Source organism: Phacochoerus africanus, chromosome 15 (assembly GCF_016906955.1).
Source record: "Phacochoerus africanus isolate WHEZ1 chromosome 15, ROS_Pafr_v1, whole genome shotgun sequence".
NCBI classification, from domain to species: Eukaryota; Metazoa; Chordata; class Mammalia; order Artiodactyla; family Suidae; genus Phacochoerus; species Phacochoerus africanus.
The window spans coordinates 10,731,736-10,875,914 of record NC_062558.1 but is presented as its reverse complement, the minus strand read 5'-3'; the positions used below and the strand labels follow the sequence as shown (position 1 = coordinate 10,875,914).

The following is a 144,179-nucleotide window of genomic DNA, read 5'->3' as shown; positions in this document are numbered from 1 at the left end:
TATTGGAAACTTGAAAATAAAGTTATTTTTTTCCCACCTATGTCTACCCCCCTCCTCCATCACCCATTCAGTGAATCACGTTGGAGATGGGTGGGGACCAGGTATGGGTCTGGTGTATTCTCCACGGCTTGGTGAAAATAAAAAGCAACCTGGAGGAGCTCCCAGTCTTGGCTCAGTGAAATTTGACTAGTACCCATGAGGATGCAGGTTTGGGTTAAGGATCTGGTGTTGCCCTGAGCTGTAGTGTAGGTCGCAGATACCGCTGGGGTCTGGCGTGGCTGTGGTATAGGGCGGCAGCTATAGCTCTGATTCGACCCCTAGCTTGGGAACTTCCATATGCCATGGGTGGGGCCCTAAAAAAGACAAAAACAAAACAAAACCAAAAACCTGCAGAGTTCTCTTACAGTGCAGTGAGTTAAGGATCCCTCCTTGACACTGCAGCAGCTCAGGTTGCTGCTGTAGTGAGGATTCTATCCCTGGCCAGGGAATTTCTGCATGCCAAGACTTGGCCAAAAAAAAAAAAAAAATAGGCAATCCAGGCTCTACTTCTTCCACTTCTGACCTATTCAGTGATCACACCCATCAGTCTCCTGGGATGGGCGGATCCAGCTCTCACTGCTGTTACTGCCCTAGCCCCCGTCTCTGATCCTTTTCTTCTGGCCCCCGGTACATAATTTAAATCAGCTCTTCACGGGGGTCCAATAATCTTGAGATCCTTCAGAGGCAGGAGTCAAATGCTCTATTTGCTCTCAGGTTCAAGCCAGATTCTCCAGCCCCGCGTTGGCAACCACAAAACTGGTGCTTTGAAGCCCCACCCCACCCCACCCCACCCCTTTTTGCTATCTTGTGTTTCTTCTCTATGCATTGGAAGCCAGAGAGAGGGAGTCATGTTAATTAAATGGGACTTGTGCTCTCATAGCAAGAATGATCAGAGTTTCCTCCATCCAGGGCACCAGACAGAATCCATGTTATTAATGAGAGCAGCAGCAGAGAAATGTCTGTTCAACTCCATGAGCAGGAATTTCGGTTTCACATGAGAAAAACAAAACCAAAAACAAACAAACAGAAAACAAACCACTTATGTAATCTAATCAACTTTCAGTTATTGTATCTTGAAAGGAATAACGGGCAACAACAAAAAGGCAAATGTTATTCTAACTTCTGCTTACAATTGAGATAGGACTCAGATACTGTGCAGGGAATGTTTACCCAAAACAGGGGGAACAAGAGCAAAATCACTAATTTACTTCCACTGCCGGGGGGGGGGGGAGGGTGGCGGGGGAGGGGGATCAACAAAACATAACTTTTTCTTTCATAATTTTCTCTCTTGAGTTTTTCTCAGTTTTATGGGGGAAAAAAAAGTTCTCAGATGGGATGTTCGTGGGAGATCAGAAAATGAGTCACTTCTTTTCGGAAAACAGCTCCAGGCCATGCACGGTTCCATGTCAGAATTTTATATGGCTTTGCCAATGACTTCAAGCAACCATTAAGCATGGGTCAAAGATGGGTGTCTGACCCACTGTTGTACCCTCTAAGCTGCCGCGTCTCACAAATGTGCTCAACAGACCTGGGTCGGCACTGGCAGGATTTACTCTTTTTATTATTTACTTGAGGGCACCGTTCACTTCCTTGGGAGCAGGAACAATTTTTATTTCCTTTCCTATGGCGGCCATAAGACATACCACAAACCTGGTGGCTTAAAACAACCAAAATGTACCTTCTCACAATGTCTGGAGACTGGCAGTCGAAGGTCAAGGTAGATGTCCACAGAGCCATGCCCCCTCCGAAGGTTCTAGGGAAGAATCCTTTGTCTCTTCCAGCTTCTAGTAGTGGGTCCAGCCTTCCTTGGTTTATGTTCTGACAGTTCCAATTTCTGCCTCTGTCTTCACACAGCCTTGGCCCCTGTGTTCCCCCTTCTTTTCTATAAAGTCTCTTGTCATTGGATTTGAGACCCACCTTTACCCAAGATGATCTCATCTTGAGTTCCTTAATTACACCTCTGCAAAAACCCTTTTTCCAAATAAGGTCACATTTGTAGGTTCCGTGTGGATGTATCTTTTGATGGGCCATCACTCGAACCACTATCCCAGGTATGTAAGAAGAGGATGTGGGAATTTGAGTTAACGGGTCCTGTACTTCTGATGCATTTTTAATGATTTCAAGCCCCCTGAGAGACTACATTGCCTTTTGAAGCTTCTCAGCTGGCCCTATGTCAAATCTGGCTCTTGGCGAGGGAAGGGAGGGGCAGAAGCCGTATACTGATTTAAGAAAGAGACCTTTGAAAAAAGAAGTCTTATAATGGCATTCCGTACATTCCTCTACCAAACTCTCCTGGTGAGTGTTAAACTTAGGTTTCATGAAACTAAATCTACTAACACAACTAATATAACTCCCTTCATTACCCTTCCCAGTTAAAACAACCATTCTGTTTAAACCCAGCATCTACCTTCCCACTCCTGGTCCCAGGTATTGACTAAAAACCCTCATAATAAATGCGTGACAGCCAACAACAAATTAACACTAGACACTGATCAGCCATCCCACTTTGTTATCCTAATAAGTATGCTTTCCGGCTTCTAGAACAACTCTTTCATGCCTTCTCCTCTGCCACTAAGAGTTCATCCTCCAACACTCTTAGCTGATAATCTTGCTACTCAATGTATTGAGAAAATTCAAAGTCTTCCCACACCCTCAAAGTTATCGTCAGCTGGCATCTATATCCACAATCTCTGCCTTTCCTCCTGTTAACAATGTTTTCCTCTCAGACACTACTGCTTTTGAATAGCTTCCCACAACCCCTTCTTGCAATGAGCCCTTCTTTGTGTCATCAGCACTCCCTCCATGGACCAATCCTACTTTCACGGATCAATCCTGCTGGTATACAAGTATGTTTTAGTAGCTCCAACACATTCTGAATAAACTCTTCCTGGACCTGAAAGCTCCCCTCGGTATGATGTCTTTCTCCACTTCCCTTTTCAGCAATGTTGTTGTTGCTGTTTTTCAACTCATTTTCCCTGGATTTCATTTCCCATGACTCTATGGACTTTACCAGGTGTAAGTCTCAGAACACCTTCATGTTGTCGATTTTATTATCTCTGTATCCCTAGTTTCCTGAAGTTTATTTGGACAATTTGCCTGTTCTTTGCAGATTTCTGCATATTTATTTTATTTTCTTCATTGTATCAGTAACTTCCTTTTTTTTTTTTTTTTTTTGCTATCCAATTTATGTGGAAATAAAATCCTACAGCCAGTCTACCTACCTCAATTTTCTACCTGGGGGACCAATTTTTTTTTTTTTTAATTTTGGAGGACTGCTAAATTATACATATACTGTTTCAGCAATAGCATTTAAATGTCCCTCTGTAATATAAATTCTACATATCATATAAAATAGTCATTGAATTCTAAAATCTACCAGAATAATGAATAATTATCCTAAAAAATGGCAAGACCTTTGCTTCCTGCAGAGGTGATTGAAGCATGACTTTCAGTACAAATTAGATTGTTAAATTATTTCTTTAGCAGAAGAGTGTATAAATATATTTCTAATAGAGCTCATTTGTAGAACCCTTTATAGTTTTCAGGGGAATTTCATATCCATTATTTTATTTGATCCTCACAACAGCCCTGTAAGATACTGGCATTTATCTAATTTTCACAAACAGGAAGAATGAAGCTCCTAAAACTCATATGACTCACCTAACATCCTCCAGCTGCTACTAAACTCAAACCCATGGCCATTACTACCGTGGTTCAACCTGGAGTGCACATTAGAATCTCCTGGGAAGCTTTGAAAAACCTTGACACTCAGGGTGTACACCAGGTAAATCAGACTCTCAGGAGGTGAGATCAAGGCATTAGTATTTTTGTAAATTCTCCAAGTAATTTCAGTGAGCAACTAAGCTTGAGAACCAACAGATAACCCTGTCATTTCTGGAAAAGTGTTGTTTCTCCAATTCATGTCCCTCCACTCTCATGTTCAAAAGAGATTTTTTTTCATGGCCACACCTGCAGTAGATGGAAATTCCCAGGCTAGAGATTGAGTCTGAGCTGCAGCTGCAACCTATGCCACAGCCGTAGCAACACCGGATCCTTAACCTACTGAGCAAGGCCGGGGATCGAACCCACATCCTCACAGACACTATGTTGGGTTTTTAACCCTCTGAGCCACAATAGAAATTCCAAAATTCCAAATTTTTACTGCAGTTCAAAGACAGAGATGCCCCTCGGGACCAAGTTTCTTGCAACACAGATATCAGCCTTTTATAAGAAAAGAAAATAAAGAAGCAATATGAGTCACTTCATATATATAATTTTCTCCCAAGCCTCTAATGGATGTTTTTCCATCTGTATTGATTGGAAGATAAAGGATGTTAAAAAGGTGTACAGTGTGATTTGTGGGAAGTATCAAAACATTTGGACCTATCACAAAGATTTTCACACATATTCATATTCAAATACACATGTAAATATCTTATGGATATCATAATCTTCCTACTCTTTCTAAAGGAATTATAAATGTGGACCTGGTCATCTAGCTTACCTGTTTCTTTTTAATAGCTGGGGATAACATTAGAATGGTTTGAGAAAGAGTTTAATTATCTTAACACATCCTAGAAACATACTCAACATATGTAAGGCCTGGGAACTCTTGGTTGTACAATAATTTTTACGTTATCTCCACTTGGCTCTGAGGCTGAATTGGAAAATGGTAATTATTCTGTTGTGATGATGAAATGGCTCCACTCTTAAGCATGCTCGTGGGAGAGGCAATGTTGGTAAAATGTAAACCAGTAACCTACTGCAGTTTAACAGTTTTTAAGAGAGCATTTTCCTTGCAAAGTTCGGCTGCCAATAAAAAGTAAATAAAACATAAATATTCCCAGAGTACAGATATATTCCTAGACTGACAGCAATATTATTGAAGAAGAATATAAGAATTGAATTTGAAATGATGATCCTTAAATCCCAAAGATGATGAGCAGTTCTTTAGAATACAAGGTTGTATTGTTCCATTAAATTCTGAAACTACCATGTCAGGGTGCTATATGTAAAAATGGGAATCTAGGAGGAATTAAATAAGTATTTCTGGGAGAAATACCTATGTACCACATGAAAGACAAATACCACATGATCTCACTATGTGGAATTAAAAAAAAAAAAAACAGGCAAACAACACAAAAGGAAAACAGACTCATGAAGACAGAGAGCAAACAGGTGGTTGCCTAAAGGGAAAGGATTGGAGTGGGTGAAATAGGAAGGGGATTAAGAGGTACAAACGTCAAATTATATAATAAATAAGTCATAGGAAGGTAGTACACAGCATAAATAATGTGGTCAATATGTTGTAAGAACTTTGCATGGGGACAGATGGCTAGTAGACTTATCCTGATGATCATTTCCAAATTTATGCAAACGTCAAATCACTATGTAGTACACCTGAAAGTAACATAAATATGGTATGTCAACTATATTTCAATTTTAAAAAGGAAGAGAAAGGAAGGAAGGAAGTGGTCACAGAAGCCTAAAAATCTCTTATCTCATTATGTAGAAACACAGAAATTAAAAGGTTGTTTCTGGAGTTCCCATCGTGGCTCAGTGGTTAACAAATCCGATTAGGAACCATGAGGTTGCGGGTTCGATCCCTGCCCTTGCTCAGTGGGTTAACGATCCGGTGTTGCCGTGAGCTGTGGTATAGGTTGCAGACGCGGCTCGGATCCAGCGTTGCTGTGGCTCTGGTGTAGGCCGGTGGCTGCAGCTCCGATTAGACCCCTAGCCTGGGAACCTCCATATGCCGCCGTAGTGGCCCAAGAAATAGCAAAAAGACAGGAAAAAAAAAAAAAAAAAAGGTTGTTTCTTGGAGTTCCTGTCCTGGATCAGAGGTTAGGGAACTCGACTAGGAACCATGAGGTTTCGGGTTCGGTCCCTGCCCTTGCTCAGTGGGTTAAGGATCCGGCGTTGCCATGAGCTGTGGTGTAGGTTGCATATGCAGCTTGGATCCAGCATTGCTGTGGATCCCATTGGACTCCTAGTCTGGGAAACTGCATATACTGCGAGTGTGACCCTAAAAGTCAAAAAGACAAGAAAGAAAAAAAAGTTGTTTCTTTAACCCATGATCAAGAAGATGTTTTTTTTTCCCTACTTTCTTTTTTTAAGGTCTGCACCCTTGGCATATGGAGGTTCCCAGGCTGGGGGTCGAATCGGAGCTGTAGAGGCTGGCCACAGACACAGCCACAGCAACACCACTTCCAAGCCACCTCTGTGACCTACACCACAGCTCACAGAAACACTGGATCCTTAACCACTGATGGAGGCCAGGGATCGAACCTGCATCCTCATGGATGTTAGTCGGATTCGTTTCCGCTGAGCCGCTATGGGAACTCCCCTTTTTATCCTGCTTTTAATAAAGTAATCCATATTTACATTTTAACATACAGATGAACACATATTTCTTTCCCAAACCAAAACAACTTAATCATTTCTAGCTTATTTGTCAACAAATGACACTTTTTGCAACAAATTATGCTTTTTACAGTTAATATAAAGTAAATCAAATAGTACAGGTCATTGATAATGAGAAAAGACAGATTTTGTCTAAATTGGATTGTTATTAAAATTAAAACCGGAGTTCCTATTGTGGCGCAGTGGTTAAAGAATCCGACTAGGAACCATGAGGTTGAGGGTTCGATCCCTGCCCTTGCTCAGTGGGTTAACGATCCGGCGTTGCCGTGAGCTGTGGTGTAGGTTGCAGATGCGGCTCGGATCCCACGTTGCTGTGGCTCTAGCGTAGGCTGGTGGCTACAGCTCCGATTTGACCCCTAGCCTGGGCACCTCCATATGCTGCAGGAGCAGCCCTAGAAAAGGCAAAAAGACAAAAAATAAATAAAAACCACATTTTAAAAATTCAAATTTTATTTTAATTAGATTTTTGAATCTAGAAGAGGCAATGATCCATTGATTTCCATGCTGTTTGGTAGATGAAGAAAGACGAGAGCTGAGAACACTTCCATTCATCCGGTTTTCCCCCAAACTCACAGAAAATTAGTTTACTTTAGGCAATGCTATCAAATACTGAATTCACATAGTCCTCAATTACTCATTCAGCAAATATTTTGAGTACCTATCATGTTCTAGAACCTTAGATACAATATTGGCAAGTAGTCTCTGTTTTCATGAAGTTTAGAGTTTAAAAGGTTGTGGGGCAGGGGTGGGTGGACTAGGGGGAAAAAAACAATGAATTAAGTAATTACAAACTGTTGTGAGTACTACGGAAGTGTCACTTTCAGCCTATCCGAGAAGAAGATATTTGAGTTGAGACTTTCAGGGTAAGAAATGAGGACCAGACAGGGAAATCTTTCACATCAACAGCCCTAAAGGAAAATAACTTAGAAGATTCATGGAATTGAAAGAAAGGCCAGGGTAACTGAAGCTTAGGAAGCCATGCAGGAGGGAAGTAGCTAAAATGAGGTTAGGATGGTAAGAAAGGGCCTGTGGTGGACCATGGTGAGAAGTTTAGATTTTTTAAATAATAAAATGGAAAAAAAATAGAAAAGTGTTGTAGGAGTTCCCACTATGGTGCAGCTGGTTAAGGACCTGGTGTTGTCTCTGCTTGCAGCAGTGAGGGTTCAATCCCTAGCCCAGCATGGTGGGTTAAGGATCCACTGTTGCTGCAGCTGTGGCAAAGTGTACAGCTAGGGCATAGGTTACAACTGTGGTGTAGGTTGTAGGTATGGGTGGGATTTGATCCCTGATCCCTGGGAACTTCCATATGTCACAGGTGCAACCATGAAAAGAAAAAAAAGTGTTTTAGGCAACTGACTAACATGATTCCATTTAGATTTAAGAAATATAAATCCAGGAGTTCCCGTCGTGGCGCAGTGGTTAACGAATCCGACTAGGAACCATGAGGTTGCGGGTTCGGTCCCTGCCCTTGCTCAGTGGGTTAACGATCCGGCATTGCCGTGAGCTGTGGTGTAGGTTGCAGACGCGGCTCGGATCCCGCGTTGCTGTGGCTCTGGCGTAGGCTGGTGGCTACAGCTCTGATTTGACCCCTAGCCTGGGAACCTCCATATGCCGCGGGAGCGGCCCAAAGAAATAGCAAAAAGACAAAAAAAAAAAGAAAAAAAAGAAATATAAATCCAGAGAATTCTGCTTTCATTATAGACAATTGCCCTTCTGACAAACCAATCACCCCCAAATAATAGTGTACACTCTGATTTATAGAGGTCTGGGGAAACTTAAAGAGAAGGCGATTCAGGGTTCCATGTAACTTGGTCCTCATCACTTTTCTGATCTTATTTCTTTCCACTCTTCCCTTTGCTGCTTCTTATCCAGGCACTTACTGCTCTGCCCACCCAGAACCCTCTTCCCCCGCACATGCGTCACTGGCTCACATCTTCTGCACACCCGCACAAAGCCCTTTCCTGACCATGTATGAGAAAATAACAACCCTCTGTTTCCCCACCTTGCCAGGAGCCAGGACATCCTACTCCCTTGCCCTGCCTTAATCTTCTCCATAGCACCTGTCACCACCTGACACACCATATATTTGCTGTTTGTTTGTTCAGTGTCCCTTTATCCATGCACACCCACTAGAATGTAAGCTTCATCAGAGCAAGGACAACGCCAGCACCTGGAATGGTTCAAAAAAAAAAAAAGTGTGGAGTAATGGAATGGATGGATGAATGTGAAATATGCTGAAGGACTGGAGGGTTCTCATTTGACAGATAACCGAAGGTCCTTTTGGACATGGTGATGTCCTTGGATAAGGGGACACGTCTGGCCAAGGGTACCATGCATTTTGGGGGCACTGACCCAACCCGACAAGCTGGACCTTGTCTGGTGTGAATGTGAATCATAAAATCCTGGAGGGTCAAGTCTACAGAAGCCTTGTCATGTATCTGATGCAGCACCCTCAGATGAGGTAATTGAGATGTGTAATGTGAAATGATTACCTGAACCCACATAGCAACCAGCGGAGACAATGGGCTTACGGATTCCTGGTCCAAATCTCTCCACATATACCCATGTCTCCCAGCCTACCTTCTGTGGACTAAATTGCATCCTCCCCACATTGATACGTTGAAGCCCTAACCCCCAATGTGACTGTATTTGGAGATGGGACCCATAAGGAAGTCATAGACTTTTCTGATAGAATTAATGCTCTTATAAGAAGAGACAGCAGGAGTTCCCATTGTGCCTCACTGATAACAAACCCAACTAGTACCCATGAAGATGTGGGTTCAATCTCTGGCCTTACTCAGTGGGTCAAGGATCCGGTGTTGCCCTGAGCTGCAGTGTAAGTCACAGATGAGACTCAGATCCTGTGTTGCTGTGGCTGTGGTGTAAGCTGGCAGCTGCAGCTCCAATTCATCCCCTGGCCTGGGAACCTCCATATGCCGTGGGTGGAGCCCTAATTTAAAAAGAAGATGAGACAGCAAAGAGTTTGCTATCTTGCTCCCTTCCCCATACACACTGGAGAAAGGCCCTGTGCAGAGGCAGCGAGAAGATGGCCGTCTGCAAGCCGGGAAGGGAGCCCTCACCAAGAACTGAACCCCACCAGCCCCTTGAGCACAGACTTCCTAGCCTCCAGAGCTGTGAGAAAAATAGATTTCTCTTGTTTTAAGCCACCCAGTCTAGAGTATTTTGTTGTGGCTCTGAGCTAAGACACTGCCCCCTCTCCTCAGGGACTGCCTCTTAATCCAACACTGATCTATGTGACCAAGTGGTTGTGTCAATCACTAAGAGGGGAAAAAGGAATAAACTGGCAAGTGGGTTATAAATAGTATTTTTAGTCAACTCACATTCTCAGGCATAGCATGCACAGGTGATTCACTCAACTAATTCAGTATTCATCACAGCCCTCAGAACCACACGACGTGAACAGCTCAGAAGAGACTCAAGCCGTCTTCTCCTGTTGTCTTGTTCTTCGGGCACAAGCTGAATATGAAGATGGGGGCAGGAACAGTCAGGGAAAGACAAGCTGTTGTTTTCATTTTCAATCTATCAGCTTCCCTGGGTAGTTCACCCAGTGCGAAAGCAATGAAGCATGGATTTCACTTGTGACGATACAGACCGAGGCATCTTAACCCAATTACCTTATTAAATTACTGACAGAAAATCTCTCTTATCTGGTACTCTAATATTACCTTTTTATTCTTAAAATTGAACAAGAAAAAAAAAAAACGAGACTCAGTTCTTATTTTAGAAGAATCTTTGCCAGCAAAAATATTGGTATTAAAGCCTGTGTTGGGAGGTAAGAAAGGGAAACTGGATTAGAATTCAATTCAATTCACCCACTGTTTATAGAATATAAATAATACAAAAAGCACTGGGTAGGGTATGGAAAATGCAAGAAAATCTAAGGCTTGCTCTACAGTCTGGTTAGAGCTACAGTTGAGCCTCAACAGAAAGCATTTGGAATCAATGCTGAGACCAGGCAAGATGATGATGTTATGTATAAACATCAAATTGCTTCTCCCCATTCCTACCACAATGATTATAAAGATTATGAACGAATGCCCAGTGCTACAGTTCAAAGAAAGATTTTATGTGTATAAACACTGAATAAATCATTTACATATAGCAAGATAGGATTAGATGAAAAGAAAGAATCATCGGAGCTCTCTTCGTGGCTCAGTAGTTAACAAACCTGACTAGAAACCATGAGGATGGGGGTTTGGTCCCTTGCCTCGATCAATGGGTTAAGGATCTGGCCATGCCATGAACTGTGATGTAGGTGGCAGACACGGGCTTGGATCCCGAGTTGATGTGGCTGTGATGTAGGCTGGCAGCTGCAGCTCCTATTCGACCCCTAGCCTGGGAACTTCCACATGCTGCAGGTGCAGCCCTAAAAAGAAAAAAAAAAAAAAAGGCATCTACTTACCATGCTGTCTGCCCAGAAAGTAAGAGGAAGAGAATCCAGCAAAAGTGTACTAAAATGCTAGGACGCAAAGAAGCGAGGATTCGTACTGACAGGCTGTGGGATAACGTGGAGGAAGGTGGTGATATATTATCTCCAATTTTCAATATCCACTGTAATATTTTTTTTGGCCACGCCCTTGGCATGTAGAATTCCTGGGCATGGGATCAAGCATGAGACACAGCAGCAACCTGAGCCAGAGCAGTGACAATGCCAGATCCTTAATCTGCTGTGCCACAAGAGAACTTCCATAACCATTGTAATATTGAAGAGCTGGGTGAAATATTTCCATTCTACCAGCACACGTGAGATGTTCTCCTGAGCTGGAGCCGCATAGAAAGTACACATGAGGGACAAGCATCATGGGAACCCATACTCTAGGGATTCAGCATAGGGAAGGTCCCTGCCGAGATGCCTTCCACACCTGCGTCAGGCTTCCACATGCAGTACAGTGACCAACGGTGAAGAGAGGATGGAGGCATGTCAGCGTGGAACTCCTTCGAAGTAAACCAGAGAAAAGCTGAGTGCTTTTATCTCTCTTCCACTAGACTAAAAGATTGAGGGTGAAGTAGAATCATCCATTCTTAGACAAAGCACACAAACAAAATCATGAAATCCTAACTACAGGCCAATCTTGAGCAAACCTGGACTTCTTTCCTAAAGGGACAATAAACAGAAAGCCATTTAAAAACACCGTATTTCATAATAAGAGGAACAAATGTTATCTTCTGAAATCCACGATTGTTATCAGAAACAGTGGCATTATAAAGAAATTGTGTAATCTTTATTCCTAGCCTCAAAAGGGCACTGCAAGCATGAGATAAAGCAGGTGTTCATAAAAAAGGAAACTTTTGGAGAACAGCAAAGATAATGGTAATGACAATTACAATTTCTGAATTCAAAGATACAATGTAATAATCAGTGTCTGAGTAGATACTACAGAAGAGCTAATCAGTGAAGTAGAAGACAAATTTGAGAAATTCTCTAACACCGAAGTGAGAAAAATGAACATGACGCAATATATGAAACATAAAAAACAAGGTCACACGAAATATATTTAATAGTGGTACAGGAGTAAAGAAATAATAAAGCAATAATAATAATAAAAGAAAAAAATAGAAGAAAAGTTTTCCAAACTAAAGACCTGAGTGTGCAGATGAAAAGAGCCTGTATCTATAATGTCAAGGTCAAAGATGTTCTAGCAATTTTTAAAAATTTAAGTTCAGGAGTTCCCACTGTGATGCAGTGGGTTGAGAACCTGACTGCAGTGGCTCAGGTTCTGGGTTCAATCCCCAGCCCTGCACAGCAAGTTAAAAAATCTGGAGTTGCTGAATTTGCAGTGCTCAGATTCAATCCCTGGCTAGGTAACTTTCATATACTAATGGTTTGGCAAAAAAAAAAAAAAAATTAAGTTCAAATAAATGTCCAAAAGGCACCTAAGTGGGGAAAAAAATCACCCTCAAAGAAACAAAAATCAGGATGGCATCAAAATTTCTTTTTTTTTCATCTTTTTTAAATTACTCAATGAATTTATTACATTTATAGTTGTACAATGATCATCAAAATCCAGTTTTATAGGATTTCCATCCCACACCCCCAGTGCATCCCCCACCACCCAAGCTGTCTCCTTTGGAAACCAAAAGTTTTCAAAGTCTGTGAGTCAGTATCTGCTCTGCAAAAGCAGATTGTGTCCTTTTTTCAGATTCCACATGTAAGTTATAGCATTTGATGTTGGAGTCTCATTGACTGACTTCACTTAGCATGATAATTTCTAGGTCCATCCATGTTGCTAAAAATGCCAGTATTTCATTCCTTTTAATGGCTGAGTAATATTTCATTGTGTATATCTACTGCACCTTCTTGATCCACTCCTCTGCCAATGGACATTTAGGTTGTTTCCATGTCTTGGCTATTGCAAATAGTGCTACAATGAGTACATGTGTCTTTTCAAGTCATGGTTTTCTCTGGATAGGTGCCCAGGAGTGGGATTGCTGGATCAAATAGTAGCTCTATTTTTAGTTTTCTGAGGAACCTCCATACTGTTTTCCACAGTGGTTGCACCAATTTACATTCCCACCAACAGTGTACTAGGGTTCCTTTTTCTCCACACCCTCTCCAGCACTTATTGTGTGTAGACTTTTTGATGATGGCCATTCTGGCTGGTGTAATGTGGTACCTCATAGTGGTTTTGATTTGCACTTCTCTAAGAATGAGTGATGTTGAACATCTTTTCATGTGTTTTTTGGCCAACTGTATGTCTTCTTTGGAGAATTGTCTGTTTAGATCTTTTGCCCATTTTTTGATGGGTTTTTTTTTTTTTGGTATTGAGCTGCAGAAGGTGTTTATAAATTTTAGAGATTAATCCCTTGTTAGTCAATTCATTTGTAAAGATTTTCTCCCATTCTGTGGGTTGTCTTTTTGTTTTGTTTAGGGTTTCCTTTGGTCCCATTTGTTTATTTTTGTTTTTACTGTCATTTCTCTTCTAAGTGGTGGATCTGAGAAGATGTTGCTATCATTTATGTCGGAAAGTGTTTGGCCTGTTTTCCTCTAAGAGTTTTATAGTGTCTGGTCTTATACCTAGGTCTTTAATCCATTTTGTGTTTATTTTTGTGTATGGTGTTAGGGAGTATTCTAATTTCATTCTTTTCCATGTGGCTGTCCAGTTTTCCCAGCACCCCTTATTGAACAGGCTGTCTTTTCTCCATTGTATATTCTTGCCTCCTTTGTCATAGATTAGTTGGCTGTAGGTGTGTGAGTTTAATTCTGGGCTTTCTATCCTGTTCCCCTGATCTATATTCCTGTCTTTGTGCCAGTACCATACGGTTTTTGTTTTGTTTTGTTTTTTCTAGGGCCGCTTCCCATGGCATATTGAGGTTCCCAGGCTAGGGGTCTAATCCAACCTGTAGCCACTGGCCTATGCCAGAGCCACAGCAATATGGGATCAGAGCTGTGTCTGCAACCTACTCTACAGCTCACGACAATGCTGGATCCTTAACCCACTGAGCAAGACCAGGGATTGAACCCACAACCTCATGGTTCCTAGTCAGATTCATTAACCACTGCACCACAATGGGAATTCCTACCATACAGTTTTGATGATTATTGCTTTGTAGTATAGTCTGAAGTCTGGGACCCTGATCCCTCCAGCTCCATTTTTCTTTTTCAGGACATCTTTGGCTATCCTGGGTCTTTAATGCTTCCAAACAAACTCTAAAACATTTTGTTCCAGTTCCATGAAAAATATCCTTGGTAATTTGATAGGAATTGCATTAAATGTGTAGATTGCCTTGGGTAGTATTGTCATTTTGATACTATTGACTCTTCCAATCCAAGAGCATGGTATGTCTTTCCATCTATTTGTGTCATCTTTGATGTCTTTCATCAGTGTCTTATAGTTTTCAGAGTATAGGTCTTTTGTCTCTTTAGGTAGGTTTACTCCTAGGTATTTTATTCCTTTGGGTGTGATGGTAAACAGGATTTCTTCCCTAATTTCTCAGACACTGTTAGACAATGGAACCACATTACTCAATTTTGAGGTACAATGTGGTAACTTTAGAATTCTGCACCTCATTTAAGCGTGTGCATTAATAAGAACAACAGAAAGACATTTTCAGATCTGCAAGGGATCAAAAAGTATGTCATCCACATCCTAAAGCAGAATATTTATCAGAATTATATGGCAACAATTGGCTTCTGTTAAATTCATAAGTAATTACAAAAAGTGCACTAAGGCAACAATATCATACACATTAAGTTAAATTATAAAAATTAATACAAATGTAAGAGCATGTTGAAGGAGATGATTCATAATATAAACATAACAATATAAGTCTGAAGATCCCATGTTACATAAATAAAATTTGGGAAGTAGAAGAGAGAATAGTAGAGACAGTGGTGAGAATTATAAAATATGAAAATTCCTCATCTGGAATATTCATCTGGAAGACAATACTGTTTCAAGTTGTAGGAAAAATAAATTTAAATTTGACTTAGAAAACTTAAAAGTAACAAACAGAATAAAATATTACATATCTATATAATGTCTAAATCATTACAGAACAAACAGGAGGCAAAAATAACTCAAATTCCTATCAAAAAGTCAGAAAAATGAAAAACACATAAAAGGATGGCTATTGGTAAGCATAAATAAAATGGCAATTGTTAGCCCAACACATGAATAACAATAGCAAATGTAAATAGGTAAACTCTTATACAAAATCACATAGAATATAAAATTACATCATAAAATAAAACTCAATTATATGCTCTTTATAAGAGACAAATACAAACATGATAGAAAAAGGTCAAAACTTTTTAAATGACAAAGATCTATCAAGCAAATACAAAAGTGAATAGTTCAATATACAATGGTAACAAATCCAAATCAAACCTGTACAAAGGAAAAAGTCATTTTATGCTGGCAAAATGCATAACCTATTATTGAAATGTAGCTATCACAAACTTTGCTCTGTCTCATAACAGTGTACCAAAACACATAAAACAAAAATGGCTATAAATACAAATAGAAACTAACAGGAATGAAACATCAAACATACATCCTAATACTGTGACAAATTAATGTGCAAAATATAGAGTGTTCGAATAATATCCTTAACACGATTGATTATTAAATAGATATGATAACAATTTACCACGTGAACAGAAAAATACCTTCTTTTTCCAAGTATGCAAAAGTAGTCTTTTATAAGGTCATAACATCAAAATGAAAATAGAGGAACATAAATTATACAGACTACAATCTCTGACTCGAAGGCAATAAAATTAAACTTAATAAAAAAAAAAAAAAAACACACACACACAAAAACATTCTCAAGGTGGGCATTAAAAGGCAATGTTGTAAATAATTATAGGGTTAGTCAAATACACCATTAGAGACTATTGAGATTATAAGGACAATGAAAACATTGTATTTATCAACAATTTATATGATGCTGCTAAAGTTATATTTACATGTGTTCTTCCAAAATTTCAAACAGCAAATTATTCCGATGCATTATAAACTGTTCCAGAGCATAGCAAAGGATGGAAAACTGCTTTGTTTTATGAGGCTAACAGACTCTGATATCCAGTTCTGAATATGATAGCACTAGAAAGTAAATACAAGTGAATAAAATTCAGCAACTATTCAAAAGAATAATAGATCATAGTCAAGGGAGGCTCAACTAAAGAAAGCGAATCTAACAATATTAGGAAAGCTATTGAAAAAATTACATCAGTAAAACAAATGAGAAAAGCCACATAATGGTCCCATTGGGGCAAAAAAAAAAGATTAGATAATATTCAATAACTTTATATAATGAATAAAAAATTTTTAAATAAACAGAAATATTCATTGACACAATAAAACATTTATCTCGCATTAACAGCCAATGTCATACTTACATAAGTTTATAGAGATATTTAGAACTTTCAAGATAAAGAAAAATAACTTAGTACAATTTATAATACCGTAAAATTGCATTTCTGTATTTTGTACATTACATATATACACTATGGTTTTTGCTTCCACATGCAGCATATGGAAGTTCTCAGGCTAGGTGTCTAATTGCAGCAATAGCTGCCACTCTACGCCACAGCAACTCAGGATCCTTAACCCACTGAGCAAGACCAGGGATCAGACCTGCATCCTCATGGTTACTAGTCAGGTTTGTTACCACTGAGCCACAATGGAAACTCCTGCATACGTATTATTGTATTATGGTACTGAGCTAAAAGTCCTAAACCTTGCAAAATTAATTTATGGGCACTTTAAGGAATTCCCAAGGCCTGATTTTTCTATATTCATTTTTGCCCAGTGTCCCCAGCTTTAGCACCTAATGCCCTCCTTCCCAATCATAGGTGATTCCTCTTCAATTTTTTTCATGGCCACACCAGAGGCATATGGAAATTCTTGGACCAGGGATCAAACACAAACCTCAGCAGTGATCCAAAGCACTGCAGAGACAACACTGGAGCCTTAACCCACTGTGCCACAGCAGGACCTCCCCTGCTTGCATTTTTTTCTTTTTCTCAGTAATTTATGTCCATCTTTCACTGATTTCCCATGAACCACTGCATAGTGGCTCAGCTCATAGTAGTAGCAGTAACCCTCTTTATTCATATCAGAACAGTAGAAATCTTTAGCCAAAACATTTCATCAAAATAGAGCATTATAGGGAGTTCCCGTCGTGGCGCAGCGGTTAACGAATCCGACTAGGAACCATGAGGTTGCGGGTTCAGTCCCTGCCCTTGCTCAGTGGGTTAACAATCCGGCATTGCCGTGAGCTGTGGTGTAGGTTGCAGACGCGGCTCGGATCCAGCGTTGCAGTGGCTCTGGCGTAGGCCGGTGGCTACAGCTCCGATTCAACCCCTAGCCTGGGAACCTCCATATGCCGCAGGAGCGGCCCAAGAAATAGCAACAACAACAACAAAAAAAGACAAAAAAAAATAAAATGCATATTATCAACTTTGTGAGCAACTTTAAAAAAAAATAGAGCATTATAAATATGTACTTCCTGGTATTCTCTTCTTCTATTTCAAAGGAGTAGATGCCGAAGGACTCCTTTTCAATAATGATTGCAAATAGAATTGATTCCCACCTTAACAGCTTGTCATTTTCATTATGAAAAGCAATTAAGCATTATTATTGGAAAAAAATTATTGTTGGAGAAAAATGATGAAGTGTATGATAAAATGAGACTCTGAACTAATCTGCTGAAGATCAATACTACCCCTTTTAACCATCATAATATATAAAACCAAGGGACAGAATAGATTACTGAAATAACAAATATTTAAATTCCCTGGAATCACCAAAGCATTGGCTAACCTTCAAAATCATTTTTTAAGCCAGTACTCCCTAGGTAGTCTGCAATCATCAGCTGATAAACATTAATAATTGTACATTCGGAGTTCCTGGCATGGCTCAGCAGAAACGAATCTGACTGGTATCCATGAAGATGTAAGTTGGATCCCTGGCCTTGCTCAGTGGGTGAAGGATCCAGCGTTGCCATGAGCTATGGTGTAGGTCGCAGATGTGGCTTGGATCTGGCATTGCTGTGGCTGTGGCTTAGGCCAGCAGCTATAGCTCTGATTGGACCCCTAACCTGGGAACCTCCATATGCCTTGGGTGCAGCCCTAAAAAGACAAAAAATAATAATAATAATAATTGTACATCCATTCTCTGTGCAGAGGCAGCTGGGTGCTATGCCAAAGTGGACCACACTTCTGAGAGGCACTCAAGGCATCAGCAGAACATAAAAAATCAGCATTGTCAAGGAGCCAGCCCAGTAAGAAAAGAGAATGGATGGAGTTGGTTGGGTGTGAATAGACAATAAGGGTGAGACTGATTGTAAATGGAAATGTAAGCCTGAGTGCTGTGGGACTCTCCCTAATAGCAAAGGCAAAACTGTGGAGACAGGAAAAAGATCAGTATTTGCCAGGGGTTGCTGGGAAGGGAGATATGAGCAGATGAAGCTCAGGTAATTCTTAGGGCAGGGAAATTATTCTGTATGATACTGTAACTGTGGATACAGGTCCTTACATACTTGTCAAAACCCATAGGATGCACAACACCAAGAGTGAACCACCGTGTAAACTCTGTCCATGTTGGTCATTAGTTGTAACAAATATACTAACGCAGAATGTTAATAATAGGACAGACTGTGGAGTGGGCACTGAGGGGGTATATGGGGACTCTGCTCAGTTCTTCTGTAAACCTAAAACCACTCTAAAAAAGTTGAATATGGGAAATCCCTGCAGCAGCTCCTCCATGTATTAACTCTTTTGAGAAGCAGCAAGTTGTTTAACCTTAGTTTCCTCATCTGGTAATTGGAGATGATAACAACTATCACTCTGGTGATTAAATTAGATACCCTATGTAAAAATTGTAGCAATCAGGATATTTCAGTAAGAAAAAAAAAAAAACCAATTCCCCGTGGCTTCAAATAACAAAAGATTTTTTTTTCCTTGCTTATTTTCAAGTGCATCAAGAGATGCCTGGGAGCTGTGCTCCAGATCATCCTTGATCCAGCCCTCAGGCTGGCAGAGCTTCTGTTGTTTGGAAGGGCACCCGCCACCATGCTGGAGGGAAGGAATTTAGCAAACATGTTTCTGATCTTAAGTTTCTGTCTGAAATGTCTCATGCCTGCTCCTAAATTCAAGGAGCAGAGAATTGCATTTTCTACCCCATTTGGAAAAGGAGGAAAATCAGAAATACAGGTAAATAGCAAAAATGACTATCACAAATACCTATTACAGTGCAGGCACCTAGAGGTTTTCAGTACCCAATGTAAGTATAAAAAACTGTATGTCCTTACAAGTAAGCATTTTAAATGAGCATAAATAAGAAAATATTAACAGCATTTTACTTGAAATATCTTTTTTTTTAGTTTTATTGAAGTATAGTTGATTTACAAGACTGTGATAATTTCCACAAAAAAAAGTGATTCAGTTATACATATACCCACATCCATTCTCTTGCAGATTCTTTTCCCACATAGATTATCATGGAATATTGGGTAGAGCTCTCTGCACTATACAGCAGGTCCCCATTGGCCAATCGTTCCTTATACCTCAGTGTGCATATGCCAATCCCAAATCCCCAGTCCATCCCTCCCTCCCACCCCCACCTGCCCCCTTTGGTAACCGTAAGTCTTTCAAAGTCTGTGAGTCTGTTTCTGTTCTGCAAATAAGTTCATTCGTATCTTTTTCTTTTTTTAGATTTTACATATAAGTGATATCATGATGTTTGCCTTTCACTGTCTAAATTCACTTAGTATGATAATTTCTAGGTCCATCCATGTTGCTGCAAATGATATTATTTCATTCTTTTTTATGGCTGAGTAATATTCCATTGTATATAGGTACCACATCTTCTTTATTCTTTCTTCTGTCAAAGGACATTTAGGTTGCTTCCATGTATTGACTGTTGTAAATAAGTGCTGTAGTGAACACTGGGGTATATATATCTTTCTGAATTATGGTTTCTCTGGATAGACATCCAGGAATGGAATTGCTGAATCATATGGTAGTTCTATTTTAGTTTTTTGAGGAACCTCCATACTGTTTTTCATAGTGGTTGCACCAATGTGTGGTTGGTACATTCCTACCAACAGTGTAAGAGGGTTCCCTTTTCTCTGTACCCTCTCCAGCATTTATTGTTTGTAGACTTTTTTTTTTTGTCTTTTTGCCTTTTCTAGGGCTGCTCCCACGGCATATGGAGACTCCCAGGCTAGGGGTCTAATCGGAGCCTTAGCCACTGGCCTACACCAGAGCCATAGCAATGCGGGATCCAAGCCGTGTCTTCAACCTAAACCACAGCTCACAGCAACACCAGATCCTTAACCCACTGAGCAAGGCCAGAGATTGAACCCGCAACCTCATGGTTTCTAGTTGGATTCGTTAACCATTGCGCCATGATGGGAACTCCTGTTTGTAGACTTTTTGATGATAGCCATTCTGGCTGGTGTAAGGTGGTATCTAGCATTTTTGATTTACATTTCTCTATTAATTAGTGATGTTGAGCATCTTTTCATGCGTTTTTTGGCTCTCTGTAATGTGTGTCTTCTTTGGAGAAATGTCTTTAAATGCCCAGATTAGGGAATTCCCATCTTAGCGCAGAAGAAATGAATCCAACTAGGAATCATGAGGTTGCAGGTTCAATCACTGGCCTTGCTCAGTGGGTTAAGGATCCGGCATTCCCATGAGCTATAGTGTAGGTTGCAGACGCAGCTCGGATCTGGCGTTGCTGTGGCTCTGGCATAGGCCTGCAGCAACAGCTTTGATTAGACCCCTAGCCTGGGAACCTCCATATGCCATAGATGCAGCCCTTAAAAGACAAAAGGCATAAATAAATAAATAAATAAATAAATATATAAATAAATAAATAAAAAAAAATAGATGCCCAGATTATTGTTGCTCCTTTTCTACTTCAATTCTGGTTCTTCATTTTATATAATGTGACTATGTTGCTTTTAAATTGATAATAAATGAGCAAAGGCTAACATTTATTACTGTTTATGCTTAGCTATTTCCATCAGGTTTTTTTAAGGCATAATAATTTAAGAATTTAAAAACTTCTTCCCTCTCTTTTTGTAAACCACAACTCTGGGAGGTTAGCTGTTCATTTGGACCATGAAATCATAAACAGGGCAGTACTAATGAGGAAAAGGATGTACAAATTGTATGCAAAAACAAAACAAAGAGGTAAGCAGACTATGTGTAGCTAGCAAAAAATATTCAAATGTTCAATGGACAACTTCCAAAATATGGGAGTAACTATGTTGCAAGTAGCATTGTCACAGGATACTACTATTGAGACTCCTGTATCAGGATCAACCGCATTCCAAATTGTTTGATCAAAGTTTAAAATCTTGCCAAAATCTTATCTTCCTCATGTTCAATAAAATCAAAAACATTACAGTCTTTGGTTAAAATATCCTTAAGCAGCATATTAAAAATTATAGCTTTTGTAATGGAAAAAGGTAGATGGATGTTTTTAAAAATTCCCCTAGGACTGAAGAAATGCTAAGACTGTATCTAATAAAATAGAAATTCCTTTAAATGATATTGCAGATTTAATGTCCTCCATTAAATTTCTCCCCATTCAGCAAGGAAAACATTTTCTTTCTGTCTCCTTTTGCAGTTATCAGTCACTGACCTTGCACCCCAGTCTGACTCCCTGAAGAATTGTGACCCGGAGTCTGGGGACAGGAGCTGGTGGCTTTGAGTCACAGCTGTCTGAGCCAAAGATGTCACTTTGGTTCTGTTTTGTTTTAGTCAGAAAAGGGTTATTGGAAAGAGGACTTTGAGTTACATGGTGCTCATAAAGCAACCCAAGGCAGACTCATATGCACCTCAGTGATGGAGGAGGTTTGATCCCTGGCCTAGGAATTTCTGCATGCCATGGATGTGGCAAAAAAATAAAAAGGTGAAAGACAGAAAGAAGGGAAGGAAGGAAGAAAGAGGGAAGGATAGGCTTTTTGCGCCCAGAACCTTATCAGTTTCAGCGATAAATAGAAGAAATGACATGAATTAAATTTGTGTTTTTTATTTTAACAAGAAGGCCACGCAAGCATTTAGGCAGATTAAAAAATTACAAAATGCCTAAGATTATAAAAACAAAATTAGTTACACAGTATACACTGATAAAGTTGTAGATTCAATTCTCATTCCTCATTGTAAATTTACAATGTGAGCACCTGCCCTTCCTTGCTTGCTTTTTTAATGTGTTCATTTTTATAGTGAGAGTTATTAAAGTTATAGTTGAAAATGCAAAATACTGCACTCAGAGAGAAAAGGAAATAACAAAATATTACTTTTATGATGCCCTTCTTTCATCATCCTTTGTTGTTTTTGGGCAAGGAAGTTCAGCTTCCTTGTCTCAATTTGGGATTAGTTTCAGCTATGGAATTTTTCCTGCTTTCTAGTTACATTTAGTGCTAGAGTGCAGACCTTTGAAACCAACAGGCAGTATATTACACAGGAAAGAGCAAATCACCCCTGGGCTCAGAATCTGTCAGCAATGCTAAGGAGTCTAGCTCTGGATGGCACTCTGAGATGATGGAGCTGAGCCCTATCTTCCTGCTCTTTCCTGCTTTAACTGGCCCTGTAGGACTTCCTTTCTCATCTGTCAGAACCCGCATCATCTTCCAAACTCCTGCCAATCTCCCCTGAAATTTTCCTGGCCCTATACCCTTCTGAACAACTCTGTCCCATTTCTCCTTGTACTGCAACATAAAATAACATTTTGTGATTGAAAATGACCCTCGCTCTCCAAAATTCTAGAACTGAAAAATATATTAATGAAAGTTAATAATTTAATTATTTTGGAATTTATGCACCTTTACTATTATTTTAGTAGTTACTCTTGAAATTTACTAACATAAATAAATATGTTTAACAGAAAGTCACATGCAACTGAAAAGAGAGAATTACAAAATAGCATATAGGCAAAAACATTATCAAGAAAAAAGCATAGAGTGATAAAAAGCTGAAATAAAAAAAGAGAAGATAAGTGACGTGGAAAATTTAGTAAAAGATCTACAATATAGCTGATTTAAGTCCCAGAAGAAGAAAAAGGAAAATTGCAAAGATAATAGAGAATTTCTCAAAACCAATGACAGATATCGATCTATACATTTGAGAAGCCCAGTAAGTCCCAAGTGGAACAAATAAGAAACCCAAACCTGGATGCATCCTAGTAAAACTGAAGAAAACTAAGGAGAAATCTTCAAAGCAGCCCAAGGGAAAAAGACAGACCACCTTCAGAACAATGACAGAAGACAGCCTACCTCACGGAAGTAATGGCAGAAATCAGAGCATAGTAGAACAAGACACCTTCAAAATACTGAGAGAAAATAACTGCCAACCTAGAATTTATACTGATTGGAAGTTCCTCCAAGGGCCAAGCTGAACTAATGACATTTTCAGATAAACATAAATGAGGTAATTTTTCCCCTAAAGATTACAGTAAAAGATCCTAAAGGAGGGTCTTCAGGCAGAAAATAATCCTAGTAATCCCAAACAAAAGGCTTGAATGCAAAAAAAAAAAAAAAGCAAGAACAACCAAAACAATAAAAATCAGGGATTCCTGTCATGGCGCTGCAGTAATAAACCCAAGTAGTATCCATGGGGATGCAGGTTCAACCCCTGGCCTCGCTCAGTGGTTTCAGGATCCAGAGTTGCCTCAAGATGTAGTGTAGGTTGCAGATGTGTCCCGGATCCCGAGTTGCTGTGGCTGGAGTGTAGGCCAGCGCTACAGCTCCTATTCAACCCCTAGCCTGGGAACCTCCATATGCTGAGGGTGTGGCCCTAAAGAGACATACATACATACATAACTACAGATAGACAAAAATCAGAGCAAACCTAAATAAGCATTGATGGTGCCACAATTCTTTGGATAGTACATCTATACCTAAAATAAATGGGGAAAATAACATAAAAGTCAAGAGAGGCTTGAAAGAAAGGAATGTGTTCTTAGGTCCTTTTAATGTTTCAAAGGAGGGTAAAAAGATCCATTAATACTAGACTTTGATAGGTCAAGTATATATGCTGACTTTCTAGGGCAACTTCTGAAATAATACCTCAAAAGTGCATAAATTCCAAGTGAAGAGGGGAAATAAATGGAATAATATAGTCAATCCAAAAGAAGACAACAATCAAAAGAAAAGAAACACAGCAACCAGGAGGGCAAATGAAAAGTACACGCTAAGATCTTTTGAAGGATCATCAACCTGAGTGGTTCATTTAAACTCCAGGATTTAAGTGTAAGAAAAATTTTGATGACTCATTTCTGTTTCTCATTACCTGTGATTATGGGTCTTCATGGGAGGAAAAGAAACAAACCACCCAGGTTTCTCAAGATTTGAACTTTAGGAGTCCTAATGTGTTAGGTCAAGGTCACCTTGACCAAGTCCCAGTTATAGGGAAGGACAGTGAGGTCCCTGAAATACGACTTCATTGTGAAAAGTGGAATTTGAGCCGAAGAGGAAGATTAGGGATCAGAACATAAGATTCCCCATAAAAGGATCGGCTTCTTTTTCTTTTTCTTTTTTGGCTGCACCTGAGGCATGTGGAAGTTCCCAGGCCAGGGATCGAACCTGCATCACAGCAGTGATCCAAGTGGTAGTGGCAACACCAGATCCTTTTTTGTGTATATATACTTTTTTTTTAATTTTTGAAGATTTTTTTTTGGCCTTGCCGGCAGCCTGTGAAAGTTCCCAGGCCAGGGATTGAACCCGTGCCACAGCAGTGGCCCAGGCCACAGCAGTGACAACACTGGATCCTTAACCTACTGCTCCACAAGAGAACTCCTAAAAGGATTGGTTTCTTCAGTAGAGCAGATGCTGTGAGCACCTGCAGACCAAACACACCCATCACAGTGCCTGAAAAAAATAGCTGAACATCAACAAACTCCCAAATAGAAAAATCTTTGCATGAATGTGCCATTCATCTGCCCTCAGATGGCCTTGACAACCTATGTGTTATTTATTAATAGCTAGATAACAAATTCACCCCCCCCACACATTACCCAAGTTTGAAAGCAGCAAACTTTTATTATTTCTTGATAGTTGTGATGGAGTTAGGAGGTAGGGCACTTGGGAGGTAGGTAGATTTAGATCAGCTCATGAGAGCAGAGCCCCATGATGGGATTTATGTCCCTCAAGAGGAGAAAGAGAGACCAGCATTCTCACTCTCTCCACCACATGACGACACAACCAGTAGGAGGCTGTGTACAAACCAAGAGGAGTTTCACTAGATGCCACATCTGCTGGCACCTTGATCTTGGACTTCCCAGCCTCCAGAACGGTGAGAAACAAATGTCTGTTGAAGCCACACAGTCTATGCTATTTTGTTATAGCAGCCCAAGCAGACTAAGATACATGGATTAACTCATTTAATCTTCCCAGTGACCCCAGGGGGATGTGTTATGACTACCTACATTTCACCTTGAAGGAAAATTAAGCCCAGAGGGGCTACATAACTTGTCCAAGATCATAAAGCTTATAAATGGTGGAGTTGACATTTAAACACAGGAAGTCTGTGGTCAAAAGAACCCATGATTTCATCCATTCATTCCATTGAGTGCACAATAGTATGAGCACACTGAATGGACAGACACCAGCGTCCTTCCTTCCCAGGCTAGAGGTTGAATCGCAGCTAAAGCTACGGCCTACCTCACAGTCACAGCAACCCCAGATCCAAGCTGCATCTTCACCCTACACTGCAAGTCACAGCAATGCCGGATCCTTTCAACCCACTGATTGAGGCCAGGGAATGAAGCCACATCCTCATGGATACTAGATGGATTCTTATCCCATTAAGTCACAATGGGAAATTCCCAGTGTCCTTCCTTAAGACCGTGTAGGAGTTCCCATTGTAGCACAGCGGAAACGAATCCAGCTAGTATCCATGAGGATGCAGGTTCGATCCCTGGCCTCATTCAGTGGGTCAGGGATCTGGCATTGCCGTAAGCTGTGGTGTAGGTTGCAAATGCAGTTTGGATCCCACGTTGCTGTGGCTATAATGTAGGCCAGCAGCTGTTACTTCGATTCAACCCCTAGCCTTGGGACCTCCATATGCTGTAGGTATGGCCCTAAAAAGCAAAACAAAACAAACAAACAAAAGACCATGTAAACTCTTGTGATTTTGGAAATTGTGGAGTGGGGAAAGAAGACAGGTTTATCTGATTTCCTTCCTATAGGGCAGGTAGGGGCTTGAACAAATGCAACACGAAAAATAAAGGGATGTGACTGAGTCACATCTGTACCTATAAAGGCAAAGAATTATGAAGGGATTTGCTCAAGTTTGCAAGCTGACTCTTCCTTGTTTTTTTTTTCTTCCCCCTGGGGCCACAACTGTGGCATATGGAGGTTCCCAGACTAGGGGTCAAATCAGAGCTATAGCCTAGCCACCAGCCTACACCACAGCCACAGCAATGCCAGATCTGAGCTGCATCTGCAACCTACACCACAGCTCAAAGTAAATGCCAGATCCTTAACTCACTGAGCGAGGCCGGGGATTGAACCTGTGTTCTCATGGATACTATTTGGGTCCATCTCCACTGAGCCACAACAGGAACTCTCAAGTTTATCCTCTCAGGATTAAGCTTCAGAACCCTTTGCTGTTGGGTAACTATGATATGTTTCAGGGACCAGGGAGGTTGAAAATCCCAGGAAAAGCATCTGTGGTTCTGAATGAATTTCACAAACCTCAGCTCTAAGAAAGTCCTCAGAAGAAAACCCACTTTCCTCTATGGCTTTTGGTGGCTACTTCTTCTTTTCCCACACTCATCCCAAAAATACATAATAGACAAGCCTGGCCTTACGTTGACAGCCTGCCCTAGAAATAAGTTGGAGCAAATTGTCTTGAGTCAGACATAATCTAAAAGCAAAAGATATTTTTCCACTTAGGATCTCTGAATTTCTCTTCAACTTACATTCTCCTCCAGATGCTGCTATACCTGAAGTCACGGTCCATCTGTCAACAGCCATCACTATATCTCTCCACAATGCAGGCTGTTTGCAGCACAGTATGGGATAAGCTTTCAACACAGACTGGCACTAGAACCTATTTGCATTTCTTCCTACAAATATAAAAATTCCAAAACATCTTTGATTAGTTTTGTTTTTACCTTTGAAAAAGAGTCCACTTCCTTTCCCAACTCATTTAGTTCCATGTGGTCTTTCTTGCAATGGAGGAGCTTCTTAGTGGGTACATGCTGGGCCCAGGCTTTGCACCCAGTAAATATTTGCTGAGTGATATAGCAAAGGAAGCCCTCCTCTTAATCCTTCACATAAACAGAAGTTTTCATTGGCCTAAAAGGAGATGACTATTTCCATTTGCACTTGGCCTGCCATCAACACTTCTAGCTTCTCTGGTTTTGATACCACTGCTCACTCTGCCAATTTCTCATAGTTCATCTGGAAGCCTGGAACAACTCAAAATGCCCTGATAGCCAAAGAAACTCCAGAGCGTGAGAGAGTAATTCTGTGGGCACCAGTCGGCAACATCCAGGGACTTGAGGCCAGTTTAGATGAAAGAAAATGCTCCTTTTGGAATCCCTGAGCATAGAGAGATATAAATTGCAATGGGTAGATTTGGTGTTGGTGATTATTTTGCTCCAGGAAAAAGTAGTATTGCCAAAACCTCGTCTCTGTGCACCAATGCCAAATTGAATCTTGGAAACAGAGTTTACTGCGGAGGAGAAAAGATTAGCTTTATTGCTTTGCCTGGCAAAAGGGACACACAGAGAGGGATCATGCCTTCAAAATCTATGTATCCTGGAGTTCCTGCTGTCGCACAACAGGACCCAAGTTCGATCCCCTACCCAGCACAATGGGTTAAAGGATACTGCATTGCCACAGCTGCGGCATTGGTCACAACTGCGTCTTGGATCTGATCCCTAGCCCGGGGTACTCCATATGCTGTGGGGTGGCCAAAAAGGAAAAAAAAAAAAAAAAAAAAAAAAGAAGGGAAAAAAAACAGCAGAAAGAAAAAAAAACAACTGTGACTTATGCAGGAGGATTTGGTGGATTTAGTGAGGTGTTTTATATCAATGGTTCAAGGGCAGGATTGCTGATAAGGATCAGGGTGTGTGCAGGGCATGTATTCCTTTCATCTGGCCCCAGGGGCTCTCCTGATAAGCCTCTGCTGTTCTCAAGGTTATTAAACTGTGACCATCTCTCTGGAAGGAAGAATGCTTCATCAAGTAGTTAACATCTTCCATTTGTTGGGGGTTTTAGTTCTGCAGAAGTGCTGAAGATATTGTTATGTGTATCCGTGTCCAGGAGCCCCCACAGATCCTGCTCAGTTTCAGTAGAAGCTGTGACATCTGAAAGGCAGTGGGGAGTGGGCACCATTTGGAACAAAATCTGTGATAACAGCAGATAAAGTTCCTATCTGCATGTGATTCAGAACACTAAGGACAAAGCTACCCCAAGTAGCTGTCCTGTAACAAAAGTGTCCATGTACCGATGCCCCAGGCTTTCCCAAAATTTGCTTTGATTGCTAGAGGTGAATTTCTACTGGATTCCTTGTAACTTTCTCAGGGTGACACAGCCGAACCAGATTTGGTTGCTGCCCGTGCCTGTCTGAGTCGCCCTTCAGCAGCTATGGAACTCTCCTGGTTCAACCCTTAGTAGGCAGCTTAAGTGGTTTTTGTTGGTGTGCTACTTGCCATTTTATTCATAGAATTTAGGTGGGAGGGCAAAAGTCTGCCAGGCATAGAGTGTTCCCAGTAAATGTTTGCAGCACTTCCTGGACCTTCACTGACTAGTCACTCATAAAGGGTTATCTCTAAAATTCATTTGAGTACTAAAGAGCTGTGGTCGTGATAGGGATGGAATAGGCACAGGTAGTTGTAGAAGTGCCAGTAAATGACCACAGATAATGAGGGACATTGGGAGATGACGCTAAGTAAATAAATTGCTCAAAAAAGCCATCAGAACAAGGCAGGCTTGCTGGATTAGTGGAAGTGCGAGAATTGCCTCAGGTCATTGGGTGGGGGGATGGGATGAGGCCTGCTTTCAGATTCAGACCCAGGTTAAGGAATCCGACTAGGAACCATGAGGTTGCAGGTTTGATCCCTGGCCTCACTCAGTGGGTTAAGGATCCAGCGTTGCTGTGGCTGTGGTGTAGGCTTGTGGCTGCAGCTACGATTTGACCCCTAGCCTAGAAACTCCATATGACATAGGTGAGGCCCTAAAAAGACAAAAGACAAAAGACAAAAAAAAAAAAGAACCTGAACCTCAGTAAGTCCAGACATCAGGTGAGTGTTAATTTAAAATGTGGGTTCAAGTCTCAATCTGTGTTCTGGCTAGGTTCAGGCCATTAGTGCTGTCAGTTTCAGTCATTGTCAAGATCCAGGCATATTTGATACCAAATATGCATTCATATAGTTCATTACATTTCTCTTTAATAGCACCTAGACAGAAGTACCTATATGGAACACTCCAATAACAAAATGACTAAGGAAAGCCGGAAAATAAAGTTCTGAACAGACATAGACCTGAAATATTCTGCCTAAAACAAAGCTAGTGTTACATACAATATTAATATCACACCAAATAAAATTTCAAGTAAAGATCTTAAATTGGAGAAAATGGAGAGACATTACATTACAGTGTGGTAGGGACTTTTTCTTGGTCTGTCCCTCAACGCAATGACTATTAAGAGATGAATAGTCATGAATTGGATGAATCTGCCTACAAAAAAAATCAGCATACACAGTGAACCAACTGTCCGAATGATAAGGAGAAAATGTTATATCAATTATCATAGTGAAAGATATTAAGTCACTTGTATCAGAAACTGTTAGACCATGTAGACCTAAAATTAGCAAGGGTAGTTAAATTTTTGCACCACAATTAATGTGTTTGGGATCCCCGTGCCCAATCAATAAAGAATATGCAAGTTTTTCAAGCACACGTGAAACTTTTCAAAGTTGACCACATACCAAATTACAAGGGAAGTCTGTGGAATTTCAAATATTCAATATTATATAGATTTATTTTTCTAGGCATCCATGTAATCAAATTACATATCAACATTACAACAATTGCTTACTAAGGAAAACCACACTCCTAATTAATTGATGGGTAAGGACAAAAAACACTGGAATGTGTGAAATGTTTCAAACTGGATGAAATCGTTATGTAATAAACCAAACTTTATGGGAGAGTTAAGTGGAAGTAAGAGGTAAATTTCCTATTGTAATGGTTTTTGGTTTGAAAATAAACTAATAAAATGTCTGACTCGTGCACGTCCAATGTGACAGAAAGGTAACATCAGAGTAAACTAAATGAAATAGAAAAAGAAGAAGGAAAGGAAATGGAAGAGTAAGCATAGTAATACATGCTATGATCCCAAAGCAATGAAAGTTGAAATCTACAAGAAAAAGACAAATTTCCTTAAAGAAACAAAACCAATATTAATAGAAACAAAAGGCACAATGGTAAAAACTGAGTGAAAACTACGAAACTTTTAGGGGGGAAAAAAAATCATAGGAAAGAAAGTATCTCTGGACTAGGCAGATCCTTAGACTTAATGCCAAAACACAAGCTTTTATTTATTTATTTTTATTTTTTTTATTGTTTTGTCTTTTGAGGGCTGCACCCGCGGCATATGGAGGTCCCCAGGCTGGAGTGTAATCGGAGCTGTAGCTGCCGTCCTACACCAGAGCCATAGCAACACGGGATCCGAGCCATGTCCAAGACTTACACCACAGCTCACAGCAATGCCAGATCCTTAACCCACTGAGTGAGGCCAGCGATCGAACCCGCAACCTCATGGTTCCTAGTCAGATTCGTTTCTGCTGCGCCACAATAGGAACTCCATAAGCTTTTATAAAAAGAAAAATTGATATATTGGATTTTATCATTAAAAGAAACTTTTGCTTTCATTAACCTCAACAGTATAAAAACCCTAAAAACTCCGTTAGAAAATGGGCAAAAGTCATGAACAAATATTCAGTAAAATAATTAAAGAAGAATATGTTCAACATCACCAACCATCAGGGAAGTGCAAATTAAAACTGCAATGATACATCACAACACAATTACCAGGATGAGTAAAATAAAAGAGAGTGACAATACCAAAGGCTCACAGAGACAGAAAAACTAGGTTATTCATACATTGCTGGTGATAATGGAAAATGGCACTGTCACCCTGGACAATAGTTTGGCAGGTTTGTTTTTTAAAAAAAAAAAAAAACTGAACATATACTTACCATACAACCCAGTAACCTAGTGGACTGTTTGATATTTACCTCAGAAACAGGAAAACTCATGTTTACTGAAAAACCTGTACACAAATATTCAGAGCACCATTATTTGTAGGAGCCTCAAACTGAAAACAACCCTTATGTCCTGTCCTTCAAAAGGTGACTAGTTAACCTAAGTGTGGTACATCTATACCTTGGAATGCTGTTCGGCAATAAAGAAGAATGAACTACTGTTATATGCAACAACTTAGATGAAAACCTAGGGTATTACGCTGAGTCATAAAAAAATCAGTCTTAAAAACTTCATACACTGCATGATTCCCTTTATAATTTTGGGGGGAGGGGCGGCTGTGTCCATGGCAGGTGGAAGTTCCCGGGCCAGAGACTGAATCCAAGCCACCACAGTGACCTGAGCCACAGCAGTGACAGCATCAGATCCTTAACCCCTTGAACCACCAGAGAAGTCCTACATTTTGAAATGACACATTTTTAGAGGTTAATTGTTATCAGGGGAATGGGATAAGTGGAAAGGGAATTGAGTGGCTATAAAAGGGCAACATGAATGACTCTTGTGAGATGGGACTATTCTGTATCTTGACTCTGTCAGGCTCAACACCTGATTGTTCTATTGTGCTGTGATTTTGCAAGATGTTATCAACATGGAAACTGAGTAAAGCTACATGGGATCTCTGTAATATTTCTTACAACTGCATGTGATCAGCAACTATCTAAAAATAAAATGGAAAACCAAATTAGGTAAGGAAAAATCCTGATGATATTAAAAGTATATCCAGAACTTAATAAAGAAGAAATGACCTCAAACTTCTATAATACAGCTAAAGTGACATTTAGAAATAAATTTACATTCTTAAATACATGTCAAAATATAAAGATATGACTGGGCCACTTTGCCATACAGTAATAATTGGTACAACATTGTAAATCAACTGTACTTTAATAAAAAATAAACTATAAAAATACGTAATGATTGAAATTATCTATTCAACGCCAAAAACCAAGATATTAATTGCAGTGCAAACCCAAAGCTGGTAGAAAGGAAGGAAAGAATGAAGACGATGAGAGAAATTAATAAAAGCAAAACAATAAAAGAGATGACCAACAAAATCAAAACATGCTTTGTTTGTCTTTTGTTTGGGGTTTTTTTTTTTTTTCTTTTTCTTTTTAGGGCCACACCCACAGCATATGGAGGTTCCCAGGCTAGGGGTTGAATCAGAGCTGTAGCTGCCGGCCTACGCCAGAGCCATACTAGATCTGAGCTGTATCTACAAACTAAACCACAGCTTGTGGGGACGCCGGATCCTTAACCCACTGAGCAAGGGCAGGGACCGAACCCGCAACCTCATGGTTCCTAGTCGGATTCGTTAACCACTGCGCCACGACAGGAACTCCTCAAAATATGTTCTGAAGAAGAAAACAAACAAACGAACATAGCCCTCTTGAAAGATTGATTAAGAAATAGAAGAGAAAGAGCATGTAAACAATATCTGGAATAAAAGGACATAAATAGACATAAAAATAGGGCAAATATTTTAAAAGCTGTGGGACAATATCATGAAAATGTGTATGCCAACAACCATAAAAACTTAGATTAAAATACAATTTTTAAAAAGTTAAAAACCAGAGTAACAATAAACTAGTGTCTACAACAGCACATCAGTAGATGGAGAAATGAGATAAAGCCTTTCTACATGCAGTACAGATATTGATATAGGTGTTTCAATTCCCTTCCTGATGATATTGGACAAAGGTATTGAAAGAATTTGATTAATATACCTCAAGTCATCTTTGCTATATAAGAGCAAAGCTCTATTGTTTCAAAGGTATTATTTACCTTTAAATTATAAAGGTAATTTATAATTTACCAGACTGTAAATTATAAATTACCTTTATCATTATATAAAATACAAATTTATATAATTAAATTATAATTTAATTATATAAATTTGTAATTGTAACCAGCTGACATGACCTCACATTCCCACTGTAATACGCTCTAGTGATGGAATGCTGTGACTCACAAGACTTGGACCAAGTTATTTTCTCAGAGGGATGAGAAACAGCAGGTCGAATGATGCCAAGGATAGAATCATTATCTCATCCAAGGCTTCCTTCAGCAGTGTCTACGCTCTGTGCACCTGCTCAGCTCAATAAAGGATAGGACACAATGCGTGTTTGGAGACTCGTGACAACTCTACATCAACATCATTCTGAGCGATATTTTTCCATTTCCGTCACACTTTAACTTTTTAAGCCTTAGGATGTCTTCTTGATGGATAAAACATTAAGCCTGCTATGCTGTCAGTGGAATTATAAATTCCAGAAAACAGTTCTTCATGTCCTTGTGTATTGTTTTCTAAGATAATGATTGACAGATTTTTTTTTTCTTCAAAGCCTCCCATACTAGCTGACTTTCTCAGAAGTCACCACCAGGGTTCTGCCAACAGAAGGCATCAGTGTATGTGGGGGAGAAAAGGAGAAGTAGCCAGGTGCCAGAGCCAGCTCTCCCCCTCTGCCATGTTGGGTCACTCTGGTTACATCAGTGGGTCTAGGCATAGGTCTCAGGTCATTTCAAACACTTCTCCAGCTGAATACAGCTGAATACTTTGTGCTCATGTTGAATGTGGAATTTGGACCACTCTGAGTTAGAGGCGTGTTTCACTTTCAAGTAGCACCTAAAATATGCAGAAAGGGAAAGGCTTAATAAGATTCACAAGAAGAGAGTGAATAAGCTTCATAAGGTATAATCTCAGTGCTAACAACAACCCCAGAGTGGTGGTAATGGTGGGGGGGGGGTAATTTCTCCCTTTAAAAATTAGGAAAGCAAGGCTCTGAAAAGCTGAGTTTCACCTTGGTCTAGGAGGGCATGAACAGATCTGTACAACTGCCCAGCCCAATCTCTCTTGATTCTTCCTTCCCATGGGTCTAACTCAACACCTTCTGGACACTGAATTCAACCATGCCTTAAGGAGATGAATAGTTTTTACTTCGTGAGTCTGTGATGAGCTATGGGGGAAAAATGGTTTTGAGAGAGAGTTTAGCGAAGATGAATGGTCACAGGTTTAGAAGTAGATCTGAAAGACCTACCTAGTAGCATGCAGGGGGCCAAGTTGGAAATGAAGAGCTGCATTTCCCAGTCTTGGCACTGGCTACTTAGTTGGAGGGTGGAGGTGGGATTGTGAAGGATGCTTGTTTGTTGGGGGGCAGTGGTGCTGGGAGTTCCAAAAGCCTTTGTACCCTTTGACCCTGCAGAGCTGAGCAATTTTCAGTTGCTCTTCTTGATAACACCACTTCCCTTATCTACCACGGAGCAGATCTTAATAGAAAGCGTGCACTCATGGGATAAGTTTAATGAATATGAAACTAAGCATTAAATATTGCTCTGGTGGATGGAATTTCTGAAGAACAGACACTGTATACATAATTTAATGATAAGAAGTAGAAGTAGGGAATTGTAGTACAGCTTTCTCCAACTGAGGGGGCTGCATCTCAGAGAGCAAGGAACTTAGTAATTAGGGTGAACCCAGATTTCCTATCTCCTCCCCTTGTATGTTTCTCCTACAACATAAAATTCACTTTATGAATGAGACAGCCATTTGTGTATATATATTAAAAAGAATATTAAAGTCAAATCAAATAAAGTCTAATCACATATTTTCTTATAGAAACTGGAAAATAATATATAGCACTTTAAAAACACTAAACCATGTAAGAAAGTGCAGTGGGACTCTCATACTTTCTAAATCCATCTGTTTGAAGAAATGAGAGATGGATCATATTTCATAAGGTTTAGATATGCTCACTGTATTTTTCCTGGAATTATAATTTTATTACTATCAGATTTATTGAATTTTGTCTGATTTTACATTCACCTTGAAACATCTGCAAATAATATAATTTACCTGAATATTTTGCATAACAATATGCTTCTTTTCGTTTTAACAGAACCTAGTCCAAGTGTTAATTGAATCAAGCTTTTCAAAAGCAATTTTATTAAGCATTTTTTTGAACACATCATATGCACAGTAATATGCGTCTGGCAAGTGTCGATTTTTCTCTTTTTTTTTTCCTTTTTTTCTTTTTTGGCTTTTTGGCTTTTAGGGCCGCATCCGAGGCATATGGAGCTTCCCAGGCTAGGGGTCCAGTTGGAGCGGTAACCTCCAGCCTACGCCACAGCCACAGCAACTCGGGATCTGAGCCGTGACTGCAACCTACACCACAGCTCAAGGCAACGCCAGATCCTTAACCCACTGAGCGAGGCCGGGGATGGAACCCGCGTCCTCATGGATGCTGGTCAGGTTCGTTAACCGCTGAGCCACGGCGGTAACTCTGATTTTTTTTTTTTTTAAATCAGATCATTTAAAGAAGTTATTTACTACAAGTAAAAAATCTCTTCTCCTCAATCTCCCTCCGCCAAAGACACTTTCTTAAAGTAAAACCCGAACCCAATTCACTCAAGGCAAATAAAAAAACGAAAACAAAAACAAAATTCTGCTGTGCTGAACCTGCAGCGCTCGCTTTGCCTGTTACCTCAGAGTAATACGGTAACAGCAGGAGATTACGGTACTAGCTGGGGCTACTGGCTGTGTTACGTCAGCGAGAGCTGCAAAGTTCCTTGCGATTCTTTGCTGATGTCGGTGTGCTGAATATTAAAAGGGTGAAGGTGGAGTTATTGCCTGGCTGTATTTTTTTCTCTCTTTTTTTCTTTTTCTTTTTAAAATCTCCAGGTAAAGCATCTGCGAGCCAGGAGCGTAAAGACGTCTGGGGTAGAGGGGTGAGTCAGCTGGTGCAAAAGGACTAGGAATCGCTTCGTCGGAGAGACAGTCCCCTCTTCTCCCAGAGAGGAGGCGACGGAGCCGCTCCTGGGACCGAAAGCCGGTCCACTCACGCCGGCGGGCGGGTGGCTCTGCATTCGCGCTCCAGGTGAGTGCGCTGCAGCTCCGGGCGCCAGCATTCCAGCGGGGACGGGAGGGTGAGGGCAAACGTCCCCGGGCCTCCGGTGAGACCCAACTCCCACTTTTCCCCAAGCTCCTCCCGCCCTTTTCACCCGCATCCCCACCCCACCTTGTTTCCCTTATATATTCTGGGAAGTTACCTCTTAGTTAACAAGTGTGTTTTGAACCCCGTATTTCTCTTCTCCCAGGTAGTGGGGAACGGGTTTCTGCAGCTGGTTGTTTTTAGTACCACCTGTGAGCTCTAGAACTTGTGGTTTTCGCAGTAGCCTTGGCCGGGGAATCCCGCCTCAGGGCCCAACCGCAGAGTCCTTACAAGGCAAGGTGGGTCCCCACTCCCCGCATTCCTTCCTGCGTCCCTCTGGTCAGCTTGCAGCTGTGGAAACCCAGCTTTCTGACGCAGACTGTGGCCCCCAGCTCAGAAAATGCGAGGCGTCCTCCACCCGCTAGCGCGTGGATTTGATTTTTTTATGCTTACAAATTCCGCAATGACTGCCGCGTGCAAAGCCTCTTCGGCAGAGCGAGGCTGCCCGCTCCCACTCCTCCCCCCTGGACCCCCAAAGCCAGCCTGGGTGTGGCTTGAGGCTCGAGTCCTCCGGGACCACTGATCCTGCGGCTTGGAAAGGAATCCTGGACCGACCTAGGTCGCGTACAGCCCTCCTTGAGTCCCGAGGGCTTTGCTCAGGACCCGGCTCTCAGGCCCGCTTGGCGGGTCGACAGTCCGGCGCGCTCCACACATTCGAGTGTGAATTCCTCCCGCGTGAGCGTGTCACTGGCCCTGAGGTCCCCGGGTCGCAATGGCTCCCTCTCCCAGGCCTTCCCTTCCAGGTGACTGCGAAGCAACCTGTTCAAATGGCAACCGGGTAGATTCTCCGGGTGTTCACCTGCTCGGCTTGGTGCGACAGAACGGTCAGCCGCAGTCGCGCCTCGCGGGCTTGGGGATTTTAATTTCACTGTATGGCCGCGGGGCGCTGCAGCTTGGGGTTTGTTTGCTTCGGTTCTTGAACCTGGCTAGAGGCCGCGCGCCGAAGCGCGCCAGGGCAAGGTTCCCAGCGGCGCCGCACAACTCGCGGTCTCCTCCTGCGCGCTCGGCTGCGGCAGGGCAAGCCGCTTCAAGACCGCAGAGTACGCGGGTTCCCAGCCGGGTAGGATTACCCGTCGAGCCCGACACAGCCTCCCTCCTCAGGGCGCCTGGCTTACACCCGGCATTTCTCTTTGCGCTTTTTTCAGGAGGACGCTGGCAAACAACTGCTCCGCAGCCGCCTCGGTCTTGGCAAATATTTCACATCCACGTCCCCCGACCTCTGCGCCTAGAAGATGGGTCAAGCATGAGTCCAGCCACACCGTGGGCAACTACTGGCGGTGTGAAGTGCCCAGATGCCTTCAGTCCCCAGCTTTGAGAGTCGACGGCAGACCAGTACTTGCTTGTGGTTTGGGGGGGAATTCCAAATTATGTGCAGAATGCTCAATCTTCTGACCCGGATGGATCAGACAGTGCAGAAAAGGAGACTCCTGTGATCCTGGGATTGCATTTTGCAACGCATCTCCTCAAGCTTCGTTCTAAATCTTGCGAAGGGAGGGAGTTGGGGCCCTGGGCCAGCGCAGCAGGTGGAGAGGGTCAGCAGGCAGCCCCGCGAGCCCCTGGCCATGTCGTCTTTAATGCCCTGCCCCTTTATGTGGCCTTCTGAGGATTTCCAGGGCTGGCCGGGGGTGCTTCCCACCCGCACGCTCTCTCTTACCCCCAGACAACCGCGGCAGGCAAGACTCCCCCGAGCCGTGACCTTTTGACTCCCCACTCCCCCCACTCCCGCGTACGCCTTCGCCCCTCCCGGGAGTGGCCCTCAAGAGCGGGACCCCGCCCTGCTCCGGCTGGGACCATGGTGTTTCTTTCTGGAAATGCCTCAGACAGCTCCAACTGCACCCACCCGCCGCCACCGGTGAATATTTCCAAGGCCATTCTGCTTGGGGTGATCTTGGGGGGGCTCATCATTTTCGGGGTACTGGGGAACATCCTTGTGATCCTTTCCGTGGCCTGCCACCGGCATCTTCACTCGGTCACTCACTACTACATCGTCAACCTGGCGGTGGCCGACCTTCTGCTCACTTCTACGGTGCTGCCCTTCTCCGCTATCTTCGAGATCCTGGGCTACTGGGCCTTTGGCAGGGTCTTCTGCAACATCTGGGCGGCGGTGGACGTCTTGTGCTGCACTGCATCCATCATGGGACTCTGCATCATCTCCATCGACCGCTACATCGGCGTGAGCTACCCGCTGCGCTACCCCACCATCGTCACCCAGAAACGGGGCCTGATGGCTCTGCTCTGCGTGTGGGCGCTCTCCCTGGTCATCTCCATAGGGCCTCTGTTCGGCTGGAGGCAGCCGGCACCTGAGGACGAGACCATCTGCCAGATCAATGAGGAACCGGGCTACGTGCTCTTCTCCGCGCTAGGCTCCTTCTACGTGCCGCTGACCATCATCCTGGTTATGTACTGCCGGGTCTACGTGGTGGCCAAGAGGGAGAGCCGGGGCCTCAAATCGGGTCTCAAGACCGACAAGTCGGACTCAGAGCAGGTGACACTCCGCATCCATCGGAAAAACGCCCCGGTCGGAGGCAGCGGGGTGACCAGCGCCAAGAACAAGACGCACTTCTCCGTGAGACTCCTCAAGTTTTCCCGAGAGAAGAAAGCGGCCAAGACACTGGGCATAGTGGTCGGCTGCTTCGTCCTCTGCTGGCTGCCTTTTTTCTTAGTGATGCCCATTGGTAAGTCTTTACAACACCTCTTCTTCGCATTTAGGGGGCTTCACCCCCTTCCCTTTCTGCTACCCTAGAGCACAGTCTGGAGTGGAAGAGAAAGGGATCTGCATTTCAAACGGCAGAGCTAGGAGGACAGTTAGGAAAGACTCCCCTGTAGAAAAGTGAATTTTCATTCCCTTTCTGCTCCTATCTCATTTCTGTTAAGTCCTTAGGGCACTTTTTCAGCGACTGCAAAGTGGCTTCCTACTGATGCAGATTAATTGGTCTCCTTAAAAGAACGTCAACTTTTCTTAATGCTTGGAAGCGTGTGTTTAATTTAAATACATCCATCCTCAGATGTCGAGTTTCAGCGGCTCCACCAGGCGCTTAGGCAAAGGCTGGTGGAATGCCACTTTCACCTCTGCTGCTGTGGACAGCAAATTCTCTTGGCCTAAAAATAAGCACTGTGCTTATTCTGAACAAAGGTGTAATTTTATTATTAGATTAGATTATTCCTAAGGGTTAGTTATAATGGTCTGTTTATGTCCTATATCTGTGTTAATATTATTTTCTGGATTCATGTGGAAGAAAGTATGGTGAGCCACTGACAAGGAAAAAAAATGATATTATGTCCAAACCAATTTAACCTTTAAAGAATTTAACATAATATTTCCAATAAGTAAATACTTTCCTCTTTATTATAATACTAAGTATTAAAGCAAACACTGCTCTTATCCAAATCCTTCCGGCAGCTGCAGATGACACTGTTTGAAAATAATACATTAATGTTACAAACCCAGTTTTTGCAAATGCTAAATTAGCTGTTGTCAAAACTAATTAGTTCATTAGTAGTATCAGCAAGCTGATCCACTTGGAATATTGTCTGTCTGTGAAAGGGCTTCATGAGATCCCAAAATAGTTGTTTGCTATATTTAGCTTATGAGCACAAATATAGACCCACACATTTGTTATCCACAAAGTCCAGAGAATAAAAAATTATAGTAAAAATTAATAAAAGTCTGCTTCTGTACTTCAGAGTCAGTTTAAATGGCATGTACTGAAAGTACATGAATTTGCATCTCTGTGTAACAATAAAAGCTATTATTTTTAGACCCGTAAATCATCTCAATAACTCTGTGAAGGATGCATTATTATCCTGAAGTCACAAGTGGGGAAAAGGCATTTCTCAAGTTCCAAGCTTTGCTGTCTAATACCACAGCCACCAGCCCCATGTGGCTATTTCATGCAAGTTAAAATTAAAGAAAATTAATGCCAGTTCCTCAGTCCCGCTAGCCACATTTCAAGTGTTCAAGAGCCACCTGTGGCCAGTGGCTATGGTTTTGAAAGGCAGAGATAAAGAACATGTTCACCACTGCGGAAATTTCTACCCAGTAGGGCTGCTCAAGAGGCCCTTTAGAGTCTGCTCCCTAGCCTTCCATCATTATTGTTCATTCTGCTCCTAGAAGTACTTCAGCGCTTTGGATTTATTTAAATAACTTTCCCTACCCAAGCCACTGCCTGCTTACGTACCTGTCTGCATCCCATCTCTTCCTCCTGAAGTTTGCACATTTACTCATGCATCTGTTCACTTGCCAAGTATTTATTAAGCACTTGTTCTAGACACTTAGGATGAACAAGGCAAAAAAAAAAAACCTTGCAGTAAGATGTTTGCAATATTTGGGGTGAAATGGACAGAAACAAATAGATATAGCCTAAGAAGTCAAGGACTAATAAGCACTATCTTAAAACTAAACAAATAAGAGGCTAGAGAGCAGTATGACAATTTGGTGGGTAGTCAGAAAGGTCCTCTTTGAAAAGGTGATATTTGAGCAGGCACCTGACTGCAGTGAGGAGCAAGCCTTGCAAAGTCAGGGAGGAAGGGTTTTCTGGGCAGAGGAAACGGGGAGTTTCAGGAAACAGAGATGGGAAGGAAACTGACCTATCTTTTTGGCCAGAATTTGCCTGTTATTCTAATTGAGATGGGAAGCCATCCAATCAGAGGGGCTTTCGCAAGTGAGTGGCAGGTCTCATATTTTGCAAGAATCATTCTGATTGTTGGGAGAAGTGAGGGCTGTTTCGGGGTGAGAGTCGAACAAGAGAGATTAGTTAGGAGGCTGTTGGGGTTGTCAAGGGAAGAAAGGTGGGGATGCCCTGCCCTCAGGTGAGACAGGCAGGGATGACATGAAGGGATTAAGTTCGGCACTTATTTCAAAGGCAGAGCTGACAAGTTTGGACATAGGGTATGAGAAAAAGAGAGGAGGAAAGATAACTTCCAGATTTGGGACCCTAACAACTGGATCAATATTAGTGCTTTTTACTGAGATTGGGAAACCTAGAGAATGACGGGGTTATACGGGGCTGGCAGGAGTGTGAAGTACAAGTGCTTATCCTGCACAGCCCATGGGAAGAAGTGTCTATCCGATGCCTAAGTACAGATGTCAAGTGGGCAGTTAGACACAAATTTAGAGACGAGAGAAGAAGCTGGGCTATGATATAAACTTGCGACACATCAACATATTTAAAGCCATGGAAATGAAAGGATCTGCAAGAGAGAAAGCGTGGAGAGAAAAGAGAGATAAGGACCGAGCCTTGGGCATCCTGATATTTCAGAGGTGGTTAGAGGAAGAGAACCAACCAACAAAAGAGATTGAGAAGGGCTGGTCCAGGAGATAGGAAGAAACTCAAGAGAGCATGGTGTCCCCAAAGCCAGATGGCCATGTTTCACAAAGGCAAGAGTGTCTCATGCAGCTGGTAGGCCAAGTCAGAGGAGGACTGGGGGTCAACCTGGTCTCGGCCATGTGGAGGTCCTTGGTGATGTGAGGAGGTCTTTTGATGATAGTTTCAGTGGAGTGTTGGTGATAGAAGTCTGATTGTATACTTTCTTGACAGAATGAAAGACAAAGTGGGAAGAGTGAAAATAGGCAACTCCACTCCATAGACAATGGAGCTGGGAAGTGGAGGGTAGCTGGAAGGATCCAGAGAGAATTTTCAAGGGTTGGAAATAGGATTATCACGTTTATATTCTGATGGAAATGATGGAGCAGAGTGACCGGATGGTGTAGGCCCGGGAGGAGGTGTTAGGAAGTGACAGGGGGCAGGGGGCGGGAGTACGATCACAGGGGCAAGCAGACGTGGAGGGGACAGTAAAGACATCTTCAAAATATATTTATGTCCTCAGTGAAATAAGAAGCAAGACCATGAACAAAGAGTGAGGAAGGAATAGGAAATTGTGGTGGTTTGAGAAGTAAAAGAAGAGGTGAAAGCATGCTCTTTGAGGTGAGAGAGTAAATAGATTGTAGAAATTTAGTGGAGTCACTGAGGACATGTTTGAGATTTCAGCGTCGTGAATTTAAAGGAAGACCAATCAGGCGTTCCCCCTGTAGCTCAGTAGGTTGAGACCCTGACATAGTGTCTGTTAAGGATATGGGTTTGATCCCTGGCCTTGCTCATTAGGTTAAGGATCTGGCGTGCCGAAAGCTGTCGCATAGGTGGTAGATGCAGCTTGGATCCTGTGTTGCTGTGTCTGTGGTGTAGGCCGGCAGTTGCAGCTCTGATTCAACCCCTAGCTTGGGAACTTCCATATGCTACAGGTGCATCCATAAAAAGAAAAAAAAAAAAGGAAAGACCAATCAGGAAAGCCAGATGCTACTTTCTAACAGTTAAGAGGCTAGGGATTATAGGGGATGTTGCTGATGTCTGCCTGTATCTAAGGACTGCAGTAAAGAAGGGGTAGTTGTGATGGGACCTACCTGGGGTCATGTTAGGAGTCATACAGAATCAGATGGTGCAACTAGCTCAGGTAACGAATGATGGGGGACTGGGAATTTGGGACTTCAGGGGTTCTCCTTCTGGGTTCTTTGCCTTAGCTATCTAAGTTGACGAACATAATAGGCTGGGTCTCGAGGTCCTCTAGGGAAGGGAGGCGCTGTCTTAATCAGAGCCTCCCTCTTGGATCTGCTCTCTTAGGGAGCTGGTTACGTTGCAGTGAAGATGTTAGGGTGAAGGGGAGTTGTGACTAGACAGCCACACCCTGAATTCCTGGCCGTCCTTTGTGTGTGTGTGTGGGACCACACCCACAGCATATGTAGGCTCCTGGGCCAGAGATCGAATCTGAGCTACTGCTGCGACCTACACCACAGCTGCAGTAATGCTGGATCCTTAATCCACAGGAAGTCCCCTGGCTGTCCTTGAAATCCTAACAATGTGGTTACCACAGGAGGGAAATTGAAAACTTAATATTAGCAGTGTCTGATAAGGCTGCTGGGTAAGACACAAGATTCCTAAACCTACCACATCTGTGGTCCACAGTTCCCTCCTGACACCAAATAAGTAAGACACTGTTTATTGCAGGAGTTATTGATAGTATGATCAGTAACAGGCACTGGGTTAGAACAACAAGACGAAGAGAGCACATGCCCTGCCTTCAGGGACCTCACAGTCTAGTTAAGGAGACAAATGGAAAAGGATCATCACACATTTGTGAGGTTGGTCCCCAAAGTGTCTTACAAGTGCTGAAGAATACAACAGTTCACTGTCTGGAGATCCTTGCAGAAGCTTCTAGAAGTTGAAGATTCCACTACTTGTGTTCAGCCATCAGTGAGATGTTATTTTAGTCACAATCTCAAGTACATTTTTCTTGCAATATGTGAATAGAAGAATAAATCTGCCATTATATTATTATATTATTATACCCAAGGGACATGAGCTCTTAAGTATGATAAGTACTCTCTTGGGAAAAAGAGCTTATGGATCTGTGCTTGGTGGCCAGAGTGCAGTGCAACTGGAGACTCAGACCAGAGCAGAGATGAGAGTATGCACAACGAGAGAAGTGCCCATCTGTGTAGGAACCAGACTGGGGGGAACCAGGTGGGTGAGGACTTTCCATGTCATTGCCAAAGGTCCCTCTCTGTGTTGTGAGAAGGCTCTGTCCCCTCAAGGATGCCACACTTCACTCTCTCCCCAGCTCCTCGCCACCAGGGCTGGGTTCACTGCTGGGCTGAATGGTGTGATAGCAGGTAGGAATCTGACTTGCCTGCTCTCCAGTCCAAATTTTGCTCATCTTGTTTTCTTTTCACATCCTAAATTTTGTTTTGTTTTGTTTTGTTTTAGGGCCGCACCTGTGGCATATGGAGGTTCCCAGGCTAGGGGTTGAATCAGAGCTGCAGCCTCTGGCCTTTGCCACAGCCACAGCAACGCAGGATCCAAGCCACATCTGCAACCTACACCACAGCTCATGGCAACACCGGATCCTTAACCCACTGAGTGAGGTCAGGGATCAAATCTGCAGCCTCATGGATCCTAATCAGTTTCGTTTCCACTGAGCCGCGCCGGGAACTCCCCACATCCTAAATGTTTGGTTGAAACTCAGAATCCCTTCAAGGGAGGGAAACCACACTTGAGGTTGTTATTAGTCCTTTATACTTCAGAATGAATATTTTTAAAAAAACAGGTTTTGGTCGCGAAGATGAATAGAGAGAATCTGACTATGTTAGCCTTCAATGTATGAGAGAAGGAAGGGTATAAACTGTACCTCAAGCAAGCTCGGGCACCTGAAGTATGTGCATCATGTTTGCCTTTTTCCTCTTTGTCTAGAGCCCACTGGTACCCAAGGCAGGGTGCTGAGTGGAAAGAGGGTTGACCTGAGATTGAAACCTAGGCTTTCTTTTTCATAAAATATGGGATGGTGTATGGGTCAGCTGCCTAGCGAAGTGCCTAACACAGAGCAAATGGCAATAAATGTTAATCTCATCAGAATTCATATGGTTCACAGACCATTACTGACCTTTGTTGATATAGGATGTGAGGAGTGGATGCCCTTGGAGGTGTCAAAAAGAGAAAGAAAAGAAAGGGATGGGGAGGGGCAACATTTACTGAACATATTGTTATGTGTCAGAACTCTGGACATATTACTTATTTAAATACAAACTAGGCATTGTTATTTGAGCCATTGCTCTCGTCTCTGAATTAGAGGGTTGAGCTGTGGTTCTGGTGGACAGAGACTATTTGAGAATTATTTTAAAATAATAATAATAATAATAAAAAAAGACAGCAGACAGCTCACGGTAAGGAAGGAGGATATGTGTACAAATGGAATGTTTGGGGGAAGGCAGAGCTGACAAGGGGATTATCAAGTGGAAACAGCAAGGCAGAGAAAAAATGATTCATTCATTCATTCAGCAAAATTTCATTGAGCATCTACTGTGTGCCAGGCAGCTAGAGGATCACTGGAGATAAAAACAGATGAATCCCTCCCCAGTGGAGCTGAAAATCTGCACAATTAAATACATAGCAAAGTTTCAGATGGTGACATGTGAAAACTAGCAAGGAAAAGGGGTGAGCACATATAATGACATATAATGACTCCAAGTTTTGTGGATGCCCAAGACAATTAGAGATTGTGGGAGTTCCCTGGTGGCACAGTGGGTTAGGGATCCAGCATTGTCACTGCAGCTCGGATTGCTGCTGTGGCATGGGTTGGTTCCTGGCCCAGGAACTTCCACATGCCACAAGTGTGGCAAAAAAAAAAAAAAAAAAAAAGTAACTTCACATGACAGTCATGTTACCGCTTGTGACTCTGTGGGGCAGGGCTGAGTTGAGGCCCCGTTGGAGCTGGGTGGCAGAATTGGTGGCCTCTCTTCCTCCAGTGGTTGAGACCAGCTCTCCTGCTGTGTGGCAGTTCTCTCCAAGCGAGTCAGGGCAGAAGCTGCCAGGCTTCGGAAGAGGCAGCCCAGACCTGGATCGGTGTCAAGTCCATCTTGTTCTGAAGTGAAAGCAAGTCACGAGACAGTATAGGCTCCAGGGAGGGAACTAGACATGCCTCCTGATGGCCAGCAGATGCAAGAAGGGATGAGGGCATTCATGTGGCCATCTTGCAGCCCATGCACCTCACAAGGATATCAAAGAGCATTTCTCTTTCAACCTCTAGTTATTTACTGAGAACGTCCCATATGCTGGGCTTCATGCATGCACCATATGCAAACAGGCTTCTAATCTCCATGGGGACATAGACATAAATCCAACAAACCATATTAAAAAAAAAATCCAAAAGTATATACAAGAGGATGGGGTGGAACCTGGAAACATAGACCGTGGATAAGCAGGACCCTGGGCTGGAGGGCAGAACAGGCTATCTGGGAAGGAAAACTTTGACGTTTGAGCTGAGGTCTGTAGAACGAGGAGCCTTTCATTGGCCAAAAGGGGAAAGGGAGGGGGTGGAATGGGTAAAGATTCTCATGGGACTGGCCTGATGCTCATGAGCATCTTCCAGAAGGCCAGTCTGGCCAGAGCTGAGAGGCTGGGCTGTCAGAAACCTGGTGTCAAATGAAGCTGGAGAGAGAGGGACCCAACTTTCGAGCCATGTTTTGAGTTTGTGTTTTGATCCAAAGATGATCAGGAACAGGCATGACACCAGGAAGACCATATTTCAAACTATCAAAGTAGCGAAGAGAGGGCTGTGGATAGACCCAGTGGGAGACCTTCGCACAGGACTGGTGAGAAATGTCCTGCCAAGGCTAAGCCGTCTCTCTGGTGGATGCAAATATTTATTTCCGTGAGCTGCCACATCGTTCTCAAATGCCTCTGCTGTCATTGCCTGCAGAGCAGATTTACGAGAAAACCCTGCTCTGATCACAAATAGTATAACCAGACTTGGCTTTAAATTAATTTTGGCTCTTGCCACAAGACAAATCGTCAATGGAGATTTACCATCATAGTCAAAAGAATGTGCTGCAGGCTCAGAAGACATCTACAGAGAGTTCCAGCAAATCTTGAAACAATAGCCCCTCTTTCAGACCCGTTGCAGACAGGCAAGTCATTACTTTGAAGGAGACAACACCGAGCACTAAGGTGTTGCCGTGTTTTGTGACTTAGTCTCAGGTTCAAGTGTGAGAACATTTTTCTAAGGGATTTTGCCTTGTGGGGTGGATTCTCTGCTTTTTAGTTCTCCTTGGTTTTACAGCTGGATAGTTACATTGTGGCTTCTCATTTTTAAATTGCACATTTCTTTACTATTGGAAATTTTCTCCCTGTATTTTTACTATTTATTTATTTATGTCTTTTGTCTTTTTAGGGCCTCACCCGTAGCATATGGAAGTTCCCAGGCTAGGGGTCAGATTGGAGCTGTAACCGCTGGCCTACGCCTCAGCCACAGCAACAACAGATAAGAGCTTCACTTGCCATCTACACCACAGCTCATGGCAACGCCAGATCCTTAACCCACTGAGCAATGCCAAGGATCGAACCTGCGTCCTCACGGATACTAGTTGGGTTCCTTAAGCCCTGAGTCACGACGGGAACTCCTAATCATTTTACATTTTGACTTTTGTGATGTGAAGTTGCTCATCCATACTGTCTGGTCACTTTTTATTAAGCTATTGATTTTTATTTCTTTTCCATTTGTAAGCTTGTGGTATATGGTAAACATATTAACCACTTACTCCTGTGTATCCTGGATTGCAAGTTTGCTCATGCTGTGTCCAGACTTTCTGAGAAAATGTAGCTTCTTTTTTTTGAAAACCAGTGTGGTCTTTTTCATGAACTCCCATGGAAACATGTGTGCACACACACACTCAATTAGTTAAATCCAATAGGTTCAATCAAATCCAGTCACTTAAGCAGAGCCTTTATAGTCTCAGCCTCTCAAAGTGGGTAACTCAGCCTTTTGAGTTTTCCTGCTAAGTTGTTAACAGGCTCCCATAACTCATGGTTCCTGGGATGGGGGGAGATAGGAGATTATCAGGTCGTCAGTTAGCTCTCCATTGTAACTTAATTAGTCTCCTGGACTGGGGTTGTTGGTTTAGTCTAGTGACTCATCCCTTGGCTCTAGTCCCCAGCCTCATGCGTGGTCCGCTGATGACTCCAAGGAGCTCACCCCTGGACCACTGCCCCAGCTGGTGACTCAGTCCTTACTGTGACTATAGACATTCAGAGGTTGTCTGTGGTTCCGATTGGTTTCTGGCCAGGGTGACACTTGCTCTGATGCCATTAGCCAGGGAATCACTTTCTCCATATGGCCCTGTGATCACCTTTCACAAGTTCCTGAGCTTAATGCTCAGCAAGGTTTCATCCCTGTCTCAAGACATGGCAAGCCCTGTGGGTTCCTTCCGCACTCTCCCCTCCGCTCCACTCCACTCCACTCCACACCATGCCATGCCATGCCACTCCACTCCATACCACTCCACTGCACTCCACTCCATGCCACGCCACACCACTCCACACCACTTCAATCCACTCCACACCACTTCAATCCGCTCCACACCACTTCAATCCACTCCCTCCACTGCACTCCATACCACTCCAATCTACTCCACACCACTCCACTCCACTCCACACAGTAGTGCCAAACCATGTTTTCTCTCTGCCCAGCCACACCTGCTGTCATTTTAATCGATGCTATGGCCCTTGTGTATAATCTCCCAGATGGCCAAACAGGAGAGTAGGAAAAAGCACGTTCATCTTGGAGGCACTTAATGCCCCTGTGGTCCTTGTTAAGAGGGGAGCTCAGAACAAACACCTAGTTGCTTCTCTTCACTGCCTCCTCCCCCACTTTTCCCCACAGTCCACCAGGGGTGGGAGGTGGGGGTAGATGTAGAAGGCTTTCCCTTCCTTCTTCTGGCTAAACAGGACCTTCCTCTGAACCACGTCCTCCTCCTTCCCAGGGTGGCACCCACCTTCGGTGAAGTGGCAGTGGCAAGTGGATTGCAGACAGGGAGAGAGATAGGTTTGCTAAAAACTGAATGAAGGCAAGGCATATTTAACCATATTATAATCCTTCTGCATCTTTAGCGACTACTTTTTTCCAATGTTTTTGCATTTTATCATTTTTGTGGTCTTTCCAAATACATAGACATTTAAATGTTTTTATTCAGTCCCACATTTTAATGTTTCTTCTCAGGGATGCTTGGAGAGACCTTCCCCCACCAAAGTCAGATAACCTTTATATTCTCCTTGTACTTTTAGAGCATTTTTTTTAATCTACCTGGAATTTATTTTCGTCTTTTGGGAGGTGATGTCTAACTATATTTCTCTTGAAATGGTTAGCCAGATATTCTTGAAAGATTTATTGAATAATCTATCCTTTCCCATCTTCTTTGGAAAACTACCTTTGTTATGTTAGAAAGAATCTTGAAACTATTTTGAAACACTTCTGTTACGTATATCTGGCTCTCTAGTGTTGGCGCTACAGTATTTTAATTGCTGTGGTTTCTTAGTATATTTTCGCAGTTTGGGGATTAAGGCCCCTGAAAGAATATTCTTTTTCTTTTTTTCTTTTTTTGCCTTTTTCTTGAGCCACTCCTGTGGCATATGGAGGTTCCCAGGCTAGGGGTCCAATCAGAGCTGCAGCCACCGGCCTATGCCACAGCCACAGCAACGCGGGATCCAAGCCACATCTGCGACCTACACCACAGCTCACTGCAATGCCGGATCCTTAACCCACTGAGCAAGGCCAGGGATCAAACCCACAACCTCATGGTTCCTAGTCAGATTCGTTAACCACTGCACCACAACGGGAACTCCAGAATATTCTTTTTCAAAACTACCTTGTCTATCTTTGCATGTTCATTCTTCCAGGAAAATCTGAGCTCCTTTTGTCAAGTTACAACCCCTACCCTACCAACACCACTGTACACACACACACACACACACACACACGCGCGCACACAAATATCTTACTACATGTTAATCACAAATTTTTAGTATACATACATTGATTTGAAAAGTGACATCTTTATCACACTGAGACCTCCTGTTAAGAAACATGATGTATGTAAATCAAATATACTTCAGTTTTTAAAAAATGAAATGTTTCTCCATTTCTCCAAACTACCCAAATTATTATTTACACTTTACTTTTAACCACACTTACTAGCAGGTCCTGGAAAAAATGATTGTTACAATGGAACTGGGAAGTGCTGCTTTGGGATTTCAACATTACATCTGATGCTGATTATTGGCTTTTAGATCAGTACCCTTTGTCAGATCAAAGAATTATCTTTCTGTAGTTTAGAGAAAATTTTATAAAAAATGGATTGTTTAGGATTTCCCAATGTGGCTCATCGGTAATGAACCCGACTAATATCCATAAGGATGTAGGTTTCATCCCTGGCTTCACTCAGTGTGTTAAGGACTGGGCATTGCCATGAGCTGTGGTGTAGGTCTTACACATGTCTCAGATCTGGCATTGGCTGTGGCTGTGGCGAAAGCCAGCAGCTACACCTTCAATTTGACCTCTAGCCTGGGAACTTCCATATGCCCCAGATGCAGCCCTAAAAAGAAAAAAAAAATTTAATGGATTTTTAATTTTATCAACTACTTTCTGCTTTAGTATGTATCAATATAATCTTTTTCATTGACATTGATTTGATAAATTTTATTTCCTGCTATTAACCTATCCATATATTCTTGGGTTAAATTCTACCTCATCAGTGGCATTATTCTTTTTTATGATACTGCATCATTCTAAATATTTTATTTCTGGGTTGCAACTATATTTCTATGTAAAATGTATGCATTGTTTTACTTTATAGTGCTGTTTTTGTCGCATTTTGGTTCAAGCTTATGTTAACTTTATGAGACGAATTGTGACACTTTCCTTTTCTCCCCGCACGACCTGTAAAAATTTAAACAGCATAAGAATTATGTGTTCCTTGAAGGTTTGAAAGAACTTTCCCATAAAACTTTTGGGCACAGCTCCTTTTATGGTTGCAACTCTTGGAGACTGGTTTCTATTTCTTCCATGGAAAGTGGTCTATTCTGATTGTCAGATTTGATAATCTTTGTTGCCTTATTTTCCACTTTCCTTCTCATCGAGGTTTCACAGTTTAGCACAGAAGTCTACGTAAAATTCTGTAGTTATTCATTTCTTTTCTACCTTTCGCATTTCCCACATCATAGGTTTGTGTTTGCTTTCTTTTTTTTCTTCTCTGAGATGTCAGGAACCGTTGTCGATTTCATTAGTTTTTTTTTTCCCCCAAAGAATCCATGTTTTGGATTTGTTCATCATTGTAATCTCTTTTCTAGTGCCCTACTTTAATCTCTGGACATTTCTTGCTTTATTTTCCTGGTTGTATTTTGTTCTCTTATATTAACTTGAGCGGCATGTTTGGTTCACGTATTTTAATTCTTTTCTTGTCTAAGGTTAAAAACGACCAAAACTGTACATTTTCCTCCAAGCACACTTGAGTTCCCTGCCTTATGTTTTGCTAGGCAGGGCTCTCATCTAGCTGTTCTGTTTTTCCCTCTTTTAGTAGCTCCTTAGTCCTAGGTGGACAGAGAAGGATCCATTGTGTTGTTGTTGCCGTTTGTTAATTTGAAAATAATTGATGTTTTTATCCCCCACTTCTAAAAATCAATTTCAAATTTGCTGCACTGTAGCCAGAGAATGTGAATTAAATAATTTCTAGCTTATGAAATATACTGAGGGTTTTTTTTAATGTGATCAATAATCAGCACATTTGATAGATTTAATGTTTCAAAGATATATACTAATTAAACGTTAGTAGTGGTTTGTTTTTGTTTTTTGTTTTTGGGGGTTTTGTTTTTTGTCTTTTTAGGGCCGCACCCGAGGTGCATGGAGGTTCCCAGGCCAGGGGTCTAATCAGAGCTGTAGCCGCCAGCCTATGCCACACACAGCGACAGCAACACAGGATCCGAGCCAAGTCTTCAACCAACACCACAGCTCACGGCAACACCGGATCCCCAACCCACTGAGCAAGGCCAGGGATCAAACCCTTGTCCTCATGGATGCTAGTCGGGTTTGTTAACCACTGAGCCATGACGGGAACTCCAGCAATGGTGTTTTTAAGATCATCTTTATCCATTATTCATTATCTTTACCTTTATCCATTATCTCCTTTATTTATCAAATATTGAGAGAGGTCTGGTAAACTTTCCTATTGCTACTGGGAATAATTCTTCCTATTATTTCTTATATGTTTAACAGGTTTTGCTTTATATATGTTGATGCAGATACATGATGCTTAAAAGGTTAAGTGACTAATTTAAAGAAAGGCTTTTTGTCCTATTTATTTTTCCCTGATAGGTACTTCTTAAAAATTAACATTCTAATCTCTGGTATATTTTTGTTTGCATTTGCCAACATATCTTTGCTCATCTTTTTATAGGTCAGCTTGTGTATTTTGCATCAAATAGATTTTTCAGAGTCTCTGTGCCTAAGCTGGATATTTTTCTCTTAGTAGAGATGTAACTGTCTTCCATTGATTGTAACAAATATATTTGGGTTGATTTTTGTCTTCTGGTTTTATACTTTTTGACTTTATGATTCCTTCCTTTTCTTTGTTTTTTGCCTCTTGCAATTAGGACCATTTTATTTTTTGCTTTTAAAATTCTGTAATATTTTGGAAAGGTGGTGTCCTAGTTTTAATTCTACTAGAGGTTATCTTCGAGCATTTCAAACGCATTTTTTAAAACCTTCATTTCTCTCTTAAACAACTACCCCCAGCCACGTGAGGGAGCAAGTAAGTGTATCATCTCTATTTTCCCTTCTTCCAAAAACCTACATCTTTTGGTTAATAAAATTTTGTGCTCTAAATCTAGGTTATTACAACTAAATGTTTAGATTACCTATTCTGTATTTTGTATATTTCTATAATTTAGTAATACAAATAGCCCTCTTAATATATACTATAATTTACTCTCTCATGAGTGCTGGATTTTGCTTAATCTACCATGTGGAACAGGGGCCAGCAAACTATGGCCTGTTTTTGTAAATAAAGTTTTATTGGAATACAACCATGCCCTTTTGCTGACAAATCACCCATGAGTGCTTTCATGCTACAGAGGCAGAACTGAGTAGTTGCTACAGAGACTGCATGGTCCACAAGGCTCAAAATACTTACTATTATATTAAAGAAGAATATAATGCCAAATAAATTTTTTACCAATAAAGACATAAGCAAAACGAATTTTTTAAGTCTGTAGATGCCTGAACCTAAATACATGAAAGACAGCTTCTCTAAGTATAGAACTTGAATTATGGCTGTTTTGTTTTTTTTTTTATTTCAATATACTATTGTTGCTACTCCTCCATCTTTTGGCACTTAGTGCTTTATAAATGATATTACTCCTCTGTCTTTGGGTATTTATTTCTTTATAAATGCCCTGAGACTAACTTGATTATTGTTTTGGTTTTTTTTGTAAATAATTCCCTTTATTTATGTGTTTATTTTCTAACCAAGATGTTGATAGAATTTTTTCCCAACCAAATTAAAAAATTCCCCTGGAAATTTCTGGTTTGGGGGTAACTTTTTCATTGCTGTTGCCTGGAACCCAATGCACTTTATTTCTTGTCCTGAAGGTACAGCTGAAACCCTTCTGTAATCACCTCCTCTGCTTCACTCTGAAAGTCACATTAACTGCATTTTGAATCTCTTGTATCTGTCCCCTTTTTCTTGTGCTTTCTTTCCTCATGTTAGTCATCTTTTTGCTATTTTTTTCTGACTTCCATTTGAGTTCTATTTCATCTAGTTAGCCTTAGTAATAAACTATCTCCATCACATTCCCTACACTCTATTCCGTTTTATCAACACATTGTTCCATCCTCAGTATTGCATACACTCAACTTGTAAACCCAATAGGTCCTTATGTCTCATTTCAATCCTCTATAGAGATTTTCTTCCACATCACTGTTTTTTGTTTTTGTTTTGTTTTGTTTTTGTGTAGCCTTTTTTTTTTTTTATCTTTTTCTAGGGCCACATCTGCGGCATATGGAGGTTCTCAGGCTAGGGGTCTAATCGCAGCTGTAGCCTCTGGCCTAAGCCAGAGCCACACCAACGCAGGATCCAAGCCGAGTCTGCAACCTACTCCACAGCTCACGGCAACGCCAGATCCTCTTCCCACTGAGCAAGGCCAGAGATCGAACCCGCAACCTCATGGTTCCTAGTCAGATTCATTAACCACTGAGCCACAAAGGGCACTCCCCATATCACTGTTTTAAAAGTGGAATTTTAAATCTGAAGTTTTAAATCTGAGGATCTCTGATTCTTCAGGTCTGTCTCAACTAATGAACAGCTGAGTCTTCATGAGAACAGTTCTCCCCCCTTTTGTTCCACCTCACCAAGGGTAAAATTTGAAATGGGCTCTGTTTGGAAGGGGTTGGGTTCTGGTCCAAATCTTTCAGACCCAGATTACAGGGAGAAGGGAAAGTATTACCTTTGTTGTGGTTTAAAATTGCCAGAGTATAGATCTGTGTATCCATAGGGAGCAGAGGAGGTCACAGAAGGTTCTCTTTTGCACAGGAGAAGACAGGACACCTAGACTCAGTTGGAGACGCAGTAGGTGCAGTGTCCTCTCCTTCAGGTGGCATGACTAGCCCCCAGGGTCCATGTCTGCAGGAGCCTCCCTTTACTTGTTTGCTGGTCTTGATGGGAAACCCAAGGAACCTCCCACCCTATATGGACCTTGGCATTGGTTCTCTCCTTAGATACTCAAGTTGAGATTTGTTTTTGAAAAGCTACCCTGAAATCTGCCTGTGTCTCCCACATCTGCTATTCAGAACCCCTGGTGGGATTACCCAGCAGCAGCTGAGAGCCATCTTCCCTTCACCCCCTTTTATTCAGGGAAATGAGGACTCATTAGTTCTTCACTCAGGCTGGTGGTGACCACACTGTCATCTCCAGAAATCTCTCAGTGCTTCTGGCTTGTGCATGTGGCCCTTCCCTAATGTTTTTAGTAGTGATATAAAACTTCACCTCTATATGTATTCTTTTAGATTTATTAAGAATTTAGAGAGGGGAGGAGTAAGTTCAGTTTGAGCCACATGTCTCTGACTCAGAGCCCTGCCACCTTTCCAGACTGGTATCAAATGTGAAGCAGAAATGAGAAGAGCCTGACGTGTGATCATTTCCTTTAGTTTCATGGAAGCTTGTGGTTCAAGACAAAAGAAGTAAGAAGAAGATCCTTATGGAGTCAGACAGGGCAGAGTCCCCAGGCAGGTCGGCAGGATGAGCTCTGGATCACCAGAGGATGAGGTGACATCATGGGAAGAGCTTAACACAGCTCTTTCTTGGAAAAAGAAATTAAGGAGTTCATGAATGGGATGCAAGGGTGTCGCCCTAATCAGCTCAAGCTGCTATAACAGAACACCACAGGCCAGGTGTCTTAAACAACAGACATTTATTTCTCACAGTTTAGGGGGCTGGGAAGGTGGAGAGCAAGGCATAGCACCCTGGGGTTCTCATGAGGGCTCTTGTCCTGCTTCACTGATGACCAGTTTCTTGCTTCTGGTCCCTTCATCTCCTTATAAGAACACTAACCCCATCTTGGGGACTCCACTCTCATGACCTCCTCTAAGCCTAATGACCTCCCAAATTGGAGCCCCCACTTCCAGATACCATCCCAGTGAGGGTTAAGTCTTCAATGGATGAACTGGGCGGGGGGGAGGGAACACAAACATTCAGTCCCCAGCAGTGGTGCCTGCAGGCCACGTTTTGCATCTAATTTAAGTCCCAGAACAAGCCTGTAAAATCCAAGTCACTGAGCTCCTGTAGAGAAATGGAAACCAAGGCACAACAGAGAGGACACACTATCACGCTAGTGTGCCCGGCTGCCCTCCCTGCATTAGAGGAAGGGACTCTGGACAGGCCTTGAGCACCCTGGCTTCTATCTTGCCATCGGCAGAAAAAGAGGCTTGGGGAGATCAGTAGCTTTCCAGCTTCTCAGTTTCAGAATTCCTTGTGCCGATGAAATCCTACTCAGAAGCCCAAGATATTAAACTGATAAAAGTGGCGGTGAGTCCCAAATGCTCAGCCATCACCTTCCTGTGGGCATCGCCCACTCATGGGGTCTGGAGCACAGATTGCTCTCTGTGCTAAGGGTATTTGATTCCAGATTCAGACAATGTATCAAAAGTTCTAGAAGGAGCTCAGTTTTCATTTTCAAAAGAGAAGGAGGGAAAGTTGACAAAGGGCACATCAGCTGTCATTATTCTGGAATGCTGGCAGAGCAGTAGTCTTTGCCCAAAAAGGGTTTGAAAAGGGAACATTGCACGCTAACTTTCCTTCTTTTTTTATGTGCTCTCCGCATTTAGCTTATTGCCGGGCATTTAGTTGCCAGTGAGTAATCCGCTGTTTACAAACCGGTCATGAAGTTTGATCCCTTATGATAAGAAATGTGTCTGAAGAGTACCTGCCATCTGCAAGCATTTGCTTTGCAAAACGATTCTGCTGTCATTAAAAGATAACTGAAGAACCATCTCAGAAGTGGATTTTTTTTGTTTTAAAGGAAACTCTAGAAAGGATGAAATCCCAGAGTGCCAAACCATTCCTAAAGAAGTCACAGCAGCAGTTCTCAACCAGGGGTGATTTTGAGCCCCAGGGTATGTTTAGCAATGTGTGGAAAGAATTTTGGTGGTCACGTGTCACGGCACCTCCCATGTTGGGGTGGGAGGTACTGTTGACATCTACTGGCTGGGGGCGGAGATGCTGCCACACATGCTGCCGTGCATGGGACAGGTTTACAATGAGGAATTATCCAGCCCAAAACAACAGCAGCACCAGAATTGCTAAACCCTGGTTTATATTATAGAAATTCCTAAATCAATCAAAATCTTTAGAAACACCACATTTAAAGCAAAATACCAATTTTGATTTTGATTATGATTCAGACCTTTTTTTTTTTTTTTTTTACGGTGTTTCTAACATCTTGACTAGTGATCCAAAAAAACAAACAGAAAATGGAGCTCCAGATGCTTCAAGGTCCCTACAAAGGTACTAGTTATCTACTCACTATTTGTTATTTATTTCTGGTAACATTTACATAGTCTAAAAATCCCCATTTTAAAGAGCCTACAATTCAGTAGCACTTAGTACGTTAACAACGTTGTGCAAGCATCACCAGTGTCTACTTCCAAAACATTTCTTTACCCCCAAATGCAACACCATTCCCATTAGAAGTCACTCTCCATCTTCCCCATCCCAGACCCCTGGGAACCATCAATCTACTTTTGTCTGCATAGATTTGTTGATTCCCAATAGTGCATGTGAAGGGAATCATGCAGTGTGTGGCTTTTGGTGTCTGGCTTTTTTCGCTTAGCATAATGTTTTCAAGCCTCATCTATGTGTGGGTGTATCAGTACTGTACTCCTTTCTAATGACTAAGTAATATTTCATTATATGGATACCATGTTTTATTTATCCAATCAGTTGTTGGATATTTGAGTTGTTTCTACCTTTTAGCTACTGTCATTAACACTGCTATAAATATTCAGGGAAAAGTTTTTGTTTGAATACCTGTTTTCAGTTTTTTTCATTTTACATCTAGAAGTGGAATTTCTGGGTCACATGGACCCACTATGTTTAACTTATTGGGGAACCAACAAAGTTTTCCGCAGCAGCCACCCCAGTTCACCTACCTGCTAACAATGGATGAGGCTCCTATTTCTCCACATCATCATTAATACTTCATTCCTTTTTTTGCTTTTAATTCTAAACATCTTAGTGGACATTAAGTTTGTCTCATTGTGAGCTTGGCATTTCCTTAAGGACTAAAGAAGTTGAACATCTTTTCATGTGCTCATTGGCCATTTGTGTATCTTCTTTGGTGGAATGTCTATTCAAGTCCTTTGCCCATTTTTACATTAAGTTGTTTGTCTTTTTGTTGTTGGGTTGTTGGAATTCTGTACATATTTAGGATACTAGGACCTTATGAGGTGTATGACTTGAAAATATTTTCTCTCATTCTGTGGGTTGTCCTTTCATTTTCTTGATCATGTCCTTTGATGCACAAATGCCTGCTTTTTGTGAAGTCTAATTTACTTAATTTTCCTTTTATTGCTTGTGGTTTGAATGCCATATCTAGGAAATCATCACCTGATCCAGGTCACAAAGACCTATCCCTATCCTCTCTCCTAAAGCTTTTAGTTTTAGTCCTACCGTTAGGCCATTGATCCATTTTGGATTTAATTTTTATGTATGGTGTGAGGAAAGGTTCCAACTTCATTCTTTTGTGTGTGGAAATCCAGTTGTCCAAGCACCACTTGTTGAAGATACTGTTTTCCCCCTCATTGAATGGTCTTGGCACCCTGGTAGAAATTCAGTTAGCTACAGGTATATGAGTCATTTCTTCACTCTCTTCTATATTCTATATGTCTATTAGTCTTAGGCTGGTACCACACTGTTTTGATTACTATAGCTTTGTAGCAGTTTCAAAATTGCTATCTAGTATTTTTAACATTTTCTAAAGCTTAATGGAAGCTTTAAAATATGCTACCTTTAAAAAAAATACTAGGAGTTCCCCTGTGGCACAGCAGGTTAAGGGTCTGGCATTGTCACTGTAGCATTGCTGCATGACTTGTGTTCAGTCCCTGGGAAATTCCACATTCTGTGGGGCCAAAAGTAAACAAACAAATTAATAATTTTTTAAAATACTATATAGAATAGCACAGGTACATGATTCATTTGGAATTTCTAAGTTCAAAAACTCTGAAGATGGAAAGTTCTGGATTACTAATTTGGGACCACAACCTGACTGGATAAGAACTTAATTGGCAGTGAACCTAACTAGAACTCACATGAGTCTGTAGATTCTATGAGATCTGTGAGAATATAGACTTCAGAATACAGAGATCATAAGATGTTTGAGGAAGAGATGCATGACTGGGTCACCATGCTGTACAGCAGAAATTGACACAACACTATAAATCAACTATACTCTAATTTTAAAAAAAGGAAACTAACAGAAAAAGAAATAAACCAAGGTAGTTCAAAGATTATAGAATTTTAAATAAATGTTTTATATAATATTTATATTTTATCTAGATTTTATATTCATACATCAATTTTCAAAATGATTTATTTGTTTGATTGTGAGGTGCTTCCCCAAATCTCCCCAGTGGTGTTATTCAGTGTATAATATATGATCCTTATTACTTTTATAAAATCTGAAAACTCCTGTGTTTCAAAACATATCTGGCTCCAAACCTTTTGGAAAAGGAGTGATGGGCCTGCGTCATTCTACTAGGACAACACTTGTTAGTTCATGAGGCTCAAAACTCTGATGATTTTCCATCTTTGAGTAGAAAAACCTTGTGTGTGTGTGTGTTCCCTTTCTTATGTTATCTTCCATCATGGTCTATCACAAGAGACCACATAGTTCCCTGTGCTGTACAGTAGGACCTCATTGCTTATCCATTCTAACTGTAATAGTTTGCATCTCCTAACCCCAAACTCTCAGTCCATCCCACTCTCTCTCCCCTTCCCTTCACAACCACAAGTCTGTTCTCTATGTCTGTGAGTCTGTTTCTGTTCTGTAGATAGGTTCATTTGTGCCACATTTTAGATTCCACAAATAGGTGATATCATATGGTATTTGTCTTTCTCTTTCTGACTTACTTCACTTAGTATGAGAATCTCTAGTTCCACTCATGTTGCTACAAATGGCATTATTTTGAGTTTTTTTGTGGCTGAGTAGTGTTCCATTGTATATATGCACCACATCTTCTTAATCCATTCATTTAAACTGTTCCATGTCTTGGCTATTGTGAATAGCACTGCAATGAGTGTAGGGGTGCACATATCTTTTTGCGTTGTCCAGATATATCCAGGAGCAGGATTGCTGGATCTTATGGTAGTTCTATATTTTCATTTTCTGAGGCACCTGCATACTGTTTTTCACAGTGGTTATACCAATCTACATTCCCTTTTCATGAGGAGGAAGTTTTCATCTTTATTTTACCTGCCCAAGAAATGAGACTCATGAGGGTTGAATAGTTTAACTGGTGCACTAAGCTAGTAACAGAAGGACCATCATGATTTTTCCTCTATAGCGTGTTTAACTTCCTCAATAAAACCATGTCAATTACATGGCAACCAAGGCCTTAGCCATGCCCACCATCTCTAAGAGAAAACAGAAAATCCTATACTGTCTATCCTTATACCCCATCATGATTAGCTCCTTAATTTCCTGAATGAAGGGAAGAAGTAGATGTATGAGCCAAGTTGAAGCTGGAAAAAAACAGGACAAGTAGAAGGATAAGCAGAAAACGAGAAGTGGCAAGGAGTGAATTATTAACAGTGCACGTCTAATGTTCCCTGAGCTCTCAGATGTTGTCATGTCCAGTTCTTCTCCTGAACTTTCTGAGTGTTTAAACACAATCGGAAGTTTTCTATGGAGCACTCAGCATCTACTACGTGCTCAGTTTTAAGTCTCATGAAGGATGCTGAAGAAGAATGACCCACTGCCTTCAAGGTTGATTGAGGAGAAAAGGAGGACACCCTTGAAGCAATAGTTATCAAGACAATAGTTATCAAGGCAAGCTCTAGGATTCAGAAACAAGATATGAAGGCAGGACTTAGATAGCCATGGAAAGCTCTGTGAAGGAAACAGTCTTCAACTGGGTTTTGAAAGGTAGGATTTGAAAAGCCAAGCTCCAAGACAGGAGGGAATATGGCACGTCCCTGGGCGAGTGAGCGCATCCCTTGGACAGGGTGATTGAGGCGTGTGAATGTGAGTACAGGCAGGGGACATCTGTGAAAAACAACATTGACCAGGTTTGGTGGACACCATTTTCCTGGGTGTCTTTTTGAAAACCAGACCAGGATTTTGACCTTGAAGTAAGAGAACCTGGGGCGTCACGGTGGGTTTAAGGCAGGTAAGGGACATGGCAGAGCAGTGTTAGAATAAGATTAGATCAGCAGTGGGGCCAAGACCCAGGCTGATCGTTTAGGTGTGAATGAGAACCTGAACGGGGGTGTGGCCCAGAGAGTAAGGATGTTTCAAGGTAGACTCAGTGGGGCTCAGAGGCTGCTTATGAGCCATCCGAGTGGCATAAACCGAAGGTAGCATTTGTACTTTGAGTGTGGAGTGGAGTTGTGGTGCCAGGACAGAGATGCTGGGAGAAGGACCACGTTTTGGAAGGCCTTTAGTTTGACCATATTCAGCCTGAAATCATGGTGTGTAAGTGAAACTCTCTAGGACTGTGCTGTCCCATACGGCAACCTCTAACCACATGTGGTACATTAAAGTTAAAGTAAAATTCATTGAGGGGAAGTTTCCCCTTTTGTGGCTCAGCGGTAATGAGCCTAACTGGTATTCATGAGGATTTGGGTTCAACCTCTGGCCTCACTCAATGGATTTAGGATCCGGCCTTGTGGTGAGCTGTGGTGTAGGTCACAGACATGGCTCAGATCCCATGTTGCTATGGCTGTGGTGTAGGCCAGCAGCTGTAGCTCCGATTTGACCCCTAGCCGGGGGACCTTCCATGTGCCTCAGGTACGGCCCTAAAAGCAAAAAAAAGAAAAAATCATTGAGGGAGTTCCCACTGTGACACTATGGGATCTGCGATGTCTCTGCAGCACCAGGATGCAGGTTCCATCCCCAGCTTGCCACAGTGAGTTAAAGGATCTGGCATTGCCGCAGCCGCAGTGTAGGTTACAACAGTGGCTCAGATCTGATCTTTGGCCCAAGAATTCCACATGCTGTGGGATGGCCTAAATAAATAAGTAAACAAGTAAAATTCATTGAAATTAGATACCACTAAAAACTTAGTTCCTCATCTAGGCTCACCACATTTCAAGCACTGCTTAATGACAACTGGCCAATGGCCACCACATCGGACAGTTGCAGCTGGATGGCAATACCCATCATCTCAGGATGTACAATTGGACAGGACTGATCCAGAGATTGGTAGCAAATACCTACATTTTGGTGATGGGGGAGCTCTTACGATGGGAACAGGGATAGAGCGATGCTAAGTCAGTGGGTCCTCTTTCAAGGAGGAGGGCCTAGGGGTGAATTTTAGGACATGTAGGAAGTTGAGAGAACTAGGCAGAAGAAGAACCAACAAAAATCACCCGAGGTTTTGGGAAAGGGGGGAGCCTCAGCACAGCATAAAATCCTGGCAACAAAACAAGGAAAAAATGTCAGTTCGGAGGGAGTGGTGCCAATGTCAAATGCTGCCGAGACGTCAAGGAGAAAGAGAAACAGAAAAGAAATTGTGTTTAGTAATCTGAGGTCATCAGCGACCTATGAACCCAATGGAAGAGAGAGGGAGAGATGTAGCTAAGTAGGAATGCCGCCAGCCTTCTCTGAGACCACGGCAGGAGTTCGGGGATCAGGAGCAGGTTTAGGGACTAAGAGCAGTTTCGGGAGAGTGGTGGGATAGGGGCTTGTTAAGGAGGATGTGGGGAGAAAAAAAATGGAGGTGGGGGGCAGAGCCAGCTGCCAGGAGGAGGAAAAGGGATGAAGGAGATTGTCACCACCACCAAGAGCGTATTAGTCAAGGATTACCTCTTTTTCAAGAAAAGGAAGATGGGGGAGTTCCTGCTGTGGTGCTGTGTGTTAAGGATCAGGTGTTGCTGCAGCTGTGGCTTAAATTCCGTCCCTGGCCTGGGAACTTCCACATGCCATGGGTACAGCCAGACAAAAAAAAGAAAAGAAAAGAAAAGAAAAATGAAAAGGGAAGAGAAGGGAAAGAAGATGGATCCAAAAATGTATCTTCAGGAGGTGGTTGAAAGGATTAGAAGGAGAGGTTACCTGTGAAAACCAGGTGTCTTTATGGTTGGGACAGAATGAGAAAGAGGGCCCAAGGAGGGGGGCTGGACTTTTGGGGGTCCAGGGGATGGGGGATAAGGGGAGCTGTGGCTAGGCTTGTGGCCGTTGTCCTCTGAGATGGAAAAGGTTGCTCGAAGCCGGAGGATGCCTCCGCTTGGTCTATTTGCTTTTGCGATCCTGTCTTCCCCCACTTCATTCTGACGGATTTTTTTCTAGTTAATTTTGACTTTTTTTTCCTAATGCATTAAACCTTAACATGTATGCACGGTGTTACCTCCTAGCTTTCTGGATTTCTCCAACTGTTGCAACTATACATTTACCCTTCTTCCCCGTCCATGTCAGCATCATCTATTTTAGATTGTAAGGGCAAGGACGGGGTCTGTTTCACTTGTGCTGCATGAGACTTATCATACTATTATGAACATATGGGCCATTAATTCAATACAATTTAATTATAAAGATCTGTAATTACGCTTGTATTTGAAGAGCAGCCTTCACTTTGCTGTACAGTAGAAAATGAACAGAACACTGTAACCCAACTATAATAGAAAAAATAAAAATCATTAAAAAAAGCAAAATTTTATGAAAAAAAAATAGGTGTATACAGTTGAATAGATGGTGGCAACGCCACTGATCAGAGATTGTTTGTCCTCACTGTCATTAGGGTAAAGGCTTGTGAGAGACTAATTACTTTTTGGATTTTAGTTTATTGTGTGCTGCTACTAAATGCTTTGTGTGCAGTTATTTCATTGAATCCTTGCAAACCTTGGGGGCGATAGGTATTCTGCTGCTGATTTCAGAGACGAGGACATTGTGGCTGGTTAAGTAGCTTGCCCACGGTCATGCAGCAAGGACTCATGGCAGAGTAGGAATTGGAACCTGATTCTCTCTGGTGCCCAGTCTTGTGCCCTTAATGTTCTTTGTGTTCTCGGGCCAGTGTGCTAAGGTGACCCGTCTCTTTCTGCTGTCACGACTGTGGATCATGCCCACATAAGGATGTGTGTGCTCTCCAGAGCCGCAGTGGTCCTCTTGTTACTGAGAGGTGGAAAAATGGTTATAGGGGAAATAACACGAGTAACACCTCCTGGTGTCAACCCAGCCTCCACTGGGGACGGAACGCTTAGCAACTCTTCCAAAGTATCCAATACAAAACTTGACCTTTAAACAGTTTCTCCATTTCGAGTTAAATTTGTCTCTAACAAATATAGTTTGAATAAATCAAGACCTCCCATTTTAGGGATTTAACTGGGAAGGTAATATTTTCGATCCGATTTTAATTTTTTTCTTTCGCCAAATTCCACAGGGCAAGGCAGCTAGTGTGGGGGGTGGCGGGGAAGGAACGTCAAAATTCAGGATAAAAAGAAATTTCCCAGGATGTACCTTGGTACAAACCATAGCTGTGGTCATTGTAAATATCGCTTTTACTTTCCAAACCAAAGTCCGGGGTTTCCATAGTAACTGCCTTTCCCCCAGCTGGTTTGCATCTTGTTTTTTGTATAGAAGCCAGTGGAGCAGGACCTAGCTATGTCACAAAGTTCAAGTGTCAGTATCAGATGGATCTCTTGGGACAAATACCAGAGAGAAAACTCTTGCATGCACACCCTCTCCACCTGACCACTACCCTCCCACACCCTTGCACTTGCTACTGTGCTGACCGAGTGCCCAGAGCTCAGAGTCGGCCCTACTCTCAAAGTCAAACCATCCGCTGCGTCCTAGCGTGACTTCTGTCTCTAACTGTGTGCTTTAGAATTAGAGCCACATGCTTGGATTTATCTGTGTCGCATCTGTCAGTGTTCTTGGGCAATCATGTTTCATAAGGGTCAGAGCGTGAGTTCAACCATCCAGGCCAAGTCCAAACTGGAGAAATTGCATCTTGCCTTTCTGTGACTCACTCCAGCATCCAGATGGAAATGATTCCCCAAAGTCACCGGAAAGCTTGGTTCAAAGTTGTTGTGCACAGAGAACATACGGCTTGACGGTGCCGAGGGTCAGGAATGCCTTCCTGTTCTCATCCTTGACCTTGGCAGGGTGAACCTGCCTCTGAGTCAGGGGAGAATCATAGGCAGAGCGAATGCCCTTCCTCTCCCCAACGCCCTTCTCACCACCCCACTCCAAGCCCTGCTCCTATTTTCTGGGCATAGTGAAGGAACCAAGGAAGAAATGTGCCTCTTTCCACCAAATCATTTCCATTTCTTAAAATAAATCCCAGCTTTCCTCTTCTGGGAAGCCACCCCAGAGTGGACTAGGATCTCAAAATATCTTTTATTTACTTTATGCAAGAAACATATTGAGAGCCTACTGGGTGGCAGACGCAAGCAGACCCTGATTTTAAGATGGAGACCAACACATAATTGAGCCCAGGAAAAGGCTGTGATTATTGCACAGGCATCATTGGAAGAGGTTTTTTTTCCAATTTGAGGGGGCAGGGTGTCAAAAAGTCTTCATAAAAAAAGTGGCTTGACTAATGTGATCTTTTAAGTATAATCAGCACGCACATTTCATAATTATGATCTGGGTTTTAAATACACACATCTGCATGCAAGTCTGTATTGAGAGCTCCTTAGATTGCAAAAATCTTCAGCATGAAAACTGGGTCTTTATTACTCTGGGTTAAAGATCTGACCTTCACCACTCTTATTTCCTATTGTTCCTTTTATTTTCTACCATTGTCTTTAAAAGTAATGTCACTTACATTTGACCATGATTTCAAGCTTTTGAATTAAGCTGGCTCAGAGCATGACTTTTTTTGCTGGCTGTGCCCATGGCTTATGGAAGTTCCCGGGCCAGGGATCAAACCCTGGCCACCGCAACAACCTGAGCCACTGCAATGACGTGACAATGCCAGAATCCTTAACCAGCTGTGCCACAAGAGAACTCCAGGAGCACAACTTTTAAAGGTTTATGTTTGTTGGAGTTCCCATTGTGGCTCAGCAGGTTAAGAACCTGACATAGTGTCTGTGAAGTTGCGAGTTTGATCCTTGGCCTCTCTGAGTGGTTTAAGGATCCAGCATTGCAGTAAGCTGCAGTGTAGGTATTCCTGTGGCTGTGGCGTGGGGCCAGCAGCTGCAGCTCTGATTTGACCCTTAGCCTGGGAACTTCCTTATGCTGCAAGTGCAGCCGTAAAAATTAAAAAAAAAAATTTTAAATACAGATTTGTGCCACCTATTGTGTGGTCCTGGGAAGCTTCCTTCTCTCCAGGCATTAATTCTTCACCAGCAAAATCATGGGGCTGGTTTAAGTGATGTCTCTTAAGCTTTATATTATATTCTGCAGACCTTATCTGAACTGGTCTTAATCACCTTTGAATCCTTGGGTCCTACCACAGTAGTAAGTACTGGATAAATATTTGCTGAATTAAATGGAAGAGACTCAAAGTCCAGTTCTACATGCGAGGTGATAAAACGAGTCAATGGAGGATCGGGAGAGCCTGATCGGCTGTGCCATATTGTGTATAAACAGCACAACCGAGAGTTTGGGTTTTCTCCCTGTCACAGAGACTTGGAAGTTGTGGTGACTTGGCTTTTGAAGTTGTTGGTCCAGTTTTGACCTTCAGAGGTAGATTCAGGCAAAGACTGGCCTGGGCCTCGTGTTGTTAAATATTTAAATTTAAGATTTGAAAAAAATTCTGGAAGTTCCCGTCGTGGCTCAGCGGTAAAGAACCCAATTAGTATCCATGAGAATTCAGGTTTGATCCCTGGCTTCCCTCATTGGGTTAAGGATCCAGTGTGGCCACAGGCTGCGGTGTCGGTCACAGGTGTGGCTCTGATCCGCTGTTACGGTGGCTGTGGTGTAGGCCAGCAGCTGCAGCTCCAATTCGACCCCTGGGCACCTCCATAGGCTGGGGCTGCGGCCCTAAAGAAAAAGAAAAGAAAAGAAAAGAAAATTAAAAAAAAAAAATCAATTATCCAAAGCACTTAAATGTGGTCTTGTAAACTAAAAAAAGTCTCCAAGTTTCTGTTGGTGCCAGAAAAGTAAAAATGGTGTGAACCATCTATATGATTGAAAGCCTGTCCTGGTTTGTACTCAGTTACTTGGCCTAACTACCCAGCCCTGAGAAACAGGAGTCTTGTGATCAGTGTAGACAGCCAACTTGGAACAACTCAAGCAAAAAAAAAAAAAAAAAAAAAAAAGGAAAAAAATCTGAATTGTCCTAATTATATGTTGCATGTTGCAGTGTGTCCTTGAAGACGATTCTATTTCCCTACCCTCTGAGATGCCTCGTTAGAGAATAAAGTGTTAGGATAGGAATCAGAAAAGGTGGAAACACTCTGGTTCTATGTGATGCATCTTCTCCATGTGTTAGCTCGTTGGGGAATAGCCACCGCGAATAAAGCAGACCCATTGTGGATACCGGTCAGCCCTCCAGCTGTCTACTTGAGCTCCGGCGGCTAATGCAGACTTCAATGCAACTCTTACTATTTCTCCTTTTAACTATGTGGGTTCCTATAGGTTCTTCACACCACCTGAAGCTATTTTAATACTGTAGAATCAGTGTGGGGCAAAAATAAATAAAAGATCTTTTCAGAAGGAGCTTTTGGAAAAGATGCAGGCAGATGCCTGGTAGAGTGGTTTGGTTTTGTTTTTTATTTCTATTTACAAAGACATGTATTTTCCAGCACTTCTGTGCTAAGCTATTTACATCTACTTTGGTTCCATAATTCCTGTACTATTAGGCAGAGCGAGGTCCAGTCCCATTCCCCAATTAGGAGTGGCAAGGACAGGATTCAAACTAAGACCCTCTGACTCGGGAACCAAGTTCTTGCCACTGCACCACACCCTCTTCCTGGGCAGGTCATCTGCCTGCAGGTTGGGAAAACATCAGATAAGTGAGCAGCGTTCTGGCCATGGAGCCTAAATAATTTGCTACACTTCTCAGTTTTTCTAAAATAAAGGACAAAATAAAGGATAGTTGATTTACAGTGTCATGTCACTTTCTGCTGTACAGCATGGTGACCCAGTCATACATCTTTTTTTAAAAAAATACATTCTTTTTTAAAAAAATATTTTCCATCATGGTCTATCCCAAGAGATTGGATATAGGTCCCTGTGCTGTACAGTAGGACCTCATTGCTTATCCCATTCTTCTTTTTCTTTTTTTTTTTTTTGTGGTTTTTTTTAGCGGTGCACCCGCAGCATACAGAGGTTCCCGGGCTAGGGGTCGAATCAAAGCTGTAACTGCTGGCTTACACCAAAGCCACAGCAATGCCAGATCTGAGCCAAGTCTTCGACCTACACCACAGCTCTCAGCAATGCTGGATCCTTAACCCACTGAGCAAGGCCAGGGGTCGAACCTGCATCCTCATAGATACTAATCAGATGCATTTCTGCTGAGCCACAATGGCAGCTCTGTTCATCCCATTCTAATTTTAATAGTTTGCATTCACCAACCCTGAAATCCCAGTCCATCCCTCTCCCTCTCCCCCGCCCCCTAGGCAACCACAAATCTGTTCTCTATGTCTATGAGTCTGTTTCTGTTTTGTAAATAGGTTCATTGTGTCATATTTTAGATTGCACATATAAATGATATATGGTATTTGTCTTTCTCTTTCAGACTTACTTCACTCAGTATGAGAATCTCTAGCTGCATCTCAAAGAGTTTAATGAGAGGTTTAGTGACATTGCCGCAGTTGGATATTTGCTATTCTTTTTGAGAACTATGGATCATTTGAAATTTTTTCCTAACACAGTGGAAGAACAATATCATGAGCCCCAGAGCTCTGGACAAGTCGGCAGTTTTTCTCTTCAGGGATGTGAGGTCAAGGAATGTAGAAAGGGACTTTTGTAGTATGAGCACTTAACACGCTTTGTGGACCAGGTCTGTGAGATTAGGCTCATTGAGTAGACCAGTATCCAGGTTTTTGCCTCATACGTGGCTCCCTTAAGGAGTATGAATTAGAATACTTTCTGCTGAGTGAGTTCGGCTTCCCCACTCACCAGTTTAAAACACTCACTGAATCTCTGCCAGGATCCGAATTTCTTGCCTGACACGTGGGTTTTGTTTAAAAGGTGCCCAATCAGCTCAGGATAGTATTATTGGCGAGTCACGTGAGGGAGAAGGCTTGAGTACTTACAAAAAGTTACGTGTTACCCAGATGTAAGATCGTCTTGTTACGTAGATCACAGGGCGTGAAGAATCCTTGTCTAAAGTGGTTCCCGGTTTGCTGGTGACGAGGCTAGAATGCACAGTCAGTGGATGTGTGCCAGGCCAAGGATGGTTTGTCACTGGTTTTTGAAGAGAGTGTTTAGAGACGTTTACTGCAGTATGACAGAGAAACTTTATGTCTTTTGAATAGAATCATAAAAATCAGGGCTTTATTTGCTTGGCGTTTGAGGGGTTTTTTTTTTCTTTTTTGTAATTTATTTTTCTTACTTTTAAATGAAAAGACTGGTACATGTCCTATTTGGAAAAAAATGCCCTGCAGACAGACTGGAGAAGCTGTAGTATATGGAGCATCCAAAGTCCAGGAGACAAGTGAAAAATTAAAATGAGAGTTGCACGTTTTTACCTAGCCCTTGAGAGGCTGACCAAAAGTGGAAACTATGAGTTTGTTCCAATGGGTCGGGTCACTTCTTTCCAGGATGTTTGGTGTCCTGGAGACAAAACCAGAGGACAAGCTCTGATGTTCTGACCTCGGAGGCTGACCAATATCGTCAAAAGGAATACAGCCCCACAATGTAGGGCTACAGCTGCTTTTCCTAAGGTGGTTCCGAGGACCACAGGGTTGATGGGATCCCGGTGGAGGCAGCCAGGAGAGAAAATAACATACACAGGAGGCCACAGTCAGCTGAGGAAAGAGAGAAGGCTAATTTCCATATCTGGACCATCAGAAGTGGCTGAATGATCAGCAAACAGCCTGCTTTCTGGTTTGGTGTCGATATTTATAAATTGATATACAGTTGACCCTTGAGTAACTTGGATACGAATTGCACAGATCCACTCACATGCAAATTTTTTTTCTTTTTGCGGGGGAGAGGCACGCCTGCAGCAAATGGAAGTTTCTGGGCCAGGGATCGAACCCTCGCCACAGCAGTAACCAGAGCCACAGCAGTGACAATACTGGAGCCTTAACCCACTGAGGCACCAGGGAACTCCCAGATTTTTTAAAATAAATACCTCCTACAGGACTACACAGTCAGAACTTGATTGAATCTGCAGATGAAGAACTGATGCAGAGGGCTGACTGTAAAGTTATTCACAGAATTTCCCACTGCGTGAGGGTTGGGGCCCCTAACTTCCATGCTCTTGATCCAGTGGCATTGCATCCACAGCACAGGATGTGATCACATTCGTGTGTGTTTGAGAAATTACAAGAACAGCGTGCGTACAGATGTGAGAAGAAAAGGAGTCAGCAAAAGAAAGAGCGACCTCTGACTCCCAGATTGTTCATGTATTTCTAACACTGACAATTACCGAAGCCTAATGAGACTCCATACCAAGGGGAAAGACAGGAGACACCCAGCCTGGGCATTTATCGTAGTAATAGTGCCTGGTGATTTCCTTTGACCTTGTCACAATGGAAACCAGGCACCCAGTCTCCCAGCTGAACCGGTGTCCACTCCTGAGAACTCTCCCTGACTTCTATTTTTGAATGGGTTGGAAATAGAACCAAGGGAGAAATCTCCTCTCCCTTTTCCCTGTCAGGGGTGAATACGGGTTTGAATTGAAATCAAGCACAAAATGCAAAGTAAAGACCTCAGGGGGACCCTCACTGTCTCCCTGAAAGGCAGAGCAATATAGGGTGCTGTAAAATTGAACAACTTTGCAATTGCTCTGACCTAGCCCTCACTAGGGAGCCCAGCGGTGACTCAGTTAAGCATCCTCTTGAGATTCTATGAAATGTAGAAACCTCATAATTAGACTAAAAGCAGTTCTCCTTCTTGCATCATTTTCCTAAGGCAACACCGAGAGAAAGCACTCTACGTGCCTCTTTCTCCAAAGATTGCCTTTTCGCAGTTACCTGAATGAGATTTTAGTTCTCTCTGCAAGTGTTTGAGCACCAGTGGAGAGGAAGAGGAGGCTGACACAGAGCTTTAAAGTTCCATGTTTCTGTTGGTAAGAAAGATCTGGCAGCCTGTCATGTTCTGACAAGGCATCTTCACTAATTTAATAACATTCTAGAAGTAATAGCCAGTGCAATTAGCCAAGGAAAAGGTGAGTTATGCATGTTAGAAAGCGGAGTAAGTAAATGCAGATGATTTTGTTTTGTTTTGTTTTGTTTTGTTATGGCTGCACCCACGGCTTATGGAAGTTCCCAGGCAGGGACTGAATGCAAACTGCAGCTGCAGCTGCAACCTACCCCAAAGCTGTGGCAACACTGGATCCTTAAACCCATTGCACTGGAGCTGGGGATCAAGCCTGTGCCTACATAGCAACCAAAGCCACTGCAGGCAGATTCTTAATCCACTGCACCACAATAGGAACTCCCAGGAGATGATTTTTGTATATATCTGGATAACTCAAAAGAATTAGCTAAAACAAATTATTAGAACTGCAATAAGAGAGCAGGAAAGTGGCTGGTTAAAATTAAAGTATATTAAAATCTACAACTTTTTTATACATCAACCATCATTAGAATTAGAAAATGATGTGAATTCCATTCACGGTAACAACAAAAATACAAAGTACCTAGGGATGCATTTAAAGGAAATGTATAGAATAGTCAAAGGGAAAGCTGCAAAAATTAACTGACTTGAAGTGATACATGCTTAGATGGAGCATCTTTATATTGCGAAGGTGTCACTTTTATTCATTTTAATATGTAACTGAATAGAACTCCAAGTTAGAGTTTATTCAGAACTCTCCAATTCTAAATTTCATCTGGAAGAATAAATATAGATGAAAAGCCAAAACGAGATGGGGGCTCTTCTATTTGATATTAAAGTATGCTTTAAAATTCCAGTCGAGGAATCCCCCTTGTGGTACAGAGGAAATGAATCTGACTAGGAACCATGAAGTTGTGGGTTCAATCCCTGGCCTCACTCAGTTGGTTAAGGATCCAGCGTCGCCATGAGCTGTGGTGTAGGTCGCAGATGCGGCTCAGATCCCGCGTTGCTGTGGCTCTGGCTGTGGCCGGCAGCTATAACTCCGATTTGCCCCCTAGCCTGGGAACCTCCATATGCCATGCGTGCGACCCTAAAAAGCAAATAAAATAAAATTCCAGTTGACTGTCCTGTGCTAGGTGTGCTGACAGCTCGCAGTTCAGTCTCACCCCTGCTGTGGGAGCTGCCTCCTTTCTGGGAGCAGCCCATATCCACTGGCTGGCTTCATCCTGATTCAGGGCGACTGTCCAGAGCTCTCCTGGCTCCAGGGGGATTGGCCTCACTTCTCCCACAGGTGTGATCCTGGGGGCACATCCCATAAACCTCCCAGGGGCAAACCACTATGTCAGAATCCACTTCCAGAGGAGTAGAGTCTACTGGTCAGAGTCTGCACCTCAATCTACTTCTCTAGTCTGTCCAATGTGCTTGAATTTTTAGTGTCATCCTTTTCCTCCTCCCCCTCCCTCCTTACCTCCTCCTCCCCACCCCATCCCCCTTGTCCTCCTCCTTCTCCTACTTCTTCTCTTTTGTTTTTTGGCCAACTCCTCCCTTACAGAGGCACTTATGTACAGAGGTGCTTTTGCCTGTATGTGATAGATCCCTAAGAGGAGGGTTGGTGGTTTAAAGGGGATGTGTGCTTTCAATTTTAAAACATCCTTTCACTAGCAACATAGGAGAGTTCCCTGCTGCTCATGCTCCCATCTGAGGATCATAAAGGGAGTTCCTGCTGTGGTGCAGCAGGTTAAGGATCTGGCCATCTGTATGGCGCTGTGGGTTCATTCCCTGGCTTGGGAACTTTGAGCCAAAAAATAAAAAAATAAAAAAGCTCATCTGTTTTTTTTTTTTTTTTTTGGCTACACCCATGGCATGTGGAAGTTCCCAAGCCAGGGATCTAACCCATGCCACTGTTTTGACCTGTGCCACAGCTACATCAAGGCAGGATACTTAACTCACTTCACCACTCGGAAACTTCCCCGAAGGCTCATCTTTGATCAGGCCTCTGTTAAGCCTTCGTCATTTCTCTCTGCAGACCCAACCTTGTCTCTTTCCTGTTGAAAAGCAGGAGGGTTTAGTGAGAGGAGATCAAGGCTGATGGGCTTGAGAAAGTCTCAGAGGCTCCAGGGGACTCCTTCCTCTGATAGATGGAAGGCATGGAGGGGAGCCGGCAGGACATTTCCTGCTCCAGCCTGGGGCGTGAGGCTGCATGGGGAGGGGAGCGCACCCCACAGGGGCTGCTGCTGCAGCCAGCCCAGAGCCACGGATAGAGCACCACGGCCAAAGGTGGGCAGGATGGGCATTGAAGGAGCCGTGTGGAGCATGCTCCCCAAGCCCGGGTCCCAAAGGGTCCTTAGCTAATTCCCTGTGAGTGGAATTTCGCTCTTTTTGTGCCTAAAAACAAACAGGAAGAGCTTGAGCATGTCGCTGATGTGCCCAGGCTGGACAGGTGGAGGATTAAGTAAGGTGACTGTCCATAAATTGAGAAAAATCTATTTAGGATATTTGGGCAGAGACACACCTCCTCCCATGTCCAAGATGCTGGGTGTGACCTGGCACCTCTGTGACTGGAGGTAATCAGTGATGGGGTGTGGTGGGGGCATTGCCAGGTGGGTGCATCTCCGCCTGGCCAGGTGATGCACAGGAAGCATCTCCCCCACCTGGTCGCCATCGGCGCCTCCTCTCCTCTTTCCAGTGTGCGAAACGAAGCTGACCCTATGTGCTACCATTGTGACCCAGAGTCATTATCCCTAATAAGCATTTCATAACTCAATCTATTTTTGCCAATTGTTTTAAGTCTTTCTTATTAGCTATGTTAGGCATGCTGTTATCTTAATCTTCTTAACGTCCATGTGAGAGTTTGACAAGTCAGCAGGGGATCTTGCCTCAGCTGCCAAGGATACACGATTAGGTTACAGCTCCAGCGACGGGCGGGCTCCAGAGTCTCGCATTGCCCCCACCCCCCACCCCCATGATTCATGCCCCCAGCAAATTTATTTCTGGAAGACCTCAGTCTCCCAAAGCCTGGGGCATTATAGGGCATCAGTGAGAACAGCGATGCCTATGAAGACCAATATCTTGGCTTAAATGAATCTCATGAAAATAAGTCAAGAGGGAAAAACGTGTGTGTTTGTGTGTGTGTGTGTGTGTGTGGTGTGTGTAAGGGAGAGACCCTAACCAACTCCATCTGGGAGGTTACTGCAGCACCCAGCCTCTCAGTTCTGAGAAGCTACAGAATCACATATATATGTGATATATACATACCGGGGTTTTTCTTTTCTACTTAAAAAAATTTTTTATTGAAGTATAATATACCATAGAAAAAGTGCACCTAAGTGTCCAGCTGGAATCTTTACAAAATGAGCACCCTTGGGTATCCAGCACCCAGTTTAAGAACCAGCATTACCAGGACCCAGAGGCCCCTCATGCCCCCTTCCCCTCAAACCGAGTAACCACTCTCGCAACTTCTAACCCATAGACTCATTTTGCCTGCCTTCGACCCTCATAGAAATGGATTCACACAGGTTGTAGTGTTTTAGGCATTTCCAAGGTTTTCCCCTAAAGTCGAATGCTTTTTATTCTCATTCGGAAGAATCGTGTTTTAATCTTCTGAGAGGGTTAACACAAAGTCCAGAGGGAGTAATTGACACTGTGGCAGAGCTGGAGGGATTCTTTCCCTAAGATCATTTCAAGGGAAGAAAAATTATTGAGGTTTTGGCAGCTGAGTTGACTGTGGTTGGAACAGCTTATTTGTCAGTTAATTCCTTAAGTAAACAGTCATCTCTGCCAGCTCTGGCCATAGCCACACTGAGGAAGGTCCGACTGTGCTGTCCCTCAAGCCAAACCATCTTTGATTTTTACCTTTTGTTAATTTTTCCCTTTTTTTGCATGGAAAGGATTTTCTCAGGCTCCAGAGCTTCATCCTTTCGTGCCCATTCCCCTGTGGTCCAGACATGGGTCCCGGCGACTAAGTTTGAGGCTCAGGAGGCAGCAGACAAAAGCAAGGCTTGGAACCGGGTTGACAAGAGAGAGGTCCCAGGGGCCACCATAGCCGCATTCCTCCAGGTGCACCCCCCTGCTTCTTTAAAAGCAAGGTACCCTTCCATGGCTGCCTCCAAGGGTCAAGGGCACGTGCACACAGTATGGGCCAGAAGGCATCTTTTGCTAACAGTGGTCTTGAGGGCTGACCCAGCCTTCCACCCACAGCCCCACCCCCACCCCAGAGGACCAATGGGCCCTGTCCAAAGGCAGCCCTTGCTGTCTGTCTGGCGGATGCTAAAGTGGTGGTTCTCAAACTTTGGCGAGCGTGAGCATAACCCAGGAAGCTTGATTAAATGTGCACATTCCCAGCACCCCTCCCATAAATCCTGCCTCTTGCAGGTCCTTGTGATTCCGACTCAGTCGAATTGGGTCTATTAGAGGCTTGCTCACACACCCATCATGTTCTCCTCAAGCACTTGACATTGCCTCTCGCTGCAGTACCTAGTCCACCCTCTTCCTCATCAAGGAATGGAAAGCCACTACATCCAAAATGCATCTTTGTTCACTGACTTTGCCTGCACCTTAGATTAGGGTTTTCAGTACTTCCTCTGAAGACACTGACCAGAAGCACGTGGAGTCATCTGTAAGTGGAGTATGTGTTATGAAATTACTTATCTTTTCCTAGGTTTCCATTTTCTGTGAGGTATTCCTCTGATCCCTGACATTATCTCTTTGCCATTGTTCAGAATAAACTCCAAATGCAGGCTGTGTGTGTTCAGAAGTGGAATCAAGCATGTGAGAGCTGCATTTCTTTGATACGTGATTGAGTCTTTTATCTCATCGCCTCTGGTTCCTTTATTGTTGTTATTTTCTTTCTCCGTTTATTGAGTTGTCAGCTTTTCTTTGCCATTTTTTTCTTATGGGTGAAATTTATATCATAATTTAAGAGACAATGAAGATTCCATTGAAATTAAACTTATTAAAAATAGGAGTTCCCGTCGTGGCTCAGTGGTTAACAAATCCAGCTAGGAACCATGAGGTTGTGGGTTCGATCCCTGGCCTTGCTCAGTGGGTTAAGGATCCGGTGTTGCCATGAGCTGTGGTGTAGGTCACAGACGCGGCTCAGATCTGGCATTGCTGTGGCTCTGGTGTAGGCCAGCGGCAACAGCTCCTATTGGACTCCTAGCCTGGGAACTTCCATATGCCGCAGGAGCGGCCCTAGAAAAGGCAAAAAGACAAAAACAAACAAACAACAACTTATTAAAAATAGGGAATGAGGGAGTTCCTGCTATGGCACAGCAAGTTAAGGATCTGGCATTTCCGAAGCCATGGTGTAGGTCACAGCTGCAATTCAGATTCAGTCCCTGGCTAGGGAACTTCCATATGCCTCAGGTGCAGCCCCCCCAAAAATATGTGTATGGGATGAATTGGAATCTTTATAATATTGCTCTTAGTTTTAAAAGACATGCATATCTCTTCATTTCCCCATTTTTTAGAATGTTCTTCTGGAACTGCTCTTTCTGTTGTTTCCTTCTCAGGCAGCTCTGTTAAATGGACACTGTTAGTAACATTAGAATTTGCCTTGTTTTGTGGTCATTTTCCCGTCAGCTGTATTTTCCCCTCTTTTTATATGGTCTCCAATCCAGCAGAGTGTATCCAGATTTTACTTTGCCAGCACATGGAGCAGTCAGGCTGCCTGGGGCTCTACTGGTCAGGATGGGTGATGGTTCCATCCCCAGCTCAGGTGACAACTGGAAGGCACCACAGCTCCTGGGTTTGTTTCCCAGCCTCCAGCAGTTTTTTATGTAGTGTGGCCCTACAGAACTGAGATGTGATGCTTTTGCAAAATTATGTGCCAGACGTTATCAGCTTAACCTTCACTACATCATGCACACAACCCTATAGGTCTGTTGTTATTCAAATTTATTTATGTATTTATTTGCTTTTTAGGGCCGAGCCCGAAGCATATGGAGGTTCCCAGGTTAGGGGTCGAATCACAGCTGTAGCCGCCAGCCTACACCACAGCCACAACGTCAGATCCGAGCCACTTCTGCAACCTACACCATAGCTCACAGCAACGCCAGATCCTTAACCCACTGAGCAAGGCCAGGGATCAAACCCACAACCTCATAGTTCCTAGTTGTATTCATTTCCACTGAGCTGCGATGGGAATTCCCACTTATTCAAATTTAAAGGAAGAAAAGAAGTGAAGACCTCCCCAGATTAGGTGATGTGGCTCATATTGCTTGTATGTGGCAAAGACAGGACTGGGATCAGGTCTTGGGCTCTAATCAAGGCTGACCCACGTGTGGTTATGATGTGTCGCTAGCAAATATGAGCGCTCACTAGGCCGTACACGTGATGGCTGTTTCCAGTGTTTAGGTCAACTGACACTTGGCCACTGACTGCAAAGATCTGAAAGAATTGAAATGTACACCCTGTGACTTCATCTATTAGAAAAGAGGTCTACAGGGAGTGTAGATATGCTAAAACCGGGGGGATTCCATGGAATTGTGGAAAAGGCCAGTATCTCAGAAACCACAGAGGCACACAGAAAGAAACACTGCCAGTCGTCAGCAATCGGGCTTTTGCCTCCAGCCCTGCATTCTTTTTTATTTTTGCTTCTTTTCTTTTTAGGGCCACACCTGGGGCATATGGAAATTCCTGGGCTAGGGGTCAAGTTAGCTGCCTGCCTACACCACCCAGGGCAACTCAGGACCTGAGCTGCATCTGCTACCTATACTGCAACTTGTGGCAATGCCACTGAGCGAAGCCAGGGATCGAACCCGTGTTCTCACAGATACAAGTCAGGTTCTTAACCTGCTGAGCCACAACGGGAACTCCAGCCCTGTTCCGAAATCTCTCTCCTTTTACCAGCTGCGCGAGCTGCTCTCTGGAAGTGAGAAGCAAGTTTATGCTAAGGTACTAAGGACTGATGAAGGACTTGTGTATTAACCCCTTTCAGGCCTACAGTGTTTGTATTTTAACAGGGATGGAGCAGGGGAAAGGAGCTAGCATTCTTTTTTATTTTTTTAAGTTTTATTGAAGTATAATTGATTTACAAGGTTGTGTAATTTCTGCTGTGCAACAAAGTGATTTAGTTATATGTGTACACACATCCATTATCTTTCAGATTCTTTTCCCACATAGATTATCACAGAATATTGGGTAGAGTTTCCTGTGCTATACAGCAGGTCCACATTGACCAATCATTGCATATACGACAGAATGCAAATGCCAATCCCAAACCCCCAGTCCATCCCTCCCCACCTCCAGCTGTCCCCTTTGGTGACCATAAATTTTTCTTTTTTTTTTTGTCTTTTTGCTATTTCTTTGGGCCACTCCCATGGCATATGGAGGTTCCCAGGCTAGGGGTCGAATCAGAGCTGTAGCCACTGGCCTACGCCAGAGCCACAGCAACGCTGGATCCGAGCCGCGTCTGCAGCCTTCACCACAGCTCACGGCAACACCGGATCGTCAACCCACTGAGCAAGGGCAGGGACTGAACCCGCAACCTCATGGTTCCTAGTCGGATTCATTAACCACTGCGCCACGACGGGAACTCCTGGTAACCATAAATTTTTCAAAGTCTGTGAATCTATTTCTATTCTTCAAATAAGTTCATTTGTATCCTTTCTTTAGATTCCACATATAAGTGATAGCATGTGACATTTGTCTTTCACTGACTAGCTTCACTTAGTATAATAATTTCTGTGTCCATCCATGTTGCTGCAAATGGCATTATTTTATTCTTTTTTATGGCTGAGTAGTATTCCATTGTATGTATGTACCACATCTTCTTTACCCATTGCTCTGTCGATGGGCATTTAGGTGGCTTCCATGTCTTCACTACTGTGAATAGTGCTGTTACGAACATTGGGGTGAGGAGCTCGCATTCTTGAGCTTAGGACCCAATCTCCTGGTCTCCTATGAGGACTGTGAGGCTTTTGTAACCACATACAAGTGGGAAGGATTTGTTTAGACTAGTCTTCATCCTCAGCAAAAAAGGAAGGCAGCTGGTGACAGGGAGACCCATGACAATTTTTTGGGGGGTGTGGGGGGAACTTGTGAAATAACTGTTATGATTTGACTTTACAGATGAGAAAATGAAGTCTCAGAGAGATTAAATATGTGTCACATGTCACCCAGTCAGTAAGTGGCAGAGGGGGGATCTCAAATCCACATCTGTCTTCTTCTAAAACCTTTCCGTGAAATCTCAACCGTAGCTTTGGCTGCAGTGAGACGTGAAGCCATAGTCCTCTGGCAGTTCTTTCAAATCCCTATCATTCTAGAGCTATGACTGATTGTCAAATTAAATCATAATGATAAAAAAGCTAATACTTGTGTAGTGCTTATCTTGTGCCAGATTCTGTGTTGAGCATGAAGCACTCATTTCATCCTCAGAGCAACACTGTGAGGGGGGTTTAAATCTTGGCTCCATTTTACAGATGAGGAGACTGAGGTTTACGGACTCAGGGAAATTGTCACATTGTGCACAGCTGTGTCATCATTACACATAGAGCCCTAGTTCTGGGCAGAGCACTGTGCCATGTGCTAGGGAGCTAGCAGAGAGCCCAAGACCCTTCTGTCTGTCTGATGTGTAATATCTTATGGCCAAAGTAAGTCCCCATGAACTTGGTGCCAAGGGCACAGGCTGACCAGCACTATAGAGGTTCAGACCAGAGAGGGATGATCACAGATTGGCTTAGCACAGTACTTTGGACCCATGATGCTTTTAAGGGCTCATGGAAAGCTTCTCTTTTTATATTAAAGTATAGTTGATTTACAGTGTTGTGCCAGTTTGAAAGTTTAAAATCAGACTCAAATAATAAAGTTTTAGGCCAAATAAAATATATTCATACATAATATATTTGTCTTTCCACCAACAGAGTCGTAACATATGATTTTTAATATTTTGTATGGAAGAAGAGGCCCATGAAGGCAAAATCAGCTAGAACCATGAAAGTCATAATGTGGCCCTTTGTCCATTATGACCAGAATGCAGGTGACCTCACAGCCTCAGGGGGTGAGCACAGGTGGGAGGAGCCTATCAAAAACTGCTGGCCAATCAAAGAGCAGCCAGCTGCCAACAGGAAATTCATTCAAAAGATCATCCCAGGAGACAGTCATTTCAGTCAATTCTGGCATTCCTCATTTCATTTCTTTGGAAAAATGAAGGGACTTATACACAGTCTGAGGAAGGTCATGGAAGGAAAGCCAGCTTGAGCTGAGCCTTGACAGGCGTGAAATACTGGCTCAGCTGTAAGGCACCCTTGTTTTCATTATCTCCGTGATGAGAATAAAGTCAGCTGTAGGAGGGTTGGACACCTTCTGAGAAAGAAGACGTGAAGACTGCGCTGGACAGAATGTGTTTCTGATATGGCCAGCGACCAGCTCAGTACCTGGAACACTAGGAGAATTCAAGAAATATGTTCGCTGATGCACTGAACCATAGCACCATGGAAAGCTATTTCCATGGCTTATATAGTTCATGCCCGCAGGCAGACACTAACATTTGGAAGTTGGAAGTGAGTTTTCCGTTTTAAGCAGGTATCCACTAGGCAACCAGGTCTGTGCCTAGCATTGAACCCATGGAGGATACAAGAGAGATGGGAGGTTTGGTCACCTTTAATGGTCAGGACCACTAAGTTAGGACAGGGAGTCTACATTACATAACAACGCAATTCGCATATAATTTTGAAGAAAACTTTGTGTTTTTCTAAAGAAGCAAGGCTTTGAATGAGGGCTGAAGTAGCTAAGGAAGGCTTTTTGAGTGGTGACAACTAGACCTGGACTTAGGAGACAGGTAGGATTTAAGTAGAAGGGGTAGGATGTTTTGATAAGAATGGCTTTAATTAGGTTCCATTGCTTTATTTTTATAGTCATTATTCTAGGAGGTGGAAAAGGGAACCTTCCTTCACTGTTGGTGGGAAGGTAAATTGGTACAATCACTATGGAAAACAGTATGGAGGTGCCTCAGAAAACTAAATATAGAACCACCATATGATCCAGCAATCCCACTCCTGGGCATCTTTCCAGAGAAAACTATAATTCGAAAAGATACATGCACCCCTATGTTCATTGCAGCACTATTTACAACAGCAAAGACATGGACACAACCTAAATGCCCATCAACAGATGAATGGATTAAGAAGATGTGGTATATATATATACAATGAAATACTATTCAGCCATAAAAAATAATGCCATTTGCAGCAACATGGACGCAACTCGAGATTCTCATACTAAGTGAAGTCAGTCAGAAAGGGAAAGACAAATACCATATGATATCACTGATAAGTGGAATCTGAAATATGGCACAAATGACCCTATCTACAAAACAGAAACAGACTCACAGATGTAGAGAACAGACTTGTGGTTGCCAGGGAGGAATGGAGAGGAAATGGAATGGACTGGGAGTTTGGGATTGGTAGATGCAAACTATTACATTCAGAATGGATAAGCAATGAGGTCTTACTGTACAGCACAGGGAACTATATCCAGTCTCTTGGGATAGACCCTGATGGAAGATAACATAAGAAAGGGCATGTATGTGTATATATATCTATATATATATAGAGAGAGAGAGATGCATGACTGTATCACTATTCTGTACAGCAGAAATTGATACAACACTGTAAATCAACTATACTCTAATAAAAAATAAATTTAAAAAAAAAGAATGGCTGCTGGTTTGCAGATGGGGTAAACTCAGCTTTTGGAGGATGAGAGACTTAAAGCTGACCAGTGAGAACTGCTCATGGTCACTTGCAGATAAGGAATTTGGGCCGAATTAGGAAATGAAGGAAATCAGTCTTCCTCCTTGCTCACCTCACACCTGTTGAAATGCAACTTAACTCTCATTTTGTTGTTGTATGGATGTGTGATGAAAGGAAGGAAGGAGAAGAGAGAAGAAAAGAATCAAAGGGTAGTTGGAAGAAAGCAAAAAACTGCCTGGTGGGTGAGGAGTGATGGTACACTTTGTGAGCTCTTGTTGATGAGAGCTCATAAAACCCTCCTAAAGAAGGACTCTCTCCTCCCCCTCTCTCAGTGCAGAAGTGGCGACCAAGGCCCTGGAAGGTCTAGCAAGCTCACGGTGAGACATGTGTGGGTGTGGATGGCCTCTCTGCAGCAGGCAGGCACTGTTGTTTCATGCCCTGCTTGAATTCAGAAAAAAATCAAATGCTTACAGAAAGGAGCTGGCACATTGTTATGCTGGAAATTCAGTTCCATGCTGTAAATCTGCCTGCTTGCTCAAGAACAATTACCAATGCAATCAAAATCTAACATCCAACTGGAAATGGAAGCCATCTTCTCCTTCTGTAGAAGATTAAGAAGCAAGGATGCCCATAGATCAGAGATACTTGCTGTCTTTTTCTCCAGAAATAAAGATGGGCTCATTTAACATGATTTCTACCTGTTCTCTTGCAATTAGTGTTTAAGTGACTGTCTCTGGGTATTAGTCACTCCCAGGAAATGAAACGATGCTATCGTAATTGGCCATGTGGGTTTCTTTGCATCCCCGGGGACTGTACTTGGCTCAGAGAACATTTTTTACACAGGCCCTGTCTGCACTCTTTATCTAGCTAATTAGAGGGCTTAAGGGAATGAGCAGGCTTTGGGTAGGAGGAAGGGGAGAGGCAGCATATTATAAGGAGAAAATCACTTGATTGAAACAATATCTGGTATCTGGTCCAACCCAATAAATCATTTCCTATTATGTTCTCATCTTGGACAGCTGTGTTACATACAGTATCTCACTTAATCCTCACAGTCACCCTATGAAGCTGGTCTCACGACCCCCTTTTACAGAAATGGGAAAAATAAAGTTCAGAGAAGCTGCCCTGACAAAGGTTTCCCAGCTGGAATATGGCAGAGCTGAGATTGAAACTCCAATTGGCCTTAATTCCCAGGCTCTGCAATCCACACTTGGTGTCTACTTACTAGATAAACCTCAGTTACCTGGAACAAGTCCCTTCACCTTCCTGTCTTCGCTTTCTTTAACCGTTCATGACTCTAGGAAGATGCTCTTATGGAAACTCAAAAGTGCCTTTCTTTCTGAGTGGACATCCTTTCTACCTTAGGATTAAATCTAACTGTATCATACAGTACCTGTATGCTGAAAACAATAAAATGCGGATGAAAGAAATCAAATAAGATCTAAATAAATGGAGAGACATATTGTGTTCATGGTCTCAACATAGCAAAGATATTAATTCCCCCCAAATTAATATAGAGGTTTAACACAACCACCATCAAAATTCTAGCAAGTTTTTTTTTTTTGCACTTATACATAAGACTTTTAAAATTTATATGAAAGGCAAAAGAACTAGAATAGCTAAAGCTAATTGAAAGAAGTTGTTTGTTTGTTTGTTTGTTTTTGCTTTTCAGGGCCACACCTGAGGCACATGGAAGTTCCCAGGCTAGGGGTCAAATCAGAGTTACAGCTGTCAGCACACCACAGCTACAGCAATACTGGATCCAAGCCGTGTCAGTGACCTACACCACAGCTCTTGGCTAAGCCAGATCCTTAACCCACTAAGCAAGGCCAGGGATCAAACCCGCATCCTCATGGATACTAGTCGGGTCCGTTAACTGCTAAGCCATGAAGGGAACTCCCATGAAAGAAGTTTAATGTGAGAAGTACCACTCTATCAAACCAAAGCTTATCATACAGTCACTGTAACCAAGCAGAGGGATACACAGTTTAGCAGAACTCTTGATAAATGCAACATCCTTTGGATCTATCACCAGAGATTTACGCTGAGTAAAAAAAAAAGCCAACCCCCAAATCATTACATACTATGACTCCATTTATATTACATTATTGAAATGAAAAAATTGTAGACATAGAGAACAAAATAATGGTAGCCAGAGGTTAAGGAGAAGGTGGAGTCGGGAACAAAGTAGAAGTGGTATGTTTGCAGTGATGGAAATGCTCTGTATCTTGACTGTATCAAGGTGAATATCCTGGTCGTAATAGGGTTCTACAGTTACCACTGGAGGCAATTTGGTCATAATAGATGTCCAAAGAGAGTATATTTCTTACAACTTTATGTGAATCTACAGTTATCTCAAAAGAAGTTTTTTTTTTGCTTTATTTTATTTTATTTTTTTTATTTTCCCACTGTATAGCAAGGGGGTCAGGTTATCCTTACATGTATACATTACAATTACATTTTTTCCCCCACCCTTTCTTCTGTTGCACCATGAGTATCTAGACAAAGTTCTCAATGCTATTCAGCAGGATCTCCTTGTAAATCTATTCCAAGTTGTGTCTGATAAGCCCAAGCTCCCGATTCCTCCCACTCCCTCTCCCTCCCATCAGGCAGCCACAAGTCTCTTCTCCAAGTCCATGATTTTCTTTTCTGAGGACATGTTCGTTTGTGCTGGATATTAGATTCCAGTTATAAGTGATATCATATGGTATTTGTCTTTGTCTTTCTGGCTCATTTCACTCAGGATGAGATTCTCTAGTTCCATCCATGTTGCTGCAAATGGCATTATGTCATTCTTTTTGATGGCTGAGTAGTATTCCATTGTGTATATATACCATTTCTTCCGAATCCAATCATCTGTCGATGGACATTTGGGTTGTTTCCATGTCCTGGCTACTGTGAATAGTGCTGCAATGAACATGCGGGTGCATGTGTCTCTTTTAAGTAGAGTTTTGTCCGGATAGATGCCCAAGAGTGGGATTGCAGGGTCATATGGAAGTTCTATGTATAGATAGATTTCTAAGGTATCTCCAAACTGTTCTCCATAGTGGCTGTACCAGTTTACATTCCCACCAACAGTGCAGGAGGGTTCCCTTTTCTCCACACCCCCTCCAGCACTTGTTATTTGTGGATTTATTAATGATGGCCATTCTGACTGGTGTGAGGTGATATCTCATAGTAGTTTTGATTTGCATTTCTCATATAATCAGCGATGTTGAGCATTTTTTCATGTGTTTGCTGGCCATCTGTATATCTTCTTTGGAGAAATGTCTATTCAGGTCTTTTGCCCATTTTTCCATTGATTGATTGGTTTTTTTGCTGTTGGGTTGTGTAAGTTGTTTATTTTAGAAATCTATCGCCAGAGATTTACGCTGAGTAAAAAAAAAAAGCCAACCCCCCCATTACTTATAGAAGCTGCATTGTTCTAGAATCTCAGTAAAGAAGGCAGTTCTCTTTGTAATAGTGTTTATATGTTGGCGTGTGAGCAAGTAGGATGCTTGGTATATGCCTTAGGGAAGGTGGGGAAAAGTTTCACAGAGAGAGGAATGTTTACTGTCCAGCTGAAAGGATATGATGTTGTTAAGTGAGGAAGATCAAGGAAGTTTAATCAAAAAATTACTCCTAAAGAGGAGATTTAAAGAATTTTTTAAAAGAACTTAAGCAACTTTATAGAATAAAAGAAAGTGGGGAATGATTCTGTCTCTCCTAATCTTTTCCAATTCATTATAGTATCTATTTCATAAGATGATTGTGAAAAAGTAAGTGAAAGGATGCATGTAGAAATGCTGACTACAATGCCTGGCACATGCTAAGAGATTAATAATGATTGTTTTGTTTTTAATAGGAAATTCCCTGCGGGCATCTTATTAAAGCATAATTCATATACAGTAAGATTTATTCCTTTTTTTTTCTGCATAGTTCTATGAGTTTTTAACAAACACGTACAGTTGTGTGACCACCAGCATAATCAAAGTATCGGAAAGTTTCTGTCATCCCCAGAACTTTCTTTATAGTCAATCTGATTCCCTACTCTCAGCCCGAGACAATCAGTGATCCATTTCTGTCTGTATAGTTTTGGCACTCCAAGGATGTCATGTTAAAAAAAAATCATACAGTATGTGGCCTCTCTCTCTCTTTTTTTTTTTTTTTTAATTCTTTTCAGGGCTGCACCCATATTATATGGAGGTTCCCAGGCTAGGGGTCGAATCGGAGATGTAGCCACCAGCCTACACCACAGCCACAGCAACTTGGGATCCTTAACCCACTGAGCAAGGCCAGGGATCGAACCTGCATCCTTATAGATGTTAGGTTTGTTTCCACTGAGCCATGACGGGAACTCCCAGTATGTAGCCTCTTGAATCTGGCTTCTTTCCTTTAGCATAGTACATTTGGGATTAGTTCATTGCATGAATCAGTAGCATATGGGTATACAACAAAGTCTCTGATCCACCTGGAATTGATTTTTATGCATAATATGAGATTGGAATCCAGTTTCACTTTTTCCCCTCTCTTGGGTATCCAGTTGTACTAGGGCCATTTATTGAAGCATCTATCTTGTTCCCACTAATCTGCATTGCAACCTCTATCATACATTAATATTCCATGTATAGAGGACTGTCTCTGGACCTCTATTCTTTTCCTCTTGGTTTGCATATATATTCTTAAACCAATCTTACCCTAGCTTATTCTAGAAAAGCTTTATAGTATCTCGATATTTAAAAAATTGATTTCCTCCACCTTCTATTATATCAAATTTTCCTGGCTATTTTTGGCCTTCTTTTGATCGTTAAACAGTCTATTGATTTTCATTATAGATTAATTTGGAGATAACTTATCTCTTTGCAGTAATGTCTTTCCATGCAAAAACATGATATATCTGTCACAGTTGATTTTATGTGACAACTTGTCTGCACTAAGAGGTGCCCAGACTGTGGATAAAACATTCTTTTTTTTTTTTTTGTCTTTTTGTCTTTTTGCCATTTCTTGGGCTGCTCCCTCGGCACATGGAGGTTCCCAGGCCAGGGGTCCAATCAGAGCTGTAGCTGCCAGCCTACACTGCAGCCACAGCAACACAGGATCCAAGCCGAGTCTGCGACCTACACCACAGCTCATGGCAACGCGGGATCGCTAACCCACTGAGCAAGGGCAGGGATCGAACCCAAAACCTCATGGTACCTAGTCGGATTCATTAACCACTGCGCCACGACGGGAACTCCAAAACATTTCTGTGTGTGTCTGTGAACAATTAAAATAGGAGAAATGATTTTATATTTACTTTCATTTATTCTATTTCCATATTCTTCATTTTTTTGTGTGTGTAGATTCAGATTGCTACCTGAATAATTTCTTTTCATATTTCTTACAGAGTAAGATTGTTTTAACAAATTCTCTTTAAGTTCTATTTGTCTGATAAGGTCTTCATTTCTCCTTTGTTTTTGAAAGTTATTTTCTCTGGATATAGAATTCTGGAGTGGCCTTTTTTTTTGTCAGCACTTTAAAGATGTCACATCTTTGTCTTCTGGCTTTCATTGCTGCTGCTAAGAACTCTGCTGTAATTCTTATTTTTATTCTCCTGTATATAATATGTATTTTCCCCTTTGGGTTGTGTTAAAATTTTTTCTCTTTGTCTTTGGTTATCAGCAGTTTTTGTTGTGTTTTATTGTGTTTATCCTGCTTGGTTTTCTCCAGTGCTTTAAAGGTGACAGGGTGTTATGTCTTTTCCCACTTAAGATTAAGTTTATTGTTCCATTCGAAATGTAAAGGTGAAAGATTCAGTTGGGTTTTAAACCTTTCCTGCAAGAACTGCTGTTACTCTCCCCCAGGCCTACACAAAAGGGGGCATGTTCTCAGGATTCTGTTTTGAGATACTATTTCTCTAGATCACCTGTCCAGAAATACAAAAGGGTGGCCAAATGGATACACCTATCAGACAAACAACTGCACTCTCTCATGGTTTATAATAAGCCAATGGCCAGTGTACTACCACATCACCTTTCTTTGCATTCTACCTTTCCTTCCTCACTTTCCTTTTTCCTCATTCTTTCTGCCCTGGGAGTGGACCTTCCAAATAAGGAGGATTAGCATTTAATCCTTGTAGCAATCTCTGTTCTATAGCAAATAGAGACAAATACTTTACTCATTGATTTTCGGCTTTCATCTCTTCCAATAGAAGTATTTAAGGCTATAAATGTCCCGCTAAGTACTGTTTTGGCTGCATCCTACAAATATGAATATCTTTAATTTTTGTTATGATTCAGTTCTCAACAGCGACTTTTCTCTCCCATGATCAGGATCCAGGCTGAGACGGATAAGGTTCTAGTCATCTACGTTTTCATTGAAGTAAGCCTAACCCTCTGAGGATTTCAGGTTTCATGCAGGAATCTTGTTTTAAGTCCCCCTAGTCTTATGCAGTCCCAAGGCTTCAGGTTCTCTTCCCATGTGGTTCCTGAAACCCGCATCACTTGATAATCAAGACCAACACATGCCCATAAGGCAGCATCAGGTCAGTGTTATGCTGATACTGTTTTCTGCTACCTCTTATTGCTGGACCTTGGAGAATTTTTTGCTGTCTTTTAACTTAGCTATATCCTTAAAGGGGGGCTAATTAAATTTCATCCATTGTGTCTAAATGTTCTAAGTTTTTCAATGTATCGTCTGTCTTATTTCCAGAAATAGAAACTTATATGTGATCTTTAGGTATTCCTTATGAGTATCATTTTGCCATCTTCTGTCATAGAAGTTAATCCAGTATGTCTTGATGAGATTTTGTTAGTGAAGATTTTTGACATTTTGGCCCTATGCTTAGATCATATTGATGAATAAAAGGAAGAAAACACATTTTTTCAAATAATTGAAATGAGTTAATGGAGTTCTCATCGTGGCACACTGGAAACGAATCTGACTAGGAACCATGAGGTTGCGGGTTTGATCCCTGGCCTTGCTCAGTGGGCTAAGGATCCAGCATTGCTGTGAGCTGTGGTGAAGTTTGCAGATGCAGCTTGGATCCTGTTTGACTGTGGCTATGGCTTAGGCCAGCAGCTATAGCTCCGATTCGACTGCTAGCCTGGGAACCTCCATATGCCACAGGTGGGGCCCTAGAAAAAGACAAAAAAAAAAAGAGAGGTAAATTCATAAGAGTTGGTGTTATTGGTATTAGAGGTGAAACCTATGTAATAAAGGAACTCTGTTTTTTAAATTTTTCTTATAATCTGAAAAGTGATGTTTATGATTTTATGATTAATTTAGATTTTACTGAGTCATATTCACTAAAAGTTCATTTTGAGAGATGAAATAAGAGATATATTTGAATTTTAAATAAATTTATTAAGTGACTATTGTTATGTGAATACTAAAAATGACAGCAACTCAAAAAAAATACAAAAAGAAAGGTACAGGCCATCAAAAATTCTGCCATCATTAAATCACCACCATTATCTTTGACCAACACAATCTAAAAGTTGAAAAAGGGATGGATGGATGGATAGATGGATGGATGGAAAGAAACTAAAAAATGGTGATGTATATGCTTTTTAAATTTTGAAATATTGAATTTAATTTATTTGGATGAAGGAAAAAGACACTAAAGCCAAATTGAAGGAATCATTTAATTCCAGGGTATGTTTCTCCACTGTATCAGATAGTAGTTCCTAAAGATATTCTTTTAAAGTTAAGAAAAAAAGACCAGGAAAATTATTAAGCATCCTCTTTCTGTTAGAGTAATCCAGACTCAAGTTTTATGTGAGATAGCCTAATATTAAAATTTAGCAACTGATTCATTATTTTAGAAATATGGTACTGCTCAAACAAAACAAATCGGTGAGCCACAGGCTGCAAAATTTGACCCCGTGAGAATTAGGGCCTCGTCACTTGTAGAAAAATTATTCTCCTGCTCCACATCTTATAGGAAAACTTCAGCTCTAAGACTTGCCCTTCATTTTATCTAGATTTTAGATTTCAGTCTTAAAAGAACTTTACATATGAAATCGCCTTTTATTTTTAATGACCTATGGCACAGTGGATGAAACAATGATTATAGCAACAGAGAATAAAATAATGAAAAGAACACAAGAATGCTGACTCATCAAAGCTACCTGTTACTTTGTCAGGAAGGAGCTGGCTACTTGGCTTGTGTGTCCTATGTCACTGGAAAGAATTGAACATAGAATGAATGTTCACCACATGGCATACTGGTCTAGGATCCAAGCATCAGATGATTGAATGGATGGATAGATGGGTAAATGGATGGATGCAAGGATAGTTAATATCTCTTTCAGCCACAGGTTCCTTTGCAGGGAGAGTCTTCATTAATCCTGTATAAGGAGTAGGATCAGTGAGGCAGGGAGTTTGGGAGGGGGAGACCTGGGAAAGAAAAGCCAAAAAGGTGCCAAACACTTGTTTTGCCTTCTTTCTAATTTTGCCTTTAAAAGGCTCGCCCTAGTCATGTCGCTGAAAATCATTTTACCTTCTCTTTTGATGGCTTGGAGTAGGTTGCCTGTGGATATAATAGGAAGAAGCAAATATTTATCAGTTTTTGCTTTATCGGAGCAACTGAGCAGCTTTCACTGAAAAACTTTCCTTTCGTGTGTTTAACTATTAAAGCAAGTATCATCTTTCATTACCTGTCCTTTGGCTAGCAACTTCTAGTTGTAAATAATGCTTTAAAACTGTAGTTAGGAGTTCCTGTTGTGGCTCAGTGGTAACAAATCTGACTTAGTATCCATGAGGATGCAGGTTTGGTCCCTGGCCTTGCTCAGTGGGTTAAGGATCCAGTGCTGCCGTGAGCTGTGGTGTAGGTCGCAGACATGGCTCAGATTTGCACTGCTGTGGCTCTGGTGTAGGCCGGTAGCTACAGCTCCGATTCAACCCCTAGTCTGTGAATTTCCATATGCTGCAGGGGCAACCCTAAAAAAAAAAAAAAAATTGTAGTTATACTGTGTTTCCTTTGTTTCCTATTAGTAGGCATCTATCATCAGAAAAGTGGTGTCATTGTTATTTAAACTTAATTATTAGTTAAGTTTCTTGATTCTGTTTTTTTCTGAGTAGATGTAAGTGGAAGGACTGTGGAGAGCAAGCCCCAGAACAAAAATGGGTGAGGAGGAGTTGCCATTCCGAGTGGAGGCAGAGGCAGGCGTGGACACATCAAAGTCAGAGAAGACACACTTTTGCAGAGGTTATGTCTGGATTCGTCTGATCAGAGTCTTGTTTCTCAGCTTTCCCATTTCAGTAGGCCATTGCCTTCTTCCAAAAGAAAATATGTTTAATTTTTTTTAATTGTCAAAGGCTTTAATATGATCCCAAAAGTGACTAGGAAGATACCGATAGCTCTTTTTTATTTTATTTTATTTTATTTTATTTTATTTTATTTTATTTTATTTTGGTCTTTTTGCTATTTATTGGGCCGCTCCCATGGCATATGGAGGGTCCCAGGCCAGGGGTCGAATGGGAGCTGTAGCCACCAGCCTACGCCAGAGCCACAGCAACGCGGGATCTGAGCTGCGTCTGCAACCTACGCCACAGCTCACGGCAACGCCGGATCGTTAACCCACTGAGCAAGAGCAGGGATCGAACCCGCAACCTCATGGTTCCTAGTCGGATTTGTTAACCACTGCGCCACAACGGGAACTCCTATAGCTCTTTAAAAAAAAAAAAAAAAAATTATATCCTTGGAAAATCTTTCATCTGTTCATGGTATTATCTATTTATTTACTGCATAAATATTTATCTAACTATGGTCTATGCCTAGAATTTCCTGAGTGCCGGAATACAGAGGTGTATCAGGTTTCTGAAATTCTTCAATCCTGGCTTTTTTTTTTTTTTGGCTTTTGTCCTTTTTAGGGCTGCACCCACAGCATATGGAGGTTCCCAGGCCAGGGGTCTAATCAGAGCTGTTGCTGCCGGCCTACGCTAGAGCCACAGCAATGCCAGATTCAAGCCATGTCTGCAACGTACACCACAGGTCACGGCAACACCAGATCCTTAACCCACTGAGTGAGGGCAGGGATTGAACCCGAAACCTCATGGTTCCTAGTCAGATTTGCTTCTGCTGTGCCACAGTGGGAACTCCAGTTAAATACTTCTATCTAATTGATCAATTCAGATTTTTTTTAAATGGCTTTTTTCTTCCAAAATACATTTATAAGAATATTCAGAGCTGTTTTATTTGTAATTGGCCACCAGGAAACAACACAAATGCCCATCACCTATTAAATAGTAAATGCATTGTTTATATTCATATAGTGGAATACTGTACAGCAATTAAAAAAACAAATTACTGATACATATAATAGTATGGATGAATCACAGACAATGTGGAGTGAACAAAGTGAGACATAAAAGAAAACAAACTGCATGACTCCATTTATATGCAATTCACAAACAGGGAAAACTAAGCTATAGTGTCAGAGGTTGGAATGGTCATTACCTTTGTGGGGAGTACTAACTGGGAGCAGGCATGACAGAGCCTTCTGAGATGCTGGAGATGTTCTGGATCTGGATCTGGGCAGGAATTTTCCGTGTGTACACATATGTATAAGACCGCTGAGCTGGTTAATAAAGATCTGGACCCTTTACAGATCTTAAGGTAAAGCTTGATTTTTTTTTTTTTTTTCTTTTTAGGGCCACACCCACGGCATATGGAAGGTTCCCAGGCTAGGGGTCAAATCACAGCTGCAGCCGCCGGCCTATGCCACAGTCACAGCAATGCCAGATCCATAACCCACTGAGCAAGGTCAGGGATCAAACCTGTGTCCTCACAGATACTAGCCAGATTCATTACTACTGAGCCACAACGGGAACGCCAAAGCTCAATTTCTTTCAAAGCAAGAAGTTTGAGAGTAGATCCCCACGTACATACTCTCACATGTTGATGAAACGTTTTGGGAGTGGGCTCTGAAAAGGCTGGAATTTAGTGTCAGTGACTGGAGATTGGTGTTAAGGACCCTTTTGTCCTTGCACCAGCTAGATGGAGAGCTCCTGACAAGTGGGAATCCAGCCTCTTTTTGTGTCTCCCTTGGGCTTCACACAAAATGATGATGAACAAATAAATGGACCCAGAGTCAGTTTATGTCTGTTGATGGACTTGGTGTTTGATATAGAATGTCCTGCATGAATTCAAAGTGTTTCCTTTCGAGTCACATTTGTTACCTCCCAAAACTGATTGAGCACAGAAGCGAACTTGGAAGGAACTATGAAAGAATAAAATGTTATGCCAGGTGACTCTTGATTTTTATTTTCAGGTCACTTTTCAAACAATTGATTGATCATAGTTTAAATTAAGGCAACTCTTTTTATTTTGCTTTCAGACTCTTTGGGGTCGATCAAGTAGGAAGCATGCAAATTAAAAATAATTATAAAACCTGTCATCCAAGGAAGGAAGATGGGTTGTCTTTACATGATTCTATAGGACTGGGTATGTGGGATTTTGAAGGTGAAAAGGAAATGTGAGTTCTTGTCTCTGCTGAAGTCTCCATGCCATCCCTCTAATGGACTAGTTGATCTTCTGCAAGGACAAATCACTGTGCATGCTTTAGGCTAGAACATGCCAGGTCTGCCTTGCCAGCATGACTTAGGAGTCGGACGTTACTAAGGGTTTGCCTTCTTATTTAAGATGCTTCGGATCATTCCATAAATACTCAGTTATCTTTACCAGAGCTTCTTGAAATATTTTCCACTATCTCCTTCCTTAACACACTGCTAGAAGATTCTAACATATGGTTTCATTCAGAGTACATGTGCAGCCTCTCTCCCTAGTGAAGCAGAGCAGATGTTTTAAGCTTGTTGCCTGTCACCAACTCTTAAGATAGAGCAAATTTAAAAATCCACAATCTTGATTACATCTAGTAGAAATTGCTGTGGGAATTCAGAAATGCAATGTGAAATTAATCTAAAGGGGAAATTGCCTGAATTACTAGAACTTGCATGACTACTCTTTTGTTAAAAAAAAAAAAATGGCTTGGTACCTGAGATAACCACATTACAAGTTAGTCAAGCTATTGGCTTTTATTCACTTGAACTTTGAGTTTAATGCACAAATAGTTAACCAAAAAAAATGCACACAAGCCAGTGGAGCTTATTTAAGAGAAGGGCAGCCAGTTGTCAAGGGGAGTTCTCCTTAGAACCCAGGTTCCACCGCTGGGATAAAATTTGCAAACTGAGATACTGAAGAGAACATAATAATCTAAGAAAGAAGTTCTACTAACCATCTAGGCTATCTGAGGACCAAATTGCTGGAGAGCCTTTGCCCAAATTACACAGCAAGCCATTTACAGAGCTAAGCCATGTCCAGGATTGTCACTCTTTCATCTCCCTTTGAGTAAGTGACATTGTTTTGCATTTTATGAGGCTAACTCAGTGGCCATGACTGTCTCTCAGCTCTTGGAGAGAACATACCATCCCTGAATTCCATATATAGCACACTGCCCAGCCTATAGTAGAGGTAGAGCTGAATAATGTTTAATTATTTGAGTTTAACTCTCCTTCATGCATCACCAAAGTAGATAAAATTGTGTGTTCTTACAAATGGTTACTATCTATTATTTGGCAGGATTCTCCCTGTTCTCCAATCACATTTTCAAGGTAAAACAAACAAACAAAAAGTTGCAAGGCAAGTCAAATACCAGTCTAGCCTAGATGACACTGAAATAGAAATGAGTAGTTCCTGATTTCGGAGTCTCTACTGTTTCTTCGTTCATGGATGCTGAGAACCCAGAACTCTGGTGCAGTTTTCTCTACTGGGTAACTTACTTCCTCTGGGTCCTTGATGTTTTTAGGATAATCAGATAGTATTTCTCAGAGAGGCTGGACCTTGCAGAATAATGGGTTTTCAGCCTGTGGCCAGGTGGCATATGAGGAAGAGGGAGGACTCTTCTAGGCAGAGAGAAAGGTGTAACCCAAGTCGTGAAAGTCCTAAAGGCATATTCTGTAGTGCTCAAGCTGGCTTTGGGGTACAGTTCATTTGGGGGATTAGCGGGAGGTAAGATTGGAAATGCCCACTGAAATTATTCTGTAGAGACAAATTTAGCAATTCTTTACTTAGCACATACGGCATGCCCCACCTCCTGGGAAGATGCTAGGGATAAGATGGTGAACAGGCTGGCAGGTTCGTGCTCTCACATCTCAGCGCTGATTACAAGCAGCCATGTAAACTTACTCCACTAAGCAGTGGGATAGGCCTGATGGCAAGAAATAGTCCCATTAAAATTGTGATCTGCCCCCAAAAGCTTTCTGTATGGTTATAAGGCAAAAATGAATTATATATTGTTTTTGAAAAGGTCTAGGTATGACATAACAAGGACCTAAATGAGATGGTAACAATCAGAAGAAAAAGAACATATGTCCAAAACGTTGTATGTGGGGGAAAAAACTGAATTTGTTGCCTCACTGGATAGAGAGCTAAAGGGAGGGAAGAAGTCACAGGCAAAAGAAGTTTTAAATCTTGGTAGGAGAGCAGGCATGACATCTCAATGCAGATACCCTTTTATGAGGGAAACATACTAAGGAGTTTCCACTGTGGCACCATGGGTTAAGGATCTGACTGCGGAGGTGAGGGTTCAATCCCTGGACTGGCAGAGTGAGTTAAAGGATTCCGCATTGCTGCAATTGCAGTGTAGGTTGCAGCTGCAGCTCGTATTCAGTCCCCGGCCTGGGAACTTCCACATACCTCAGGCACATCCATTTAAAAAAAAAAAGGAATAAGAACGACTAAGCAGAGAAGGGCAGAGGAGAAAATGAGGTCAGTTTTGGAGTCGCAGTTGAGATGTTTGTGAGATAACAACTTTGTAATATTCTGTAGGCAGGTGGAACCGGGGAGGGCAACACACTAGGGGAAAAGAGCTCTTTGTCATCAACATGAAAGTCATATGTGGAGTCCTAAGAATGGCTGAGATTGCTAAAGGAGAAAAGCAACAAGTAAAAGACCATTTTCAAAAATTCTTCAAAATTCACATTTCCACAGTGAATATAATAAGAAAAATAGGGATCAAGTGAAGTATTCAGCAATAGGCGACTGGCTTAATAAGCTATGCTAAATACACAGTGAAGTACTATCCAGCTAGAAATAGAATGAAAAGATCTTTGCACACGGGTAGAGAAGTGAGGAGCAAAAAGAAATATTTTTTAAAAAAAAAGGAGTTCCCATTGTGGCTCAGCAGTTACAGACCATGGGATGAGGGTTCCATTCCCAGCCTTGCTCAGTGGGTTAGGGATTCGGTGTTGCCATGAACTGTGGTATAGGTCACAGACATGGCTTGGATCCTGTGTTGCTGTGGCTGTGGTGTAGGCTGGCAGCTGCAGCTCCAATTCGACCCCCAGCCTGGGAACTTCCATATGCTGCAGGTACAGCTCTGAAAAAAAAAAAAGAAGAAGAAGAAGAAAGGCAAGGTATAGAAGTCTATATAGTATGCTACATTTTGTGTAGGAACTGTAAACAAGACTATTTAGACAAACTTTCTTATAATTGCATAAAATAAAACATTGGAAGAATAAATTTTAAAAATGAATAAAAAGTTTTTCTGTAAGGGTTGAGGAGTAATAGCATAGAAGGAGTGTCAGGGTGTGACATCTCAGTGCATATACCTTTCTTTTATTTTTGGTCCTTTTTGTCTTTTTAGGGCTGTACCTGCAGCATATGGAGGTTCCCGGGCTAGGGGTCAAATGGAGCTGTAGCATCTGCCCTGTGCCAGAACAGTACATATACCTTGTTGTGTTGTTCTCATTTTTGAACCAAGTAACACATGTGTTACTGTTCACATATGAGCTTAAAAGTTCAGGAAGTGCATAGGACATCACCTAAGGGTCCTGGGAACTGTTCCTGTGTCTGGAGAGGAGACAATGAAGAGAATTAGCCATCCTATGAGACCATAAAAAGAAGGGAACAGAATTTAGAGGGGAGGAGCAAAAGCAGGTGGGACCTGGCCTCTACGGCACTGCCCAGCCCTGTTCTGTAGCCAGGCCACCCTCCCCTGCCTCTTCCCGAATATTCTAAGTATGTTCCTCCTTTTGTTCATACTGCATTCCCACCAAAGGGAACATTCTTCCAATGTTTCTCACTGACACAAATCTTCATTCCTTTATTCAGTAAATATCCAAACACCTCTGTTCACTAGACACGGTGCCAGATACTGGGTCTGCATGAGGCATGGTCCCTCTTTTGAAGGGGTCCACTGCCTTTTAAGAGGGACAGACACAAGATTAACAGTGTAGCATGGCATCCAGACCAGCTTCTTAGAGAGGTAACACTCATTTTATTTTTTTTTTCCCACCCACCCACAGCCTATGAAAGCTCCTGGGCCAGGGATTGAACCTCCGCCACAGTTGCAACCTGAACCGCAGCTATGGCAACGCCAGATCTTTCAACACACTGCACCAGGCCGAGGATCGAACCCGTGCCTCAGCAGTGACTTGAGCCACTGCAGTGGGATTCTTAACCCTCTGCACCACAGCAGGAATTCCTCAGATAGTGCCATAGACTCTTAATAGTGAAAATCAGTAAGAGTTGACTAGGGGAGAGAAACCCTGCAGTCAAACCAGAAAGAATGGTTTCACCCTGATTCTAAAGCAATGTTACCAACCATTTCTATTTCCTTCATTTCTTAAATCAATATTTTAACCATCCCTGTGCTTTGTCACCCTCCCTGATTTTTGCACATACAGTGTTATTTAATTGCTCAAAGAAATCCTGTGGAAATAGCTGATCCTCTTCATGCCACAAAGAAGGGAGGCATAGAGAGGGACGCGGCTTTCCCAAGGGCAGAAGCTAATTCCTCTTAGGAGGCTATGCCTTATGGCAGGGGAGTAAGTTTGTGAGCTTTACAAAGGGAAATAATTATTGTCATGAAAACTATTATAAGGCTCCCTCTTCTTAGAGTGATTCTACCTGGTTGTAGGACCTTGCTGAGCCACGGGGTTTGGGGAATTTAAACTCATTCATTGAACACATTTTCTTTCGTAGCATTTTCTACTGCATAAGTTATACATTATGAATGAGGCCAAAGTCTAGCTCTGCAGGCCTTCAGTCAAGAAGCAGGTGATCTATACACATCTGAGCCCCAGACCTCCTCCCCGCTTCCATCCTCCCAAGGATTACCAAAGTCTCCCTCCCCATCCACTCTGGGTTGCCCAGACAGTGAGCTCTGCCCTGTTCTCTGCTGACTTCTCTTACGTGGCGTTAGAATGTCACTTCCTCTCTGTGGATACATGGCAGGTTCTTTCCCCTTTTCCAGGACTTCCCCTCAGGCCATTTCTAACCAGGGCCAACTCCACCAGCTCTTCCCATTTCATCCTTCCAGGAATGTGGCTGCTTTATGTAATGACTGAGCTCCTGATTAATCCAGAGCCTTGCTCCCAAAGTCCCGATGCTCCGGCAGTCTCAGCAGCTCTACTCTAAGCCATTTTCATTTACTGTCCCGGGCGAAGCCAGACATCTTCCCGCTAATTAATAGCCACCCTCTCAGTGATGAGTTAGTATCTGGATTCCCATGTACCATCTAGTGAAGGGCCTGGACACCAGAGAGTTTCTATTTTTATCAGACTCTGGCATTGCTCTTACAATCTGTTAAAACTGAGCCAGAAGCCACAGAAAACTTGAATTGCCCTTTTTTTCCCAACTAGGGCCACTGTAGTAACTGATAAAGAGCTTGTTACACCTTCCTAGCCATTATACTACAAAGCAAGAGCAAAACAGAAGCCTGGTTGCAATTTTAAAAAATCAACTCAAAAATAAAATAAAATAATCAAGGCTTAACATGTAGAAACACTCAGCTCCCGGGCTTGGTTTCACTGCATCCGAAGGAAAGCTGTGGTAGAAATTATTGTGATACAAAGGCAGTCAGGAGGCTGAATGAATTGCCACTCAGTTAAAAATAGGACAGTAATAATCCCCCACAGTGGATCGTGCATGGGGTAGGGGAAGAGCAGAGGTGGGGCAGAAGCAGGGCCATGATAGAGACTTGCTTTCTTCCTTCTGAGGAATAAAAGCATTAGCTCAACATGCCAGCTCATTTTTCAAACAAAAAGGCTGTGAACCTGTGTGGGAAGGCCAAGAGGTAGAGCACAGGTTCGGATCACGAGATTGCAGGAATTCGAACTCTCTTCCTGCAGATGGTAGGCAAGTTCCTGAACCTCTCGTGCCTGTTTCCTCATCTGAAATAACACTTTACTTCATAAGATTTGGGGGAAATTAATAGAGATAAGAAGTGGAGCACCTTGAGAAAGTTCTGGGCTCCCAGCGGGCACACACTATGAGCCTTGGTTTCCCTTCGTTACAGGAAATCATTCGCCACCTCTTTAAAGTGGAAATGATACGCCCACCTTGCTGATCCTAACCAGTAAATAGCAATTCACTGCTAATGTGTTGTCCACCCGTGACAGTTTGGAGAATAAAAGAAAGTACTACGAATAATTATGCCAAGGGAGTTCCTATTGTGGCTCAGTGGGTTAAGAACCTGACAAGTATCCATAAGGATGCAGGTTCGAACCCTGGCCCTGTTCAGTGGGTTAAGGATCTGGCATTGCCATGAGCTGTGGTGTAGGTCACAAATGCGGCTCCGATCCTGAGTTGCTGTGGCTGTGGTGTAGGCCGGCGGCTACAGTTCCGATTGGACCTCTAGCCTGGGAACCTCCATATGCTGCAGGTGAGGCCCTAAAAAGAAAAAGAAATTATACCAAGACCGGAAGCATGAACTGGGATGACTGTGGGCAAATTAGGAAGGTGACTTTAAGGAAAATAGATAGGTAGGCATACGTAACCCCACCCCCTACGCTGTTTTTAGTGGTTACAATCAAGTTCTGCATAACTAATCATCAGGATTTGATTCTTAGCCTAAAATGAGCATCCACATCGCCAGTGGCATTAGAAAAAAATTCAGAGCTATGCCTCAGATCTCCTAAATAAACATCTGTGGAACCTGAGTAGCATGTGTGTATGTGTGTGTGTGTGTGTGTGTGTGTAAGACTCCAAAGTTGATTTTTAATGCATACCCATGGTTGGTGCTCACTGATAAGCTGAGAAATCCCAATTTCATGGCTTCTCTCTAGCTGTTAGAAACAGAACAGTAAGAATAAATTAAATTTTTATCAGATCTTATAATCACTATCATTTTTCATCAGTCACCTCATCTGATCTCTAATACAACTCACCTCTAAGGCATAAGGTATTCTTCTTAGGGGATGCACTGACTTATCAGTGATCATTCTGAATTAGACCCTAAACTTAGTGTAGAAAGTCTCCACTTTATATGATCATTTGTTCATTAAACAGTGACATATGTTAGAGTAATTCAAAAAACAACTCTGAAATCATGGACTTGTGCTCCCAGGCAAACACTAGTCTGTTTTCTGTCACTATATATTAATTAGCTTGGAATTTCTAGAATCTTGCATGAATGAAATCATGTAGTACGTACTCTTTTTTTGGCCTCTTTCATTCACCATGATTTTGATACGTGTCTACATTGTGTGTATCAATAGTTAGTTTCCTTTTATTGCTGAATAATGTGTATACACATCACTCTGACCTCTACTTCCATGATAACCCTCCTGCCTCCCCCTTTTACTTATAAGAACCTTTCTGATTTCCTTGGGTCTACCTGAACACCCAGGATAATCTTCCCATCTCAACATCCTTAATCACATCTGCAGAGTTTCTTTTGCCATGTAAGGTAACATATTCCATAGGTTCCTGGGATTAGTACAGGGACATATTTAGAGGGCTGTTATTCTGCCTACTACATATTACCTTGGCATCCTTGTCAAAATGATAAATATTTATCAAAATATTTGTTTTGGATATTTATCAAAATCCAATGACAGTATTTATATTTGGTAGACTTTTGAAGCCATCATGTCCTGAGTTTTTATTTGTTGGAAGATGTCTGATTCTTGATTCAATCTCCTTATTCATTATTGAGCTGTTCAGATTTCTGTTCCCTCATGACTCACTCTTGATAGGTTGCATATTTCTAGAAACTTATCCATTCTTCTCAAGGTCAACATTATTCTCACACCAAATTATTCTCATAGCCAGGCGAGCATACTACAAGAAAAACAAAAATACAGGCCAGTATCCCTGGTGAACATAGATGCAAAAATCCTCAATAAATCTCTAGAGAACTGGGAGTTCCCATCGTGGCACAGCAGAAATGAATCCGACTAGGAACCATGAGGTTGTGGGATCGATCCCTGGCCTCGCTCAGTGGGTTAAGGATCTGGAGTTGCTGTGAGCTGTGGTGTAGATAGAAGATGAGGCTTGGATCTGGCATGGCTGTGGCTGTGGCTTAGGCCAGCAGCTACAGCTCTGATTAGACCCCTAGCCTGGGAACCTCCATATGGCACGAGTGCAACCCTAAAAGGACAAAAAGACAAAAAAAAAATAGAGAACTGAATTCAATAACACATAAAAGGATCATACACCATGATCAAGTGAGATTTATCCCTAGGATACAAGCATAGTTCAACATATGCAAATCAATAAATGTGATGCTCCATATTAACAGAGTGAAATATAAAAATAATATGATCATCTCAATAGATGCAGAAAAGCATTTGACAAAATTCAGCATCCTTTTGTGATAAAAGTCTCTTTATAGATTAGGTATGGAAGGAGTGTACCTCAACACAATGAAGGCTATTTACGACAAGCCCACAGCTAACTTCATAGTCAGTGATGAAAAGCTAAAAGCTTTTCTTCTAAGAACAGGAGCAAGACAAGGATGCACCTTTTCACCACTTCTACTCAGTATAGTACTGAAAGTCGTCGCCAGAACAATTAAGGGGGGAAAAAAGAAAGAAAGAAAGAAAATGCATCCATATCAGAAAGGAATAAAATTTTCTCTGTTTGCAAGATGACATGATTTTATACGTAGAAAACTGTAAAGGCTTCATTTAAAAAAGTGCTAGAATTAATAAATGGGTTCACTAGAGTGGTAGGACACAAAATCTATATACAAAAATCAATTGCATTTCAATGCACTAATAGCAAACTATCCAAAGAAGAAATTAAGAAAATAATCCCATTTATAATAGCATCAAAAACAATCAAATACTTAAGAATAAATTTAACCAACAATGAGAAATATCTGTACACTGAAAATTATAAAACATTGATGAAAAATTGAAGTAGACATAAATAAGTGGGAAGATATCCCATGTTTCTGGTTTGGAAGAATTAATATTTTTAAATGTCCCTACTATAATCTACAGATCCAGTGCAACCCATATCAAAATTTCAATGACATTTTTCACAGGAATAGAAAAACAGGAGTTCCCATGTGGCTCAGGGGGTTAAGGATCTTGTGTTGTTATTACAGTGGCTCAAATCTCTGCTGTGGCTTAGGTTTGATCCCTGGCCTGAGAACTTCCCCATGCCACAGGTGCGGCAAAAAAAAAAAAAAGAAAGAAATAGAAAAACAAACTTAAAAACTTTTATGGAACCTCAAAAGACTGTGAATAGCCAAAGCAATCTTAAGCAAAAAAAAAAGAGAGAGAGAGAGAAAAGAAACACTACCTGATTTCAAAATATGCTACAAAATTGCAGTAATCTCAACAGCATGGTATTGTCATAAAAACATATATATAAACTAACGGAGCAGAATAGAGACCCCAAACATAAACTTCTAAGTTTATGGTCAATTGATTGTCAACAAAGTTACTGAGACTACACAGAGGAGAAAAGATAGTCTCTTCAACGAATGGTGCTGATAAAAGTGGTTTTTCACATTCAGAAGAATCTCACTCCGTATAGAAAAGTCAACTCAAAATGGATTAAAGACTTAAAATGTTAAGACCTGAAACATAAAACTATTAGATAAAGAAGGATGAAAAAATGTCTTGACATTGATCTAGGCAATGCTTTTTTGGATTATAATCCCCAAAACACAGGCAAAAATAGACAAATGGGATTGTATCAAACTAAAAATATGCCTTGCAAAGAAACAACACAAAACAAAGCAACAACCTATAGAAAGAATGGCAGAAAATACTTGCAAACCATCTATTGATAAGCAGTAATATTCAAAATATTAAGAAACTCAATAGCAAGAAAACAAATAACCTGATTTAAAAATTGGCAAAAGACCTTAATAGTCATTTCTCAAAAGAAAATGTACAAATGACCAACAAATATATAGATATACAGAAAATGGCCAAGGGATGTATGAAAATGTGCTCAACATCACTGATGATGAGGGACTGCTAATGAGAACCACAGTGAGAGATCACCTCATACCTGTTAGAATGACAATTATCAAAAAGAAAAAATATAAGTGTCGGCAAAGATGTGGAGAAAAGGCAACCCTTGTACACTCTTGGTTGGGATGTAAATTGATAGAGCTACCATAGAAAGCAGTGTGGAGATTCCTCAGAAGATTAAAAATAGAACTACCATATGTTCCAGTAATCTCACTTGGAATCTACCAAGGGAAATAAGATCCAGATCATGGAGAGGTAACTGCACTCCCATGTTCATCGCAGCATTATTCACAGTAGCCAAGCTACAGAAACAACCCAAGTCCGTTAACAGATAAGTGGATAAAGATGTGGTGTGTGTATATATATACAATGAAATATTATTCATCCTTGAGAAAGAATGAAATCCTGCCTTTTGCGACTACATGGATGAACCTGGGGGACATTATGCTAAGTAAAACAAACCAGACAGAGAAAAATAAATACAGCGTCATCTCACTTGTAGAATTTGTGGAATTTACAAAAAAAAAAAATCTATCTCATAGAAGAAGAGAGCAAAAAAAAAAATCCATCTCAAAGAAGAAGAGGGTAAAATGGCAGTCACCAGGGGCTGGGCAGTGGGGGGAAGCAGAGGGTAGAGAGGGGATAGGGAAATGCTGGTTAAAGGGTACAGAACTGCAATTATGTAGGATGAATGTCTAGAGATCGAATGTATAAACATGATTACTATACTTAATCATGCTGTATATAACACTGGAAATTTGCTGAGAGTGATTTTAAGTACAGTCATCACACACAGGAATGCATTGAAGTTCTTGGCAATGTTTTAGGTGTATCTCCAAATGTTTTATGTTTTACATGCTACTGTAAACGGGATTTTTTAAACTTTATATGTTATAAGTGATTCCTGCTAGCATGTAAGAGTACAATTGATTTTAATATAAAACCATGTATCCTATGACTTTGCTAAATGAATTTATTAATTTCCATGGTTGTTTTGTAGAGTCACTCTCGGAGATTTTCTAGATACACAGTCATATCCTGTGCATATAAGGATAGTTTTCCTTCTTCTTTTCCACTTCTGCGCCTTTTAGTTCCTAACATTCCGAGCAGGTATCAGGGGGAAAACAGCTCAGTATTTCACCATTAGCTATGGGTTATTCATAGATGTCATTTATCAGTTACCATTCCTAGTTTACTGTGTGTTTTTAATCAGGATTGAGTATTTAATCTTGTCAAATGATTTTTCTGTATCTGTTGAAATGATCATTTGTTTTTTCTCTTTTATTAGCATATTGTGAATTTTATCATTTGACTTTTTTGAAGATTAAGCAGAGTTGTGTTACTGAGATAATCTATAATGGGTCATGATACATTATCCTGTTCATATATTGTTGGAAACTTGTCCAATTCATCTAAGTTGTCAAATTTGTCACCATAGAGTTGTTCCTAATATTCTCCTATCATCTATTTAATGTCTCCGTAATATGTGGTGGTAACACCATTCTCATTCGCGGTATTGGTGACTTTTATTTTCTCCTTTTTTTTCGGCAGGAGAGGAGGGGAATTAGTGTAACTAGATTTGTCAATTTTGTTGATCTTTTCAAAGAGCTTGCTTTTGACTTTGTTAATATTCTCTATCGTATGTCAGCTTCCTAGTTCATTGCTTTCTCCTTTTTATTATTTTTCCTTCTACTTATTTTGAATATTCTGGTTTTTTCCCGCCTTAGTTTCTTAAGGTGTAAGCTTAGATCACCCATTTTAGATCTTTCTTCTTTTCCAATGTAATCCTTTAAAGCCAAATGTTTCCATCTAAGCTTTAGCTGCATCTTTGCATGCTTTAGCTGCAACTCATTTTGATATGTTTTATTTTCATTACCTGCCGGTTCAAAATATTTTCTAGGAGTTCCCATCGTGGCTTAGTGGTTAATGAATATGACTAGGAACCATGAGGTTGCAGGTTCTATCCCTGGCCTTGTTCAATGAGTTAAGGATCTGGCATTGCCATGAGCTCTGGTGTAGGTTGCAGACGTGGCTCAGATCTCGTGTTGCTGTGGCTATGGTGTAGGCCAGCAGCTACAGCTCTGATTCGACCCCTAGCCTGGGAACCTCCATATGCCGCGGGAGCGGCCCAAGAAATAGCAAAAAGACAAAAAAAAAAAAAGAAAGAAATGTGTTGTGTAAATATAAGACAATGTGGGTTTTCTTACATACTGTTATTAATTTCTTATGTGGTCAGATTTTGTTTGATTCCAGTTCTTAAAAATGAACTAAGACTTGTTTCATGAAGCAACTTATGGTCTATCTTGGTGAGTTTGCTAGGCGCATTAGAAAAGAATACAAACCCTGAGCTCCTTGGACGTTTTATATAAATGACAACAGATCAAGGTGGTCAGTAATGTTCTGAGTGTATATGACTTTGTGACATTTTGACATTCATTCTTCTTTGCTGAGGGACCATTAAAATCTGTTTTAATTGTAGAACTCTATCTTTCTCCCTTTCTTTTTTTTGTCCTTTTTTTTGTCTTTTTTTTTTTTTTTTTTTTGCTATTTCTTTGGGCCGCACCCGTGGCATATGGAGGTTCCCAGGCTAGGGGTCGAATCGGAGCTGTAGCTGCCAGCCTACGCCAGAGCCACAGCAATGCAGGATCCGAGCCGCGTCTGCGACCTACACCACAGCTCACGGCAACGCCTGAACCTTGACCCACCGAGCAAGGGCAGAGATCGAACCCGCAACCTCATGGTTCCTAGTCGGATTCGTTAACCACTGTGCCACGACGGGAACTCCTTTTTTTTGTTTGTTTTTGTTTTCGTTTTTGTTTTTGTCCCTTTCTGTTTGTTAGTGTTTGGTTCATAATATTGAGAGTCTACTTTTCAGCAGGCATACATCTGTAATTGTTATACTTTCCCAATGAATTTTCCCCTTAATTATTATGCAATATCTTTATCTCTTGTGTTTGTCTTGGAATCTACTTTTTCTCTAAATATAGTCACTGCAGCCTTAAGTTTTACGGATTGCATTCTTTTTTCCTCCATTTACTTTCTTTTTTCATTTTTGAAGTTTTATTGAGGTATGGTTGATTTACAATGTTGTGATAACTTCTGCTGTACAGTAAAATGGTTCAGTTACACATATACACACATCCATTCTTTATCAGATTCTTTTCCCACATAGCTTATCACAGAATATCGGGTAGACTTCCCTATGCCAAGCCCAAAGCCCCAGTCCATCCCTCCCCCACATCATTTACTTTTAAAATTTTTCTGTGCATAGTTTTAAAGTATATCTGTGTGTCTACATAAAGTATGTATATGTTTCAAGTGTGTCTCTTATAAGTAGCACATAATGAAACCTTGTTTTTTCATGTACCCTGTCAGTCACTGCATTTTCATTGGACAATTTAGACTGATTAATATCTAGTGTGATAAGTTATGTGGTTGGATTTTGGTCCACAATTGTATCAATGGTTTTGTTTGTCCCCTGTGTTGCACCTTCCTCCCTCCCTGCTTTCTCCTGGATGATAGGCGTAGTTATCAGTATTCTTTTCAATGTATCTACTGGATTTTTTCTGTGTATGTTTAAGTGGTTGCTCTAGGGAATACTATATACATATCTGTACGCTTACACACATATATTCATATACACACAGTGATGTCGTGCTACAACTGGGATGTGTATTACATCTGTATAAAACTCTATGAGCCATTATCATTTTTGTCGACAGTCATAAATACTGACTTGAGAGTAAGAAGAGAGCCATTTATATTTACCATGTCTGTTGCTTCGGGGTTTTTTGTTTGTTTGTTTTTGTCTTTTTGCCTTTTCTAGGGCTGCTCCCTTGGCATATGGAGGTTTCCAGGCTAGTGGTCTAATCAGAGTTGTAGCAACCTGCCTACACCACAGCCACAGCAACTCGGGATCTGAGCCGCGTCTGTGACCTACACCACAGCTCATGGCAATGCCGGATCCTTAACCCACTGAGCAAGGCTAGGGATCAAACCCACAACCTCATGATTCCTAGTCAAATTCGTTAACCACTGAGCCATGACAGGAATTCCCCTGTTGCTGTTTCTTTAATCCTGAAGGATAGGTTCCCTCTGGTATCATTTTCCTCTATCCTAAGGAACTTTTTTTAGCAATTCTGGTACAGCAGGCCCACTGCTGACAAATTCTCTTAGTTGTTCTTTGTCTCCCAATGTCTTTATTTGCCTTCACTTTTCAAAGATATTTGTGTTGCACATAAAATTCTGGGTTGCCAGTTCTTTTCTTTCAGAACTTTAAAGATGTTATTTCACTGTCTTCTGATCCATGGTTTCTGATAATAAATTTGCAAAAATTTGATCCTTGTGCCCCTGTATATAATCTTTTTCCTTTAGCTTTTTTAAAAAATTTTTTCTTTATCTTTGGTCCTAAGCCGTTTGATTATGATGTTTTTGGCATAGTTTTCTTCAAATGTATTCTGTTTAAGGTTCACTGAGTTCTTGGATCTGTAAATTTATGTCTCCTGCCAAATTTGCAATGCTTTTAGCCATTATATCTTCAAATATTCTATTCTGTCCCAATCTCTTTCTCCTCAAATTATGGAATTCCAGTGATGGTATGTCAGATTCTTTAATATTGGTCCATATTAAATTGGTCCTGTTCATTGTTTTCAGTTTTTGCCTCTGTTCTTCAGATGGGATACTTTCTATTGATTTATCTTTTAAGTTCTTTTATCTCTCCTCTGTGAATTAGCTCATCTGGTGATTTTTTTTTTTTTTTTTTAGTTTCAGATACTGTATTTTTCCATTCTAAAATGTCCATTTGATTGTTCTTTATGTTTTCTATTTCTCTGCTAACTCTTAACTTTTCATTCATTTCAAATATATTTTCTTTTCTCTTATAGAAAATAGTCTTAATAGGTGTTTTAAAGCCTGTCTTATACCTCAAACATCTTTGTCATCTCAGAGTTGGCATCTTTTGATTGAGTTTTCTTTTTGACAATTAGTCACATTTTTCTGGTTCTTTGTATTCTGGGTCATCTTAGGTTGTATCCTGGACATTGTGATTATTATTTTGTGTAGACTCTGGGTCTTCTTGGAATCCCCTGGAAACTTTATATTTGTGAGTATCAAGTTTCTTTGAGACTGCAAATTCTGTCTTGCTTTCTGTGGGAAGCCATTGAGTTCAGTTCTCGAAGCCCCTGCTATATTTATTTGGGAATCTCCCACACATGCAGAGTCTATGGTGGCTCAGAAAACAACCTGAGATTTCTCTAGCTTTTTACACATCATTAAGGTATACACGTCTCCATTTATTTATTATTATTTTTTGTATTTCCCCCCAGGAGTCCTTTTAATGGTACAACTGGCCAAAATAAATTAAGGTTTTTATTGGCAGTTTAGCTACCCATGCCATCACCACCATGCAGCTCCACGGCTAGGACCCACCCTCCAAGCAAAACCATGAGAAAGAAGAAAGTGAACAAATTAGAAACTGTCCCCACCTTTTCCCACCCCTTCATGTTGCTTCTCTAAATTTAGATGCCCATCCACAATCCAGCATCTTTTGCTTTTACCTTGTATTTATTATCCTGAGCTTCAGGGATGAGTTTTTTAAAAATAGCTGTCCAGGAGTTCCTGCCATGGCTCAGTGGGTAACAAACCCAACTAGCATCCGTGAGGATACAGGTTCAACCCCTGGCCTCAATCAGTGGGTTAAGGATCCAGCGGTGCTGTGGGCTGTGTTGTGGGTTGCAGATGTGGCTCGGATCCAGTGTTGCTGTGGCTGTGGTGTAGGCTGGCAGCTACAGCTCCGATTCAACCCCTAGCCTGGAAACCTCCATATGCCGTAGTGTGGCCCTAAAAACAAAACAAAACAAACAAACAAACAAAAAAACCTGTCCAGAAATTTTAGTTTTAATCGGCAAGAGAAATAAGGTGAGTGTGCTTAGACTGCCATGCCAAGACAAGAACTCTCTCTGTTTTTTTCCTCAACCTTTTCAAAATTTTCAAACATAGAGAAAAGTTGGAAGATTTGCAGTTAGTGCTCACATGCCCACCATTACCACATATCTATCGACACCGCTCTGTATCCATTAATCTGCCTATTTCCCAGTGTGATTTGTTTTCATACTCTTTCTCATACAGTTTTTTTTAATTGAGATATTGTTCACATACCATAAAATTCACATAAAGTGTACAATTCAGGGGCGCGAATTACATTCACAATGTTGTACAACCATCTATTTCTGAAATTTTTCATCACTCCAAGTAGAAACTCTATACTCATTAAGTAATAAATCCCCATCACCTTCTCCCCTGGGACTCTAACCTGCTTTCATGTACCTGTAAGTCATTCTAGATCTTCTTATGTGAAGTGTCTATTCAAATCTTTTATCTTTTTTTATTGTATTCTTTTTTTTTTTTTTCATGATTGAGTTGTAGGATGTCTTATTATGTATTCTGGGTACAAGCATTTTCTCAGTATAATTGTGTATATTATCCCCAGTTACATTTTGTCTATTCATTTTCTTAATGTCATCGTCTGATGAGCAAGAATTTTAATTGTGATGAAGTTTATTTATCTGCTTTTATGGTTATTGCTTTCCAAATCATGCTATGAAATATTTTCCTACTCTAAAATCACGAAAGTACTTGGTTATTTTTCCTCTAAAAGCTTTGTAGTTCCAGTTTAAAGTTCATAATCCATAGCAAATTATTTTTTGTATGGAAGGTGTAAGGTACCATTCAAGTTTTGCCTTTTTTTCTGTACAGGTATCCAGTTATTCCTGCACCAGTTGTTAAAAGGACTTTCCTTTCCCCCATTGAATGGCTTTTGTACCAGTCTTGAAAATCAGTTGGCTGCATGTGTGTGGTCTATTTCTGGAGTCTCTCTTCTCTTCCATTCATCTATGAATCTATCCTTACACTCATGCAATACTGTTTTGATTACAGTAGCTTTGTAGTAGTAACTCATGAAGTTAGGAAACCAAACTCCTCCAACTTTGTTCTTCTTTTCCAAATTGTGTTGTCAATCTGTTTTATTATTATTATTTTGTCTTCTTGAGGCTGCCCCCATGACATATGGAAGTTCCCAAGGTAGGGGTCGAATCAGAGCTACAGCTGCCAGCCTACACCACAGCCACAGCAATGCTAGATCTGAACTGCATCTGCAACCTACACCACAGCTCATGGCAACACCAGATCCTTAACCCACTGAGCAAGGCCAGGGATCAACCCTGAGTCCTCATGGATACTAGTCAGATTGGTTACCCACTGCTGATCCACAACAGGAACTCCTGTGTTGGCAATTTTAGATCATCAGTATTTCCACATAAATTGATACATTCAAATGGTTTGAAAATTTGTGTGTTTCAAGAATTTATCCACTTCATGTAGGTTGATGGATTTAATGGCATAAAGTCCAAAATATTCACTTACTATCCCTGAGGGCCATGATTTCAGAGGTCACACATTGATGGTAAAACCAGCTAGAATGGAGACCTTATTCCATTCCAGGCTCAGGTGAGACCCCAGAAAAACATAACTTTGGAGCAGGGCTACTCCAGTCCTAGATGCAATGACAAAGCCTAAGCCAACTTCATCATAATCAGACTGATCTGGGAGGAGTTTCCATTGTGGCTCAGCAGTTAAAGAACCCAACTAGGATCCATGAGGATGTGGGTTTGATCCCTGGCCTTGTTCAGTGGGTCAGGGATCCCACGTTGTCATGAACTGTGGTGTAGGTTGCAGATGTGGCTAGGATCTGGTGTTACTGTGGCGTTGGCTGGTGGCTACAGCTCTGATTTGACCCCTAGCCTGGGAACTTCCATATGCCACAGGTGCAATCCTAAAAAGCAAAAAATAAAAAATAAATTAAAAAAAAAAAAAAAAAACAGATCTGGGAGTTCCCGTTGTGGCTCAGCAGGTTATGAACCCAACAGATATCCATGAGGACGTGAGTTTGATTCCTGGCCTTGCTCAGAGGGTTGTGGATCCCACATTGCAGGGAGCTGTGTTGTAGGTCGAGGATGCAGCTCTGATAATGCATTGCTGTGGCTGTGGCGTAGGCCAGCAGCAACTCCGATTCGACCCCTAGACTGGAAACTTACATATGCCACAGGTATGGTCCTAAAAATCCAAAAAAAAAAAAAAGAGTCAAACTGATCTGCCTGCCAAGTCTTCTTAAGTCACCTACCCTATGCTTGCACAGCTAAATAGTTGCCCATAGATTCAAGAGGACACATCTGCAGATTGCTGAGACTTTCCTATGTAGATTTCTCGACTCCAGGATCCTACCTGCAGATTTCATCTATCTCAATCCAGGAGCAACGATTTCCATTTCCTCCACCCAGAAAGCTATTCTCTGTTTGAGCCTCACTACCCTGTGCCACAATTTAGAAAAAGCTGTCAGGTAGGAACTCATGGTGAATTGTAGCTCATCTCATGCATTTCTTCACATTTCAAAACCCTAAATGCCTATAAACAGATACTTCATATAATGTGTCCAGTTCCATCATTTTTACGGCAGGAGGATATGTCGATAACCATTGCAGTGTCATGGCTAGAACCCAGTTTAAATTTTTGAACAACTAAATACATTAAATAAACAAATGCAATATAGATAGCTCTTAGGATTTTTTTAGATAATTAAATTTAACTTCTGTCATTGAAACTTGGTACCAGGTATGGCACTGTTGAGAATCAAACATGAATAAAGTAAAATGCTTGCTCTAAAAGTTCTCCCTAGGCAGGGAAGCAAAGGAGAAAGAAGTATGACAAGTCGTCATGTACAGGAAATTAATAAATGGCATAAGACCAAAATCAAAGTATCAGAGGAGCACAGGGGAGTATTTAATTTTAACATGGTGATGGGTGAGTAGTGTTTTAGAAGAGTTTCTTGAAGTAAACCTCCATTTTGGTTTTGAAGAATGGTCACCTACATAATGCCCAAAATATCCTCTTCTCTTAAGCTTTAGAATGTTTTGTAAGCCTTGTGTCTTTTTTGCTGGCATATACCATCCTAGTTCTATTTTTCATGAGACTCCAAATAACCAAATAAGTAGGCTCTCCCTTACACATGCATTAAATGATATGTCAAAATAAATGAATTATTATCTCTGTCTGGAGAAATAATTTGGGAGTGAAAAATGTCCTTGGAACAAAAGTAAATGAGAATAAGCAGGAGGGAAGTGAGAGTTAGCAGTGTTTTATAACTTGTGGATACAAAGGGGTAAGTGTTTGTGGATCTGAAGAATCTATTAGGAGTCCTTTTTAAAACATCTTTTCTCCATGGTTAATACAGCTCTGCTTTTCTTAATGAAAGAGGTTCAGGCTGTGCCCATCCACTCAGCTAAAAGAGCAGATAATTTGGAGCATCAGCAGGAGTTATTAAAAACTAACTTACTTGTCAATGCAGATAACAATTTGTTATTCTGACTTTGAATGAAATAGACAGCCAGCTTGACAGCCTGAAGGCATCGTTTATTCCTCTTGCTTCATTTCAGTGCCTTGGACATAGTGAGTGCTTAGCGATTATTTATTAAAATGATTACCATGTCTTGACCACTTTTCCTTGAAAGTCCCCTTGACTCCGTTTTTTACGCTACCTCCTTACCAAATAAACACTTGAGTACAGCCGTTCTTAGACTTTCCGGAGACCCTCAAAGAGGTTTTGTTTATGTGGATTATGTCTGTTGACGTTACCATATTAGAAGTTACAGCCGAAATTTCAAAAATATTTATTAATTCTTTTGTAGTGACAATAATAAATCTATTACATGTTAACATAAATAGCATATTTTTGTGCAAAGAAACTCTATCTTCTAAACTAAAAAATGACAGTGAAAAGAGTCAATAATGCTTTGCATGTTTGCCAGTCGCTTTTATATCCATCCTGGATCCTCCTTTCTGCTTCTGCATTCAGTTTGTCACGTGATATCATCATCTGTGGAACCTTCCTCTGTATTCTTGTGACAGGATGAAAATGAAAAGGGAAACAATATCTTCATATTATTATATTTTCCACCGTGCAGCCCTTTTGGAAGAGAGCTTTGAGAACCGATGCTCTAATCTGACTCTTCATTGCATACTTGACACTAGTCTCATCTCTCCAAATTTTTGCTCAGTGCAAGAATAAACCTCTACAGGAGTTCCCATTGTGGCTTAGTGGTTAATGAATCTGACTAGCATCCATGAGGATGCAGGCTCGATCCCTGGCCTCTCTCAGTGGGTTAAGGATCTGGCGTTGCTGTGAGCAGGGTTGTAGGTTGCAGACTTGGCTTGGATCCGGCGTTGCTGTGGCTCTGGCTTAGACCAGGAGCTAGAGCTCAAATTCGACCCCTAGCCTGGGAACCTCCGTATGCCTCGGATGTGGCCCTAAAAAAAAGCAAAGAAAAAAAAAAAACAAAAAAAAAAACGGAAGAAACCTCTCCAGTCCATCCTGAATATGACTACCTTCAGAGCAGGGCTCTATCCAAGCTTCCTGTGGTCACACATTGCAAAAGCTGCTGAATTACCTCAATGCCTCAAATCTCAATGCCTCTGGCTGGTGTCTGGGGCCTCATCGCTGCCCACCCTTTCTAACTAACCACCCAGGTTCATTGTTAAGTCTCCCTTCTTGAAGTTTCCTTCACTTGAAATGCAAAACTCACTAAAGAGAGTTTTAAGGAACTTAGAACTGCAGATAAAAGCACAAAAATCTGGTAATATGTGAACTGTTTAGATATATGCTTTCACTCTTTGTTAACTTTTTAAATATTTATCCTGGAAATTATCAAATAAAACACAAAAGTAGAGAGAACAGCATAAAGAGGCTACTCTACCTATCACTGAATTTTAACAATTGTAAACAGACATGTGGGCTGTTTTGTTTTTTTTAAATTCCTTGCGCCCGTGGAGATTCTTTTGAAGCAAATTCTAGACAGCCCATGGCTTCATCTGCAAATATTTCGCTGTGTACCTCTATACAATGCTCTTTTTTCAAAAGCATAACCACAATATCATGATCATCTCTAAGACAAAAGTTAACAGTAATTACTCATTATCGACTCTCCAGTCAGTGTTCACATTTCTTTTTTTTCTTTTTTTTTTTTTTTTTTTGGTCTCTTCAGGTCCACACCCGAGGCATATGGAGGTTCCCAGGCTAGGGGTCAAATCGGAGCTTTAGCTGCCGGCCTACACCACAGCCACAGCAATGCAGGATCCGAGTCATGTCTGCAACTTACACCACAGTTCATGGCAATGCCAGATCCTTAACCCACTAAGCAAGGCCAGGGATCAAACCTGCGTCCTCATGAATGCTAGTCAGATTCATTTCTACTGAGCCACAATGAGAATTCCCGATTTTTCTCTTAATAGTATTAAAATCTTTTTGTTTGAATTGAGATCCAAATAAGATTCATAGAATATGGTTAGTTTTATGCCTCTTAAGTTATTTTTACTCTACCAGTTCCCCCTTTGTTTCCATTTTTTTTCCTTTTCCTTGAAAATTTCATTTTGATTTGAACAAAGAGTTTTCCGTGGCCCAGATTCTGCTGCCCTCATCCCTGAGTTGTCATGTTCCTTTTCTCCTTGTATTTCCTGGAAATTGGTCATTCGAACCAAAAGGTTTTATCAGATGTTTCTTTTTGTTTTCAAATTAATGCTTCGATGGTGTACTTCCACCCAGAAGTACATTACGTTTCATTGACGCTCTAAGAGAATCCATCATGGTGACTGTTGCCTCAGCTCATCAATTTTCTGTATTTATTAGGATCACAAATTGGCTACATTCTATTCTGTTCTCTCTCATTCTATTGCCATTTATTACTAACCGAATAACATCTAAGAGGAGTGATGTTCACTCATCAATTGTTTGATTCATTGAGGTATGGGTTTTACCAGAAAGGCAGAGTAAATGCTTGATTCAAACTTATACATTGGAATACATGATTAATCCTCAGTGTGATGATTCATACTTTTTTTTAATAAAGACTTTTTTTGTCTTTTTTTTTTTTTTTTTAGGGCCATATCCATAGCATATGGAGGTTCCCAGGCTAGGGGACCAATCGGAGCTATAGCTGCTGGCCTACGCCACAGCCAGAAAGGATGCAAGCTGCATCTGCGACCTACACCCACAGCTCACAGGAACACCAGTCCATTAACCCACTGAGTGAGGCCAGGGATTGAACCTGCATCCTCGTGGGTACTAGTCAGATTCATTTCCACTGAACCACAATAGGAACTCCTGATTCATACTTTTTAAAATCCTTATTGAGCCTCAAACAGTAGCAACTTCTTCAGATCTGTTCCTGTGTCCTTTTGATATTATCCCATGGTCTCTCATGACTACCAAACCTATGTCTGTTTTTGTCTGTTTGCTGCACAGACCTGGAAGTAGCCATCTCTCCAAGAATCTTTGGTTCTTTTTAGTGGGAAGCAGTATCTGAGAACACAATCTAGTGGAGTGCTTATTATAGCTGCATTGATCATTGCTTCTAGGTCTTTTTAGTAGTCAAAGCCAAAAAATATGATTACTTTTTGTTTTGTCTTTTTAGGGCCACACACACGGCATATGGAGGTTCCCAGGCTAGGGGTCTAATCGGAGCTGTAGCTGCCAGCCTACACCACAGCCACAGCAACGCAGAATCTGAGCCTCGTCTTCGACCTACACCACAGCTCACGACAATGCCGGATCCTTAACCACTGAGCAAGGCCAGGGATCAAACCTGCAGCCTCATGGTTCCTAGTTGGATTCATTTCTGCTGAGCCATGACAGGAACTCCAGAAAATATGATTATTTTAAGATAAAATACACAGTCTATTTTCCAGGTAACAAATCATTAGTATACAGTATGCAAATAATAACATGTGTCTTTCCATTACACTCCCTTTTTTTTTTTCTCTGTCATTGCATTGACTAAGTCTTCTGGTACATTGTTCATTATCATTTTGGACATCTTTGTTCATAAAAAAACACTTTTAATGATCAAGGAAGGGACAGAAAAAAAATATTTCTGATCTCAGACAAACTCCCCTTCAACTAAAGGATAAATCCTTCTTTAGGTATTAAATACAACCTGCTTCCTTTTTTTTTTTTTTTTTGAAGGCTTGTGAATTAAGAAGGATTTTTACATTTTTCAAATGGTTGAGAAAAATCAAAAGAAGAAAATATTTTGTAACACATGAAAAGTATATGAAATTCAAATTTCAGTGTTTTCCAAGTTATCTGTCATTGCAGTTTCGATTTACTCTTTGAAAGATTATCAATTGATATTTTGCTGAGTTTTATATTTTAGTCATTCTACTTTGAGTAAAACTATTAATTTCTTTCTGAGAGCATTTTAAATATATATACATATACACACATATATATATTTGGTACATAAAATTTAACAAATATAGCTCAATTGAGAAATATGCCTTTTATCAACATAAAATAAGCATATGCCTTTTATTAACATAAAATAAGCATCTTTATTCCATGAAATGCCTTGTGCCTTGGATTCTGTATTGTTTGATACTAATATTGCTGCCCAAGGTTGGGGTTTTTGTTTTTGTTTTTGTTTTTGTCTTTGTTTTGGTACATAGTTCCAAACCACATTATTCTTTTAAGCATATGGTAATATTTGGAGGTTTTTTTATTTTCTTTGTCTTTGGATCTTTCACGAAAAGTACGTATTCAGTATTTTTAACTTTGAGAGACTTTGTCTTTTTCTATATAAATGTTTTTATTTTAAAAAAACAATTTTCAGTTCACAGCAAAATTATTTATAGACACTTCGATGATGGCCATTCTGTCTAGTATGAAGTGATACCTCATTGTAGTTTTGGTTCGATTGCTCTAATAATTAGCTATGTGGAGCATCTTTTCATATGCCTGTTGGCCATCTGGATATCTTCTCTGGAGAAATGTCTATTTAGATCTTCAGCTCAACTTTTTATTGGGGAGGTTGTTTAGCAAGTTCAGTATTTGGGATGCAGTACAGGATCTGGAACCAGAATTAGAACCCAGCTTCACTCTTACAGGCTGATTACTTTTTGGCAGGTTATCATACTCCCCAAGTCCTGTTTCCCTTGTCTGCAAAATGGGTATAAACAGTATAACCCTGTAGGGTTGTAGTGAGATAATGAGGTGATTCGTGAAAAGCACTTAACCTAATACCGGACCCTTGAAAATGGTCATAATTTATGTTTATTTTTATAGTTATTACTACTAGAACAGCCATCACCACCCCCAAGACCTCTGCAGAATTCTTGCAAGTTTTTATGGGATCATGAAACTTTAGACACTGTAAAAACAAAATTAAACAAACTAAGCCTCATTCCTCGGAGCCTTTTCATCCAAAACAGACAAAAATAAGAAACAAAATGCCAGGTGGTAGAAAAGGTCAGGTGCCCCTTGCTGAGAAGGGGATTCCAGAGGGAAAAATGATGGAATCGGCATGTGGCTCTAACTCTAGTCTGGACACAGCACAACTTGGAAAAGCACCTACAATTCATCTAATTAGACTCAACCCGATCCAAGAAGATTCTCAAATGGACAAAATTATACCTTTCCCTTTGTTGCCAAAGTTAGGTATTATCAGGCAGCAAGCGATTCAAGAAATGTGAACCCACGTCAAGGCGAATGTATCTTCCCCCCAATACACTGAATAAGAGTCAAAGCTCTCTCAAAGTAACCAGGGGTTCTCAGAGCAGCTGCCCTGAGAAGGTGGCATATGAGGAACCTGGCCAATCACTGTTTAAGGAGATAATCAAGTAGACAGGTTAGCAGGGAGGGATCACAGGGGGCCTGAGCCGTACGGTCTGAACAAGAATCCCAGAGGCAGCTCGATAGGAAGATATACGCATGGATAGTCAAAAGGCCCAGTTTCTGAACTTGGAAAGTATCCCTAAAAGTTAAAAATACCTTTGGGTACCAAACCATCATCTTAGATGTCAAAGTCAGCCACACTTGCTTTGTTCTACTAAGGGACTTCATTAAAGTTTTGTTGACTTTTTTTTTTTTTTGACCACCTCTTTTATTTATTTATTTTCTTTTTTTTTCTTATTAATTTTTTGTTATTATTACTCAAATGACTTTATCACATCTGTAGTTGTATAATGATCATAACAATCCAATTTCACAGGATTTCCATCCCACAACCCAAGCACATCCCCCCACCCCCAAAACTGTCTCCTCCGGAGACCATAAGTTTTTCAATGTCTGTGAGTCAGCATCTGTTCTGCAAAGTTCAGTCTGTCCTTTTTGCAGATTCCACATGTCAGTGAAAGCATTTGATGTTGGTGTCTTATTGTATGACTGACTTCACTTAGCATGATAATTTCTTGGTCCATCCATGTTGCTAAAAATGCCAGTATTTCGTTCCTTTTAATGGCCGAGTAATATTCCATTGTGTAAATGTACCACATCTTCTTGATCCACTCCTCTGTCGATGGACATTTAGGTTGTTTCCATGCCTTGGCTATTGTAAATAGTGCTGCAATGAACATAGGAGTACATGTGTCTTTGCAAGTCGTGCTTTTCTCTGGATAGATGCCCAGGAGTGGGGTTGCTGGATCAAATGGGAGTTCTATTTTTAGTTTTCTGAGGAATCTCCATACTGCTTTCCACAGTGGTTGCACCAATTGACAATCCCACCAACAGTGTACTAGGGTTCCTTTTTCTCCACACCCTCTCCAGCACTTATTGTTTGTAGACTTTTTGATGATGGCCATTCTGGCTGGTGTAAGGTGGTGTTGACTTTCAATTGAAAAAAAAAAAAAAATAGACAAGATGGGAGTTCCCTGGTGGCTCAGCAAGTTAAGTATGCCATGTTGTCACTGTAGCATCTCAGGACACTGCTGTGGCATGGGTTTGACCCCTGGCCTGGGAACTTCCACCTGCCATGGGTGCGGCCAAAAAAAAAATAAATAGACAAGATGAACACTCATGAATGAAAGTAGGTCCAGAACTGACACATATGCAAGGAGAAACAGCTCCAATGCAATGAGTGCTTCCAACCAGGCACTGTGCTTACCTGTAGGAGGAGACCGAGGCACGGAGAAGGTAGGAAACCTGCCCTCATCAATGGACCGGTAAGTGAGCTCTCAAGATTTCCTTCCCAGGAATAAGGAGCAGCCCTAAAATGTCTGTAGCAGGAATTGGTATTTTTATGCAGCACAGTGGGTGGTAACTGTTTCCATTCTCCTCTCCTCTCCATTTTTTTCCTTACTCTCCATGTTCAAGAATTGCAGATTTCAGTTCTCCCTTTTAGGACTCTAATATTTTTTTATGTCCCATCTATGGCAGTACCAGATCCTTTAACACTCTGCCCCTGGCCAGGGATCAAACCCGTGCCTCCACAGTGACCAGATGATTGTTTTTGTTTCAAGCTGATGCAGTCAGATTTTTAACCCACTGCACCACAGTGAGAACACCTCTAATTTATTTATTTATTTTTGCCTTTTTTTTTTAGGGCCACACCCATGGCATGTGGAAGTTCCCAGGTTGAGGGTTGAATTGGAGCTATAGCCACCAGCCTACGCCACTGCCACAGCAACTCAGAATCTGAGCCACGTCTGCTTCCCACACCACAGCTCACGACAATGCCAGATCCTTAACCCACTGAGCGATGCCAGAGATCAAACCCACATCCTCATGGATACTAGTCAGATTTGTTTCTGCTGCGCCACAACAGGAACTCCTTTGGTCATTTTCTCTAGTTGTGAATTAAACTCCCTAAGCTTCAGTTTCTTCATCTATAACATGGGAGTGGTAATATATTCATATAGGGCTGTAGGGCAGAATTAAATGGGATAATGTTTGTGAGATATTTTGCATGATGTCTGGCATATAAGTGCTCAGTGAATGTCATTATTATCCATAAATATTTACTAAATACCTTTGCTGTGCCAGGCGCACATCCTATATTAATGAAATGTGTATAGGGAAGGACATTAAGCAAATCATCAGACACTTAATCATATAAAAACAATTGTGACAAGAGTTATGAATGAAGAGTATTAAAGTGCTTTGGTCGCATTTAACAAGAAAATTCCTAAGAGGAATCTGGAATATATAGATGGGTGGAGAGAGATCTTGAGGACCTGGAATTTAAGACCTAATGGATGCACCCAGTGCAAATTTCTTTATTACAATATTAAAAAGATGCAAGACATTCAAACAACCAATGTCTTCTCCCCGGTACTGTTTGCTTTCCTGAGAGTTGCAAAACTTTGGGGTTAGGATGCTCCTTAAAGAGTATTTTAATAGGAGTCCCCACTGTGACACAATGGGATCTGCAGCGTCTCTACAGCCCTGGGACGTAGGTTTGATCTCCAGTGAGGCATAGTGGGTTAAGAATCTGGTGTTGCTGCAGCTGCGGTATAGGTTGGAACTGTGGCCAAGATCTGATCCCTGGCCCAGGAATTCTGTATACTACAGGGTGGCCAAAAAGAAAAAAGAAAGAAGAAAAAGAAGCATATTTTAATAGGATGCTTTATGATGCTTGGGTCCCCAGCATGATGCTTCAGTGAGTGGTTATCCATCTGATCCTAGGACACTTTCATTGAAGGTACGACATATTTTCAGGGAAGCCCGAATCTGTCTTCCTATAGTTTTCGCCATGGTTCAGAATGCTAAGCCAGACCCGTGTGCTAGTCTCCTAGTTGGTATGCCTCCCTAGCTTCCCTCTTTAGTTAGGAAAATGTAAGCTTTCTGAAAAAAAAAAAAAAACTAGGAAAATAGAAATCTGCCAGAGCCCCAAGTTCTAGCATGTTCCCCAGCTGGCCACTTGCTTACCCTGATACCCATCTTGAGATGTAAAGTGGAGCTAACCTCTAACTCGCCAGAAGCAAATTGGAATAAGAGAAAACAACGAGTCTCATTATTTTCATGGTGACAAACTCTCACAGCTTTCTTCTCTTCTCGTGGAAATTTTCGTGGGAATGAGAGAGAGAGAGACAAACTGACCGCTAAGCCAGGTAAAAATTCTGCTGCTTCAACATTTGCGTGGGGAATGAAGACAGCTGGGCTGGAGTTGCTGAGGAAAACTATCCTTCTGAATAGCACATCCAGAAAATACTGTTTGCGGTTCTCTGACCTGTTCTGAATTCATCACTTAATTTGAGCTGATCCTGGGTGGGGCATTTCAGAGGGAAATCACCACAGCAGGGGACAGCCTTTCCTTAGAAACGGGCCTGTTTTAAGTCACAGAAAATCACGCCAAGCACCAGGGACCAGTTCTTTTTCAACAACCGCAAAGGCATTTATCTCTGCCTTTACTCTTGCTTCACCATTTTCTACGTTTATCCTTCAGGTATCTTTTTTCACAACCGAGACCATCCAGATTTTGCAAAACTCTCTGAACCACTGTCCTCACTACCCTAGGATGGCTGGACGTTTGTATGTGGTCTCCATTCCTTGGCCCTGGGGAGACTTTTTTTAGCATGCCACCTTCTGGAAGTCATTTGTTCGTTCCTTAGGATTAAGCTATGATACTTCAACCGCTATAACCAAAAACCAAACATCTTAGCGAACAAAAATGCTCTATCACTCCCTTGAGTTAACAGTTATGGAGTCCTCATGTGGCTCAGTGGGTTAAGGATCTGGTTTAGTCTCTGCCGTGACTTGGATCACTGCTGTGGCTCAGGTTCGATCTCTGGCCCAGAAACTTCCACATGCCATGGGAGGGGCCCTAAAGAAAAAAAAACAGTTACACACCGTTAATCTCATTGGTTGTAATTTTCCACTTTTCTATAATACTGACTAGGGTCTTTGAATGGCACTTGGTTCACTATGCTCAATTAAGTAGTTATCTAGGAAAGTAGATTTTCACCATCCCAGACACATGAACCTTGTAAGTCCTAGTATAGAATTTGTGCTCGATCTTGAATTCAGTGAAGAGTCACGGAAATTTTAATCAAGGAAGAGAAAAATTAGGCTATTTTCTCTGAATCTCTCTGGCCACAGTGTGAAAATAAGTTGGGGAGTGTCTGTTGTGGCTCAGTGGTAACAAACCCGACTAGTATCCATGAGGATGAGGGTTCAATCCCTGGCCTTGTTCAGTGGGTTAAGGATCCAGCATTGCCATGAGCTGTGGTATATAGGTCACAGATGTGGCTAGGATCCTGCATTGCCGTGGCTGTCATATAGGCCAGCCAGTTTGACCCCTAGCCTGGGAACTTCCATATGCCACAGGTGCAGCCCTAAAAAGACACACACAAAAAATGAAAATAGGTTGGAAGGCAGGAAGCTGAGGAAGCTGGGATGGGGTCCTAGCTAGAGACAGTGGCATGAACTAGGACGGTGACAAGGAGAATGAAGGTTGAGTGGTCTGGACCAGGTGACTGGATGGAGTGGAAGATAAGATTGACAGTGGGTCACCAGCTGGGACAACTTAGGGGAAGAGGTGTCATGTACTGAGGATGGAGCAGAGAAGAAAGAATAGGGTTTGTGAGAGACAGTGAGCTCAGTTTTGTTGTATTGAGGAATGAGATGGTTTGGGAACATCAGGAAAGATGTCTGATAAGAGGTATGTATGCAGAACTGGAGCTCAGGAACCAGATATGATAGAAACTTGAGAATTCACCAAGGCAAATAAAGAAATTTAAGTCATGCAGATGGATGAACTCCCTGACTTTTCTCTTTCCCCTTAGACTATCAGATAATTCCCTGTTGAGACCGTGAAAGCCTTGATTCAGTTTGAAAAGAATGAAGATGTTCCCAGCAAGCAAAACCGAGATTTCTCAACATTGTATTTATCAATGCATGTTGGCACGGTCCGTTCTTTTTTTTAAAGATATCTATAATCAAAACAGTGCCGTACTCGACTGAGTCACTTTTCTGGACAGCCGAAACTGGCAGAACATTGTAAATCAACTATACTTTAATTAAAAAAAAAAAAAAAAAAGCAGTTCTCTACCCTACTGCCTTTTAAAATTAAAAAGTAAATTTTCCCAATCCCTTTCTGCATTTTATAATTGGTTGGCCCAGCTATATTTAGAAGCCATGTTACAGCTTCTCCAAAAGCACCTTTTATTTTGAACCTAAGCTATTATAATGCATATGCATGTATGTTACGTCAGTTGGAATATCAGTCACTTTTGATGGTGGTCAGGCTCTCGCTGGGCTGGTCCAGCTCGAGTCTAGGGCTGGAGAGCAGCAGCAGTGGTCCATAGACAGCCTCCATCCCTGCCATAACCCAGGTGGGGAATGGGGGCACGCAGGGGCTGCAGGTGGAGATATCCAAGTATTGTCCATCCTCTGCCTTGAGCAGAGCCAGATGATATTCCAGGAGGATGGCTGTGTGATCAGGGGAAATGCCTCTGGGTGACCCCGTGGCCAGTGAGAGGGCCTGGGATATCATTTCCAAGTAGGGGCTTGTCTCAAGGGCTGAGATGCCCTATCTTTACAGGCAAACCACAGCTGACAGTCCATCAGGCAGCTCCCCTGTTCATCCCTTACTCCATAAGCACCAAACAATACAGCCCTGTCCCTACTGGCAAGACCCTGGGGTGGAGTCTTCTTTAGCCTTTAAGCTGAATGTGAAGGGACAGCATCCTGAGAACCCCCTGGCTTCCTCCCTGGGTGACTGATTTTGGCTGTTTTCTGTCAGTGCCTCGGATTTTTGGCATTTGACCTTGGATTCACATCCTACACATATGAAAGGCTGCTGATGACTATCATATCTTAATTACAAGTTCTGACCTTCCCTGCAGGACCCTATAAAATGTCTTTATAAGTACAGGAAGTAATCATTTTATGAAGTGCCTGCAACTTAGCTGTATAAAGCTATTTGTAGGATGGTTTTATTTTTATGAAATAGGAGTGTCTCAAAGATCGGGAAGATAAAGTGTTGGAATGAGAGTTCAGACAGGCCCCCTTCCTCCATTTAAGAGTGTGTTTCCAGGAGTTCCCGTTGTGGCGCAGTGGTTAACGAATCCGACTAGGAACCATGAGGTTGCGGGTTCAGTCCCTGCCCTTGCTCAGTGGGTTAACGATCCAGCGTTGCCGTGAGCTGTGGTGTAGGTTGCAGACGCGGCTCGGATCCCGCATTGCTGTGGCTCTGGTGTAGGCCGGTGGCTACAGCTCCGATTCGACCCCTAGCCTGGGAACCTCCATATGCCGCGGGAGCGGCCCAAGAAATAGCAACAACAACAACAACGACAACGACAAAAAAAAAAAAAAAAAAGAGTGTGTTTCCAGCTGTACGTAGTTGAAGCAGAAGTTTTATTTAAAAATGTCATTTTCTTCCATCAACAAATGTCATCCATTGATTGAATATACATTTGTTGAGAATCGTGTTCATCACTGAGGGAGATTTAAACGAAGGATAAGAAGTAGTATGTGCCTTTAAGGAGACATTAAAATAAGGATTGGGAACTTCCTGTGGTAGCTCAGTGGGTTAAGAGCCCAACATAGTGTCTGTGAGGATCTGGGTTTGATCCCTGGCCCTGCTCAGTGGGTTAAGGATCTGGCTTTGCCACAAGCTGCTGTGGAAGTCATCACGTTCTTTTGCAGGTTGTTTCCTTAGAAGCAATCTCCCTTCATAAACCAGTTTATTGGGGTTCCTGCTGTGGCTCAGAGGTTTAAGAGCCCGACACAGTGTCTGTGAGGATGTGGGTTCTATCCCTAGCCTCAGGAAAATGAATCTCTGTTCATATGCAGACTTGTATTTCATTTCATGGGCCATCTATTTACGAGTCTTGGGTTGAGAGGCTGGTGTTCTAGTCTGAGGTTCATCTGGCCAGCCTTCTTAGAGATTTCTGACTACCATTCCAGGTAAATAAGCTAAAGACAATTGTCTGGCTGAGAATTGCCCAAGAGTGGCCCCTGGATGAAATTCAGAAGGGCTCAGGTAAGTCATTGCGACAGAGTCAAACCAGCAGCCCAACACGGAGATAGCTGGTGGATTCCAGGATGACAAGAAACTTGGGTCTCTGCTTATAGTCTGATTTCAACAGCTTTTCTCTGGGGTTTGGTTTCATGGGGCAGAACTTTCTTCTTGGCAAGAAGATGCCAACCAACCTGGCCTGAATGCTGCTTGGCACTGGACTCCTTGGCCTGGGGAACTGGCCACCTGTTTATGTGACAGCTTGCATCTCTCTCCTGTTCATTGGATACAGACCAGCCACATTGGACCGGTACCATACACAGAGAGACCACTGGTTGGACAAGGAGATTTTCTCCTGTGGTCACATAACATTAATTTCTCCTTTGGAGTCCACAGTTAAATTGATATCATTTAAACTCCAGCTTTCAGATTGCGATACCTTCAGAGAAGCCCTTCCAAGATCACCTCCTGCTGTTCTTTTCTCCAGTGTCTGAATATCACAACTTTTAAATGATGTATTTATTGATGATACTACACTCCTGCCCTTTCCTTCCATTATCTCAGAAAACCTACTGTCATCCAATGACAACAGCTGAACCTACTACCATTAACACTCCCTGTGCCCAGGAGTTCCCATCATGGCTCTGTGTTAACAAACCCAACTAGTATCCATGAGGACACAGGCTCTATTTCTGGCCCCATTCAGTGGGTTGAGGATCTGGCATTGCTGTGAGCTGTGGTGTGGGTCACAGATGCAGCTCAGGTTCCTCTTTGCTATGGCTGTGGTATAGGCCGGCAGCTGTAGCTGTACTTCAACTCCCTAGCCTGGGAATGTCCATATGCCTCAGGTGTGCCCCTAAAAAGCAAGCAAGAAAGAAAGAAAGAGAGAAAGAAAGAAGTGGGGGTGTTCCCGTCGTGGCTCAGTGGTTAGCAAATCCAACTAGGAGCCAGGAGGTTGCAGGTTCAATCCCTGGCCTTGCTCAGTGGGTTAAGGATATGGCGTTGCCATAGGTCACAGACATGGCTCAGATCCCACATTGCTGTGTCACTGGCATAGGCCAGCAGCTACAGCTCTGATTAGACCCCTAGCCTAGGAACCTCCATATGCCGTGGGTGCCGCCCTTAAAGGACAAAAGACAAAAAAAAAAAAAGGCGGGGCAGGGGGAGCTGAGCAGAGTCTGTGTCTAGTTCTGACTGAACCAGAGATGAGCAGAAACCACTTCCCCGTCTCACCCATGCTATGTTCATCTGTACAGGAGAGGGCTGACAGTGCCTGCTAGTTTCTTAGTTTCTGCCACTCTTCACATTCTAGCATTCTGTGACTCTGGCTAATTAAGGTTTGTCCTAACCCAGGGTCTCTCAAAGTTGTCACTGAGATGTCAAGTCTTCGGGTGAGTGAAAGGAAGCATAGACGTTGGGAGGCCAGAACTGAGAAGACTGACGCATAGCTTTGGGCTTCTATCCCCAGTCACTCGAATTCTGAGAGAGCTGAGCTGAAGAGGAACCTCCTAATTATCAGCGCTGGGTTGGAATTTGAGTACGCCCTTTTTATCCTCACTGGGTTTTAGAGTGAACTGGAACACTGGTGGAGCAAACTCACTTAGGAAACCAACATTGACGTGAAAATGGTTTTCTTTGTATTGGGGCCATTGAGAGCAAATTTTACTCTAATGCTGTAGTTAAAATAGGACTCTAGTGACCAAGCCTTCACTAGGATGGTCCCATGGGTCCCCTATTATAAGCCTACAGATGACCCCCAGATCAGGAACAAAAAGATACTTCCAATGAAGGGGACATCAAGTGATGAGACTTCAGTGACATCCTTGGAAATTATCCATTGCGATTTTTCCTTGGATCTAGAGCTCTTGACAATGAAAGCAAGGATTTTGAATCTTCGAGGGTGAAGATGTTGATGGTATTCAGGGATAAACTTATGCTCTGCCCATGAATCTGACCAAGTTTATCAGAGTGTTTGGAGGGTCCTAAAAAGAGAAAGAGTTACAAATTCTGTAGCAGACCAAACAGAAGAGGAAGCCCGGTGAAGGGAAGAGCCCCTTAGGGCTTGGGGATGTTCCAAAGCTCAAGAATTAAACCAGGAAAATTCACATGCAAGCGATGCCCTGACCTAGAGTGAGGGGTCTTGGGAATTAAGCCAGGAGCTCTTTGCTCCTCTTAGAGCAGTGTCTGGGCAGACATCCTTGAGCACCACGTACTACAGTGACAAGAGAGACAGGAGGACCCAGGCTCCTGTGGATAAGTCAAAAAAGTCTGTCTTTTTCTATGAAGCATGGTGAGAAAAACTAGAGTGCTAGATACCAAGGGATGTAGCATCAGAAAAACTGATAACGTAATAACTTGAGCAGAAGCTGGGCAGAAAAAAAAAAAAAAAGAGAGAGAAACCACCAAAGGAAAGTAAGGGCAGGAAGAGAAATAAGGGCTGTGGCAGAGAAGAAAATCAGGCCACACTGTGAAGAAGAGTCATAAGGACACTAAGGAGGCTCATTGCTTCATTCAGTTGATCGGTCAAAGAATGGGCCATTCATTCAGCCACACTGGGAAGATGCCTTTGAGATGCCAGCAGTGTGCTGGGTCCTGGAGTTCCACAAGCAAGCAGAAGTGACAAGATACCTGCTCTGATGGAGTTTACAACCCAGTGGCTGGGTCTGCGGTGTCCTCCTGGAAGCTGGCGGGTTCGGCCCGGGAGCTCCCCACCGTGATGGATAATAGACCCATTATGAAGCATGATCCAGCTGCCTTCTTGTTCCAGAGAGCGTCATCCTCATCCAGAAAAAAAGGGGGGGGGTGGGATCTGAGAAGAAACTGATGTTTGGAACAGAAATATTGAGGAGTTCAGAGAAGACGGTTCCCAAGCAGAAAGATCTGGGCAGGGGAGATGACTGGATGAACACACCCTGACTGGGATGAGGAAGGAACAACTCTTTTGCAAGCCTGATCGCAGCTCCATCTTCTCTTCCTAGGAGAGGAAAAGGACGGGAAGAAAGAAATCTAAAGATGTGAGTAATGCAAATAAAAAAGGATGGAAACAGCCCTGTGCTGTCTTTTCTTAACTTTGGCCAGATGTCTGAGTTATGAGTCCCTCTCCTAACCCCAGCCAGGAGCCACCCAAAGAGCATTACCCCGAAGGGAGGAGGAGCACTGCCGGCAGGAGAGATGAGTCCCCTGAACCGACCCTGTGGAATAGTCAGGCTGGGAGCAGGCAAGTGGCTTGAGGTTTAGACCCATCTAGGCACTGTCGCACTCTTGAAGGGACAGAACAAATGGTTTCATTTATGGGAAAGTCTCTGGACCAGAAGAAGCTCCCACTCACTGTCTAAAAAATTCAACATCTGGAGATTAGCTTGGATTAGCGAGACAGTATTCCTGGATGGTTATATATGGACTATCTGACTTTCACAGTTTAGTGTAAGTTCATTTTAACCATCTCCCTTTCTCACCCTACACCTCAGCTGCAGTGAGGAGATGGGTGTTTTGAGCAGAGCACAGGAGGGAAAGGACCTATATTTACCTCTGAAACTGTGGACACAACAGGATGGTCAGAGTATCTTGGCTCTGGGTGGTCCAGACTTGGGATTAAGGGGGCCTCAAAGGATGAGAAGGAAGGGACTCGAAGGAAATGTGGGGATGTATGAATGCAGACAGGGCTCTGTAAGCAAAAAGCATGTCCCTGGAGGAATTGTGGGAAATTCCAAGGATCCCCCATCACCGTATCAGCATTCACATTCAGAATTCATGTATATTGTTTTTCTTTTTTTATAATGAAGATTAGTACTTATTAACATGAGGTGGAAACACATTCACAATAGTTTATTAAATAAGAAATAGCAAGATGCTGGAGCTCCTGTTGTGGTTCAGTGGTAATGAACACGACAGTATCTATGAGGACTCGGGTTCTATCCCTGGCCTCTCCCAGTGGGTTGAGGATCCAGCATTGCTGTGAGCTGTGGTGTAGGTTGAAGATGCGGTTCAGATCCTGCGTTGCTGTAGCTGCAGCCTAGGCCAGCAGCTGCAGCTCCAATTCAACCCTAGCCTGGGAACTTCCATATGCTGCAAGTGCGACCATAAAAAAAGAAATAGCAAGATGGAAAGCAATATGGATTGAGTTTTTATGAAATTAATTTGTATCTCTATAGGCATAGGAAAAGATTGAGAAGGACTCATATCATAGTATCAACTGAAGGCTTTTTCTTTAAGAAATAAGCCTGATTGTTCATTTACTTATTTTGCCTGTCTTCTACAGTGATACTTTAAGATAAGTCGTTTTATTTTATATTATTGATGTATTTTTATTCAAATATAGCTGATTTACAATATTGTGCCCATTTCTGCTGTACAGCAAAGTGACTCCGTCATGCATAGATGTACATTCTTTTTCTCATATCATGCCCCAGCCTGTTCTATCCCAAGATACTGGACACCGTTCCCTCTGCTATACATTAGGACCTCAATGTTTTTAGTTTAAATTCTTCATACTCCCCTCTCTTGCTGATTTACAGCATAATGAAATTCTCAGACAAGGTAGTTTCGGGTGTGCCCTGCCCATATATCTTCATTAAGCCCCAGCCAATGCCTACCTTGTGAGGTAGGTTCCCTTGATCATGTCACCGTTGCTCTTAGGAAGAAATAATATAGGCATCAGAATGTAAGATGAATTTTTTCTGGAACTGCACATATTCACACAAAACCACCATTCATGTTGGTATTGGCTGCTGCTTCACCTCTCAGATGAAGTTTGAAAAACCATCTTTCTAGTTTAACGCCCCCAACCATCCACTCCCTCATTCTTCCTGCACCATCCTCTTCCCCTAGAGATGTATTATTCCAATATAGTGTGAGATCCCATAAAGAAACCTAAGCCCCAAGTTCAAGACTTTCCAATTTCAAATCCCAGTTCTATCAGTAACTATCTGCCTGAGTGACCCTAGTTGAATTGTTCCGTCTCATTAAATCTCAGTTTCTTCATTTGTAAAATGGAGATGTTTGTAGGAATCATGCAACTCTTAATGTTACTAATGGTGATTAAATTGTATATAAAGTGTTCCGCACAGAGCCTTGCTCAATCCAGACACTCAATATGATTAAATTTATTATAATTATAGGAAAAAAGCTTTGGAACTAAAGAATAATGCTTTCTCGCTTGACCATTGTGTGCACGTGTGTGTGTGTGTGTGTGTGTGTGTGTGTGTGTGTGTGTTTTAATTTATCTGAGACACATTGACTTTAGCAGAGACTGTGCTTCAGAGATTTTTTTTTTTAATGCTCCCATCAATTTTGTACCATTTTGGCTTCTTTAGTTTTGCAGTACCCAAAGTTTTTCCTTTGTTTAGATTTATGAAATCCTCTACTAAATTTCAGGGCATTGTCTGCCAGAGTGGATTTTAAGCATACCCATCACTTTGTCATGACTTTGCTGGATCGGTAGAGCAGAGAGAAAAGGAAAGACATTAGGAGTTCCCGTTGTGGCGCAGTGGTTAACGAATCCGACTAGGAACCATGAGGTTGCGGGTTCAGTCCCTGCCCTTGCTCAGTGGGTTAAGGATCCGGCGTTGCCGTGAGCTCTGGTGTGGGTCGCGGATGCGGCTCGGATCCCGCATTGCTGTGGCTCTGGCGTAGGCTGGCAGCTACAGCTCCGATTCGACCCCTAGCCTGGGAACCTCCATATGCTGCGGGTGCGGCCCTAGAAAAGGCAGGAAGACAAAAAAAAAAAAAGGAAAGACATTAAAATCAAGACCTTAGACTGAGGCAAAGGAAAAAAGTTGTGCAGAGCATAAAGAGTGGACTAGGAGTTCAAATAACAAATGCTGGAGAGGGTGTGGAGAAAAGGCAACCCTCCTACACTGTTGATGGGAATGTAAATTGGTGCAACCACTATGGAAAACAGTATGGAGGTACCTTAGAAAACTAGACATAGAACTACCATATGACCCAGTATCCCAGTCTTGGGCATCTATCTGGACAAAACTTTCCTTGAAAAAGACACACACACCTGCATGTTCATTGCAGCACTATTCACCATAGCCAAGACATGGAAATAACCCAAATGTCCATCAACAGATGATTGGATTCGGAAGATGTGGTATATATACACAATGGAATACTACTCAGCCATAAAAAAGAATGACATAATGCCATTTGCAGCAACATGGATGGAACTAGAGACACTCATGCTAAGTGAAGTAAGTCAGAAAGAGAAAGACAAATGCCATATTATATCACATATCTGGAATCTAATATGTGGCACAAATAAATCTTTCCACAGAAAAGAAAATCATGGACATGGAGAACAGACTTGTGGTTGCCAAGGGGGAGAGGGAAGGAGTGGGATGGATTGGGAATTGGGGGTTAATAGATGCAAATTATTGCCTTTGGAATGGATAAGCAATGAGATCCTGCTGTATAGCACTGGGAACTATATCTAGTCACTTATGACGGAGCATGATAATGTGAGAAAAAAATGTATACATGTATGTGTAACTGGGTGACCTTGCTGTACAGTAGCAAATTGACAGAACACTGTAGACCAGCTATAATGGAAAAAATAAAAATCATTATAAAATTAAAAAAAAAGAGTGGACTAGGAGTTCAATATCCCTTTATCCATCACTATATTAGTACTGTAGCTACTAAGTTTGTGACAGCCACTTTACTCATCTTTTTCTAATTTGGAAATGGAGTAATTGAATAAAATAACCTCTAAGACACTTCCTGCTTTGAGTGTCCATGATTTTGCCAATTCTGCTGCCAAGAGCTATGAGATAGTTACCCTCAAAGACGTAAAGAGGCCTGAAACTTGATTCCTGCCAGGCAATTTAATGGATGACTTGAGCAGGTGAAGAGGACAGAAAAGGGCATTTTAGACATCTGGACACAACTTGAAAGGACCCCCAAAAAGAGAGAGAGAGAGCAATGATGCGGAGAAAAGCTTGTAGTGAGTCTGGCTAGAGTATATGTATTAATGTCAGAAAGGAAGAGGGGCTTAGCTTGAGCATGGGGAGTGGCTCCTGAATGTCAAGCCATGGATAAGCCATTGGCTGCTATTGGAGTATGTTGGGGCAGGCAAGGGTACTGTAATATCAAAAGGCATCATCAAGGAAAAATAATCTAAAATCACTGGTCAAAGTTGGCAATGCTAATATTTTATAATTTGGGGGGTTCTCATTAAAATATACAACTCCCATATTCAGGAGAGGAGGAAGTCATAATTATTTAGCCTGTGCCTGTGTAATACTGCATCAAAGAAAAAGGGAATATTCAGTTAACCCTACTGGAATGGGAATTTTTGAATGGATTTCAACTTATTTTGAAGTTAAGGCAAAACAAATTGCACATGTAGACTTAGCCTAAATTCCATGATTTAAAGCTTCTTAGCAGATGTCAAGGGGTGTTTCATCACTAAGAACCTGAGCTGCCCTACCCTTTGGGTCTCTTCCTATACATGATAATGTACACATGAACCAAGTGAGAATAGCCTTTGAGAAATCACCAAGGGGTTGCATTCATAGGTGGCAGTCTGTCAAATGTGAAAACACAAATGCATTTGGGATCACTGGAAACTGTTTAAAGGTATGAAAAGGTGTTTGCTGGAGTTCCCACTGTGAAGAAAGGGAAACAAATCCAACTGGTAACCATGAGGATTCAGGTTCAATCCCTCGCTCAATGGGTAAAGGATCCGGCGTTGCCCTGAGCTGTAGTGTAGGTCACAGATTCGGCTTGGATCTGGTGTTGCTGTGGCTGTGGTGTAGGCCGGCAGCTGCAACTCTGATTCTGCCCTAGCCTGGGAACTTCCAGGTGAGCCCTAAAAAGCAAAAAAAAAAAAAAAAAAAAAAGTGTTTGCTTTCTTTTCCTAGACGTTTGGGCTGTCGGCTGGCAAGTAACATGTATGAATCTGTGTGTTTTCTTCTAGGGTCTTTCTTTCCTGATTTCAGGCCCTCAGAAACAGTTTTTAAAATAGCATTTTGGCTCGGATACCTAAACAGCTGCATCAACCCCATTATATACCCGTGCTCCAGTCAAGAGTTTAAAAAGGCCTTTCAGAATGTCTTGAGAATCCAGTGTCTCCGCCGAAAACAGTCTTCCAGACACGCCCTGGGCTACACCCTGCACCCCACCAGCCACGCCCTGGAGGAGCAGCACAAGGACTTGGTGCGAATTCCGGTGGGGTCTGGAGAGACCTTCTATAAGATCTCCAAGACCGATGGGGTCTGCGAGTGGAAATTTTTCTCCTCCGTGCCCCGGGCCTCTGCCAGGATTACGGTGCCCAAAGACCCGTCCGCGTGCACCACTGCCCGGGTGAGAAGTAAAAACTTTCTGCAGGTCTGCTGCTGCATGGGGCCCTCCACCCCCAGCCGTGATGAAAACCATCCAATCCCAACCATTAAGATCCACACAATCTCCCTCAGTGAAAATGGGGAGGAAGTCTAGACACGGGAAAGGTCTGGAGGAAGAGAGGAGGGCGGCGGGAGGGGTGGAGACCTTAGGTACCAACTCCAACTTCCTGGCAGGAAGACCAGTTCACTTTTCCTGGATGACAAGACAGGACCATTAAACCAGGGACCATCTAGGGATGGGGCTGGGGAGGAGCCCGCTCCGGGGCGGTGGGTAGGGCTTGGGGAAGAGAGAGGAGGCGATCCCTCAACCATCCAGTTCACGCTGATGAGAAACCTCCTTTCCTTGAGGCTAATGCTCTCCGAGTCGTCCTCCCAGCCCTCTCTCCTTGTCTGGCCCTGTCAACGAAAAACACCATGGGAAACAGAATTTCATACACAATCCAAAAGACTATAAATATAGGATTATGATTTCATCATGAATATTTTGAGCATGCACTCTAAGTTTGGAGCTATTTCTTGATGGAGTGAGGGGATTTTATTTCCAGGCTGGACTTACTGACAGCCACGTTGAATATGGATGGGGAGGGGGGCCTGGAGAGGAGGAGGCTTCAGTGGGTGTTTGGTATCCAGACACGTTAGTTTTAGAGCCGGTTTTAAATCCCACCGCTTCTGATGACATCCAGGTCCTCAGCTTGGGTGAAACTTGACAGCGAGATTTACCTCTGGCTGCCATTTGACCAGATATGGCTCCTGACACCCTTAAGGATGAGGGTGAGGGACACTCATGATGTCTCCGAACTACTGGGGCACATGATCTATGTATGCTTGGGGCTGGAGAGCTTTGAAAGAACCAGTTGGCGAGAGGATGGCTTTTCCTAATGGAAGACAGTAGACATGAGGGTCCTTTTTTTACCTTGACTACTGTGGACACGATGCCATTAAGCAATTTCAAGTTCAGGTGGGGGAAGGCTTCTCGTGTAACATATTTAAAGATCAGGAGCTTGGGGTGGGGTGGGTGCTAATTTCACGAGAAAACAGAGATTACTCCACAGCCTTTTCGAAGTGGCCTCGAAAGGCTCTTTTTGGCAAATCACTTACTTTTTCCACAATGCCATTAGGAAAATCCAAAGCTTGTGATATTCTGAAAGGCACATCGAGACCCCCATTTTTTTTCTCAGCTGTTTCACCGTTGCATAATGAATGAAGTTCAAGGTCCCCAGGGTGCGCGGAACACGTTGGAATGAACCTGATGATGCAGGCGTATCTTTCCTGAACTTTGAAAGGTACCCATGTTTATCTTGGGAGGATACTTTCTGGTCACCAAAAAACCCATCAAAAACCAAAGTGTGCAGTTTTTGACAGAAGCCTGTTTATTCTGATAAAAGATCCCATGGCCCATCCACTGCACTGATTTCCACTTTTTACAGGAATCCTGGGGAATACACTCTTTTTTTACTTTAAGTCGACCAAATTTTGGTAAACCTTAATAATTCAGTATATTACTAAGATACAGATGGTGACTCTATGTCAAAATTAATATATTTTCACATTCCTCAATAAGGATTTAGGTTTTTTTGAAATACTTCTTGACTAGAATCGCTGTTCTTAAAACTACTGACCATTTCTGTGGCCCTCTTTTCCCTCTCAGAATTTTAAAGCAGATTGTAGCCAATATTTAACCCTCACCACAAGGTAATGCCTCCCTTCATCTTTTCCTTCTTTGCTTGCAACACAATAATCATTTCCTGAAATCCTGCTAAAAAGCTCATTTCTTTGCACACTGCCACGGAGGGTATGTTTGCATATGGCTTTGAGTTTGGTTGTGGGTTGCATTTTGACATCGAATATGATTGCTTTCTCAGACCTTTCCGGAAAGTGTCTTGCTATTGACCCAAGAGACACTCTGCCTTGTGCTCGTAACTTGGATCCTGGCAGTAGATGTTGGCTGGATTTTTAGACTCTTCTGGTCTGTTTGCATGTCCCATAACTGCTCTACCAGATGTGGGTGTCCTATTATGGATGTAGGCCTCAAGGAAGAACCAGAATATGCAAACCCCACTTAAGTTTCCTTGTTGAAAAGAGCTTCTTTTAGGACCTGATTTTTTTTTTTTAACTTTGTGGCTGCACCGGCAGCATATGAAAGATCCTGCAGCTGCATCCTACATTACAACTACAGCAGAACCAAATCCTTTAACCCACCGTGCCCAGCTGGGGATCAAACCCCTGCCTCCTGAGCAGCCTGAGCCGCTGCAGTTGGATTCCTAACCCACTGCTCCATAGCAGGTATCCCAGGATCTGAATTTTAAAAGCCACTTACCAGGCTCCCCCTGACAGGAAGAACATCCCCATGAAAAGAATAGTAACAGTTTTTCTGCAGCAGAATATGACTCCATATGTGAGATATTTTTTAAACACATTTACAGACAAATTTAAATTTTAGCCACTAGAAAGCTTAAGATCAGGGAGTCCTCGTCATGGCTCAGTGGAAACGAATCCAACTAGTATCCATGAGGATGCGGGTTCAATCCCTGGCTTCATTCAGTGGGTTGGGGATCTGGCATTGCAGTGAGCTGTGATGCAGGTCGCAGACATGGCTCAGATCCTGTGTTGCTGTGGCTGTGGTGTAGGCCGGCAGCTGTAGCTCCAATTCAGCCCTTAGCCTGGGAACTTCCATATGCTCTGGGTGCAACCCTAAAAAGCGAGGGAAAAAAAAAAAAAAAGCTTAAGATCACCAGAAAGCTAACCTTAATGCCATTTCTAATCAAAATAAACAACTAGAAAATCTTCCGGTCATCCCATAAAAGCCATGACAATTGTATTCATGTAAAACGATCCATAAATAATTGTCTGCTACACTCTTCTCTATCCCCACTCCCTCCAGGGAGGCAAACTTTAACATTTTTTTCCTTTCCCATGACATTATATTAGGTATAAACATGCTAATTTTACAAGAAATTGATCATGTCACCCGAGACTTAGTCAAAGGGGGATAAACAATACACGAGTTATTTTTTACTCATCCTCAAAAATCTGTACCTTTGAGCATGCCAAAAACTATTTAAAATTGTCACAGTTAAACAAATGATTGTCATGTTTATACTCAGATGTTTACTGCTTCTATTTGGAGTTTGAAGAACGTACCCAGAGTAACAGTGATCTGAATGTTTTCTCTAATGTGTTATAAAAAGCAGTTGCTTTGGAATTGTCTAAACATCCCCCAAAGATCAACTTGACATTGGGGGGGGGTAGGTAAAATTGAGTTTCATCTTCATTTCAAATGGCACGCATGAAAAGAGACCTTGCATCTCTTTATCACGAATTTCCCTAAGACCTTTTTGCAAGGGTTTCAGAAAAGCATTTTACTTGTCACGTTTTCTTCCTTGTACTTCCCACGTGCCTCGTCAAAAATTGCTGCTACCTGTGGATCTTGGTGTCTGCTTACGCTCTGCAAAGGATTAAGGCTTCTAAGTCTCCACCACCTACTTGGATTGGTCCCTCCACAGTAGACAGTGACACTTAGGCAAATTAAATATTTTCTTAAGCCTTTTTTTGTGTGTTAGGTGCTACTGTGTGCCAGGTATTGACAGAGCATGTGGTACCCATTGTCTCTAAACGTCATAGCAAGTCCACTATTCTTACTTGAGAGAGAAAATAAGTTTGATAGTTAAGAGGGACTATGGACTCACCCAAGGCCAAGGAAGAATCGTGATTCAGTCCTGGGTCTTTCAAACCCATAAGTCCCCATGTTTTCCGCCAGCACCTCAGCCTCCTACGGCATGAAAGTCAAAGCCCTCCAGTTGGGATTGGATATGCTGAAGATACTAAACCATATCCCAACCTTTTAATGTTTGCTTTCTTTGGGATTTGTTTTCCAATTTACCCCAGGAAATGTGCTGCCAAACCCAAGAGCAGGTCATGATTGGGTTTGGTGCCTACGATGCTAACGCTCAGACTGCACCACTTTTGTAGGGGATAATGGCCTGGAATGTTATACCAGCCTAGCAAGAAGGACCAATTCTACCATGCTGGGAGAGGATGGACAGCTAAGAGAATGCAGAAGAGGCCACGCTGACCTAGAACAAAATGCTTGGTGCAGTGTGTTGAAGTTATTGACTGCCAACCACAGTTCATCAGCACGTTCTTGGGAAGTGTATCCCTTTTTTAAACAAATAAAAACAAATATGATATCACCCTCATTCCCCTGTACTCCAAAAAAATTGGGGTGGGGGGGCATTGGAGAGAAACAAGGAATCATAGATGTTTCACCAGGAATTACACGGAGCCTGGAGAGTGTGTCACAAGTAACAAATGTCATGTCTGTCACCAAGAGGAAATGGTTCAGGAGGCGGGTCTTCAGGTAGCCAGAGACCTTGGCAATCGAAATGAAGAATTAGTTGGTACCTGTGGCTCCTTCTTAGATGGAGTCCTCTTGTTCCTGGATTTTGCAAAGGAAAGCTTGATGTCCTGCGTGTGTCAGCCTCCTTCACCCCTCAGAGTGAGCCGTCACACAAACCTTCTGGCCCTGTAGGCTTCATGGTTATGTCCTGAGAGTGAAAACATGTTAGGAACTGTTTGCTTGGGTACGTTTAATTCTTCGCTCTTTAATCACTGCTGCTTAATCACAGCTTGACAGACCTTCTCACTTGCTTCCGGGGCTGTTGCTGCTCAGACGCTCTTGCCAAAAAAACATGTTGCCTCTGTGTATGAGTATGTGTTGACTTAATTAAGGAAAGAGCTCTCTGCTCGTCAGCAAAGAGAAAAGGGAGGCCACGCCCGTGGAAAATAAACTCCCGCAAGCAAAACCAGGGTGACTAAAGGAAAGGCAGAGATAGCCAATGTGGAGGCAGCAGAGGTATGCTCACTTGTTACTCTGATTTCTTTTTTACGCTACTAGGACTTTTAACCATGAAACTACCTGCACACAGCTCCCGTCAAGCTGGGTTGGAACCCCTGGCACCTGCTCCATGTCGACAAACTGCGCTGTGGAGCAGGGCTGAGCCCACGCTGCTGTGGGGTCTGCCATCTTCAAAAAGCAATGGCTGCAGTGGCCTCTGGCCCTCCAAAGTCCCTGCAAGATGAGTGAGTGGCGGTGACGGTGGTGGGGCTGGGCTGGCCAAAGCAAGTTAGGATTGGAGCAGAGGACACGGATCCCTTGCCAATACTCCCATCAGTATTACCTCTTTCACGCTTCCCCAGACCCAGATGTCATGGGGGCTGTGGGTGGACCTTACCTGCTCTCTAAGAAAAAGATCGTTTCTTTGCTACTGCAACATGGACAAATGAAGGAAGGACCATGGCAGTTGAGAGGAGAATGTTGAGGAGAAAGAAGACTTACCACGGCCATTGCTCACTCAAAGCAGGAGGGATGGTTTGGTAATGCGGTGTTGCAGCTGATAAACAAGGAACCGCCCTAAAGCTGATGCTTTTTTCTTTCCAAAGATGGAATGATTGTCTTTCTTTTACTTGTGGCTCAGGAGTTACTACGTTACCTTTTCCTCCATATTATAGTTAATGTAGCATGTTCTAAGCTAGAAATAATTATTGCTAAACTATGAGAAATACAGATTTAATTAGGCAAAGAAAAATCTAAGAGCAATTTGTACTGTATTGGGAGAAAAAAAAAAATGAAGGCACTGACCTAGCAAAAAGCCTAAATACAGAAGTGCATTCAGATGTGATTGAAAAGAAGCTAAGACAGAAAATCCCAATCCAAGTTTAACATTTTCTGCTGCTTATATAATACTTTATACTGGTCGAAGTACTTTTGCCTAATCTTGAGTCATTCCTGTGAGGTAGAAAGAGAAGGAAGGAATTATTTTCCTTACTTAGCATATGAAGAAGCAAGGGGAGGGATGATGCACGGTTGAAGGATTTCTCTGAATATCCTCAAATCCAGCCTCTGACTTCTTTTTCCATGATGCCTCCCATATCCCCAAGGTCCACTGCGTTTCTTGAGACCCTGACATTCACATTTCACTCACTCACCTCTGAGCCATATTTTCAGCTCTATTTGCATCTTCTCTCCCGCTGTCTCTCTGCCAGCAGCTGGGCGGAGCAAGATTGTTCTAGGGGCCGAGCGCATATTTGTCTAGGCTTCTATTGGCCATAAGACAAGCAGATGTAATTCTTTTGTTCTCCCAAGATGGGCAGGAGTAGAGCTAAGGACATAAGCAGGGCAGGGGGTTCTTGGCTTTCTCAACGGGGTGACCTATACGACAAAGCCGGCATGATTGATACGTTTAGGAACGCAAAGATCCCAGAGGGAGTTTTGAGAACACTCATTTTCCTGTGAGCCTGGGAGTTGTGTACACCCCGACCATCACCGTCAGCAAGCTGCTCGCTTCTCCTGCGCCAGGCACAGCACTTGGCACAAAAAACTGCAGAAAGGCACAGACAGTCCCCAGCTTATGACCTGGGTGTGTTCCAAGCTCATCGGTTGCATTTTTCCAAGAGGCATTGTTATAAATGGGCGCAGTGAAGGATGTTCTCAGATGAACCAAAAAATAAAAATCTATTTAATGAACCCCGGGGGTTAGCAGGCTTTTTCTGTAAAGGGCTAGATCGTCAATATTTTAGGTCTTGTGAGCCACACAGGCTCTGTCACACATTCTTCTTTGATTTATTTTTTGGACAACCCTCCAAAAATGTAGAAACCATTCTTAGTTCACGGGCTATTCCAAAAAAACAGGCCTTGGCCGGATTTAGCCGATGGGCCGTAATTGTCCACCCTGATCTCTGCCATCACTAGTTTACAGTGATACAGTGATATAGAAAAGGCTACGCTGTGGATTTGGGATTCAACATGCAAGGGTTTTTTTGTTTTGTTTTGTTTCAATATGCCATTGATACACCTACACTTGACTTCCTCGGTGTTTCCAAATTGTATGAGTTGTTGGATAAAGTGACGAGTTCACATTCGGGGATGGCACCTGCTCCACCTGACCCACCCACCCAAAAGCTATCCTTAGTACGTCATTGGATTTCCTATGCCCCCTCCCACTGTTGTGGGAGAATAGGCAGGTCAGCAGAAGCCCAGGGGTGCCCACGAGGGTCTTTCAGCCCTTCCCCTCACTAGCAACATGCCCCAACATGACTTGTGGACTCTCAGAGTAGCAACAGCCATTTGAGCAAGGCTAGTGTGAAATCCCTCCCAGAGCCCTGGAACCTGCTGACAGGAGGTCCCCAGAGGCTTTGGGGGCCACACTTGGCTCCTTGGGAAGACCTGACCACAGTGCAGGCACCAAGGTGCTTTTGAGGGTCTGCCCTGGAGCTCACCTGGACCCGTGGTCCAGAGAAGGTGCTGGCTGGGAAAAAAGCTGCCAAAAGACCGATGCTAGTTCCTAGCAGGAGCTCTCCTCCTCCTCACTTTCCTCCTCGTCCTTTTTGAAAATGACCTAACTAGACTCAAAATGACATCACTACGGGGAACATATTTAGCCCTCCCTTGAGATGACGAAGCCATATTTGTCTGAGCTTTGTGGGAGGGGCTTCCTTCCATGTCCTCAGAGCCTGGGCGGTCCTCTCTGAGGACCAAGGCCCCTCCTAAGCAGGTAAAGAAAAAAGGGACAGAGAGGAACAAGGGACAATTATTTCAAGCCCTAGTCATGCCAGGGGCTGGGAGACCAGGTCTATGTCTTCTTGGGAAGACCAGACATTCCCCTAGGAAAGCTCAGGTGATAAATGATAATGCTAAGCTTCTGAAAAGCTACAGTAAGATTCTAATCAGAGTACAGAGCACAGCAGTGGGGAACCCCGGCTGTGACGTCTCCAGTCCTGCAGGTGTGGGATCCCCCCAAGAGCCATCAATGAATGGGATAGGTTCTAACCCCCGCAAAAAGGTGAGGCCGCAAGATGGGACCAAGACTCAAAGGCAGAACCTGGTCCTGGGAGTTGGGTCGCTGAGGAGCACGTGGGAACCTGTGATCACCACAGGGCCCTAACCCCAGCAATGGGTTAGTTAATTCTATGTCACTGATGTCTGCTCTACAGATGTCTCTGTTAGCTTGGAAAACAGGTGCCAATCAGCCTTCAGGTAGCTGTTCCTCTGCTTAGTCTCACAGCCTAAGAGCAGAGAAAAGGAAGATGCACTTCCTTGACTGGATATGAGGATATGGATAGCCATTCACCACTCGAAGCCCTCTGAATTCAGACCTTCTGAAGGCCACCTCCCATTACCACTGCCCAAGCCCAGTGATGACAGTGGTACAACCTCAGCCTTTGCCACCCCTGCCTCTTGGGTCCACTGCCCTTGCTGTGTGTGGCCTTAGAGCACCTTGGCTTGGTCCCTGTACTTCTCTTGAGAAAACCTGATCCTATTTCTGTTTTATCAACCCATCCAAGCGCCTTATTGCGGACAGAAGTCTTGCTGCCAGGGCGCTTCCCTGATAGCCATCAAGGGATGGTTTCCCTTCTGCCTGATTTTTGCCTTTATCCTCCTTTGGATAGTGTAACCACGTAGCATCTGCTGTCATGCTTTCTGGGCAAAGAACAATGCTACTTAGGTTCCCGTCCCCAGAGACCCTCACATCAGAAATGTTTCTGGTTCCACAATATCCATCACAAGGGGATACCATTTTGTCCAGAGTTATGCAGTTGGCCAGAAATTAACAGGAGAGAAAAATCACCTGAAAAGGCGGGTCCTACAAAAGATTTAAGTGTATTTAAGTGAAACCATCCAAAAACAGGTTTGAATGAATGTAGCAATGGCTTATTGATTTAACCCCTAAAAAGAAAAAACTGTCTTTCTTCCCCCACTCTGGTCTCCATGCCTTTAGCTAAACGCAGTCTTATCTTCATAATGAAAAGCCTTCAGCTCCGCTGCTTGGCTAATTGAAGTCTCGCAGTTGGAAGGCCCTTGGCACATCAATCAAACGCTCAGTGTCAGTATGAATGTATCTTAGTCCCCAGCACCCTCCACACCAGACCCCGTGTCATAGCAGAGGTAACTGTGGAGGTCAAGTGCAGAGATGGAGAGAGAGAGCATTGATGAATGGGATTTAGTCAAAAATAAGGAGGCTCGAATTCAACCTGACAAGTCAGAAGGCTATTAAAAAGCAAGCCGATGATGGAGTTCCCACCATGGCACAACAGGATCCATGGTCTCTTGGGAGCAATGGGATGCAGGTTCGACCCCCAGCCCAGCATAGTGGGTTAAGGATCCCTCATTGCTGCATAGGTTGCAACTGTGGCTCGGATCTGATCCCTGGCCCAGAAACTCCATAAGTCGAGGGGCAACCAAAAAAAAAGTAAGCTGAAAAGTACTTTTTAAGAGCTGTAAATAGCAACTTATTGCTAGTTTCTATGTGCTTTCTTAATAGTGTTAAACATTTATTAGAGTCATTGAATGACAAGGGGGGTCCCCTTATTGCTTTTGTTTCCAAGTCCAGCAGCTCTCCCAACCCTCTGCCTTCCTATTCCAAATATCACACACAACGCTGGTGCCTAAACTTCAGCACACGAGAGTTAACGTTTTGCAACAGAAATTTTGCTTCAGCTTTGAAAGCCTGAAACAAAACACATGCTTTCTTCATCAGATGGGCGGGAGGAAAAGAGCTATTTTTGTCTCTGGGGTATAACGAGCCATAAGCAATCCATTTTCCAGTATTACCACACCTACTTGCTGACAACGAAACGAGTTCACTCCACGCCATGCACTGACATGGAGTATGTATAGATAAAGCTTAAAAATTACATTTTAGGGAGTTCCCATTGTGACTCAGAAAGTTAAGACCCAACAGTGTGGATTCGATCCCTGGCCTCACTCAGTGGGTTAAGGATCCAGAGTTGCTCTGGCTGTGGTGTAGCCAGCAGCTACAGCTCCGATTCGACCCCTAGCCTGGGAACTTCCATATGCCGCAAGTGCAGCCGTAAAAAAGCAAATAAAATAAAATAGAATAAAATTGGAGTTCCTCGGTGGCTCAGTGGGTGAGGATCTTGTGTTGTCACTGCTGCGACATGGGTCACTGCTATGGTGAGGGTTCAGATCCCTATCCCGGCAACTTCCACATTCCACAGACTCAGCCAAAAAAAAAAAAAATTATCTTAGGAAATAGAACTGGACATTGATTGGCCTAGGGAACTGTCAGCAGTAAGTGTTTACAAGACAAAATAGCAAAATCCAGTCATGACCCAAGGGCAGTTTAGATCTCAGCCAGAATTAAAGCCCACATCCCGAGAATACCAACTCGTAGTCTTAACTGATTTCAAGTTCTGCCTGTAAGAGCCTTGGCATTTCCGTGGACTCCATTTAAATGATCTCCAGGACCCCTCCGGGCAAGTGGCTTGACAGGAAAGTCCACTGCAAGCTCAGCTCACAAAGACCCAATCTGCCCAGGGCAGTCAGCCGGACTCAGAAGGCTGTGTTTGGCAGGGGACCTGCCACCATCTCCCTGCCAAACAGTCTCTCGTGACTCAGAATCTCAAATTTGTTTTAAACGGAGGGGAAAAGTCACTTTCAGGGATGAGGTTCTTGGCTCAACTCTGTTTGTACAAACACAGTCTGTGTCTATTTCCGTCTTCTGGGTTTTTCAAGCAGCTGCTGAGTTGTGACAAGGGTGGCCAGATGGGTGCTGGCCCAAATTAAAAAGAAGAGTTTTCCGTTCTTTCCATGCTGGGAGAAGGGAAACTGAGAGCATCACATTATAGGGAGCAGAATGTGACAGGGCTGTGGCCAACAGGGAAACAAGTGTGGGCTTCGAGCCACAAAGAACCAGCTCACTGCAGCCTGCACTTGGGAAAATGAATACGTTGGTTTGGAGGAAGAATTCTTATTCTACAGAAAGATAAAATTTTGATCATGTTGATGCAGTATGTCTAGGTTGGAAGAGTGTTCATTCATATGATTCATTAAAGATGGATCTGCTTTGTTTTGGGGGGGGGTTTGTTTGTTTGTTTTTGAGGTATGTGCACCCATTACCTGAAGCCAGCTTTGGGTCCACGAGCGCTGTCCCTACGACCCATTGAAGGGGGAGGGTCCCCAGCCCAGCCCCCCTTTCTTGCTACCCACTATCTTTTCAACCTAACTTGGGAGCCTGTTAAGTCTTCCCTGTCAGGTGAATTTCCTTCTTCATCAGTCGGGTTACTGACCGAGGCACAAACCAAACAGGTTACCCTTGACCACGCTGGGACAACAGGGATTTAAGAAACTGTTTTGAATGAAAAAGAGAGAAACAAGTTTGAGGGACACTAGCTTGGTGTTTTAAGAGTCAGCTTGGTACAACTCCCCCTGTTGTGTTCTTAAAAGTTAAATACTTTTAAGACGTTCCCTTTGTGAATTCTAGCCCATCCACAGAAGTAGAAGAAGGCAGGCTGCAAAACAAAATCACCTTCCTCCAAGGGAGGCTGCCATTCGCACGGGGCTCTCTCCCTCGTGTATCCGTTCTGTAATGTGCAGTGAGGGCTCCAAGCGTAAGACGGGAGGGTGCAGAGAAACAATGGTGGACGCATGGTCCTGGCCCCAGGGCACCTGTGGTCTATGGAGAGTTCAGGCAAGTCAGTTACAGCAGAGCGTGGTAAGCCTGCTGGAACATGGAAATTCACTTGGTATCCTGGGGGTTTAGTGGAAGACACCCGATCCAGCCTCAGAATTAGACTTCTCAAAAATGGTGACCTTGGAGTTCCTGCTGTGGCTCAATGGGTTAAGAACAGAACTAGTATCCGTGAGGATGCAGGTTCCATCCCTGGCCTTGCTCAGTGGATTAAGGATCTGGCATTGCCGTAAACTGAGGGGTAGGTCGTAGATGTGGCTCAGACCTCTCGATGCCATGGCTGTGACTATGGTATAGGCTGGTAG

At 42.2% G+C, this 144,179-nt stretch overlaps 1 protein-coding gene across 2 annotated transcripts; it reads left to right on the top strand.

The window, feature by feature from the left end:
* Positions 1 to 35,779: 35,779 nt before the first annotated feature.
* On the top strand, positions 35,780 to 138,911 carry ADRA1A (adrenoceptor alpha 1A). Of its 2 annotated transcripts, XM_047761831.1 has the most exons (5): positions 35,780 to 36,086; positions 37,346 to 38,875; positions 131,965 to 132,350; positions 133,567 to 133,671; positions 137,283 to 138,911. In XM_047761831.1, exons 2-4 carry the CDS (start codon positions 37,993 to 37,995, stop codon positions 133,630 to 133,632), a joined length of 1,335 nt encoding a protein of 444 aa, XP_047617787.1. In that variant the 5' UTR covers positions 35,780 to 36,086; positions 37,346 to 37,992; the 3' UTR covers positions 133,633 to 133,671; positions 137,283 to 138,911. The 2 variants fall into 2 exon arrangements, with proteins under 2 accessions (XP_047617787.1, XP_047617786.1); XM_047761830.1 differs by lacking the exons at positions 133,567 to 133,671; positions 137,283 to 138,911 and having other exon boundaries at positions 131,965 to 132,825.
* The last annotated feature ends 5,268 nt before the right edge of the window (positions 138,912 to 144,179 follow it).

What these genes read in the sequence shown, in the direction of transcription:
- ADRA1A (XM_047761830.1), top strand. Translation starts at nt 37,993, where the DNA reads ATGGTGTTTCTTTCTGGAAATGCCTCAGACAGCTCCAACTGCACCCAC. An exon ending in TTTCTTAGTGATGCCCATTG is followed by an intron (nt 38,876 to 131,964) that starts GTAAGTCTTTAC and finishes GTTTTCTTCTAG; the next exon opens with GGTCTTTCTTTCCTGATTTC.